Genomic DNA, 129,740 nt, shown 5'->3' on the forward strand with positions numbered 1-129,740 from the left:
CCATACCCCAGTAACTCCTCCAGGATGTACATATTAACTTAAATGTAATTGTTGGCAAAATGATAAGTACGTAGTTCATTCGGTGAAACCGACCAAAACTCTTGTCATATCTATAATGAATATATAGGAACACGGGCTCATGATGAGGAATGGGGACTACTAGAGGTATTTACTATGGTCTCTGGTAAGCTTCAAATCCATTAGATTGCACCACGATTCTGACTTATCAATTCCAAGACCTAAAGCATTGTTGCTCATGAAGACTTAACAATTTCAAATATATGCAATGACTGTGCTGGTATATTTTGTTTTGTTTTTGTTATTGTTTTCTTTTTTAAATGCAATAAGTTTGCAAACGATTTATATTTCTTTGTAACCATTTTGTAGCGTCACGGTGACCAAACCTGGTCTAAGATAAAATATATATACAGCATCGGCTTCCTTAATAAATCTAACCCGTTTGTTTATTTTTTTCAATTTTCCCTAAAAAATCATTTGAAATCCATTCAGAACGCCGTCATTTTTAAAAAAGAGAATGTGTTATCAAGTTTTGTTGAATCAGTGTTTCTTGAGAAGTTAAAACGGTTTACCGCGACAGCAAAAATAAAACGACCTTGAGACAAATATAAAAGTACTTATTATTTTTTAACCTAAATGGCCCTGCTATCAAGGACTCGGAGATTTTGTAACAAGTGACCTTAACGTGAACTATTCTAGACCTCGGTCAATGAACTTGGTAACCAATAGGAATTCATCGACAGATCGACCAGCACTAGAAGAGAATGCTAGCGTAGATTTGCTTCCGAGGGTTGTGTGTGATAATTTTGTGATGCGCTTGAATTTTGCATTTTAATGAGTTTTGTATGCGTGGTAGGTGTATGCAGTGATAACTGATGTCTAGATGAGTATAAGGTTAGGATTTTATTGTTTAAAAACATTTTGTTTTGTTTTTTTTTGTGCTGACTTTGCTGGAACAATTATCAAGTGTGGTTTCATTAATATTAAAAATATATATATTTTTTTTTCACGCACTTCTTATGCAATAGATTTGTCATTTAATTTCCAGTTAACATTTATAAACAACAAAAATCTAAATAAAGAAGTAGGAATCCCCATCCCTCACCTGCATAGTATTGTTTTCTTAGGATCCTATCGAGTCTCGCCCACAAAAGCATATTATAGTATCAATGTTGATATTATGCAATTAGTTTGGGTATATATGGATACAGTTTAATATTGTACAGTTTGTAACTGTCTTTCGTATTCCATTGTGAATTAAAAACAATAAAAATAATTTTAAAAGTAAATAAAAGATCACTGACAGACACTGAAAAAACTAAATTCTCAATTTCTCAGCACTAGAAATCCAAGTTTAAATATATATATATGCATTTAGAAATACATTGTATACAAAACAGAGACATAAAGCTTGTAATAATGCTATCTTCTGTAAGTATTTACGTATATAGAGACAATGTCTACAGTGATCAAATTACAAAGATAAAAATGACAAAGAACAATGTTCTCCTGTTATAAATGTTACATCGTACAAAAGCAGAAATTCCTCGGAAGAACAAGTGGAATATTTTTGTACGTCGTACAAACCATGTATTTTTCAGGGGGAATCCATATTCTTTAAAAACACGATTTGAAAAGTCGGCCTCTTTTCTACGATTTCAAAAAAGAGAGATTTCTGAAGATATATAAATTAAATATGTACTATTTTAGCAGAGAGAGAGGGGGGATTTAAGTAATTGAACTTCTCTCTCTCCTTGTTAATTAACCATTTACACAAGAAAAGTGACTTTATGTTTTTTTTAATACAGCGCTTAATACCTCTCATACTGACGCATTAGAAAGTTTTACTTACTTTTAAAGTTACATTGAAACATTCTAGTTAGTATAGACTTCTTCAGTCATCGTTTTGTTATGTTACTTTTATTTTAAACTGTTGATTCTATCAGTTTCACAGTTTCAATTAACGGTCATGACTCATTTTAGTTCAGCAATAACACGGTTTTCTGTCAGTAAGACACTCCCGTCAAAGATTTAAATGTCACGCATCTTGATAAATAACGAACAACAACATAAACAAAAGGTCCGAGGGCCTTAACGGTCACCTGCGTATAATACAACTCTGTAAAGGATCCATTGAATGGCAATTTATTTAATATATAATTAAACAAAATAAACTGATAGGTGAAGATATACTGCCCCCCCCCCCCCAAAAAAAAAAAAAAAAAAAAAAAAAAAAAAAAAAAACAAGAGAAATAATACGACCAGGGATCATCAAAATAGTTAGACTGATAACTCAAAAATAGATTTAGCCTGCTTGTGCCAGTGTAGTATTATTTACGTTTTCCACATAGTGCTGGCTTCTAAAATGCCATTTATGATATCACATGACATTTGATGTATAAATAAAAATATTTTGTCTTATTTTTACTTATCTATTATTTACAAGTCTACCTGACCATTAAAAACTATAAAGTTCTCTTTGTATAGATAGTTTACGACTGACCTGAATTTAGCAAGAGTTATTTCCCGTTGGCCGCCATATTGGAGGTCCAACTAGCGAATTTTCCTCTTTGAGCAACCAATTTTAAACTTGTATGGCTGTAATATAAGAGCAAAAATCTTTTAGATACTAAAATTACGAATTAAAGGAAGCTTGAGTAAACATAAATTCGTAAGAAAAATTGTGCTATCTTTATCCAATTGCCCAGTATGACAAGTTTAAATTGGTTAAATAATGAAGGAATTCGGGCTCCAATATGGCGACCAACGGGAAATGACTTGCTAAATTCAGGCCAGTCGAAAACTATTATATATTAAAAATTCTTGTATATTCTGTTATTCAGTTGAATTATCAATTACATTATTTACAGTGATTAATTATGATAGTTGAATAATAAAGGAGAAAATCTCTCAGAGTAGAGAATAAATTCCCTAAATGATCAACAGGGCCCTGCCCAAAGTCAAGAATTTCACAGACCTGGTAAAACACACTTGCTCATTAAAACCTTTAACACTGTTTGCCTCCTAGATACTCAATGACATAGACAATTGTCAAAGAATTACTGAGTAATGCATTTTCGCTTTTCGAAAGAACCCCATCCTGACACCAGAGTCCCTAGAGAAGAGAATTTCAAAGAATTAATACATTTTTCACGATGATCAATAGAGCCCCACCATAACACCAGAACCCCCTGACACAGGCGCCATGAATTTCACAATTTTGGAAGAGACATCTTTGCTCATCCTAACTATGTACTTAGTTTGTCTGCTTAGTATCCATTAGCAGAGAAGAAGATTTTCAAAGAATTGTTGCATTTTCACTATATGATCGATAGAACCCTGTCCTAACACAAGAAGTCTTCACCTAGGGGTCATGAACTTCACAATTTTGAAAGAGGCGCCCCTGCTCATTATAACCATGCATTTTGTTTGTTAAACACGCAGGAGCACAGAAGATTTTCGAAAAATTGATGCATTTTCATTAATAAATGATGAATAGAGCTTCGCCCTGACACAACAACCCCTCACCTAGGGTCATGAATTTCACAATTTTCATTGGAAGAGGCACCCTTGCTAATCATGACCATGCACTTAGTTTGTCTGCTTAATTTCCAGGATCAGAGAAGAATATTTTCAAAGAAATTACGCATTTTCACTATATAATCAAAAGACTCCCTCCCTACATGTAATTTACAATCACCCCTGACCCAGGGACCATGAATTCTCAATTTTGGAAGAGGCGCTCTTGCTTGTCTTAACCACTCAGTTTGTCTGCTAAATATACAGGGGGAAAGAAGAAGATTTTTAAAGAATTGATGCATTTTCATTATATGATCAATAGAGAACCACTCTAATACCAGAACCCCTAACCCTGGGGCCATTAAGTTTACAAATTTGGTAGAGGCCTCATTGCTCTTTATCCTAAAAATCATACAGTTTGACTGCTTGATGACCAGGAGTGAATATTTTAAAGATAACATTAATTTTGAATGGTTTTGGCCCAACCCCTTAGGCTCCAAAAGGGGAGGGGGGTAAAGTACATGAAATTCATAATTTTTGTACCCCTTTGCCCATAGATGCTTAGTTTACCAAAATTGGTTAAAATAGATTCAGCGGTTCCAGAGAAGACGCTGAGAATGTTTAAATGTTAACGCACGGCGGACGAACGCTCAGCGCACGACAATGGACGAAAACAGATCTAGCAATAGGAATAGGTGACCTGAGCTACTCAGGTGACCTAAAAAGCAAAAACCACAGTGTTTATTTAAAAAAAAAAATCATAATTTAATTAAGATTATATTGCGTCATATATTAAAACCGGAGGAAATTTCTGATGCAATCAAAAGCTGTTTTTCTGACATGAAATTGCGCGTTTTGTTGTTACTTTATTCTACGTCAGAGAGTCAACCATCAAAGTATCGTGGAGTCATATTGTACACAGTTGAGGGGGAGTGGATACAACCTCTTTATCAGAAGGGAACAACGGATCTAAACATATGGGAGAAATTCTATCAGACAAGACTAATTGGCCAGTATATGCTCACCCGATCGCGTGTCATTCAGTAAAGATACATCCTATATGTCAACACGTTTTAAAAAAGAGATTGTTCTCTTCCAAGCGATTTTTCTCAAACTTTCAGTTTGCTTTACATGTTTATGCATATACATTCAGGATCGTAAACTTAGTGTCAGCACAGTGATAAATGTGTATCATTTGAAGTAATAAAACATTGATAGCAATATTTATTTTGAGTTGACCTTCAAAATAGAAAGTAAATCAGGTTTATGTTATTTTTTTTTTCCTGGGAGTAAAAAACAGGACCAAAATAGTCAGGTCAATACGATGAGGTTCAAGGAAAACGTGTCGCCTGCGCATACCCCATGGTAAAATCGGATATCATGCATAAATGGCATTTTAGATAGAGATAATTTTAATCATTATTTTTCAGAACAAGAAAGCTCAAAGTACATTTTAGTAATACAAAGATAGTTTAGTATTATGCACACACACTTAATTTAGTCTCATGTTTACCGTATAAAACTACTGTACAGTAATCGCTCAAGCAGATTAAATACAGTTTTCGATCTGGGGGTCGTAACATAAAGGGTACTTAAGTCTAAGACCATGCTTAAGTAGGACTTAAGTACAGTCTTAAACTTAAGACCGTAACTAGAAACGTGCTAAGATTTGACAATCTTAGCAAAACTTAGGCGGCCGGTAGAGGTAACTTAAGTACATGTATGTCTTAACTTTCTTAAACATCTATTCAGAACTATTTTAGGTTGAATTTCTATGTAAAAACATTCCTCTTTTTATGTTATGCATTAAAAAATAATTTTCTATATTTGATATATACTGATATAAGAATTTTAGTTTTTCGTTTGGGGGGGGGGGGGGGGTATTCATCACTGATTCCAATATCACTCTCTAAATGACATATACACGTAAATGCAAAATATTATTTTTGGGATACGTTTGAAATATTAGTGTGACCTAGGTTATAAACACTGATCATTATAAGTAAATTGTATACAGTAATCTTGGCTTTGTTTGTTAACTGTGAAAAAATGAGATGAAATGATTTTAAAAATTGTCGATGAATTAAAGGATGATGACTAGAAAACAAATAAAGATTTTCTGTAAATTAGAATGTAGAACGCAACAAGCGAGTATTCAGACAGAGTTCATTACCGTTAACGCTAGAGAGAGAGAGAGAGAGAGAGAATTGTTGATAAGTTGGAGATATACGAAAAATTATTTTCTGAAAACAATTCTTTTCCATGCTTCATTAAATTGTAAATAAGTATATCATAAAACGTCTGCAGTCTCTGCTTGCTGATATGGGAGGGAAAAAATCAAAATGTCCCTATTGTTTGTTTTTTTTAATTAGAGTTCCAATTTCAAGTACACAAACGTTCGGTTATCGTGCCATGTCTGCGAGAATGACAATTTGAAAGCAAGTGAACATTTGTCAAACGAAAAAAAAAACAACAAACGGTAAACTGAAAACATAGCAGTCTCGAGTGATAAACAATATTCACGCATTTACAAGGAACCACTAGCGCCACTTTGTAGCCGTGCAGTATTTGTTTTCAAATACATTGTATTTCGAATAATTTAAACAGAATTAACTTTAATTAAATACGAAATCTAATATCTAACCTAGCTAAAACCGATAGGTAAGGACGTCGGCTTTAATATATATGTGATTAAAAACGTAACTAATTTTTACAAATATATATATAAACAAATTGAAAAACAAGGATGATTCATAACAAATATTTTGAACATAAGTTTGACTTAGCTAAGACCTACCTAAGTCCGTTTTATGTTACGGTTTAAGAAATACTTAAGTAGTACTTAGGCAGGTCCTAAGATTGCACCTAAAACATACTTATGACCCTACTTAAGTCAAAAACTTAGCAAGCTTTATGTTACGACCCCCTGCTGGATATTATGTTATAAACTTTTAATTTACTGGGTTGAGGTTAATACATTTTTTTTTAAATTTTTGTATTTACATCCACCCAGTAAATAAAAAAAAAATACATGATATGGACATCTCAAAATCAGAGCAACAGTTCGCAGATTGTACAGATTTTAATTTCATGCGAGAAAAAATAAATAAACGTTCAGACTGCAGATTTCAGCTATCAGTCGGAATGGCTTCACTTGCAGTTGTTTAAAATTTTGGTTTACTTTTGTTGTTCATAAATCTATTGCAATTAAGTGTATCGTGTAACACATAGTGTATTAACACCCATCGTAATGAACTTTACCCCTCCCCCCCCTTTAAAATTATACTATAGTTTCGGTGTTTACTTTATATGACCTTCATTTGTGTTTATTCTTTCAGCCTAACGCTATCATTCAGAATGATAAAAGAGCAACCTTGGTCTGATTTAAACTCAAGGTTGATGTTAAACATATAAAGTGATATATGGTGCATGGTCGTTGGAGATGGAGAAATTTTAGAGAGAAAAAAAACTATAAGTCTCTGACGAAGCTGTAGCCCTATTTGGTTTTTACTTACAAAGGTAGAGAAAAGTAGCACTTGGACTTGAAACTATGGCAATAAATAAAATAATGATCCTTGATGTAGTCTCTTTTTTTGTCAAGTAAATTAGAAATGGACAAAAACTGTAATAGAGAATGTCACAGAAATTTCTATTTTGAGTAACCATGGCAACATCTTTAGTAACTTCTAAGTAATTTGTGTATCATTTTTATTGAAACTGGACCAAAGCTGTAGGAGTGACATTTTTTAAATTTCTCTTTTTAGTGACCATGTCAACACCATTTACCGAAATCAAAAACTGATAAACAGAGTTATGTCTGAGTATAGTCTACTTGTGTAAAAGGTTTAATTGGAATCGGATCAAAACTGTAAGAACGGTGTCTTTTTGAAAGAATTTCACAGAAATTTTTATTTTTAAAAAACCATGACAGAGCCGTTCATCAAAAACAAGATAAAAAGAATTACGTATCTTAGTGGAGTCTACTTAAGTAGAAAGTTCTATTGAAATACGACCAAAACTTTAACAGGAGTTGCCTTTGAAAGAATTTCACAGAAATGTATATTTTAAGTAACTGCATGTGGCAACCCCGTTTATCAAAAATAAAAGACCAATATACAGAATTATGAATCTAACTGTAGCCTACTTGTGTACCAAGTTATACTGAAATAATACCAAATTAAAAGAGAAGAAGGAGGAGAAGCATTTTGAAAAATTGTTTACAGACAAATTCATCTTTTGTACAATCCCTGACAAAAAATACTATAGTAAACTATAGTTTGCTATAGAATCAAAGTATTTTTTATTATAGTAAATCAAAGTATTTTTTACTATAGTAAATCAAAGTATTTTTTACTATAGTAAATCAAAGTATTTTTTACTATAGTAAATCAAAGTATTTTTTATTATAGTAAATCAAAGTATTTTTTACTATAGTAAATCAAAGTTTTTTTACTATAGTAAATCAAAGTATTTTTTACTATAGTAAATCAAAGTTTTTACTATAGTAAATCAAAGTTTTTTTTACTATAGTAAATCAAAGTATGTTTTACTATAGTAAATCAAAGTTTTTACTATAGTAAATTAAAGTATTTTTTACTATAGTAAATCAAAGTATTTTTTACTATAGTAAATCAAAGTTTTTACTATAGTAAATTAAAGTATTTTTACTATGGATTTCAGATTGTTATATTTTTTTGTTCTTCAATTCATACACACATTTTTATTTTTTTTACAAAATGCACATTTTTTAAATGAAATGGAACTATTATTTGTATATTCACATATTATTTCCACATTTCATATCACTGTTACCGAATTTAAGAATTTTTAAGCCTTGAAATATAAAAAAAAAGTTCCAGAGTAAAGTTTCATAGTCAATCAAAGTATCAAAGTTTTTACTTTAGTTAACTATAGTAAATTTTTGTTAGGGATATATCAGAAAGAACAGTGACCATCTGTTGTATCATTAAGTCCAATTATTATTTGATGTAGCATTTAAACAACAAATGACAATGTTCAAAGTGCATGGGAGGAACTCCGAGTAGAAGAGCAACTAAAAAGTCAAAACAAGTATTTACACAATACTTAAAGAAATTGCAAACTTCATCCTGACTTACAGTTTGAGAGTGCATGTGAACGCATCGCAAAAATATTCACACCAAGAGTAAAAATTGCATACATGTAAAATTTGGCTTCACCTTTGAATTGATATATCCCGGCCGGACAACAAAAACATGAAGTATTGAAGATTGGTGACCCTATATGTAATAGTGTCCAAATTATTGAAGTTACGATATTTTATGATGTAAAATTCAAAAAGAACTGTGACTTAATTTTAGTTGACACGCCTCTAGAACCAAAGACGCATCAATAGACAAAGTTTGATGATTCTAAGTCTCTTAGAATCCTAAACATTCAAAACTATGAAATTCCAACATATGAAGAATTAAATCGAGATACAGCACATTTTTTCTGCGCTATAAATATACACTTTTTTCAAAAGATGGCTCTGATCGTCCATCCCATATTTATTCCCACCACCAGCGAACTACCGATCTGCAACTATCTTGGGCCAAGGGCAATCTCTGACAAAAATTGGCCAAAGAGTTCTTGAGATATGACCCACATTCAAAAAAGCCGACACACACCGCACAAATGGTCATAGCATTGACTCTGTGAGACCTTGGCTCAGGAGAGCTAATAAGCAAGGTAATACCCCATCTTCGCTTGCCAAGGGTTTCCGATCCGAAATCGGTTCGGAAACCCTTGGCAAGCAAAGATGGATAATGCCTCAGCATCTCAGTTCTATATTTTTGGTTTCGTTCTTGTTTTAGGGCAATTTTTTTTTTGTTGAAGAAAAGACACGTATTACAGATTCTTCCTGAATAAACAATAAAATCTGGGAATAAGTCTATCAAGTATATTTCATAAATAGACATTCATACACATATATACACAAACATTATATTTCATAAATCACTATTTACACAATCACAGACATTAATCATGCATAGAAGCTATTATTAAAGTAATAACATCTAGAAGTAAAAAGGCTAACTGTACCCATAAGGAAATATCTTTATACAAAACTGATATTGTCTGATATTAAGCAAACTACATGTAAAGGTTTTATAGATCAGCAGTTTTCAGTGATATGGAACACATAAATATGACAGAGTTGTCTACTCTTGCTAATAAGCTCTAATAATTGATTACAAAATGCAATTTAGAGTTCTTTTTGCAAAAGCATTGACAAATCTTTCTAACATGGCAGCACATATTAATGAATTTAATCACTCTGAATCAATTTAATAAATCTATTGAAAAAAAAAAAATATTTATCTTTGTAAAGTGCATAATTAAGAGACAAACACCTTCAAACCCCCGTTTTAGACTTCTTTACATGAAAATAGATTTCTATTACTTCAAATTTATATTCAATTATCACTAAGATTGTCACAGCAGAAGTCAAACTCTATCTTGACTACATGAACAGCTATATGGATGGATTTATAATTCGCTACATTTCCTTTTTCATGTGCTTCTCTCATCTTTTCTGTCATTTTGTTGACATTTCTTGCTGTAATGTGATGATTTTTCAATCAAATCAAGGATAACTAATTCTCAAAAGGGTGCAAGAAATAATATCAGTAGCACAGAGATGTTCTCATGAAGATATTTTAATACATTATGTAATTGTGGTAATATTATGTATTATGAACACTTATTCAATCTTTATGACTTTGCAGCATTCTCCAGTACAATTCAATCATTAAAACTCAAAAAGCACTTCTGTTACAATATGTTGTTCCAAGATCCCCACAATCTATTATAGAGAGGAACAACTTACCACAAAAAAAAATACATAAACATCACCAAAATGAATCGTGGTATACATTAACATAACAATGCACATACTAGACCCTGTAAGCCACTAAACCATGCAAAAAAACAGCAACACCATGTAATAGGAAATCAGTGTTGGAACCCTGATTGGTCATTAAACTTTCACCGATTTACAAAGTGTCCACCTTATGGATGGCTATACATACAATATAATCAACATGTCAAACAATTTTAAACAGAATTTTAACAAAGTATAACTGCAAATTTCCTGCCAGTAGGTGTTTGTTTTACTGAATTTATATGGTGCAACTTTTATAAAAGTAAACATGTGCTAATGTTTACAAACACTAATTTCTGACCTAAAGGCATTTTTTCTGTCCACTGTTTCCAATTACAATGGTTTTCTAAGTTTCTAATAAGCTATATATTTGTCATTTTAAAAAATTATTGCTATAAATGAAAAAGCAAAATTGAGTATAAAAACAGCAGTCAAACATATTTCATCTTTTAAAAAAGTTCTTTCCAGCAAATCAGTAAATTTATCATCAATGTGAAATCAAAAGGAGACAAAGCAGTATTGTTCTACATAGTACTTCATGTACATCACAAGTAATCTTGTTAACCTTTACGCTAGAAAAAGTATTTCTCTCAGAATTTTTTATCAAATACTGTAAACCAACTTTTACTCGCTTGCAAGAGATATCCATAAGTTTCAAGACCTTCTTTTCTCGCCAGGAACAAATTATTTCCTTGTGAGTTTCTGCTAAATGTTTCCTCAGTTTCAAAAAATTAGTAATCATGAATGAATTTCAAACTGACAAATCGTGAATAATAGAGATGTCACAAATAACAGTTGGTTTACAGTAAGTCAAATTCAAAATTAAGAAAATAAAAACTATGGTTTCCTTATTTTTTTTCTTTACTACACATCTATCCTTTAACATCTCCAGTTTATACATCCTCTTCTCAGTTTTAATCTGTTGTACTATTCCTTCTCCGGTAATGCTGACTTTCATTCCACAGTCAATTAATTAAATAAATATCTAGCTATTGGACATTATCTGTTTCTTGGAGACTTCCTCATGGTATTTCTTGAGTCGCTTCTTAAGTTCCCCAGGAAATTTTTCATGACATACACGACACACAGGCTTCAGATCAAATTCAAAGAACTTTGTTCTAAAGAAAAAAAAAGATATACCTCATAAAAGAAAATACACAAAGAAACTTTTTCTTAGTGTAAAAAAAAAAAAAAATCGAAGATAAAAGTAAACTGCCATCCAGGTTTTCTAAGTTTTTGAAAAATAAAGATTGATAAGGATTGATTTTCATTAAAGAAGACATACTGGTACTATGAACCTTTTAAAAATACTTCCATTGGACTTCAATTAGTCAGTAATAAACATACACAATCAATCATTTAAGCTATGTTGAATGTTTTAGAATCATAAATTCATACTAGGAATAATTTGAATGTTTCTTATTCAGAAATTTTCACATTACTTATAACTATTTCCCTGCTTTAAAGCATCAATGTTTGCTAAGGTACAAATAATACTGCTGACAGTAGCTGAAAGCTGTCTAAAAACCAGTGTTTATTATTAAGTATGAAAGTCAAACTATTAATATTATTATTTTATTCAAACATATTATTTTTACAGAACATGTATTTATTTATTTTTTTTTTATAATTCAACTATATTTCAATTTTAAATACAAAACCAGAATTGTTTCAATGATTTGGAAGCTAGCACTGCATGTATACACTGATAGTAATGCTGCTGAGCATACTGACGTTCTTTTCTGATTGCACTAATGATAAGTTTCTTTTATTGCTTGATTCACTGATTACCAGATATAGGTCACTGCTGGCTTCAGATTCTACCATGTAACCTACAGCAGATGAGTGAGATAACATATGTACTCACTTGTGACTCATTTTCCTGTCGCAGATAGAACATGCAAAATGGCCTACACACCACGACTTGTTAAAGGCACCAAACACTGTAAAAGATATCAGAATTCAGCATACTGAAGTGTTGATCTGTACCAAGGAAAACATTAGAGAACCAAACCAACATACTTTTAAAAGATATAAGAATTCAGCATACTGAAGTGTTGAACTATACCAAGGAAAACATTTAAGAAACAGATCAATAAAATTTTAAATAAAAAATTGTGTACATGTACAGTCAAAAGAAATACACAGAAAAAATGGAATATCAATGGAGCAATTTAGATTTATTTTGCCATCCTATAAAGGTATACATGATTTACAACAAAATCCAGACAGAGAGAGGATGGTATTATTTCCCTTGTGCCAGTAATCATTATTACTTACCATCACCAGTGACAACATTGTTGCAAACAAAGCAAATATTTCCAAACAGCTGAAAGAAAAGAAAAGAAAAAATAAAAAAGCTAATTCTCATTTTTATTGAAAATGTCTTCAAAATGTTCACTTCTTAAATATATATACCTGTAAATACTATAAATTTTCAATTGCATATTAAAAAATATCTGCATTTACTTTCTCTAGTAAATAATAAGCTGGTATGTACTGCATCTCTTTTGCATGAGTACACATATCTTAATTGTATATAATGTAGCTGTATCTATTTTGAAAGCTAATGCAGCTTGATATAGCTTGTTAGTGTATCTGAGTACATGATAATTTTACAAAAAATGAAAGAAAATGATAATAAATTTTGTTAAATTTTCCTTTGCAATGTGCGCATTTTACATACACTGAACATCTGTAACAACAACAGAGATGGCAAAAAACTTAAAGGCTGTCAATAAAATTAATGTAACATTTGAAACAGGATACCAGTTATCTTTAATACTTCATTCAATATTAAAAAAAATCACCAAAAAATGAAATCTAAATATTCAGGTAACAATGACTACAATAATAGTGTAAAAGCTACCATGTTTACATATCAAGGCACATGTAATTTTTTTTAAAAAACCATTAAAACCGAGGTAACTTTGAAAACATTTGATGACATCCCAATGATACAAGTAAACTAACCTTTCTCCTAAATACCATAAATCAGTTCTGCACAGTGAATCAGATTTATCAAATGATAGCTACTCCGTATCAGAACTAAAGTACCTTACTTAAATGATTCAGGAAGTTTTGATGATGATCAGAGTGGCTATTTAGTCACTTGAACTGAAGCTTAACATACCTGATGGTAATGAGTTTCACAGTATGCCAGACCCTTCTTTTCATAGTGACGAGTTCCAAAAAATGGACGCTCACATTTAGCACATACGAAATGCTGAAATCAAGAAACATCATTGTTTAATACTTAATCTAAATGTTAATAAGTAAAAATTTTTTTTTAAAGAATTGCGCTTCCATGTTTCAAATAAAATTCGGCTAATTTGGTGACATTTTATGCTGCAAATACACATGTAAAGACATTAAATACAGCAACACTTCAGGACATGACATATTTAATTTATTTATATATCCGTTATCAATACCTTTGTAAATAAATTTTTAGGGATCTGTGATATTCTTCATAGTAAAATTAATTTTTACTCCTAACAATTTTTGTGTATTCATTAGAACAATTCTTACCTCTACATGCCAAGCTTTCCCTAAGGCATGTACAACTCTCTCTTCAATAGGACGCCTACAAAATACACAAGAATAAATTCTTATGTACTACCAGAGAAATTCAAGCACTTTTTGCTTGCATAAAGAAAAGGTTATCGAAAAATTATTACCTTAAATATGTTTACTGAATGTGGACAAATAGAATCTCAATGTTAATTCTAGATTACTGAGGCTAACCTGCACGCCCCACAGATGGGGATTCCCATTTTATCATGGCAGCGTAGACAATAAAGTTCTCCTGACTTCTCCCTAGCATCTGCATTCAGCTCCGAACTATAAATAAAGGGAGGTAAACCATACAAGAAAAAAGTAATCAACCAATACTGTAAATGTTCATGAATCAGTGGACTCAAAATTTGGCAGTCTATCTACTCAACTGATTAGCACAATCATACATAAAATACAGTTTTAAAAACCATCATGTATTACTTGACTGTTCTAATCGTATACAGTAAAACATGGTTACAGCGAACACACTTATAATGAATTCATGCTTTCAGTGAAGTAATATTCATTCCTTGCAGTTTTAAATCATATTATGAACTTGATGGATATAACGAATCATGTTTATAACTAATCAAAATTATTCATCCCTGGTGCTTTGCTATAAGCGTATTCAACTGTATTGGCCTTTTGGTACACGTATTTACATTAGTTAGCAAACAAGAAGCAGCACAAACAAGAGGCCCATGGGCCACAGCGCTCACCTGAGTAACTTTGGCCTTGCTGTTTTTCACCTGATTCCCCCCCCCCCCCCCCGTAGTACTTATTGTGGCCCCGCCCTATCCCCAAGGGTCATGATTTGAACAATTGGAATCTACACTACCCCAGGATGCTTCCAAGTAAGTTTCAGCTTATCTGGCCCAGTGGTTCTTGAGAAGATTTTTAAAGATTTTTCCTATATATTTCAATGTAAAAATTGGATTCCCTATTGTGGCCCCGCCCTACCCCTGGGGGTCATGATTTGAACAATTTAGAATCTACACTTCCCCAGCATGCTTCCACATAAGTTTCAGCTTTTCTGGCCCAGTGGTTCTTGAGAAGAAGATTTTCAAAGATTTTTCCTATATATTTCAATGTAAAACTTGGATTCCCTATTGTGGCCCCGCCCTACCCCCGGGGGTCATAATTTGAACAATTTAGAATCTACACTACCCCAGCATGCTTCCACATAAGTTTCAGCTTTTCAGGTCCAGTGCTTCTTGAGAAGAAGATTTTTAAAGATTTTTCCTATATATTTCAATGTAAAACTTGGATTCCCTATTGTGGCCCCGCCCTACCCCCGGGGGTCATGATTTGAACAATTCAGAATCTACACTACCCCAGCATGCTTCCACATAAGTTTTAGCTTTTCTGGCCCAGTGGTTCTTGAGAAGAAGATTTTTAAAGATTTTTCCTATATATTTCAATGTAAAACTTGGATTCCCTATTGTGGCCCCGCCCTACCCCCGGGGGTCATGATTTGAACAATTTAGAATCTACACTACCCCAGCATGCTTCCACATAAGTTTCAGCTTTTCTGGCCCAGTGGTTCTTGAGAAGAAGATTTTTAAAGATTTTTCCTATATATTTCAATGTAAAACTTGGATTCCCTATTGTGGCCCCGCCCTACCCCCGAGGGTCATGATTTGAACAATTTAGAATTTACACTACCCCAGGATGCTTCCACATAAGTTTCAGCTTTTCTGGCTCAGTGGTTCTTGAGAAGAAGATTTTTAAAGATTTTTCCTATATATTTCAATGTAAAACTTGGATTCCCTATTGTGGCCCCGCCCTACCCCCGGGGGTCATGATTTGAACAATTTAGAATCTACACTACCCCAGCATGCTTCCACATAAGTTTCAGCTTTTCTGGCCCAGTGGTTCTTGAGAAGAAGATTTTTAAAGATTTTTCCTATATATTTCAATGTAAAACTTGGATTCCCTATTGTGGCCCCGCCCTACCCCCGGGGGTCACGATTTGAACAATTTAGAATCTACACTACCCCAGCATGCTTCCACATAAGTTTCAGCTTTTCAGGTCCAGTGCTTCTTGAGAAGAAGATTTTTAAAGATTTTTCCTATATATTTCAATGTAAAACTTGGATTCCCTATTGTGGCCCCGCCCTACCCCCGGGGGTCATGATTTGAACAATTTAGAATCTAAACTTCCCCAGCATGCTTCCACATTAGTTTCAGCTTTTCTGGCCCAGTGGTTCTTGAGAAGAAGATTTTTAAAGATTTTTCCTATATATTTCAATGTAAAACTTGGATTCCCTATTGTGGCCCCGCCCTACCCCCGGGGGTCATGATTTGAACAATTTAGAATCTACACTACCCCAGCATGCTTCCACATAAGTTTCAGCTTTTCAGGTCCAGTGGTTCTTGAGAAGAAGATTTTTAAAGATTTTTCCTATATATTTCAATGTAAAACTTGGATTCCCTATTGTGGCCCCGCCCTACCCCCGGGGGTCATGATTTGAACAATTTAGAATCTACACTACCCCAGCATGCTTCCACATAAGTTTCAGCTTTTCTGGCCCAGTAGTTCTTGAGAAGAAGATTTTTTAATGACCCCACCCAATTTTTGTATTTTCTTGATTATCTCCCCTTTGAAGGTGACCTGGTCCTTCATTTTTACAATTTTAACTCCCCTTCACATAAGGTTGCTTTGTACCAAGTTTGGTTAAAATTGGCCCAGTGGTTCTTGAGAAGAAGTCAAAAATGTGAAAAGTTTACAGACGGACGGACGACGGACAACGGGTGATCAGAAAAGCTCACTTGAGCTTTCAGCTCAGGTGAGCTAAAAAGCTAAAATATGATAACTGCCAAAATATGTATATTTACAGTAGCAACTAATCAACTCTAATGTAATACGATCCATTCATTTTAAGGGACATAAAAATACTTCTGATTAGTACCAACCAGTCAGATCCAACATTTTCTAATCTTTGACTGATATTAATAGGTATCAACTATTATACAGTATCTTGTTTCAACTGAACAAGTTTGATGCTGTTGGAGGTGAAAAGGTTTTGTGATTAACTATTTGTAAAAACAAACTTGTACACTTTTCTAGTGTATGGAAAGACTTGGTCGGATGAGTCATAACTTTAGATCATGTAAAATATTATCTATAAACCAGATATAGTGACAATGAAAATTCTTATCTTAAATGTGTTTCCCAAAGTATTAATGCAATAATTAATAGAAAAAGTAATCAATTATTAGGATGGGTACCACCATCAGTCTATAAGTAAGACAAAGCTGCATATAAAATGAATGAGCCATAAAATCTATTACGTAAATTCATCATTGTTGATGAAGTAGTATTTTAATTATTTACAATATATGAACAGCACCCTAAAGAAGACAAAGTCAGCATCTCTAGATGTACTAGCCACACCAGTTTTGTCCAGGAAGGGCTTAAGGTTACTTTTAAGTGGAGCCGTAGAAAACTGTAAATCTCATAACAATAATTTGAAGAGTAGTGTATTTTCAGAACTTACCCACAAGAGCTGCAGTTAAAGTGGTAAGGGTGGTAGGCCTCTCCCCTGAACTTGATGTGTCCAGAATCAATGATGGCACTGAAATTCAACAGAATTGCTTTAAATAACAATTAAAGGTTCAAGCCTCTAGCGAATTCATAAAATCAAGTTATTCCTTTTAAAAATATATATATATGTAACCAATAAGTAACTTTTTTTACTACTATATATTTACATTTCCAATGTCTTTGTCCGAGATAAAACTACAAATAGTAAAAATACTTTATTTCTACATAAATCTACTGGTTCATCAACAGGCGTGGTTAAAAAAAAAATCACGTATGGGGCGGGAAAGATAGAGACAGAAGCGGGGCTTGTAGCATATGAATTTGCAGAATCAAGAGAATGTAAATATAAGGAATAACTGTCAGATTTTTTGGTTTCATGACAATGATCAATCGATTGACTTGCATGATAATTTTATGCATAAACACCTCCGACGTTTACGCAAATTATCATGCAAGCCAATCGATTGATCACATCATGAAACCAAAAAATTAGACAGTTATTCCTTAAATATATGAAATTTAAAATGTTGGATTTTACACTTACTGACATTTGTGGCACACATATTTGCCCATACCCTTGGCTTTCTCTTTGGCATTGCATTCCCGACATAGGGCTCTAAAATGCAATTCATATTAATGAACACACAAAAGACACTAAATATAAAACTGCATTAAAACTTAAAATTTAGAATAAAGAATAGACAAATTCATATACAGTAAAACATGCTTATAGCGAACACACTTATAATGAATTAACACTTACAGCAAAGTGATTTTCATTCCCCATGATTTTAAAAGTATATTGTAAACAAATTGGATATAACGAATTACGCTTATAATGAGGTAAACTTGTCCATCCATGGCACTTTGTTATAAGCATGTTCATTGTATCTATTAACAACCTAGTCAGTAAGATTCAAAATTATTTTGAATTATCAAATGTAAATGATCCTTTTTTTTTTTTGTAATCATTTTCCTACACATTCCTGAAACTACAATAAAAGAGATGATGCTTTTAATGATGAAATATACCTTCCAGCATTCTTGACAAAGCCCTCATCTGCCAATGGAGCCTCACAAATCTCGCAGCGGAAACAATCGGGGTGCCAGCTGTTATTCATAGCCTTGATGACTCTTCCCACAATAAACTCTCCTATCAAATATAAACAGTTTTGGATTCAAAGCTGCTTCTTAATGAAGTTATCTCCCCTTTTGAATTTTTTTTAAAATATAAAGCTGCATACTTAATAGTTTTAAGAAAATAAAAAAAAAATATATCTGCACCTTTCAGTTTCCTGTCAAAGTTATCTTCCATTTCTATTCAATTTTTTTGTACAGGGAAATGACAAAATTCCATTTTAATTTTTGATTTCATTATTAGATATTGAGGCATTGAAAATTCTTCTAAGATTTTTTTTTTTTCTTTCAGAAATACATGTACACGTACTGACTTCATTTAGAACTATTATATGTGCTTTCTTCACCAGTATATATTTCTTTATCTTCTCATTTTTTTCTTAATTCAATTCCATGTCGAGATTCAAATACTAGAGATGTGAGAACTCATCAAAAGGAAAGATAATACAGATTTACTATTTTGACAAAGGTTTTCATACACAGTTCTTCTATGAGCAAAATGAATTTTACTGAAAGAATGTGACTATTGTGAAAAAAAAAATATATCCTTACGACACTTTCCGCAGCATGGTGCAAACAGGACGTGAAAGTCATGTTCACAGTACTTTCTTCCTTCAAACTGAAAATAAAAAGATCATCACTGAATGCATCAGCTCATACAGAGTCTGAGGATCACTAGTCTACAACAGCCTACAAAATAAGTGACCTTCAAGAGATTGTACTATAAATATTTATGCTACAATGTAGTGAGTCAGAGATGATTGATAAATTAATTATATCAGTATTACTGAATCATAATATCCAATACATAAGAAATGATAAATGTGGTTTTCTACACAAACAATAATGAACCATAATTTGTGTATCTTTCAAATTAAGCTTACAATTTACTTCTTGATCTACATTTACAGAATCTTAAACCTGTCATGTATTACTATGCATTACTATGGAATAAAAAATAACAAGACATGCATCAGTAAAGTTTATAAATGGAGATATTAATACCAAACAAATTACAAGGCTTACCTCATAAAACACCCCCTCAGGAAAAGGTTGAAAGCACTGGGCACAGCTAGAAAAGACAAGGACAAAAAAAGATTCAATTTGAATTCCTTCTGCATCCAACTTTTCAACAACCTATATTTCCTTTACTGGTCTCCTTATATGAAGGGAACTAAAGTTATGAGTACAAAAAGCTAAGTAATCAGTATTAAAGAAAATGAAAATTGATACAAAATTTTATATAAGATACATGTATGTATTGTACATGTATATATGGTAATATGAAGAAAGAAATTTTATCTAAAAGCATAATAAAGCTGAAGCAAAATTGGGAAAATAAAAACAAGCAACTTAATTTGCACAAAGCGGTGTCATACAGTATGAAAAACAGTGCAAAGGCTAGCAAAAGATACATTAAAGCTAGCAATAACTGCTAAAATAAGCAATATGGAAGAAGCCATCTCACAAGTGAAGGTAGATTGCAAAGACAAAATTGAAATTATATTTAGCCTCAGAAAAATAGAATCAAAGAAAGATTAAATATCCTTCTGAAAAAAGGGAAAATTTAGAATGTCTTAATAAACATAGCAATCACCAAATTCAACTAGGACCACCACCCTTATACATTTTCTATTGAAAACTTCATACCCCCATTAGTTTCATACCTGAGCCCAGTTAGTACTTACACAAAACAGGTTGTATGCCACACCTGACCATTAAAATTCACCATCTGTTCCCATGGAGACAAGGTCTCCTGACATTTAGAGCATGTAAAACTTGGGGCTGGTCTTGCTTTTCTGCTTCTATGCGGAACGCAACAGTGAGAGCATAAATACAGGAAGCATTCTTTAGAGTACAAAATGTATGCCAATGAAGTAAATGTGGAAATTTATTGGAAGTAGAGAGAAATAAAACCATGTGATAGCAGCACTGGAATTTTTTATTTCTGTTTTTTAAAAGATAATATGTTGAAACATACCAATTAGAGCAAAAAGTACACACATAAATTTCCACATTTACTACAAGTATATAAAAGTTAGCAGTTACAATGGAGTTTCAAGTCTGTCACTGAAGAATTCCAGTCAGTGAGATTTTCATAGATTCAATCCTCTGAAATCATGCATTCAGATTATAAAAGTTCCTGATTTCAGAATGAAAATGTGCACATCCTGGTGTCACTTTAGGTTTCTCTCTATCATATAAAGCACTCAGATTCAATACAAAGAGGGAAGAAGTGATTTTCTAAATTATCTGGATACAGGCTTTCTTCCTAAACTTTGTAGCCTAACATGAAAAACATATGCGGTGGCAATAAATTGTACATGTATGTATATAATTATATGAGATTCAAACGAATTTCTATATGGGAGCTCATCATGTGTAAACTACATTCATGATATAAAATAAGGTACTGATAGAAACTTATCAGAATACAATAAAAAACAATCTTATGATGTTGAACTTGTTACAAAAGCTGCATTCATCTCATATAATTTTTAACCGGGCACATACATTCAAATAAGACGTAAGGACATTTACCTAATGTTGGAGAATTTCACCTAAATGTAGAGCAATTTCTAAAAGCCATAAAAAGAGGTGTTAATAAAAGATTAACCAAATTAATTACAATGCAGCTTAAAATAAAGACAGTTTTTCTGAGATTTCTAGACTATCAAATTTTGAATGCAGAAGTATAAATTATAGGGAAAGATTAATACATGCACTATGCAAGACAAGATAAGAGGACTTCTTATTTTTCATAGCAAATAAAAGTATATGCAAGCTACAGTTCTAGCTATTTAGTTGCAAAAATAAAATTTGAAAGAAAAAACCTCTGCAGATCATTGGATTAGAAAGCTCTCACATTTCAAAGTCAAGTTTTCAAGCATTCACAATTGCTCACTAAAATCAATATTGTCATTCACCTTGAACTTACTAACTTTACAATTTAATCACATTACGTATGATTATAGTTAATATTTCTACTGGGTATATATTATGTAAATAATGAATCTACACACCTCTAATGACTACATGTAAACCAGTTTATATTAATTCATGTTTTGGAATAACACTTAAAAATTCACATGCTTAACTATTTTGCATATTGTGTTAAAATGAGAAGACATGCATGATTGATACTGCAGTGTGTACATGTATATATGACAGTTGTTTGGGGAGTTATAAACATCTGCAACATCTAATAATTTTGCATTCACCATTCTTAATTGTTTAATTATAAGAACAAAAGTTGCATTCATACTACTACAGTGTATGATATTTCTTTCTCAGAGGTGCACATAAAAATCAAAGATAGTTTTTCAACTATGAATTCAGCAACATAATAAAAATTCATATTTTATGCTCATGAATAAAAAGTCTAGTGAGAAGAACTGATCAAAATTGTCAGCTGAATTTCTTCCTACATTGTTATGTATGTATGAATGTGTAAACCACTGTCCTCTGCAAAGTTGATTATAATTATCATGTACCAACCTACATTAATGTGTAAGACAGCTATAAATGACCTTTCATGTTGGGATGAACTGTTATGGGAGGGACCTGGAGAGAGGGGTGGAGTATACTTACACAAAGCACTGTGTGTGCCACATTTCTCCATTGGAGTTGACGATTTCCTCATTAGCTCCAAACCCCTCATGACACCTGTGGCATAACGCCCCATTTCCATAGGACATGTTGCTGCTGTGAGAAAAAAACAAACAAACAAAAGAATGTATACATGCTCAAGGTACGCCCACACTGAATATTAAAAATACTTGCAGAATCCTGTATGGAATTTCCCACATCCTGTTGTTTTGCAATATTTACATCTTGTAAATGCACTTAATTAATTAACTGTCATCTGTTGTTCTGACAAGATTTTCAAATTTTATCAAAATTATTTCATGTGACTAATACAAAATTTAACACCCACATATCATATGATACTGTTCTTAAATAGAGGGAATATATGTACTTGCTCTTACATATTTTCAGGAACAACGCAAGTTAACTGTACATGACAACATATGTTCATATACAGGGCATTTAAAATGTTTTCTCCACAATAGCAGACTTCTTTAATATATATATAACTTGTACATGTCCCAATATTATCTTTTTGATAATTTAACGGTTTTAAAACTTTAATTAAGATTATCGTGAATTTCAATATTTTGGTGAACAGATGAAAAATAAAAAGACTAGGAAACATTACAGAGGTAATGTGACAACTATCTTTGGTAAAAGCCCCTAAAATTTTACAAGATTCAATTTAAGATAAACTTCTACGGTTGCTGTTTGCAAATGGGATTTAATGTGAATCAGATATGCATTTCCATTGGGATTTTCTGAACTTATGTCAATACTAGCTATAGAATTTCTTACTTGTTATCTAAAATTACCTCTACTTTGACTTGTTTGAAGCTCAGTAATTTCTTGAGAATTGATAGTGTACATAATATACCTATTTGTTTGCAAAATATCTAGTGCAAATATCAGTGTACCTTCAAGTGGCCCCCCTGTTTACAAAACAAGTACACTCATATCTCTGCAAATGCTAGTGGATGGTCAAATGTCAACATTACCCAACATGTAAATCGACAAGCACATATTGTACAATGAATTAAATCGACAAGCACATATTGTACAATGAATTAAATTGACATGCACATATTGTACAATGAATAAAACATGCATTTATACTAGTAATTTCATATGGTTATGACACAAATCCTAAAAATATCGACCATGTTCCACTGATCAAGTTTCCTCTGGTATTACATCACTTGTTTACAAAAAGAAAAAAAAGGGAAAACATAGGTAATCAGAGATTACAGAGCTCACCTCAACGAATGTTGTCTTTAAGTAAGGCAAAGTCCCACACTAAACTAATAATCTAGGAGTGTGCATCCCTAGATGCAACATTTATGCAATTTTGATCTGATAGGGCTTGCAGTTACTTGGGAATAGACTTATCTGAAAACTTAAAACTAGTCACTCATCCAGAAAATGTAAGTCAAATCCAGCATCCGAAGCAAGTTTTGAGATTGTTCGTCCCTTGATGCATCATCCATGCAAGTTTGGTTCAGATAAGCCTTATAGTTACTTGGAAATGAGATCTACTCCAAAAACTTTAACCTGGTCACTCATCCAGAAAATTTAAGTCAAATCCAGCATCCAAAGCAAGTCCAGTATTGTGCATCCTTAAATGTATCATCCATGCATGTTCGGTCAATATAGGGTTTATAGATACTTGGAAATGACATCTGCTCCAAAAACTTTAACCTGGTCACTCATCCAGAAAATATAGGTCAGATTCAGCATCCGAAGCAAGTCCAGTAGTGTGCATCCTTAGATGTATCATCCATGCAAGTTTGGTCAATATAGGGCTTGGAAATGAGATCTGCTCCAAAAACCTTAACCTGATCACTCATCCAGAAAATATAGGTCAGATCCAGCATCCGAAGCAAGTCCAGTAGTGTGCATCCTTAGATGTATCATCCATGCAAGTTTGGTCAATATAGGGTTTATAGATACTTGGAAATGACATCTGCTCCAAAAACTTTAACCTGGTCACTCATCCATAAAATATAGGTCAGATTCAGCATCCGAAGCAAGTCCAGTAGTGTGCATCCTTAGATGTATCATCCATGCAAGTTTGGTCAATATAGGGCTTGGAAATGAGATCTGCTCCAAAAACCTTAACCTGATCACTCATCCAGAAAATATAGGTCAGATCCAGCATCCGAAGCAAGTCCAGTAGTGTGCATCCTTAGATGTATCATCCATGCAAGTTTGGTCAATATAGGGTTTATAGATACTTGGAAATGACATCTGCTCCAAAAACTTTAACCTGGTCACTCATCCATAAAATATAGGTCAGATTCAGCATCCGAAGCAAGTCCAGTAGTGTGCATCCTTAGATGTATCATCCATGCAAGTTTGGTCAGTATAGGGCTTATAGTTACTTGGAAATGAGATCTGCTCCAAAAACCTTAACCTGGTCACTCATCCAGAAACTATAGGTCAGATCCAGCATCCGAAGCAAGTCCAGTAGTGTGCATCCTTAGATGTATCATCCATGCAAGTTTGGTCAATATAGGGCTTATAGTTACTTGGAAATGAGACCTGCTCCAAAAACTTTAACCTGCTCAAAAAACTTTAACCTGCTCCAAAAACATTAACCTGGTCATTCTTTAGCTGAAATTGCAGCATCTGAAACCTTGACTGGTACAATAAAACACACTAGAAGCATCCTCCATGCATCTCTGACTAATATAGGCCATAGAAGTACTTGAAAAGAAAACTGCTCCAAAAACCTTAACCTGGGACGCCGACGCCGACGCCGAGGGTATTACATAAGCTCCCCCAACTTCGTTGAGGTGAGCTAAAAAACTATGTTGCGTTCATAATGAATATTCAGTTGCCAAACTCAACATGGTCAATGTAACAATACAATATCGTAAGGTAAATAAGTTTTATGCATGTCCCGCCTTAATAACATGTAACATGCACAATAAGAGCATACGTTGTGTGAATTAATAGCGATTCTCTGTAACCACTTAAACTTCTTTGCCACGCATGGTGACCGATTTTGATGAAACTTTGCCCATTATTACAACTTGACACCAGAAACATATATTAAATAAAATTTCGTTGCTATGTGTCTTGGTTGCCATGGTAACAGCCAGAAAAGTTGAAAAAATTGAGATTTTCAGCTACTTTGAATCTTTATTACCCCTTAATAAAGACTAAGAAAAACAAACAAACCATTCTCTCAAAAACATGACACCTTGTTGCCACTTATGCTATAAAGAAACTATTTAGAATTTATCTCTTAGTAAGTGGTAACCATGGGTACATTTGGAATACATTTTAGATGCTGAAAAATGCTGAAAAACGCTCAATATTCACCAATGATAGATGTTACATGATCAAACTCAATCAACAACCTAAGAAAAACAATAAAAAATATTTGACCTTATGTAATTAGGTATTGGCATTATTATAAAAAAAATAACTTTCATGGTTGCCATGGTTACACAGCATAACCATGCAAAATCTGTTGCTATGATTGGGTTAATGCTATTATCTTGAGGAAAAACAATAAAATTCATGACTAACACATATGCATCCTTGGAACCTTGCAACACCGACAACATAAGAAAAATTGGGATTAAATGTTACTTTGCATTGTAACCATGGAAACAACGTATAAGTCGTTTAAAGTGATATTTTTTGCTCCTTTAGGAATTTACTTACCTTTTAATCAAGAAACATATTATTTGACTCACCTTGAATACTACTTAACTGGTAGAACTAAAGTTGAATATCATATATTGATAAAGTTTGTTGAAAAATACAACACCGTTGCTATGGTTACCAAGAAGGGAAAATGTTCAATTTTGTTAATTTTATATCAATATTAAACCCTATGTGCCAGCTTTTTGCATCCAGTTAGAGATTGGGTGGTAGTCAAAATTCAAAGTCAGGTTAGTTGTTCATATATATCAATCATAAAAGTTTTGGGAATCTACTTACAAGGGTGCGTATCCAAGGAAACAGAATATTTTTCAAATTTTTATGCATATTTTTTTGGCTAATTTCCATAGCAACGCTCTATTTAAAGAATTGAGTTTGAATTTTTTGAAATGTGAAAATTAGGGTCACACCAATGCCTTTAAAAATTGATCATCAGTTATATAGAAATATGCTTTTTAAAAAGATAGGATAAGATTAAAACACTAAGAGAGTAAATTTAAAATCCTTCCGAGGTAAATAAACCATAGCAACTGTTGCCAACCTATAAGAAATATCATATTTTGTCCTTGGTATATGTTACAAGGATCTCTTGTCTATTATTTGCTTGCATTTCAACCTATAATTGTTTTTATTCTTAAGTATATGACTTTATAAAATTAAATGAACAAAATTATTACTTTTGAATACTTTGTTTCCATAGTAACGTATGTAATAGTTGATTTACCAAACATGTTTATCATGCATTTAAGACATCAGGCCTTCAACTTTCAGAAACAGTCATTGCCACTTGTTTGCTTTGCTGCAAACGTTAACTGGGGGACTCTGAACATGTTGAAAAATGGCATTTTTCAAACGTTAGGACATGTTGCTATGGTAACCATGACACGTAGCAACCAATTTTTGCCTGATTTGAGTTTACGGTATCAAAGACTTTTATCATAGAGAGTTTGGAGAAATTCTGAGACTATGCGTGCCACAGCTCCTATATAAAAGTTCAAGTCATTACAGAGAATGGCTCTTAACATACATAATTTCATGTTAAAGATAAATTATTTATCAGGAATACCACATAGTATTAGTAATACTATGTGCATTATCATACGTCTAACACCTGTATTTTTCCTGCATAATACACAATTTAATATCTTCAGCTGACCAAAATAATTAAATTCACCCAGTGACCAAACTGAGAAAAATTTTTAAAAAGTACTTATAGGTACATGTGACCTATTTGTATTTCAAATTCAAAACAACCAAATGACCAAAGAATGGATCACACCATTTACTAAAAAGTTGCTACACCTGGTTTTCAAAATCAAATTTAGTAAAAACACAAACACTTCCTGAAAAATATGTCCTGATTTTCAAAACATAAACCCCACTGATTACCTGTCCAATGGCACCACCCCCAGGATGCCATTTGTGGCACCATAAGGAAAATTATTCTCTGGTAAAGGGTCGTCATAATGAAGGCGTCGTCTCTGGAACAAATTACTCTCAGTATTCTCCCCTAGAGACTGGAGTCGAAAAAATCCAGGGTTAGATCTAGGATTGGCCATGGTACCTAACTGCTATATGAAGGATTCCTCTCGACAAATTTCATGCAAGTGCAAACTATGATCCCAAGTCAATGTAAATTTGGTTTTCTTCTTGTCCTTTCATGCAGCACTAGTTAACTCAAAATCAATAATAAATTGGATAATAAAAAAAGAAAACCATTACATCATCACCATATTCTGCTTAGCCACTGGCAATTTTGCACAAAATATGAAGCTGACACGAACTTCGAATACAAACAGAGTAAAATATGTCAGGTGAGAGAATCACAAATTCACAGGTGTGTCCTTCTCCAGCTAATGTATCTATTTTACCAGGTATATTTTCTTCCACAAATGGGGTCAAGTGCGGTGAAATATTTAACTAATATCAAGATGTCATCTTTGCTACATGGGTTGTAAATTTCTCTGCCCAGGTTAGGCTGGCTATGCTGTAATTGATACTTATGTCCACAGCTGATTTTTAACACAGGTAAGTCTATTTGTGGTACAAGTCTACCAGGTGTCTACAAATTTGTCAATATTGACAGTCTCATAGGATCAACATACATCAAATCAACACCAAAAGTCTTCTTCTCACTCAATTACTCCCGACACATCAACTTAAATGCATTCAACTTTTCCTTTGGGTGTCAATACACAAAAATCCATTTAACTAAAGTGTTGAGGAACTAATTATCTCTTCAGACATTCAGATCGTTTCATTTCTACTCAGGTGGAAAATAGAAAAATTTATTTATCTCCTGACCTACTTTTTAAAAAAAAAAAAACAAGAGATAAATCCACAGTATGTCATATGTCATCTAATCACCGGCACATCATTAATATTCAATCCAAAATCTAGGAGTCAAGTTTTACAAGGTATTGTATGTACACAACGATCTTACATAAATAAAATCCTGGAGTCTATATTCAAAACAGGAAAGCATTGCCCTGTTCTATTTCGTCTTCTGTTAAATGTTGCACGTCATTAAACTGGACTCTGTTGTACATTTATTTTTTCCAGTTGGCCAAATTCTTATCCTTCCACACAAATAAAAAACACCTGAGACTACTAACAACTTACAAATGCAAGAAGAAACAATGTTATTGTTTTGTTTTTTGTCCAGCATAAGACATTTAAAATAATCTCCTTGGCCTATAAAACTTTAAAATCGTGGTTCATGTTAGCCTTGCTGTGGAAAGATCACAAATCTATTCGGCCGTGTCAAAAAATCTGTATTGACATAACACTATTGGGTCACATATGCTAGGCAACTGGTCAACATAATATGCTTAAATAACTCTGAAAAGAGATGTTGCCCAAGGGTTTCTCTCTTTTTCTGGGATTATAGAAGTTAAAATACAAAAGTTTACACCAGCTTGGGTCTTGTCACACAACACCACATTTCTCCAGTTACATGGCACAGAGATCCTAACATTCTTTCTACAATTTGACATCCATTTATGGATGTGGAGAATGAACGACACACCACCTGTCAGGTATCTGTAAGTATATTTCTTTTATAAACAATTGTCAAGTTTCTCTGAATAGGTACATATTCCTGGAATGCAAGCATCTTCTCATCATATTTATAATGCAATTTTTATTATATAGCAATCCCATTAAAGAAGTAAGAACTATTCATTTCCTTCTACACTATATACTGGTATCATGTGCTTACATTCCATATTTTATATACACTGTACCTAGTTTTATTCCCCTAGGAAGAGTTGCCCACACCAGGGGACTTTGCTACACACATAATTGCGATTTACAATCCTTTGATTTTGGTTTACTTTTACTGTGGTAATTTGAAGACTATATGTTTACTGTCACTAGAAGACTTCCCTGTGATTGGTGACTTACTGTTCCCAAAAATTCTAAATCATATTCCAGTTATATGTTTACTGTCCCTGGTCCACTGTTCTCTGGTCGTGTTGGCAATGTATGCTATTTACTGTCCTAAAAGATTTTCCAATGTATATAGGGTGTCTTGTGCCTGGAAGATTTGCTTATTTACATATGTTTTGGTTTAAGGTCTCTGAAAGACATGTCCTGGAAGATTTGCTTTGCTTTTTCCTGGTTTACTGTCTCAGGATCATACCTAATTACTTTGTAAATGGTTATTACCTTATTAAAACATGGCAACGGACAAGACAATAAGACTGTCTATAGCGGTGTAATATTTTATCTAGAAGATTTGATATGGGGTATACTGCAGGGTTGTCCCTAAGACCCTGGGGCTCGGGAATTTTCCTGCCTATAATGGCGTAATCCCCTGGTTATTCTGGTATTCCCCCTCAGCCCCATTAGGGGAGGAACCCTAAACCCCCTTCTTCCTTTTTAATGTACTCCGTTATTTCAGTTCTTAGGGACAACCCTGTACTGTCACTATGACTTGTCCTTGTAGAGTTTAATTAAATAAGGCATTTTCTAGTACAAAAAAGACCTTTCTACTAAAATTCTGATTGAGACTTTATTATACTTCACAAAAGAGGACAAAGTGCTGCACTATTTTTTTTTTTCAACAAACATTCCCTGTGTGAAAGAACAATGACTTAGATAGTATTAACAAGGGAGAGAACTCAAGTGACTGCATCTGTGCACTTCATAAATTCTGCATTTTAGAGTGCTCGGTGGTTATGGCCTTTTTTAAAACTATTTAAACCTCCTGGAAAAGGAAACCTCTGCATAAAAATGTAGGAAATTGCATTAAATATTTAGTTTGCACATGAGTGTGTGGGTGATGGCTAGAAAAACAATCAGTGATTTTTCAACATTTTTAAAAAGGTGCCTTCATGTGGCTTTTCATTTGGGAAAAGTTATCAAAATTTTGGACAAATTAGGAAAAAAAAAACAATTAGCAATATCATTGTAAATACATGTACCTGTAAAGACAAATATGTTATATCAAACAAGTAAAATCCACCTGTGACGTCACTCTTTTGTTTGAGCGCTCCATTATTTTTCAGGAATGGAGAGTTGCAAATTACACTGAAAACAGAATTTGTTATATTCATATTCTCCTTTCTGTACCTCTACCGAGGAAAGAACTTGGAAAATTTTAACAAGTTTATTTTCATATAAAGAAAATAAATATGGCACTGTTGAGAATCGAACCTGGTACCTTCACCTTCAGAGTCAGGTTCTCATCTCTCTACGCTATTGATGGTGTTGAATGACAGCTGATTTAAATAACTTCAGTACACTTTTTTTCGCCTTACTTTATATATAAATAAATACTAGTAATATGTAAAATATATATTTACAGTGTACTTTATAAATATTCTTTATTATATATTAACAAACAATAATTACAGGCATTTAAAAAGGTGGATTTTACCTGGGTTAATATACTCGTAACACTTTAAAATTATCTCTATATGACATTGAACTTAATTCTATTTTCAAAGATTTTTTTGGGGGGGGGGGGGAGGGGAGGGGGGTTCAAGTTCATTTGAGAGTTCCCATGGGAATTCCAATAGATTGCTGTAAGACCTGATCTCCAAAAAACTACATTAAAAAATTCTTCAATGTTTGCTTGAAGGAAGGTCCAAAATTCAGACCTAAACTTATTGCAGAAAAATCACTGATTTTATTCTTTCTGTGGATCTTTTGTAATTTACATGTACTAACCAGCCAGTTTCCTTAATGATAAAAGTTGAATATTTCAGGTGGTGGAGAAGCGCACCTATAAATAGACTACACATCAATATGATGCATGAGTATGGTTATCACAGCATAACCAAGAAATGGTAAAGTCATTATTAAACTCTTCAGTGTTTGATTTCACTGTAAGAGAGATTTAAAACTCAACAATTATTCATATAAATGATAGATCAGCCCACAAATTGTTCACAAGGTATGCACTTGAGGGATTTCTAATGTGGATAATATAAAAATGAAAGACATGCACCTATGAAAAAAAATATTCACATCATTTATACATTATGAAAATAACAGTTGAACACAACAAAATCCAAACAGTTTAAGAGCTCATTGCTTATTCATGGCCATGATTACTGCTGCATGTTTGCAACAATAACCATAAAGAAATCCGATACCATTGTAAACAACATAATCAACATATACATAACTGAATGACTAACATTTAAGTATAAATTAATGAACATATATGCAACATGCCCATATAAACTTTGCTATTTCTTCCATTTGATTTCACTACATGCACACATGCACCTTGTGTAAGGTCAACAAAACTACTCAATATTCAAATTGATTTTACATTACCTTCCTTCACTTTATAAACGGGCCTGATTTTGATGTTACATGCAACAATATCTAATACTTGACTTCTCAAGTATTTTACATAAATATACACATCATTTCCTCATTGTTAGATATATATTGAACACATTCCTGCACAAGTGTGAGTCAACAACCCTGGGCTCAATTATTTCCTGTAATATGCTATACAGAGTTGTCCTCCTTGAATTCTAACAGACTGGAGCTGCATGCATTTACATTGCAATTCTCAGGGAAATTAATATCAGTTTTATAGTTATTTCTTTTTACTTTTTCAACAACATTAATGGTAAAATTAATGTTAAAGATTTTTTTTTACATTTATCATAAAAACTTATTTCTCCCATTATCAACTGTGTTTCATCACTCCCATGCAGTTGTTCTTTATATGCCATGAAACACCAAGAACGATTCCAATTTCACCAAGGATGATTCTGATTGGCTGTTTTACTCCATTTCAAAGTGAAACTAAAATGTACAGTATGGGAGAAACAGGTCCTATAAACAGTTCTCATTAGTTACCAGTTTTTTTCAAACTGACATTCAGCAAGCCTCACATTTCTTGAAAATTAAAAAAAAATTTACAGAATTCAAGTTTGACAAAAACCAATTACTAACTCTCACTGGTTATGGAACCTATATATTTACAAATCTGTATAACATGCACTTAACAAAGCACGTTTGTTAATGTTATTGATTTAAATTAATTTAAGGTGGTATGGGATACCAAACGAAATTTCTCCTACATATTTATGTACCCAAATTAGAAGGATTTGAAATACCCCCACCTTTCAGTATATTAAAGTGTAATTTTAATAATTTTTTTATTATTTTAATGAGATATACAAAAACGATTTTTTTCTTGCATAATTCTTTTTTCATAAGCTTAATATTATAGGCAGGCGTTTGCTAATATAAAGTGTTTATAAAAACAAAAATGACAAGAAATATGTCTTAGTATTTTTTTAATTTTCAACAAAAAATAAGCGTAAAAAACTGGGAAAACTTTATTTCTTGAAAACAGACGGATAACATTTCATGAAAGTCTACAATAAGAATGTATCTTAATACGTTAGCAAAGTGAAATAAACAAATTGAAAATATATATATAAATGGAAAATATAAAATGCATTTAAAATTTTTTGAATTAAAAGATCCGAGCGGAAGAGTTATCCTTCTTTATTTTCCAAGGGTTGAAAAAACCTGGGTGCTATTTTAGAAATGATGAGTATTTTTTCCCAACCATAAAAAAATCGCACTTTGTAGTTTTCAACTTTGAGCGGTTTTGAAAACAATGCATGGACAATCGCTTTCCAGGACGTGTCTTGTTCAGAGCAATTGCATTCATCTGAACGTTTTGGGACTATATACAACAGCTAGCTGATTTGTGACCAAACAGTTACTTCTTGAATTAAATAACAAAAAAGTCCAGCTCTGGTTAACGTGATAATTGATTGGTGATAATTCAGCACAATGTGAAGTAATCGCACTTATCCATGCCTCACCGCACACAAGGTGCTGTACAGTTACTCAAACAATTGAAATACAGCTTTTGCTTAAAAGTGTTCAAAAGCAGCAATGTTGAAACTACCTTTTACAGGGGTTTGCTTTTTTAAATGTCCGTTGTACAATTATAAGTAAATTTATATACTTGCGATTTTTTTGTCTGTTTTTACTTAAAATGCCAACTTGTGAGAACTTGCATTGAAATAGGCTTCAGAGTGTTCTTTTCAACGGTGTATCTACAAATTTTGACCCGATAATAAGCACTCATGCAAATCAAAACAATACTTCAAACGGAAATACGTCATAACGTGGAGGTATCCCATACTACCTTAATTTTCCACACATTTTCATTTTCACCACAAGTCTTATTTTATATATTAATTTGTTATCTCTATTTTCTCATTAAGTTTATCATTTTGACATCATGACTGCTTCATTGACATATGAGAATGCCAACTTATAGGAAAAGCAACTGTGGAATGCAAATACAATTAAGTACCAGCACTCAAAATAATAGCATTATTTTTACGGACATTACATATATATATGTCATTACTTGAGGATAACGACTGCACTATTACTTTAATGGTCCTCAAATATACAAATTTAACTCAGTTTATTTTGGCTCATTTCTCTCTGGTGAATGTTGACATTTTTTTTTTTATTAAATTCTACATGTCCTCTAATGACCCTTACCCATTTACTTCTCCAGCATCAGTCTTATTATACACATCCATCATGAAAAACCACCTCAAAACTGGTCAACTAGAAAGCTTTCCAATGTCTAGCTTCTTAACATCCAAAGACTTTTTACACCCCTTTTTATAAAGCTGGATCAAAAAAGCATTAGATTTTCTAAGACCCCATGTAGTTAAGTTATCACAAGCACAGTCAGCTACTGAACTGGGGTTAGCAGTGAGACAAGAATGTTACATGTAAAGTTCACTTCCTGTATTTCACCTCTGGCATTTTAACTTCAGCAGCTATTAAAATTCTTCTGTATATTTATCTTGTGTCAGGAAACCTGCACAGTATCAGTCTTTAAGTACATTGTTTTAGTGGTTAAGTAGAAAACCATGCACAATATTGTATTCCAGATACATGTACATGTATACACAAATTAAGCGAACAACACATTTCTTTACTGTAGTAAATTCAAACTTTTTTTCTTTCAGATTCATTCATGCTATGAGCATACAATGAAAAGGAAGATTATTAGATAGCATCAATTTCTCATTTCAATTTTCATCTGTAGTGGACACTAAAGACTGGCCATTTAATTTTGTTGGACTGAATAAGTGAGGTAGATGATAAAGGCAACAAAATAGAGACCTCTGTGAAATCAGTCACCATTTAGGATGACTGATGTCATAATAATGTCTTACATTTCAAGTATCAAACGAGACATGCCAGTTAAAATAAATTTATTAAAAAATATTTAAGCTTTTATATGGTCTGTTTTTCCCAAGTCTAGATCAACATAAAATGTATGATACACATATTACATGTACCGTATCTGTACTGGAAAAGTGAAGTTATTTTAGAAGGTAACGGTCAATCTTTCTACTTGACGTTTAAGGTCATAGGGTTCATTGAGTACACTGAATTTAAAGTTCAACAAGTAATTGAAGTATGACACATAATGGGTTTATATGTAAGTATACTGATATAGTTTACACTAACACTGTCAGTACTCAGTAAATGTCCTTGTTATCATTTACAAAACATGCTAATGGATAATGATTGATGCATTCAACACATGGTCCATAAAAGTTCCAAAGATATGAATAGGAAAAAGAAAACAACCAAAGATATACACTTCAAATTCTGTATACTAAATTTCTTTATACTGTACTGTACATCTTAAATACTAAGCTCTCTGTCATATTAGATATGATCATATGTATAAGTTTGACAGAAAACAGTTTGATATCATTTAAAAAAACAACAACAAAAAGACAAGACTTGATTATGTCCTAACTTTCTGTCGTGATCTTGTGATCACAAGTAACTGTATGTCCCTATTGAAATGAACATGGACAACCTGGCATGAAAAAAAAAACAGCTGATAAGCCTGTTGTAATACATTAGCTCTAAACGATAATAATGTTACAAGTTATTGGGTCATTATTAATGAGCATGCATGTATTTCTTCGGGCTCTCATCTGCCTTGACCATTCCTCAAACAATTTGACAATCACTGACAAAAATTATTCCAATTTCCGTTACCAATCTTCTGTTTAGAAACGATGGGTCTTCTTAGATCGCTGAAAAGCCTGTCCCCCCCCCCCCCCCGAAGGTATAGAAGGAAGAAAAAAATCCGAAACAACTATATATATACCAACTACAGATGTCCCCCCCCCCCTTTATTTTGATAACAGTCCAGTATTGATTGTTAAAAACGAAACCACATGGGCCTTTTCACACAAATGGCAAAATTAGAAATCTTGGAGTTGATACAAACCTTCCCGTCATATAGACTGGCTGTTTACGGTCAATGACACCTGAACTGCTGCAGAAGGGAGTTCCACATTCACTTTTCCATCATGGCGGGAGAAACGTCATATCCGGTTACAAATAAGGCAACAAATATATCTCCCGGAATTGAGGCCTTCCGTGGGATAACCAACATTTAAATACGTTCAAAATAGAAAAAAGATGTACTTTTACAATTATTTAAATCAATTCCGTGATTCCTTTCTTATTGTTAATTGATGTCTTTTTTGTTTTGTTTTTTTTTTTTTTTCAAAATATTCATATTGTTATATAACGTTGCATGTGTATAACTTAATGATTTCCAAAAAAAAAAGAAAAAAAAATTGGCTATACAATTCCATAAAGCATTTATAATCTAAAGCATAATCGAAAAAAGGACAAAGAAATGTACAATAAAATTATAATTAAATATCCATGGTGCTCTGAGATAAACATGTTTTGAATACCAGAGACACTGTCTCTGTTGAATACAGATTCCGCATGTAGGCCTATGCATATATGAAAACCACATATAGTTAAATCGCTGGCAAATGGTCAATTTTTGTCCAATTTCATTATTTATTTCAGTACTTAAACCAGAAAATGTGTAGTTATCTTTTTCTAAAAGATTATTAGTGTTTAGAAAGAGATATAGTTCATCATTTACACATGTTACATCAGTTCTAAAATTCAAGATCAATGTTGACTTTATAATTCATTGTGCGTATATGACTTAATTTTCGCACTTAAATTACAATACTTTTAGATATCGATGCTGATCAGATAAAAACTACTGTTTTTATCAAATATAACAATTTCTTGGATTATCGAGAAATTTGTGGTAAAATCTGTCAAGAAATGTTGCCATTCCAGTGATTTTACAAAATGTTGTTTTTAATAAAATATATAGAGAAAAAATAAAATTATCTTCACTTTTGACACACGTCTGTACATAGCATAACAACATGTTTGTCGCAGAACACCATGGAAATAAAACGAAACACTTTAAAGAGGAAGGTCTCGAACTTTCCGAAGAACCCGAAGAAACATGCAAGTAATTAATTTGTAGTCAATGTTTAGCATATACCTGTATCAGCAATGTTCTGTGTAATTCTTATATAAAAAGGAATATGTCCAAATCTAGATCATCCACGAAATCGTGCATAGCGTTATCGGACTGAGGTACAATCACATTACATATCGAACAACATTCCTACTTGTATAAATCAATCTATTTTTTTTTTGTCTCATTAAAATGAAAAACTTTGTGCGCTACATGTATTTGTAAGCAGTTATACAATATAAAAAAGGATGGCGTCTTTTAAGCATGCGAATGAAGGAGAGAAAAAGTAATTTATATATATTTTAGATAGGTCAGCTTCCATTATTGAGGGAGTAAGACAACTGTCTCATGAGATTTTTTGGAATTAAATAGAAAATGTAGCGAAGGAGAAAGAGGAAAGAGAATTTCTATGTTTTAGACTTTAACATATGTTGTTTGCCATTACCCCCCACCCCACCCCCACCCCATCTCGCACACACACACAATTAAAACTAATCAACTTTTCATCAGCTGCAATATGAAGCATCATAAAAATGATGAAATTTTGAAATAAACAACAAACATTACACAATGACAAGATCGGTTCTAAAAACGTTTGAAATCATGCTAATGCATTTTCACGCACAAATCGGATCTTATTACACATCAAGGAAATCATATTTAAAACATCGCTTTTTTATTCAGGTAGATAGATAATATGATGATAGTATGCCTTCTCATCTCCACTGCTTTATAAGATGTTACCTCTTCTTTCTGCTGCCTTTCTTACTGGAGTAGTGAATCCTATCTCTGACTGAAGCCCCTATCCATCTTAGTGCTAACACAGTTCCTAGGTTTTTTCTCCCTATACAAATGGTTTCAACATGTCTTTATGGAAGAATCTTGACCCTGCTTCGGACACTGCATCAGTTGCTTAATTTCCACTTGTATCTGGGCGGTGTGTCGACTCCAGTTTCTTTTACTTTCGGATCTTTGGAGTCCTTGAGGGTCAAAATGAGACGAGCCTTCACAGTTTTGAATTTCTCTACCACTGATGTGAAAAGTAATCGTAGCTTAGTGATCCTGCTCTAAATTCCGACTGATGAAAAGCTCCGTGATACCCCCCATCCTCGGAGAAACTGTTGACTTTCCTCCCAAAGCCCTCAACCCATTACAATTGTTATGGCAATGTCGTAAAACATCAATGGCTATATTATTCTGGATAGGAGTTTGTGCTGGAAGACCCATGCCTTAAATTTTCCTGGCAAGCCCGTATTATCGATGTCTCTTTCAGTTTATTTGTTGCCTCCTGTTCTAGACGTCTGCTGCTATGTCCTACGGGGTATCATCATTCCACTTCCTTGCCATTTGATGGGGATATCTTGGATTGATGGTATCTTTTCACACTGAATAATCAGATTGAATTTTTGTTTAATTCTGTTCTTTGTTTACCACAAAGATTCCGAAACTTCATAAAAATCCTTACAAACAAAGATACATAGCGGGTTCCAGTAAATGTTCTACCAAGCCTCTTTCTTTACTTCTCACCAAAATATTAACAGCAGTGAAGGAGAAACTTTAGGAGTACTGTGCAACAATATATTCGAGAAGTGGTGTAAATCAGTTGTGGATACATTCCAAGGAACTTTTGGAAAATTTGAAATCACAAAATTTTACTAAAATCAATAACATAAAAACTTACGACTTTTCAACTCTGTATATACAACCTTTCCCCACGATAAATTAAAGTCCAGGCTTTTTGACATCGTTGACAGCTGCTTTTTCAATAAAAATAGAGCTCGTAAATTTACTTACCTTCTTATTGGTCATTTGCAAAATTATTCTGTTAAAAACATTTTGACTGTGCACATAAGTATTCTGAATATGATATTAAAAGTTGCTTGAGTTTCTCATTGACAATTTCTATGTGGTTTTTGGAGACCAGGTCTTCCAACAATCTGTTGAAATTCCCATGGGTACCAATTGCGCCCTGTTGTTAGCAGATCTATTTTTGTATTCATATGAAGCAGAATTTATTCAAAATCTTATACGTGAGAAAAAGAAATCTCTTGCTATGGCCTTCAACTCGACATTTAGATATATCGACGACGTATTATCAATTAACAATAGTTATTTCCATTCATATATCGACACGATATATCCCAGTGAGCTTGAAAGAAGCTGCATATGGGGTGTATATCTCTCAGTTGATACGATACGCAAGAGCATGCTCTACGTATGAACAATTTCTAAAACGAGGTAAGTTATTGACAAACAAGTTGATGAAACAAGAATATCAACAGTCTCGTTTAAAGTCATCATTTCGTAAGTTCTATGGTCGATACAATGTCCTTGTCAGCAAATGCAATCTATCATTAAGTCATATGCTGACTGACGTTTTTCATACTAATTGTTAGGCCATTATTTACACCCTGAATTATCGACGAGTTTTGCCGTTATTTCCCGATCATGACAAGGAGCACACGGCGGGTGTGACCGGTCGGCAGGGGATGCTCACTCCTCCATGGCACCTGATCCCACATCTGATGTTTTTGGAGATCCATGTTTGCGATGCTCCCGATTGGTATTGTTTGAATGGATTTTGAGCTTGAATACTATTCGTTATCTCCATATTTTATTTCAACGAGACATCTCGATTTGAAAGGCTTGAACTTCATTCGGACCCTTATGGCTTTTTCGTCCGAGGTTCTCATAACCCATCTCGCATGTATCTATATTGTCTTAGTGATGGTTAATCGTCCATGTAACCTCTGCTTGAAAGCTTCTTGATGGCTGACTTGGTCTTTGGTCCTCTGGCCTCTCTTCTCCCTGCCTTTATTAAGAGATTCATTGCCATGACAAAAATGACTTCAAAAATAGTATTAATACTTTCACTATCCCTTTCTCCAGCCGCTACAATGATGCTGTAGTCTCCCACTCTGAATCTAAACTGTATCACATCTTAGGCTGTTAGTGGTCCTTTAGGATTTTGGCGATCTTCTTTGGTATGTGGTAGTACTGGAGTTCTGTTTCGATGATATGTAGAACTGTACCATAGGCGTTCGCCAGATTCAACAACTGTAAGGATCCCTTTAGTTTCTTTCGCCTCTTCGATCAATTGTGAGATGACACTAGTCATGGTATACTGGGAACCATGGAATCCTCTTTCTGCATGAAGTATCTACATACGCATTAATCTTTTGATAATTAAATTTACATGTTTTGAATTCGTATTAAATCTCCCATTTTGTGAAAACACCATGTGTTCGAACCCTGCATGGGATTATTAATATTGATCGAGAGAGTCTCGCAAAGACATCTGCAACACACCTTTAAAGGACATTTGTCATTGCATATGGACAGTGCAATTACTTCAAGTATTTCTTGCTCTAATTCTTTTCTCGGTTAATTGTGGTTCATCTTTGACAATACGTGCTTCTATCTCCTCTCGTTTTGGCAGTTCTTTATAATGTATCATGTATTACTTATAAACTAAGAAAGGGTCAAGGGTTTGAAAACTGCCCCGGACTTCATAGAAAATACTAGTTCAATTTAAATGCAATAATTTTCACAAGGTATAAAAATTACGCTGTGGTAAAAAGTGAGGAGAAAATATTAGTATTTTGTATGGGAATTGAATTCACGCAATAAGACCTTTCAATAATTTTCACTTTCAATCTAAACCATAATGTCACGCAATTCATATCATATCATATGGCATTCAAATCTTGGTTACGGAAACTTCGAATAAGTTGGCTGGACTTTACATTTGACCAGGGTAACATACTTCTCATGCCACACTTGGCACAATTGGACCAATGTTTTCCTTATGTTTGTAATGCGATCACTGAAGAAGTGGCATATATTCTGCAACGAATTAGAATGAACCCACTCCCCATTGGTAAGAAAATATTCTTAACAGGTGAGTTTCTTTCATATATACTGTTAGTGGTTCGAACAACCGCCTATCTTACCCTTATTCTGAAGTTGACATATTCGGTTTTTTGCATAATGTGTGAAAAAAAGTGAAAATAACGAACAATGATTGAAAAAACAATACCAATTTGTGAGCAAGGCACTTCGCTGTCGACCAGTTACACTCGCCGTGATCACATGTATTGATCAGGTAGACAGAATAATCCGCATTCAAATTTAATATAAAACAATGGCCTAACAATTGGTATGAAATTTATACGTTAGTCAAAATACCCCCAAAGAATGGTTGTATTTGCAAACAAGATCGTTATAACGACCATAGAATTTTCGAAATGCTGACTTTAAACGAGATTGTTGAAAACACTGTAACATCAACTTATTTGTCAAAAAGTCTATCGCATTTTAAAAATTGATCATACTCAGAGCAATCTCTTGCATATGGAATAAGTTAGGTAACATAAAGACAATATGCAGGTGGTAATGGAATATTACTACATGAATAAGGAAAGTTGACGATGAAAAAGCTGATGTCATCTCGTTTGTCATACAGTTTAGTTGTTAGTTGGCCCTTGTCATCTATAGTCAGTAAAACAAAGAAATATGGAAAAGATGTAGCAGACTCTATAGTGACTTATATTTCCAGTTCATTAGGATATATCGAGTCGACATATGAACGGGAGTAACTATTGTAACTAAGAATTAATAAAATGTCGTCGATATATCTAAATGTCGAATTGAAGACCACAGCAAGAGTTGCCTTCCTCTCTTGATAAAGTTTTTTTTTTAATAAATTCTTCTTCTTAGGAATATAAAAACAAGTCGGATAATGAAGGAGCACGATTAGTGCCCACTGGATTTTCAAAAGATTGTTGGAAGATCTGGTCTCCCAGGACAACATAGATGTTGTCACTGAAGAACTCCAGCATCCTTTTAATATCAACCTTGGAGTACTTGTGTGTAGAATCAGAATGATTTTTAACAAAGTTATTTTAAAGATGACCAATTACAAGATATGAAAATTTCAGAGTTCCAATTTTTTTGAAGATGCAGTTGTTCATGATATCAAAAAGCTTAGTTAATTTTAAATTTATTGCGAAGAATGGTTGTATAAGGTAAAGAAAAGGCATATGTTTTAATGTAACTGACTTTTGAAGAAAAAAAATCCAAAAGCTCTTTGGAATTTTAGGGAATCTACATTTGATTCACACCACTTATCGAATATCCTGTAGCAATGTAGTCTGAAAGTTTCTCCTTTACAACAGTTAACATTTTTGTGAAGAGTTAAGAAAGGGGCTTGGTAGAGCATTTGCTGGACCCGGCAATGTATTTTTGTTTGTAAGGATTTTTATGAAGTTTAGGAATCCAGTATAGGTAATGTGGGTCTAGCTGCAGCACTGTAGCTCTCTGGTTGAGAATATTCGGACAGAGCTACAGTTCTGCAGCTAAAGTGGGTCGAACTCATTTTTGTTGACTGAATGTTAAAAGTATGAAGACTGAGATGTGATTTTGAAGAATTTCATCCTTAAAAAGTGAACTGTGTATATAACTTTCATTTCCAGACGTAGAGTTGAAACAAAGTCATAAATACACAACCTCTAACTTCTAAACTATTTACTACAATTTAATTTTTATAACAAATTTAAATTAAACAATGCAAATCATTCAACATTCAATAAAAAAAACTGCTCACAAAGAAGCAAGATTTATGAGGGGCTATTTCTTGTGGTGGAAGGATATTAAGAAGAAAATTCTTCAAATCACATTTGTTAAATTTAATATCTTGGAACTTTAGCCCCACATATTTTTACTCAGAGAATATTTTCTGTTATTATATGCAAGGAATATTAAATATAAGTCTCAATTAATATATTAAGAACAAATTTTACACATTCACTAAACAGACTTTGCCAAGACATGAAGATATATTTTCAAAAAGGTCAATATGAAACTTACACTGTTTTTTGACTGAAAATCGCATATTTTAACCATTATCTCACAATTTATATCACTGACCCTAACCTTTTCTTCATTATTTTAAACTACATGATACTTCCGACCGATCAGCACTTAAGTCATAAAAAAGTTTTATTCAAGGAGATATTTTTAGTGCAAAAAGGTCACACAATAAATTATGCGCAATAAATTGCATGATTTGTGCAATGATAAATATTTTTCAAACTATTTTATGTAAAGTAATACTATATTTATTGTCATGATTACATCTGATAAAATATGATTAAAGATTAACCAAAGAGTTACAATTTAAGTGCAAAAAGGTCAAGTTAATTGTACCGTAGCTCAGTAAGATGCACTCTCACCCCCCGATTTTCTTTGCGATTTTGAGTCATGCTATATGAGTACTTATCTAAAATATACTTCTCAAAAAATCCTTGATATAACTTATTTCACGAGTGACATACCTTAAGAACTTTTAAAACTTTTGGAAAGAGAGTTTACAAATTACGAAAAATTCTGTTTAAGTTAATTGTGTAAATTGCTTAATTTTAATTGATTGGGTTTTCCCCACACCTCCTTCTAACACTTAATAATCTATTTATGTCAATATTCATGTTAGTACTATAATAAAGAAACAAATAAATAAAACTTTCCTAAGTGGTATGACACTAAGTAGTAGCTCTCATGATCAGGAAAACCTATCTTGTGATCAATTTCATTCATATTAAAAACTCTACAACAATACTATCACACATGTATTTGAATGTATCGTCGATTGTCGAAGTATATGTAAGTGAAACCTTTATTTTTGTATAAAATATATCCTTATTTTTTTCTAATAAATATCTTTTTTTTAGATATACTGTTTATAACTTCAAAGAATTGAACAGTACAAGTAAATATTTGTTAGTAACACGTACGAACTCAAAAATACGAAAAGGCATTCGCAAACATAATTCTCCCTAACAAATAGGGGGACGGAAAGGTCCACGAAATGGGGGCTGCACAAGGGATGTCCCAGAAAAACGCGAACTTTTAAATATTTCGTGAACTACCAGACCAAAATTATTCGTGGTATTTTCGTCATATTGACAAAATACAGTAAGGTTGTAAAGCCATGTAGCATTTAGAATCAGCATTTAAAGAGTTTTAAATATCGGTGGTCGGCGCACTGCATTTTTTTTTCTTTTTTGACTTTCAAAAATAGCGTTTTCAGCGATACTTTCTTACAAGGCTGTACGAAAATATAATGCGACAAAATTTACATTCTTAGAAACTCTATGATCTAGAGTACTCATGTGAAAAAAATTATTATTTTGACATCATGTGGCAATATATGTAATGTATACGCCAATAAAGATACTACATATACAACTAAATCATGACATTATATGCACAAACACTATCAGTAATATATTGTCAGTAACGGCGAAAACGATAATGCTGAACACTCAAATTATCACGCAGCTGTTTTGAGCGTGGTATGACTCCTGTTCCTGAGATGGAACGAAAAGTAAAAGAAGTTCAAAAGTATATGGACTGTTTATCCGATCATAGCGGCGTTTGGCAGACCAACAAAAATGACAACAGGCTGAAAAGTCTAGAATAGAGACCACCTATAAGTTAACTATGCGAGCAGTAAGGCTTATATGAAATGAGTTTGGGAAATAAATTAATTCTTTGATCTTTTCTTAACTGTAGTTTGTGTGAAATTGATAAGTCGGCAACTAAAAGAAATTCAAATGCAGTATCGAATTTATGCTTTGAACGAATTTTTAAAGACGCATGATTCCAATGTCACGAGCTACATTTGGCGTCGTCGGCGTTGCATCGACAGTTATTTTGAATGATTCGTTTATCAGAGAGAAAAATGTTATTTATATTATAGCGATATTTTCTTGAAATTTCAGTGTATTATTAGATAGATGCTGAATTTTAACTTCGTAATATTAGTGAAGCAAAAAATATTAAAAATGTTTACATTTTTCTGGGGCAACCCTCGTACAAAACATGCTTTAACCCTATGCTAATTCCTGGAACACCTACATAAAAATCAAAGGTCACTCAATCTCTCAAGGACAGTGTCCCAATTGTGGATATCAAAGGTTTGTACAAAACATACCTATCTAAGCCATAGAATTGAATTTTAAAGGCAAAAAAAAAAAAGAAAAAAGAAAACAAAACTTTAAATGACGATGTGCCAGACTCCAACTGTAAAACAGTTCTTATTTAAATTTAATCCATCAATTTCATGTGACAAAAAGGTACTCTATATTAACCGTGAACGTGGGAGTTAGATGAACAAATGGAGTTGCAAATTTATTTACTCATTCATGTGTCTTTCTTTTTCTTTAGGTCAATTTTTTTGAAATATTCAAAAGCTATGCTCGGCGCTGCTTCCCTAACCCGAGAAATGCTGACAAAAATGAATAGGGATTTAAAATCAGGAGTGTTTGCCTTCACGGTGACTATAAATATGAAACTTTCAATGAATTCTAAAACTTAAAGATAACATAAGCTTATATTAAACTTCCAATTCATATTTATATATATTTCAAATATATTTCAAATTACCGGTATTATCGTATTTTGAATTTACTGTTTCGGGGAAAATTCAAATGTTACAACATGATAATAGTTATAATTTTGGAAATTTATATTTAGCTCCATCAGTAAATTCAAAATGTTTACCATGATTTTATGATAATAATGCATGAATACTATAAAATATATGTATGTTGTTTTTTTGAGGAGGAATACAAGACCGAAATTTTATTTACTGAATCTTTTGAACATCTCTTTTGAAATATGATTTCAAAATTGAAAGACTGATATAAGCTCTTTTGAAGTAATTTATACAGTAATCAAGCTCAAAAGTCCATTGAAACAATACAAGTCGGGAGAAAAAACAAAACAAAACGGACCTCTATAAAAGCATCAGAGGTGGGATCATATGCCATGGAGGAGGATGCATCCTCTGTTGACCGGTCACACCAGCCGTATGCTCCTTGTCATGATCGGGCAAACGGAAAAATCCGTAGACAATTCAGTGTGTAAATAATAGCCTAACAATTAGTATGAAAAAAAAGTCAGTCTGCATTCGACTTAATGAAGATTGTATTTGCTGACAAGGTCATTGTATTGTTAGCTGTTAGGATGTTTATAGCTGTTTGTCAATAGCTTGCCTCGTTTTAGAATTTGTTCGTACGTAGAGCATGCTTTTGCGTATCAACTCAACTGGGAGACATAAACCCCATATTCAGATGATAAAAGTATTTTGCTACATAAGTAAAGGAAGTTGTCGATAGAAAAGTTGAAGTCATAACATTTTGTTGTTAAGTTACCATTAACGTCTTTTTCCAGCAAAATATCCAAATACAACAGATGTGTAAGACTCTGTGGTATCTTTTATTTCAAGTTCACTGGGATATTTAAAGGACTTATTGCATGTTTCCAAATTATTTGAAATTAAAAGCGTAAAACGTTCCTTATGACCACAGTTTATAAATTTTGTGTTTTTACACAAAATTTACCAATTATTGACTCAAATGAAAACCTGTGAATTAAAAATCTAAGTTAATTAGATAGCGATCACGTGACCCTGTGACATCAAAGGCGACAATGGCTGATTCGCTCTTCACGTCAATCTTACTAAAATATACGCGATATAACCTGAATTTCCGCGTTTTGGACCACCAAATCACTGATTTTATCGATTTGAAATTAAATATCTAACCTTATATTTTAAGATTGTCCGCAAGAAAAAATATGAAAAATCTGTTAACATTATAAAAATAGCAGCGACGATAGCGAGGGAGACACGCTGAAGACGAAGAAACTTGCCATCACAATACATTTTTGATTTGTCATCTTATCACATGTATTAACTTATTTGATTCACAAATTTAAATATTATATAACTTCTTTATTCTTTGTTTTTAACATAATATTAATTTATGCAAGTATATATACCTTCATATGTTATCATATGTAAAGGATGGCGGTCTTGAATAATAATTTTCTGATCACGAAAGATTGCCGTAATCAGAGCTACAGATTCTAAATGTTTGGAGTAAAAAAAAAAACGAAAATATCTCAAAAGCCTTATACCCTAGAACTAGTTAATGTTTCTATTGTAATTGAAAAGCACGTTAGGATTTTTTTCCAGCATTTTTCGTAATTAAGCTGCATTTATCATTTTCTTGATATAGTTTTTTCTAATATAATTACAAAATACATTATATTACAGCAAATGTTAAGTAATAAAGTGTCTAACTTTTTAATTAAATTTTTTTTTAATTTTTCATATCAAGTAATTAAGAGCTTATATATCAATCTTTCAACGCTGTAATCATATTTCAAAAGAGATGTTTAAAAAATCCAGTGAATAAATTTTTGGTATAGTATTTCTCCTACAGGCCCTAAAATAAGTTAAAGATAAAAGAAATGTTATAAAGATTTTAATTGAAAGGTGATTTGCTTGGCATCTTGTTTGACCGAAAATTTTGAATCTAAACTGAATTACGAAATTTTAATCTTTTCTAAGGAGAGGAAATGTTGGGGACACAGAGACGACAAAGAATTATTACAAGATAAAGATCTTTTAAGTTTATGCACGACAAGTAAGTATATATAGGATTATAACCTTGCTAAAACTGTAGATGTAAAAAAAATACTAGTATTTAAGCTTAGAAGTCGATGGCCCGGGTAAATTATATGAGGGAAAGACATATTTTTCTGTTTACAAGAAATTCAAGCTGTTGCAAGTTCTCAGATTTTCTCATTTATATCTTTATATTTATTTTGAAACTTATTGACTGAACTTGTTTTCGTTTATTTCAGGTGCAAATGTTGACGAGAATGTGACCTTAATGAAAGAAGAACAGACTATCAAAGCATTTCAACCTGCAAAGTATAAAGACTATTTCTTGTGCAACGATAGTGGTAAACTAATCGTCAGAAAAGTGGTCGACTTTATGGTGGATGAAAGATGTTAGTACTGTACAGTTTCCATTTATTTGTGTTGGGCTACCTTCTTCTTCTTGTTGAAATTTTATACAAGAAAACTGAAATTATAACCCATTTGGCATTCGACACAAAAACAAAAATATTATAAACACAGCGATTGTATATATGGTTTAGAACAGCTTTTCAACAAAAATGATCAACTTGTAAACGCAGGCATGATTTATTAAGCATACATGCACATGTACAATTTTTGCGTTCGAGGTTAAACGAAATCTCCGGTAGATCATTTATTTGAAATTTTTGACTTTTCAATTAAAAATCCACAACATCGAACATGTATAAAAAATATATATATATAATTTTTATTATAGGTCATTTTGTAAAAACTCGGTCAATAAATCCTACCCCATGTTGCTCATTTGTGTACACGTTTCAGTCCAGGAATGACCACACAGTGTACCTGGGAGTCCGTGATGAGAAAACGTTTGGTTTAATTGTAAGTTCTGAGTTAAATTGATCAGTCATTTTAATAGAATGGTTCATTTTTTATTATCTTCGCTAGCCAAGTGACCGATTTGTTTACTCTCCTAAAAGAATCTGATACTTGCAACGATAGTGTAAACAAAAAAAAATTATTACGTGGGGGACATTTTGCGAAATTTGAGATGACTTAAGTTTCTCAAAATTCATTCCCACAGGAACAGTTTCGAAAAGAGGTTTCGTACTGAAAAACAAACCAACATATTTTGTGTATTCTTTAGCTTCCATACCAATGCAAACGTTTTGTTATACAGAAATCCAAAAAATATCACCTTATAAATATCGACGTTTACAGTATTTATCGAACGTATGCACTTAATCATTTGTGCGTACTTTTATGACTGAATAATGATTCCTTGAAATGCTTCAATATATCTAGTTTTTACTTTTTGATTAAAGAGGTGAAGCGCCCTTTCGCAGTATTTCGCCTACTTTCAGGTTTAAATGGAAAGTTCTATTACTTTTATTAATTAATAGATTTACTTTTTTCTTGACTGTTTTCAAGATTTTTATTTTCTCGAAAGGTCTAGATCACTATTCGTTTCGGGAAATACCATGGCCGTAGGAACCGGGGGGCACGGGGGGGGGGGCAAATAATTTTGCCTATATATATATATATATATATATATATATATATATATATATATATATATATATATATATATATATATATATATATTACTGTAGTTAACATAGATACTATATGCTTGTGCCCCCTCAATGAAAACGTCTGATGACTTTATGTGTCTCTTCTTTCCAAAATAGTCGAAAATCCATTTTACATATTAAGTCCCTGCAGGTAACATTAAAATCAAATGTTCATGTATAGGTAAGCAGATAAGTTGAAACAATAATGTATATATCTATTTAATACGACGATTAACTAGATAACGTAAAAAAAAAAATACTTATAACTACGATTTTTTAAAAAAAAAAATCTGTATTATGAGGGCTTGAGCCGGAGACCCACAAACAAGAAACAGTTCAGCGTACACCATTAGGCTACTCATACTAAAAATTTCTGTCTTTTGTGTATTTATATTGCCCCGAGTCTTTAAGAAAATAGGGTCACCGAAGTTTATAATCAGTTTTCAAATGAATATTAAGTTAAACGAAGAAAATTAATAGATACTTAAATACTTAATATAACAGTATATTATTATATTAAAAGAATATAATCTATTCAAGATTTCTCTGGTTTAAGTTTTTCAAATACACAATCTGTTTTTTTTTTTCAATGCTCATTCAATAGATCTCCATATATCCCATGCAAAATCTGTAAACTTCATTGCTTTTGTATGAGATAATTATGACTATTTTATCTATAGGTATTGGTATAATTTGCGTTTGTTTAAAGCTAGATTTACTGAATATAAAATATTGAAATAAATTGGATTTTGGTAAATGCGCTATATTGTAGGCCATTTCGTATGCTAAGTGCGCTATACCTCTTTACTTCAAAGAATGTTTTGAATCAATCATATATGTACTAATATATTAGAGAGAGTGTGTATAGGGGTGATGGTAATATTTTTTACATGCATCTATTTCTTTTTATTGTCTCTCTCTCTCATCAAACTTTATAGATTGCGTAAATGAACTTGGAAAACATAATATAATAGCTTTTGCCATACAGTACACTCTTTTTTTCTTTTATTTAAAGGACACCAATAGTACAAGTACCGAATGGAATACAAAATTCTCTTTTCCGCGGTGTAAAAATTCACCAATACATTTCCTGAAGCCAAGTAAAGGTAAACAAACAAGCTGATGTAATTAATTAATTTTAATATCGGGGTCAAAAGGCAAGGGGAACATTCATGAAGTTATTACGTTATAAACTCTGGCGACGATACTTTTAGGAAAAATACTAGTACTTTTATACACTTGAGAGAAAAAATACTCGGTCTAAAAAGTTTAAAATACAAGAACTAGATCTTTGAATTTACTTTTATGCTAAGAAAAGCTGGAAATTTTATGGTTAAAGAATAAAAATCGGTCGATTCTATTAAATGTCAGAAATTCTCATTTATTGATGAAGCTTTCATTTTTACTTTTATAAGTATTCTTTATTTTAGAATTGATTGTCCTGTGCGACAAATCTAGTGAAGGTGAATTTAATTTCACCGTTGTGGAAGATGAGGTTGCAGCCGATCCCGATCTTAAATATGATATCTACGAGGGACTGGGACTGGCAGAAACGAACATTGATGGGAAATCAACATTTAAGGTATAAATTAATTGAAGAAGTAACAGGTTTGAACTAATTGGGTGTAGTATTTAGTAAATCCGGATCTCATGAAACAACAAAAATAATCAAAAATCAAAAACACACCAAAAAAAAAAAAAAAAAAAAAAAAAAAAAATAGCAATAATCCTTGATTTGTAGGTTTGTGATCTACGTTTATGTATGCTAGAGTTTCGTATTTGTAACAAAAGCCTCATGTGAAGAATTAAAAGGGGGAGATTATATACATGTAATCTATTAAAAGAGTATTGAATGGTTTAAAAATACTTGAAGCATTAATTTTGAATAATTGTCAACTTTCTAATATTGGCTTGAGCAAAGATCTATGTATTACAAAGTGGTTGAAGCTGAAATCCAAACTCTTGTAACTTTCAAGTTCAATTTGAAGAAAGTCGGCAATATCTCTTTAAACTTCACCTAATACATACTTCAGAATAGTGTTTTCAAATATAAGTTCATATTTGTATATTCTGTAGAATATACTAATACGAATTTATATTTGAAATCTACATTACCGGTATTATTCTATCAAAAAGTATGTAACATTTTTTGTAGATTTCGAATTTATCACCATTTACCAATTGTAAATGGACACAGGATTAAAATACCAAGAAAGGTAAACATTTGTGCTCATTGTACTCCTCAAGAAATAGAGACTAACTTTGTTGTACTAAACCGCAGTTCACTGCAAGATGAAGAAATGGAGATTAACAGTTAAACACGGAAAATAAAAATCAAAACATTACTCAGTTTCAAAGAAATTATATCTCTTCTAACAAAACTGCTTTTTGAGCAGATTTGTTTTTTTTTTCATAAAGAAAATAAATAAAACGTCTCACCCGGCTTAGTATTTTATAGTTACATGTTACTTTTTTATTTACTTCAGGCATGTCTCACTTGTTATATTTTATAAATCAATTTTTATATCTTTTATACAGTTGTAAAATGGCGATGAAATACGAATGTGAATGGCATCATGTCATAAATATAATGTTTTGTGTATATATATATATATATATATATATATATATATATATATATATATATATATATATATATATATATATATATATATATATATATATATATATATATATATATATATATATATATATATATATATATATATAAAGTTTTTAATGTCCATTTGTTTTTTACTATCATAGTTGAAGGAAAACTTTCTTTGAAGGGGATATAAGAAAAGATATTAATTCACTTGTAAAGGTGATCTTATAATGGCTTTTATATATTTCCTTGTAAGAAATCCTGTAAATAGTATGGTTTTTTGTATATATCAATCAAGGTTGTGTTAAAGTTGTTTTTTTAAAGGTTCACTAATATTTAAAGATTATTCAACGTTTAATTTTTGAATTACATTGAACAGATTTTTAAGAATGCATGTATTGTCCTTTTTTTAAGCAACACTTTCAATAACATATTACAATAAAGAAGAAAAACTACTTTATCATTAAGATCAATAACGATGTACAAAATTTATGATAACTGAAGTGCATATTTCAAACTTACATGTCAGCGTTTGTTCCTAAAGTTACCAATGAGTGAAATTTGTCCCTCTTTGCTGTAAGAAATTCCTTCTTACTATCACGACTCTCTTCCATCTTCAACAATTTTCTTCACAATTGTGTGCTTGACATTGTCCTTTATCGATGTAATATAAATTTGAGTCTCTTATGTTCATGTGGAAGAGTGGAGGACAATCATCATCATTTCTTTTTCATGCAAAAAATATGCAGAGAGCAGCAAAGACTTTTTTGACAAATTTCTGCAAATGGAGAAATTATATGCTGTTGTTTTATCACTCTGTATGAATATCTTAATCAATTGATTGTTAAATCGTTTATTAAAACATCACGTCGTTTTCATTGATGTAGTTTCTATTTTTAGTTGATTTGTGTGTTATATAATACATATGTAGCTCATAAAAATAAATAATTTTTGGAACAATTGTAATAATTTTTTTTTCAAATCTCAATAATATCAAAACGTATGACTTTTCATCACTTCATACAACCTGTCCCTACGATAAATTAAAGACAAAGCTCGTTGACAACATAGATTACTAGTACTGCTTCTGCAATAAAATAGCACTTGCAACTTTTCATATCTTGTCATTGTCATCTTTAAACTTACTTTGTTAAAAAACATTCTGATTCTACACACAAGTACTCTGAGGTTGATATTTAAAGGATGTTCGAGTTCCTTATTGACAATATCTACGTACATGTAGTCTTTGGAGACCAACAGGCATGCTTTTAAATGTGTCATAAGAATAGTCCTTAAATACTAGTATGACTTAAGAATGTCCTTACTAGGATAGACTTAGGAGATTCTTAAGACAATTCTTGTTACAATATTGTAACATTACAAACTACTGTATGTGTACTTAATTACTTGCTTCGATCTGCCATTTTATCCTGCCTCGATCACCGAGCCCGATTTAGTCATCTATTTCAACAGGCAATAGGCCTATATAAATGTATGTAAATATATATCTATGTTTAATGTGATTTTTTTTTTCAAATTCACTATTGAGCATCAATTTTAATATAAAATGGGTTATTGGCACTTGCCACGTGGACCATTCAGTCCAACTGTGTCGACCCGCATATATATTCTGTGTGAATCTCGACAATGTACGTGAATTATACGTGCGGTATTCATGGTATTAATTACACATTGCTACTCTAACATAATTACACATAATTGATCCTTCTGGACTAAAAATTTTAAACTAATTGTTTATAATTACTAGTAAACGGTAATTAAATGCTCAACAACCAAACTACGACTGCACAATAAAAACCGCAAGGCTATTTTCAGCCACTTTACTTAAACTCATAGACAATAAGTTTTTTTTTTTAATTTTTATCTTTTAGCGCTACATGTGTAGCGCTAATTCATGACTACGCCAACCACTTCATACCCTGTGATTGCGCTAAATTTTGAATTCGTTAATTTATGTACACATACAGTATGTTTAAATACGTACATGTAACAGAGAAAATAATAATAATAATGGATACTTAAAATGTTTTTAAAAAGCGTAAATAAATTTAGAGATATGTATTCCTATAAGGAAAGTCTACATGTCAAAATTCTTTCTTGATATAATAATTTAAATCAATAAATAGCAGCTCTCTCTCTCTCTCTCTCTCTCTCTCTCTCTCTCTCTCTCTCAGTAATGACGAAAACATGGAAAATTATCCATATTGGTGTAAAGTTTAAAAGTTTAATTTAGTTTAGTTTGTACAGATATCATTTACAAGATTAAAGCAGTTTTAAACAGATAAGTTTTTAGTTTCTTTTTAAAAACGCTGACCGTTGTTTCAAAGTGTAAATCTAGAGAGGGGCAATTCCATATAGTCGCTGCCCACAGAACAAAACGACTACGCGTCACTCGTATAGTTTTGTTCGTGTAATGGGTTTTATTAAGGATGGTGCATTCTCAGATTACCTGCATATGGGGTTTTGTCTCCCAGTTGATTCGATACGCATGAGCATGCTCTACGTATGAACAATTTTTAAAACGAGACAAGCTATTGACAAACAAGTTGAAGAAACCAGTATTTCAACAGTCTCGTTTGAAGTCATCAATTCGCAAGTTTTATTGTCGATACAAAGACCTTGTCAGCAAATACAACCTATCATTAAGTCAAATTCTGACTGACGTTTTTTTATACTAATTGTTAGGCCATTATTTACACATTGAATTGTTTACGGATTTTCTTTTGTACTTCCCGACCATGACAAGGAGCACACGGCGGGTGTGACCGGTCGGCAGGGGATGCTCATCCTCCAAAGCACCTGATCACACTTATGATGTTTTTGGAGGTCCGTGTCTGCTCTGCTCCCGATTTGTATTATTTAGATGAACTTTGAGCTTGAATACTTTTCGTTATCTCCATATTTCATCGAAGAGACATCTGGGTGAATTAGAAAAAATTACCAAGACACATTTTTATCGACCTGCACTTAAATACAAGCAATGGGAATAAACTTCTATGTCTATTATATTTATATTACACTTTTTGAATTTTTGTGTTCTATGGTTTTAATTTTAAATTTTACTGCAAACAGGAGTGAAACAAAACTGTTTTACAATTGTCAATGAACTTCACCTATCTTTACTAAAAGAATAAATTGCAGTAAATGTTTGATACTATTTGTAGTTCAAATCATTATCTCTATCAACAAATTACAGATATTGTTTGGACATTTTACAGTCAATTCACAGAATAGTTTTCATCACTAAAATTATTTTACACAAGCAAATAATCATATTTTGAAGTCTAGAAAATATGAAAATACTTGACCTAAATGATAAAAAAAATATCAAAACGCCGAACTGATTACAAACTTTAGTTTGTGCGAGTTATTGTGCGTTATAAGTTTTAAAACATTGTTTCATAAAGTACATATTAGATGTCAGGAGTTCAACAAAATAAGGTAAAATAGGATCGCTTCAAAATCTAGTATTTTTTGTAAGATAACTACTTTATCAAAATTCCTTTATGCCTTAGATTTAAAGATTTGAATTAAATGGACCAAAAAGTAATTTTTGAGGAAGTTATTATATCATATCTCTTTCACATTAAAACTTTTCAAACCAGATTTGAAAAAAAAAAATTATGTAAAATAACACTCAAAAAGCCAAATTCTTTCATATATATCATGAAAGAAACTCAATCAAGGTTTAGAGCTAATCATTTATATCCCTGACACCATTTTAAAGCATAAAAAATAAAATTTCTTTTGATTATATTTTAGAAAGTCTTTTAGGATATAGTAATATATTTTTTATGCAATTGCCCATTCTATTGCCACTTCAGGAATTTTAACTAGAATGTGTAGTACCGTACACAAAATTCTTTAAAGCTGAAAATGCTTTAGTATGTTTTCTTAAGCCAAGTACAGGTAAAAAATCGTAACTTTTTATATTGCAGTGGGAGAGAATGGGGAAAATATCGCCAATAATCTGTTTTTAGAAAAAATTGTGAATTTTTAGGAGATACATCCCTAGATAGTTGACACTTGTCAGTATTCCATATATCGCACCGTTTAGGGCTGAACGGGACAGTCCCTTAAATAGAATTTACCTTATATCTTAAAAACAGCAACAACAACAACGACAACAAAATATCCGAAGACATATATTGAACCAAAATAAAAACAAAACAAAAACAAACAACGAAACAAACAAACCTGATCCCTACATTTGGGGTTCATGGGGCCGAGAAGTCTTTTCTCAATACCTTTTAAACGTTGTTGTGCATTACTGAAGCAGAATTGTTCGTTTGGACATTGTGGACCTCTCTACATCAACTAATAATCTACTCGAAGAAAAATTAGGGATTTTTATGGGTTAGATCACTAGATGTTTGAGTATAAACAACTTCCTTTTATAATATGAGTGCTACGAGGGACAAGGGACTCACACTGTTACAGTATGAGGGTACATAAAAATAGAAAAAAAATACTAGATTTTAACTATTTGGGAGTCACATTCTTTTAAAAGTAAAAAAAAAAGAAAAGAAAAGAACTGAAAAATAGGCAAACGCCCTATATTAAAGATAACATTTCTACCAATACAATGTCAACTAGATTTAATTGAAATAATTGTTCAACATATGTAGGTATATTTATATAAAGTCTCAGGATTTTTAATTATATTGTAATTATATAGAGGGTTCATCTCAAATTATATTTGTTTTAAACTTTTACTCCATTTAATAAAATCAACTCCAGATTTCATACATTCAAATAAAACTCTGCATGGTTTCTTACCGATCCAATTTAAAATAATTCAGGGAAAGAAACAAAAGTCCGAATTTATCGTATTACGTTGTAAAGTGGGCTTTATCAAAAATCGAGAAATACGAGGAAGAACTACTTAGTTTGAAAATATTCAAAATATTCTTTATTAATTGTGAACTTTCTAATATTTTCTGAAACAAACCTCGTGTAATACAAAGTGGTTGAAGGCAGAAGTCAAACTGATATTACTGTATCAAGTCATAGGCCTTTAGATTGCTTTAATCCGGCTGGCCAAACTGGGGGTATTTTTTTGTAATCCCCACCCCACCCCCCATTTTGTCAATCAAATTAAAGCGACCCAAAGGCCTGTGGATCAAGTCAAACGAAGTTTCCAATCAACTCTTCAATCTTCGCCCAAAGCGAAATACTAAACACAAAGATGAAATAAAATTTGAAAACTTCCTTATAATTCAATCGAAAGAGTGTTCGAACTTGTTATCACCATTTACCAATTGAAAGTGCACGCAGTGTTGATACATGTATACCAAGACAGGTAAAAATGTGTTCTCATTGTAATCTACAAGAATGAATGCAATGTTATACGCGCACGAAAGAGCATGTTGAATACATGATCGGAAAAATTCAAAGAAAGAATTCAAAGCAGCTTTAAACCTATCATGTCTAGTAAGTCTGCTTTTTGAAGTAATTATGTTTTTTCATAAAGACATGCTCCCCAGCCAAGAGTTCTCTTGCTTTACAATTTTGAGTTATTTTTTTTATTTTCTTCACTCATTTCTCACGTATTATTTTATTTAAATCATCTGTTTCTTCTTTGAATCCTTTTATACCTTTGTAAAATGGCAATGAAATACAAATAAATAGTATTATGTCATGAATAAAATGTGACAAATACATTCATATTATTTAATTTTTAGTGAATATTGTTTTACATAAGTAGTGGTTTAGATTTTTATATCATAGCCATCGTTTCGTAAATAATATTTTACAAGTATTTGCTGATATTTCAGTCAGATTATTCTATTTATCATTTGTTTTCAGTTGTTACTTACGTAAAACCCCGTTATTATTTGTCTTTTATAAGTTAGGACATGTGTTGACATTCCACATGTTTTACTTTTTAAACAGGAAGTGTCATCCATGTTGGGAGTCTTTCCATAGTACTTTTGAAAGCTATGTTCTGATTGGTTAAGTTAGCTATAGGATCTTTGATGTTTATTGGCTTTTATATTTGGGCCTATAGCTAGGGTATTTAAAGCCGTGTTCGTGTAGTTTTCTTCACTTGGGTTGGGGAACACAACCTCATGGTTAGTTCCTCTTTATTGTGCTAAGAAAACCTCATGGTTTATGAGCACTATTTGATTAGTACCTTAGAGTGCTAAGAAAACCTCATGGTTTAACAGTACTCTAGGTCTTAGCTAGCTTTAGTTTCACGTTTTTCACAAGTTCTAGATTTTTGTTAGGAAACAGTTAGGATGTAGGTTTTATAGAGTTAATTTAGTTTTCCCCTTTCCAAGTCCAGCCTGGTCTAGGGATTTGTAGATAACAGGTATAATTCCTAGAACCATTATTTACTATTTATTATTTATTTTTGGTGTTGTTTATTTTCTGGGTCAGTTATTTTTAGAACCTAGAATTAGCATTGATATTTTCAGTTCAACTCTTAGAGTGTTGATAGTAGTCATATTGGGTGATGTAGCTCATTCCTTTTACACTTTTCTAATTTATTCATTTAATAGGATTTTTGACCTTTTTTATAAGTATGGAAGCTCAGTAGGGACATAAATTATTTTCATAGGTTTTTCACATTCCTCCCATTTTTCCTATTAAATTTTTCACAAACTTCTTATTTATTTATTGAGATTATTGTTATTCACTTGCCAGATTAAATTATATTTTTGATAAAACTATTTATTCCTGTGCAATTTTGAAAGACTTTATTCTTGTTTAAATTTTGACTATTATTTATTATTTGTTATCATTTACAAAGGTTAATTCTCACCTTATTAAATTTATAAAACTTACAGCTGTGTTTTCATTTAGCGTTGATCATAGTTCAGATATCCCCTTACCTGGGTTGACAATCATAACTGGAGGCAGTTTACTGCTTTAAGCCAAGTTGGCTATTAACTTTGTTGATTTATCTATTAAAGAGTTCTACTTCCGGTTACACATACATAAAGATGCATGTCCTCATCCTACGAAAAGAAAAATAACAAAAGATAATACTATTGTAATTTATTGGTAAATGTGACCATGTAAAAGGTTTATGTTTCCTGGCTGGAAATCTTGTGTATACATGTACTTTGAATGTTTTAGTTTGTTCTAATCACGACTGCATTAAAGTTATATTCTAACTAGAAATATGTCCATAGGACATGAATGCCCCTCCAAGGGTATATTAGTAATGCAACATTTTAACACAAATTGAGAAAAGTGAGGTCAAGGTCAAAGGAAAGGTCAAGGTCAAAAAATATTGCTGCAGTTGAATAGCTTACATCAGTATGTATCAGCATATGACATTTGATTCAGAAACTAATTTAAGAAAAGTGAGGTCAAGATCAAAGGAAAGGTCAAGATCAAAAAATGTTGATGTAGTTGAAAAGGTTACATCAATATGTATTAGCATATGAAGTTTGATGAAAATATTATGAATGGTTTCTTTAAAACTGAGCTAAACACTAATTTAAGAAAAGTGAGGTCAAGGTCAAAGGAAAGGTCAAGGTCAAAAAATATTGATGCAGTTGAATAGCTCTCATCAGTATGTATCAGCATATGAAGTTTGACACTAATTTAAGAAAAGTGAGGTCAAGGTCAAAGGAAAGGTCAAGGTCAAAAAATGTTGATGCAGTTGAATAGCTCTCATCAGTATGTATCAGCATATGAAGTTTGATAACACTATCTTGAATGGTATCTTTAAAACTGAGCTAAAAACTTATTTAAGAAAAGTGAGGTCAAGGTCAAAGGAAAGGTCAAGGTAAAAAATATTGATGCAGTTGAATAGCTATCATCAGTATGTATCAGCATATGAAGTTTGTTAAAAATATCTTGAATGGTTTCATTAAAACAGAGCTAAACATTAATTTAAGAAAAGTGAGGTCAAGGTCAAAATAAAGGTCAAGGTCAAAAAAATGTTGATGCAATTGAATAGCTTACATCAGTATGTATCAACATATGAAGTTTGATTACACTATCTTGAATGGTATCTTTAAAACTGAGCTAAACACTAATTTAAGAAAAGTGAGGTCAAGGTCAAAGGAAAGGTCAAGGTCAAAAAATGTTGATGCAGTTGCATAGCCCTCATCAATATCTATCAGCATATGAAGTTTGATAAAAAAATCTTGGATAGTTTCTTTGAAACTGAGCTTTGAACAGAGCTAAACGCAAAGTGTGACGGAAGGACAGACGGAAGGACAGAAGGACGGAAGACGGACATGACAAACACTATATGCCCCGGCCATATTCATGGCGGGGCATAAAAATGATTTACTTATACATGTATTTTAAGATTATTCAGTGTTTAACTAGCTAAGAAGTAAAGATTTTTAAGAGTATTTTTTTTTATTTTTATAAGCAACAATATTAATAATGTATACATTGTAAATTTATATATATGTTATCTTAATTACTAATATTTCAGAATGAAAAAATTATGATTAATCAAATCATTTTTACAAGGTTAAAGAAATTAAGGAATTTTTACAAAAATCAGAAAAGTTCACATCAACTTATAAAGTAATTTTGAGAAACTTATGTAATTATAATTGTTTTATTTTAAAATGCGATGTATTGATACCATATGCTATAATGATATTAAATTTTTCAGGAAACTTATATCTTATTTTCAACATGAGAGAATCGTAAAATCAAGAGAAAAAATCACTGCAAACCTTTTATACATGTATTAACGAAGGCGGTTTTTATTTCTCATGCAAATGACTATGTACTCTAAAGGTCCGTGGTGACCTGAGGGAATTCGAAGAGAAAAAATAAAGTTTAAAAACTTAAAACAAGCCTAAAAAACATAACATTTAGAAGGTGGAAATCTAGATTTTTTTTCACTGTGGGAGAATGATTACGACCGAAGAGCCACTGCATGTTGCTGTTATTTTATTTTTGGTCACCTCCCTCGTACGTTATTTCCACTGTTTCCACGAAGAGATCAAAGTTATCAAATAAAATATGCTTTCAGTCATCCAATTTCAAAAGCACTACCTTTTTGGTAAAATTTCCTAGATCAAAACAGTAATTTTTTTAGTCACATGACTTGCAGGAAAACCCAGCTTGTCAGTCAATCTAATTTTATTTAAACCAAACGTTAAGACAATTCCTTACCTAAGATTCATTACAGCTTAACCATTACACCTCCCGGATCTCATTGTAAGTATGCCCTATCTATTCTTAATTAACATTTGTTTTGTCAAGCTATTGCATAACTTCACAATTTTTTTTCAAAAATGAAGTTTCGTGCACAAGAGTACGAACAGTCACTCCAGTCCATCGTGACTGACAGCACGGTAAGGTGGTACTGGTCTTCTCGAAAATTTAGACAGATGTCATTCCGGTGAGTGAGGGCATTTATGAGATAACCATTCCGTTAAAATGTTCCTATGTCCATGTCGGTTTTAAAGGAAAAACTTAAAAAATTAATCTAGTGACATTACAATTAAACACAAATTGTAAACATGGAGATGACCTTTTTTCTGTATGAAATGATGAATTGATGTGAGGAATGCGATCGTCTATTTTTAAACCTTACAGTTTTAAAGTTTACAGTTAAGCAGTTTTAACACAGTTTAACCATCAATTTCACTTAAGCTAATGCAGTGCTTTTCAGTATTAAAAAAAATACAATTTCAATGTTTGACAAATATAAATAACCCTTTCCCTTGCAAAGTACAAAAAAAATAGATAAATTGTTTCTTTGAAGGAATTGTTAAACGTATTGTGAAGCAGACGACTCTTGATTGATGATATTTGTCCATCTTCAGGAGTGGTTTTTTTCCTGGTACGTTGTATGTGATACTGACGTAATCCAAGTACACCATGTTCTAACTCCATTTATATATAGATTAAAATATGTTAGATTCAATTCTTTCAAAAGTTCATGAATCTTCATTAAATGCATTTTATCCCTGTTGAGAATAACTTTTATATCTTTTTATATAAAGATGAAGTAAATGAGAAAGAAATTTGATGTTATCATTAAAGTTACTTTAGGGTTTTGACCGTTTGGTCTTGAAATTGGTTAATGATAGACTAAAATGTCTGTCTTAACTTTCATTATCCAGTACATGTCCAGATAAGTGTTTGGCCAATTTCATTTGTGCAAAGAACGGCGTAAGTCATAAATGAAGTAAGCCGGTGAAAAACAAATGTAAATTATTGTCATCTCCCTCGGGAGATGACACATTAAGTTTGAATCACCGGAAGTAAAGTCCTAGTGTAAGCTGCCATTGATAAGCTGGTGGTCTGGCAAAGGAACTGATGATGACACGATTTCTAAATATAGAGATGTAAACAAAATTGACCAAAGTCTGTCTTATTATTATTAAACAAAATGGTCCATCTTAAAGTTAAAATAAAACTACACCAGTGTTCATTAAGAGTAATAGAGGTAGGATCACTTGGGTGGTGGTGGGTCTTCATTAACGGTTTATGTACATAAACATTGTATCTAGGTTATTGCGTAAAACGATGGTCAGCGCGTGGGGATCAAAATACACAAAACATGGCATATTGAATGTATAAGCCAAGGCGTGGATCCAAGATTTACTGACGAAAGAAAACAGTGAAAACATTTAAATAACAACTCACATTAAATGCATATATACAATGGCAAAAACTTTACTTTTATGTACACTTTAGTCAGTCGATAATTAATGCCGTATATATATGAAAAATGAAAAAAAAAAAATTCGAAGAAAAGAAATTTTACCTGAAAGCACAATTTAGGCAGAAACATAAATGTCTCTGATTTAAGTAACTCAGTGCTGCAGGCATTGGAATAAAGATCATAAAGAATCATTATATGAGTATTTTCTCGGATGTGTGCAGTATATTCTTTTTTATTTAAATTTTCCCCTGTAGAAAAGTATTAGGAAAAGATACAGTTTTCTTTACCTGGCTCAGATTTTAAGAATTAATAAACAAAGCAACTGTTATCATTTTCTTTATGCAATTCTAATTTGCGTTTTTTGTCAATGAGAAAAGGTGAAAAAAAATCACTCCTCGTATTCTTGAAATAAAGCCAAAATTATAAAATGTGTGTCTCAGGGAACAGCCTATAAAATCGATGTTGGTAGATTGGGGTTCTTTGGAGTGTTAATGCTTAAAGCGACAGTTCGGCTGCAAAATGTGTGCTTTTTCATCCAAATTTACCCAATATGTCATTAAGAAATAAGGTATAAAGTTGATGTAAGCAGTTTGAGAAACAGAAATATTCTCTACTCAAACAAAATTAACGTAATTAGAATCTGCCGGAAAATTAAGGGTCGTACGAACTGGAGCAATCTTAGATCTGTTTATTTGTACCACGTGAATTCTAAAACGGCACGTGCCTACACTGTAGAGTTTACAGTTGTAATGAATATTAGGTGAAAGCAATTTTTAAAAAACACAAATTATCATAACTTTCTGATAAAACAATCTAAAATAATAATCGTAAAGATTTTAGTCTGCATTCAGGCGAGGAAGGAAAAACCAACTAATCATACCATGCATACGTTATCGCGGCAAATGTCAAACAAAATATTTTTCTGCACAGTTAAGAAAAGTTAGCATTTCAAATGGCAACAATTTTTATAAGTCAAAGATGTATTTTTTATGTTGAGTTTACACTATTGTTTTTCTTTGAAAGCGACGGAAAAATGAGAAATGATAACAAGTATCAACAAACCTGTCGAATAGAACCTTCGAGAGCCCTGCGTGAGTGTCGCCGAGTTCCCGTTTCTTCCTTATCCAGCGATTATATTAATCCCCAAACTAAAGTTTAGTCAGGAAAGTTGCTTTTTCAAGTTCTATTTTCAGTTTCTTTTTATTTTTAGTCGACTTTGTCAATGTAGCAGGCCTACCCGAGCCTACCGGGATTCCCTCTCTAACCATGCTGTTTTGTTTATGAAAACTACGCATGCGTGCATAGCATGGAATGTGGAACCCCGAACACGTTGCGATGTATATATTTACGTCCCATAAATAACTATTAATTTTAATGAAATAATCCAAATTATTTAATTGTAAAAGTTGTAATTTTCTGAAAGCTTATACATTTATGAGTAGTAAAAAAATTCCAAATCTTGTCGGAAAATTTTATCTAGTCAGTTTTTTGATGAGATGCGCCGTACTGTCACTTTAATTTTAAATGGTAACGTTTCAAATTTATTACCTTTCTATGCATGATTTTTTCCCAGGAGGGTATACATGTACATGTCCTTATATTATACATAATATAGCGTTAGAACATGAATCTGCATGGGCAGCAGAAGGACATGATGCAGGAGTTTTTCAATTTTTCCCTTGATATTCCCAGTGGCTCGATAATCAATCAAATCCCAGTGGCTCGCTGGTCAAGTCACTTCAGAGGATACGATTAAGGAAAATAAGGAAAGTCTTGGGAATTAATTCGGGTTCAGATTGATTTAAGTTGGCGCTTTAAAACTTCTTTGCTGCCGTAGTAGGCGGCTAAGAACTAAAGTCAAAAGGAAGCTATAGCTTAGTTTTTATCCATCTTCTTTCGGAATAATTGTTAAAGCTATATATATGGCGTATCTGAGCTAAAAAAAAAAACGAGATTGGGTGTAGCTAAACATGATATATGTTATTTACGTTGAAATTAAATTTTTCACCGATTTTGAACTTGAATAACCTCATATTTCCATAGTTCGACTGATTAAAAAAAAATTAAACTGTGTCTGTTGATTAAAATCTGAATCGGTAAATAAATCGGTTTTTGTTTTAAATTTCTAATATCTTTGAAACGTGATTGATTTAAACTGTGTAATTTACAGGAAAGTCCTATTTTTATATAAGTAATAAAATAAATAGATAGATCTTTTTTAATTTAGGTAGTCTGAACTTATAAAAAAAAAACGCAATACATGACTTTAAATAATTCTTACGCATATTTCTCAGTGGTTAGAATTTTTTACAGACATTATACAAAATATATTTAAACTGAATAAAGCATATTTACAACAGGCAAAATATTACAGGCACATAGCACCAGGAGGGCCGTCCCCTTCCACTTTTTACCCCAAACGTTGAAAAGGCGCACCCTTGACCCCTCTTCCACCTTTTGTTGCAGCATGGTACGTCAAATCATCCCATGAGAATGTATTATAATATAAAATATGTTTGTCGGAAAAGTTGTAATCCCTCCTTCCAAGAAATGAAAATGTTGAGTTTGGATAGCCCCTTTTTCCCCTTGTCAAAGATTGTTCAGATAAATCGTCTATAATTTTTTTTTGTCCTCCACCCCCCCCCCCCCCATTTTTTTCAAAAGCGATACTACTGGCTGTAATAACTGAGAAAATAATATAACATTCCACTGTTTATTCTTTGACATTAATGAAGCCAAAGAGATGACATTTCAGACTTTCTGGAAAGCCAAACTTGTTTTCAATTATGATCAATTAATGTACATCTATCACTTTAAGCTTTGCATCTTAGCGGGAAAAAAGTTGAATAATTCGGAAAATCATGGACCTCATGAAGATTTTTTTTTTTTTTTTTTTTTTACAAAATAATAAATTTTAAATGAACATTTATTTAATAAATGCAAAGAAATCAGGCACATGCCGATTTGTTGAAAAGTTTCTATATATAACAACTCATTATATCTTCCAGCCATTCTAAAACCGGTGAATTCCTCGACGGTCGTTACAAACAGGCGAGATCGGCATGCGCCGGCGAACCTATCCCGGTCAATGAAGCAACAAGCCGGGTTACCAAGGGACAAGCGGGCGCAATCGGCGTAGCCAATTTGAAAAATTACGACCTACCGTTGACGCAACCCTTTTCAATATCACAGCTGTACATGTAGTACATTTTAAACTGATTTTAACCTTTGAATTGGTAGAACACTTGCAATCAAGAGCATGCGCTGTCAGAAAGTAGGTGCTTAATAACTTAGAGCTAACACAACAATCAAGATTTCAATTGTAAGTACATGTACTTTACAATGCGACCAAATCACCATGGTTTGTTATATGCTATAGTAGTACAATAAAATACCAGCGAATTTATTAATTTTTCTGTGCGTATAGTTTTTGAATGGTGGGAATTCCTGAAAGTTTAATTGTTACAAGAATACGTGGATGTTCTTGGTAGATTTGAGAAAATGGGAAACGTTAATTGTGCTAGAAGACAGGAGTCGACACCAGCAGAAATCCAAGCAGAATCAGTGAGAAATCAGGATGAAAACTGCCAGTCCACTAAATGTGATAGTGCCGGGTGTGTATTAAAAATCTTTATATTAAACATAAACAGAATTATTTATTTATTTATGATTTAATGTTTTGCTACATGCAGAATGGTGTGTGTGTGTGTGTGTGTGTGTGTGTGTGTGTTTTCAATATAATTCATTTGAATGAAACAATAGATCCCAAAAGTGGATGCGCGTAAATGTCACGACAGAGGATGACAAACAGATTAGTAATACAATTTTTTTTACCCATGCTTCTTTGTCTTTTTAGGCGTGTCTTATGCAAATACAACGATAAAAATGTTGTTTTAAGTAAGCTCAAATTATTTTCTGCATCGAAAGTCGAGAATTTTCTGCAAAAAAGTCAAATCTTATTGAGAAACATTTAGAAAACCACTGATAACCTTTTGGGGTAGCCAGGTCTGGTGTTACATACATTATCATGATCACACATAGGCCTAAGGGATCTCACACTGTGTGTTGTGAAACGTTTTCACTAGAAATTATAGTCATCATTTAGAAATAAGGGAACACTTTCACAAATAACTTATATTTGCTAGAAGTCAGTAATAAGGGATCACTTGTTTCATACAATAAATCTTCCTGTAAAAACTTCATCAATGTATAACTTGTTTACAAGGTCTCATCCTGAAGCTAGTGTCGCAACAGAAAAAACCGAATCTCCATCCTTCTCGTGCGAAGACATCGCGGAAATGAGTGAGAAGTTAAAACTAGGAGCTTTTGTTTTTATGGTAACTAATTTATTTTTTTTAGATTTGTGTTTAATAGAATATTTAATAGAATGCTACGAAAACTTAGAAGCCGGTGTAAAGACGAATAATGACCCATGTGGAATAGTTATTCGTCTTTACACCGGTCTTACACGTATGTGTCTGATCATGATAAACATATATACATGTATATATTCTTTGACAGGATTAACAGTATCTAAAATTCTAGATTTATATTTAAAGGGGAAGAAAAGTAATCCAGAGGATCACTGCTATGATTTATTATCAGAAGGTAAAAAGCCTGGCTTTTGTGTAAATTTCACATATTTAAACATGGTTAGCGAACCCTAATCTTCAAGAGCTTTTTTTTTAAATTAAACTATTTGCCTATGAAGAGTAATAAGCTAAACTTTGAAAATGAAGATGAACAAAAAAGGGGAGATTTGTTATTTGTTATTAATTACGAAAGCTTATTAGTGCCACGTACGTAATATTTTTTTTCAAACTTGGCAATTCCAAAATTTAAAGTTGGCTTTTCCAACTTTAAGTTGGTAATTACAACTTTAATCTTGGCTTTTCCAATCTTTAAAACTTTAAAGTTGGAATTACCATCTTTAAAGTTGGAATTACCAACTTAAAAAAAATTACGTGGCACAAATACGCTTCTGTAATTAATTCATGTAGAATTAACTCAGGTGACCTATTGTTATCCGTTCGCCTCCGTCGTGTGTCGTCCGTCAGCTTTTGGACATTTTCAGCTACTTCCTTGAAATAATGGAACAAAGAACAAGGTACGGTTTCAATACAAATCTTGCCCTGTGTTTTTCTTAAAAATAAAAGTGATGTAAAAAATCAAAACTCATGCTTTTTGAATTATTGAAATTCCATGCAGAAAGATCATACAAATCTTTTTTCTCACATGACCTTCCAAATGCTAATTGTGACGTCATAAACTTGTGCATTTTCCCGTATTTTCTTAAAAAGTTGCAGAAGACATCAATTTTCAATGGAATTTTCTTTCAGATAATATTGTCCACAGGCATCGCCCACAAAGATTTTGAGATATGTGATTTTTCAAAGAATTTTACACAACATATCTAAAAATTAACGTGGGCGAAGGCTGTGGACACTATTTCCTTAAGGAAAATAACCCTTGAAATGGGTCATTTTGAGGCTTTTTCTGTTTAAAATAGAGAAATGCATCAAATTAATGACGTCATATATCCAGAATGGTACTCCACCATGCTATATTCTTTCCAGATTTATTACAGTCATATACTCAACTAATATTTAAGCCAGTTTCAAAACTTTTTGAAAACATTAAATTTTTAGGGCACAATAACGCTAAAACCATACCTTCTTCTTTAAACTGATTTTGTATATAGAGAGTACATTAATCTTTAGATTATTTCACTTTACTCATTGACATCTAACAGGCAGGCTTAAAATTTTGCATGATCTGAATGAGTCGTTAGACAAATGATTAAATTCATGTCCTCTCTCCTCCATTCCGGTTCAAGATCAACGGTGAGGATAAGTTGGTCATATACTGGTAGTTAAAACTTATGATCGTTTATCTTTGAAAATCGTTTATTTATTCCTGGATATCTAGTAAGCAAATTGAATGGAACCCTTTACAAATTATAATTATGGGTAGGGCAGAGATCGTCAACTCATGAAAAAACAAACAAACAAAAAACTCATGACACTCAGTCAAGGCCCAAGGGCGACATGTTACTTTACGGTGATATCGATCCCAAGAGTATGCATATAAATCTTCATAAGTCGTGATCTCCCGGTATTCAGTTTGTAGGATTTAAGAACACCACCAAGTGAAGTAAAAAAAAATCATTAAAATTTTCTTGAATATTTTCTTCTTTTCGCTTCACCCCTCCCCCTTTAAAAAAGGTCGGGGAAAAAACTAATCTTGAATTTTCATTTGATACAGATGCAGAACTATACACGAACTGTATGGTTCTGATTAAAAGGGAACGAACAAAGACCCTGGTATTTCAGCCCTCGAAAAGAAGGGATCTGTTCTTATATAACGACAATGGTGTGTTGGCAGTCAAAAGGGTGAAGGATTTCAGGACGGATGAAAATTGTAAATTACTTTTTAAGGTCATTTCATAATTTTTTTTTTCAAGGCAAGACTATAATAAATACTTTAAAAATAGTTTATTCTATGATTTAAGAATACCAAATTACATTGTCATAAGTTTGTAATCAATAACAGGTCACTTTGTACAAACTGGCTCAATAAGCATTGGTCCAAATCCAAAGAGAATATACACTTTCCAGTCCGCAGTAAACACTTCCATGTACTTAGGGGTCAATGATGATATGACCTTTGGATTAACCGTAAGTTATTATGAATAATAATGAATATTTGAAGAATAGTTGATGAGTAAATGAGACTTATTTGTTGCAAAATGTGTTTTTTTTTTAATTTGTCCCGCGCTTTCGCGAAAGCGAGGTAACTTTAAATCACATTCGTCTGTCTAGCTGTGCTGTCCGTCTCAATGTCAGTGTATCACAAAAACTTTAATCTTGGTCATAACTTTGAATGAAAAAAAGTACGGCTTTCATATTTCAGATGTGCATTATATAACAAGACCTTTCCAAATATACTATAGTTTTTTACCCTGTGACCTTGACCTTAGAGTTTGACCTACTTTCAAAAATTTTTAAAAATGCTGATACCTTTTGAATGAGAGAGTATAGAGCTTTCACATTCCACATGTACATTACCTATGACTTTTCCAAATATTCTATGACCTACTTTAAAAAAATAACTTTTGAATGAGAGACGATAGGGCATTATGTGCATCACCAGAGACCAGACCTTTCCGATTGTCTACATGCATGGCCTTGAACTTGAGGTTAAATCTAATTTTCTAACTTTTGAATGAAAGAAGATATGACTTTAATATTTTACATGAACATTACCCTTGTCAACACCTTTCAGAAAGTAGCATTCATTTTTGACCTCATCACTTTGACCTACTTTTTTCATAAGTTATAAATTAAGCCGTAATTTTTGCACCAGAAGATACAGGTCTGCGCTTTCATGAATTTCACGTGCATTAATTGTAACAAAACCTTTCAGAATGTTTTATGATATTTGACCTCATGACCTTGAAGTTTGATGCGGTTTTCAGAAACTTTTATCTTGGTCCTAACTTTTATTGATTCAAAATTATTAATTTTTTATATGATGAACAGACAGGACAAACACACACACGACAGTTAAAGTATGCCATAAATATATTGCATCCCAACTAATTAGACCTCGAAAGCGGGGGACCGCAATTCTCTGAATTATATATAATATATATATATATATATATATATATATATATATATATATATATATATATATATATATATATATATATATATATATATATATATATATATATATATGTATATATATATATATAATTTTGATTGTAGGATATCAATAAAGCGTCAGACACAGATTTTGAGAAGCGTTTGTGTGTTCGAAAACCGTATGAAAGGTTTCTCAAGCCAAACAAAGGTAGCTATGAAATTAAGAATAATATCATATAAAATATTAAAATATATTAAATATTTGGTATGTTAGTATGATTAAAAATGCTGTTATTACTATTTCAGGATGTATCTTTAACATAATTATGTAGCATCTGTTACCATATGTTTCCTTACTTCAGGGGGGAATGTTATATTCACAATTTGTATTAACTTATGTAGTTCAACAATCCCCCCCTCTTTTTGTGTTTTTAAAAAAACTTACTTTTTGTTGATAGTACACGCAAGACTTCCGTGTATTTTTTAAAACATGTGCCTAAGAGGTCGTAGCGCACCCTTACGTCATAATTTCTTAGAAAATATCCTTCGGGCTACTTGTTCTAAATTCCTTAACTTAAGATTTTTATTTGTTGACTTTTTTAGTCTTACTTTATAATTCCAACTTCAGTATTTTAGCTTTTTTCTACTGAAGATAAAAAAAAAATTAAAAATCTTTTATGTTACAAAGATTTATCAGTTTCCTCTGGGGGTGGGGGGGGGGGGGTATTCATGTCTTCAGAAAAAGCGGACAAATAGATTTTGTATTCATTAAAACCCAAACAGAAGATGGTAGAAACTTCAGCTTATGAAATACATTTTATCAAGCTCTGTTATTTTTTTTCAGATACAGTGGTTCTGTATAGCAGTGATTCCGGTTTTGTGGTTGAGAAGGATAAGGTGATAACGGACCCTAACCCACTACACGGTTACTGCTATTACTATGAAGGCCAAGGACTTGTGCAAATTGTTATTAGAAACAATGTGGTGTTTGTAGATTCAGTTGATTATTATCCATTTTGAGACAAATTGTAAGGGAGTTTACTTCTGACGGTAGTTTTGGTGCATGCAGATAAAGCAAGAGTGTGTTCAGAATAGCAACAGCCATGTAAATGTAGGCGAAACGGTTGGAAATATGTAGTTTATGTATTTTATACAGCTTTTTAAAAAAAAATATGTTATCATCTTTTCAATAGAAATGATCAGGAGAGAGTATTTGCTGAACTGTTGCTGTCTTTGTACATACATATCCTCATCTCAAATTATATATAAGTATATGTAATTCATATACATGTAATTATAAATACTAGTAATATAGTAATTTTATATTGAACTCGACTTTATATGACTACTGTATACAGGGTTATTTTCGCCCTTTTACGCTTGTACACAATTTAACTTCGCCTCGACACAGTTGTGTTGAAAGACAGATAAACTCTGTTTCTATTGCATTCGCCTGTTTGAATTTGCCCACCTTTACTAACATGGCGAAAGGGGCAAAAAAGTTTCCCCTACACAGTATGTCATAGTGTTATTCAGATCTTTTCTATCCATCTCTATCAGAGTAAGATCCCCCTCCCCGAATAGCTGACTCTAGAGTAGAATCCCTCCCCCCTCCCCTCCCCTCCCCCGAAAAAAGTAACTAGGGTTTCCCCCACGGAAAGCTGGCTTAGAGTAGAATTTCGTCAACGGAAATCGCACCCTGGAATCAGCTTTCCGAGAGGTAAAATTTTACTCTAGGGTAGAACGTCCCTCCTAGAGCCAGTTTTCCCCTCCCCTATTAGTAATGCCCTGCACATCCTAGTATATTTCATTTTTGACTACAATGAAAATAAGTATTACGTAAGAAAAAAACATATTTATTATTTTCAAGATTTAAATTACTACTTAATATACATCATAAAAAGAATTTAATGAATCAGACTGACATTTTTATAATGCACCTTTTTTATTTCAGTATGTCCATGTCAGTTTTATTCAAAGCTTGAATTAGTACACCTATTGATGCTGAACGGAAATTATTTCTTAAATGAAATAAACGTTTATTTTCAAAATTGTATACATTTGCAGCAATATTTAGTTGCTTGGATTTAATGTTTTATGTTGTATACATGAAAATATATAGGCAATGCGCATCTTACAGCTCATCCAAAACTTAAATCAAGTTGATAGCTGTATTTTTCTTGCCTGGTCAGTGCCTGATATCACTTCTCTCAAAAGAAATAAAAGCGGAGGGGGTGTAGAATCCTTACAGGTTCTAGAATGCCATAAATTCTCCTAAAAATCATACATGTATCTACATCCTTTAAAGAATATGTTGAATTTGATTTCTACCCCTTAAATGAAATTAAACATGCATATGTACATATGTATATACCGGTATTTGATATCGGCCATCGTGCTTGATAAATGTTCCCAATCATAAAGAACTTAAAATATGGAGACTTAAACAAATATAGGGTCAGCTGTCTCTTAATTCTTATTAATATTTAATATAATAAATAGATAAACACTGCTACTATACATGGTTTCCATTTGATGCAAACATAAAGGATATTACAAATGTAAGTTCTTGGATCACCTGGCTCACTCCAGTGACCTGATGCTATTCTTTTTGTCCGCCGGTCGTAAACTTTTGAAAATTTCAGCTTCTTCTCTGAAACAGCTGAACCAATTTCAACCAATTTTGGTACATAGCATCTTTGGGTATATGAAAACAAATATTTTAGATTTCATGGTCTCTGTCTCCCTCTGCAAACTTAAAAAAAAATCTTCTTTACTTCAGTCTATCAAGGAGACATAACGATATACTATTATGATATCCTCACCCAGGGTGAGGCCCATTTAGTCATATCTTTTAAACTTATTATACAGTGCTCCTTAAAAATCTTAATTATTCTTGGACTTTTAGGGAATTAAAAAAACTTCATATATGATTTAGCCATAATCATATTTCTGAAATGTGTGTCCCTAGAGCTCATACCTGAGAGTTGGTCTAAGTTGAACATATATTTAAAAGTACTTCACTTTATCTGTTCTAGTCCTTATCATCTAAGAACAAGTTTCACGAGGAAGATAATTAGGGCCCCGCAAGGATTTGCGGGTGCCCTATAGTAATCAATCTGTCTGTCTGTCTGTCCGTCTGTCATTCTTCCGTCCACAAATTTTCTGTTTTTTTTTTCTAATAACTTTTTTTGTAGTTGACCAACTAAGTTCAAATTTGGTACATGTATGTTGGTTGAAGACGCAGTAAGACATATTTTGATGTTAAGTTTGGTTCTCTATGTCATCCAGTTTGGAGCTGGGGTGGTGGGGTAGATTCCTTAACTTTACATTAGAATGAATGCCAGGGCAAAGAGAGATAACTGCTGAGAATGTTCCTATTGTAAACTATGAAAGCTGCAACTAGTCCCATGGTTTAATTAACTTTCCTCTTGAAGAAAATCCAAAGCATTATCTGTTTCTGTCAAATTGAGATTAATTAACACCTCTGTCTGCAAATGAAGATTGTTTTGAAGTTAAGGTTAATTCTGAATGATGTTTACATTCTCTGAAATGTGGATTTAAATAATGTTCATACTTTATTTTGGTAAATATACAATAGGTTATGATTTTATTGAATTTTAAAAACAAGATATACATAAAGATATGCTTTTTTTATTTTTTTGTTTTTATTTATTTTATTTATTCATTTATTTATTTTTTTTTTTATTTTTTTATTTTTTTTTTTTGCTGCCGTATGTAAATTCAAGAATACTATTAATTTTAACGAGTAGTCCAAAAATAAACTCATTGTATCATTACTGAAAGAGTTCTTATTGTAAACTTGGAAGAAAAGGATGAGAGAGCAGTACAATTAATCCCTTGGGATTAATTATCTTGTCTGGGGCTTATCTTTATTTGTCACTTTAAAATAAATTAACCTTCGTCTGCAACTGATTTTTTTTTTTTTTTTTTTTTTTTTTAGCTAAGGTCAAGCCTGGGTGATATTTGTATTCACTGAAGGCTGGCATTTTATAAAACACATGCTTTATTCTTGTTTAAATATACATTTAATTGAGTTATTATAGATATGATGTTTTTACTGCCTTATGTTAATACAGGGATACTCTTCTTCATATATTTTTAAATTTTTGTAATCAATTTAAATTCTCATTTTGTAAGCTGCACCCTTATATTACTACCCCTCGGCGGGGCCCTTGCTGACTGGTCAGTTTTCTAGTGAACATAGAGTCCTCACCAGATCCAGATAGGACTGTATTGTTTATTTCAAAAGAAACTAATGACACTCAGGTGACCATCAAAGCCCATGGGCCTCCTTTTTAATGGTCATTGGGTAGAGACGCAGATAGACTAGAGCTTAGATACCTATAGGCTGTTGCTAGTTCTCTGTGCTTTAGAGGTATTTTCAGTGAGTTTTAAGACATTCAAAAATTGGTAACCAATAAGTATAATTTATAAATACATATATATTGTGAGAATAACAGTTGGTTAAACCTAATCGAAATTACAATTTCTCGAACAAAATATAAACAGATACAGGAGTGAATGAAATTTAAATCAGGAAAAAAAGTTGCACATTGAAATATATATAGGATTTTTTAAAAATTATATTTTTGCTTTTAATATTTAATATCTTCCAAAGAGAAAACGATAATACAGCAGACAGGCCGCCTATTTATTACATCGTGTACGATTCAAATGCTGAAGAAAATAAATTGAACAAACTTAGATACAAAAAATGCATTTTTACTCTCTACATATACGTACTTATGCTTATTCAAAAATTACCATAGCAAGCTTTTATATCATGCTACATTTTTGCATACTTAAGAAGCGTCAATTTTTACATAAACCCTTTTTACTGTTTAGCTATTGGCATAATTTCAGACTTAATTTAGGAGATACAGATGTTAAAAACATTTAGTACTATCTATCAATGAAACAACAATGAAAAATGCTTTTTTTTGGTTGAAAAATATAACTACGTTATATTTTGAACTCGCTCATTTTGCATCCATAAATAATAACCTGTGTCATAGAGTAATAGAGTAGGATCCCCCCCCCCCCCGAAAAATTCTAATCTAAGGCAGAATTTCCCCCGGGGGAGAAATCCTGCTCTCGAGCAGACTTTCCATGGAAGGGTTGGGACTCCTACTTTAGAGTGAATTTCCCACTTTATTATGAACCAGAGTGGGGTTTCTCCTTAATGTTATAATCAGCTTGTACATTTTCTAAATCTTTCTGGAATTTGAACATGTAAATTGTACATTTGACAAAGCACATTTTGTAAACGGTTTTAAAATTTGTACTCGCAAAATATGCATTTGGAATGTTATCAGTCTCAGATTGTGTCAATACGTGTACAAAATGGCAAGTGACAAAAACAAAACCTTGGATGTTCAAAACACACAGCAGTTTAGCTAGATATATCCCTACTCCAGCATGCCTAAGTGGCGGATCCAGATTCTTGAAAAAAAGGGGGGGGGGCAACCATTTGGGTGTCTGGGGTGGGGACCCAGGGTTGGGCTCTAGAAGCTTTCAGATTTTAGGAGTTTTATTTTCAGGTTTTTTTTGACTTATCTAAAGTTATATTTTGCGTATAATTAATGCAATATCCCCCAACAAATAATTTCTTTATTAATCTTGTGTAGGGGCGGACCCCTGGGCCCCCTCTGAATCTGCCAATGAGTCTAGATATTTTATTCCCGAGAGAGAGAGAGAAAGAGAGAGAGAGAATTAGATATCCATTCTTGTTTCGTTTTCTTTGATGGCTCTCAATATATCATATATCTTGCAATTGGTCAAATATTTGTGTAAATATCATATGGGTTCCAAAAGTTTAACGTTTACAAATTCGCTACAGCTACATATGTTCATCATCAAAGCCACGGTAGGGGGGGGGGGGGGGAGTTGACACATGCATGTATAAGCTTGATAAGTAAGAAGGAATTTGACTTAAATTCAAGTTGTTTAATCCAAAAAATAGCAATTTTGTAAAAAGGCAATATAACCCTTTTGTAGGAAAAAAGATTGCATATTTGAGTCAGAACTTTTATCTAGCATTTTCCTGCTCATTTGCTAGAAAGAAAAGGCACCTGTAAAGATGCAAATACTGTAACATTAGGCCTCTCTCCCAACTGCACCGGTCACCATCTAGGAATCTTAACTTTGACCTAGTTAATTCATCACACGCGGCACGAATTCCTGTCACTGTTGCAAGTATTACAAAGCAGACGACCTCCAGCAGCCGCTCTACCGATTTCCCGCACTTTCTCAGATTTCACCCATCCCACTTAGCAGGCTAGGAGAGGCATCGCCATGGGTAAGGTCTTATATTTTTATGGGGATTAGATTTACACTTGTTAATACATGAAGAATCTTCATGCATCTCTCAAGACAAGTGTTTCTAAGTCCGTGCTGATATTTATTTGAGCATTGTTTGGAGTTCCAAATAAGCCAGTGCGGCCTATGTACTAGTAGTCCTTTTTTAAGCTTATAGAATGATGAGAATTTGACTTTCAGGCCCGTAGGAAGCTATTTCAATTGGAGGGTTGGGGCATCAAACATTTTCAGTTTTTTGAGGGGGGGGGGGGGGCACCACCAAGAAATATTCCTTGACGTGCAAGAAAAGGTCATCAGACGTTATTATTGAGGGGGTACAAGCAAAATGTAGCTACGTTTTAGTTAGTTTGGTATACATATTTTTAAATATGTGATTATCCAGCAAGTTTTTAAAAAAATAAAAATGCATATTGGGAAAGACGATGGGGACTTTAAGAATGAAATATACAGACATATTACAATCGGACGAGAAATGATTAATCATCAGACTAAGTATTAAGTCGTACAGAAACAGTGCTCGTCTGTTGTTGACATTTTCATGCAGTCTGCAACCTGTTGAGATTTTTTTGACTTTTTATAAAACAACAGAACCCCATTCATTTACATTTGCTCTAATGATAAGGTGAAGGGGATTCCATACTGGGGGTGTTTAATTAATTGGGGAAAAGAAAAAGACCAATAACAAATCAAAACCACTGTAAATTTGGGGATTTTCTACACTAAATTCAGATTGTTCAAACATTCACCACATCCCCCCTCCAATATCAAGTTTATCATTTGTTATAGATGAAAATGTTAATCCCCTCCTCAAGAATACGTATGTACTACGATTTGCTTTTTTATCAACTAGCTTCCCTTGCAGTCTTGATTCAAACATTTTCACTTCTCATAACTCTATTTTGTACTTTGTTGCTTTTTCTGGAGGATTTCCACCCACCCACCCCCCCCCCCCCCCGTCTACCCTATAACCTTAACATCTATTGAGGCCTTTCTTCCTGTTGGGGGGGGGGGGGGGCTTATGTTTTGAGAGAAAAAAAAACAAAGATAAATATTTATCAACTATTGGATTAATTCTGAAGTCTACTATTTTGAGTTCACAATGCTGCAAAGTACGTACAATGTACAATCGCCTGAGATTCCAAGTATTAGTATAAAATGCCTTCAACACTTTCAGCGATGAGTGTCCATTGTGGTATTAGGTCAAAATAATGATGGCGATTTTTTCATAAAGCTCATTAATGTTCATCTTCCCTCTCAGTGTCATCCTCACAAACTCCGAAATCACAAAACCTTGACATTGTGAGGATGTCTCAGTGTTCAATCATACAAAATCTTGCTTTTCCAATGAAATCTAAATCATAACTGATATGCAAAGAAATTCAGCAAAATTTGTCAGAATAGCCATTTATTTCAATGAGTTATCTCTCTTACCATGAAAGATTTTAGTAAGAACAACGAATGATCAATCTCTTACCCATTTCTTCAAAATTGTCCAGAAAAATAGTATAAATACTGAATTAGGCTTTCCTTGGTCAATATTATAGATTTTTTTAGTAAAAACAAAAAAGTCATTACATCTTTAAATTTCCATATGCAGGTTCCATACAAATACGTCCAAATCATGACTTCTGAGTTTTTGTTTGAGCCACAAATATTGGTTCAAATCTTACAAATGATATCTACATTTTCAGAGGAGATTGCCAATCATATTGATCAATCTAATGATATGTGATATGTCTATCTACAAAGTCCTTATAACATTGATTTTCATAATTTTTAAAAAGAGTTCGGATTCATTGAACTCATAACCGAACGAATTAAGCCTCCTTTGAACTGTTGAAGATTTAGGTCCCCTTAATATGTCCTCATTTCAATTAAATTGCTTATTACTTTTTTTCAGATCGATTTCCGCCTCACAAAGTTCTTATATTAGAAAGCTCGTTCCGACAGTCGCCATATCCATCAGACCAGGAAATACAAAGCTTAGCACAGCGTCTGAAAGAAAAAACCAAACGTATCAAGGTAAGTTTTTCTGTTGTATTATTCCCTCGCAACGAAGTTGGAGAGAATACAGTAAAGCAGTTGTGTGCGAGTGGGTGAGTGAGTGAGTGCGTGCGTAACGGAAATTACGCATGTAATAATTTATATCAGGATCGATGTGCCCTTTTGCGAGGGGACGCTCCACTTTGCGATGCCCTTGTTATAGTTTAACAAGTATATTCAGAGAATTCTGGTTTCGGGATCTTATTGGTCGGGGTAAAGTTTCAAGGCAGCCCGTAGCATTGTTTTCAAAAGTTGGGGGGGGGGGACTTCCCCCAAAAATCTGACAAGCAGAAAAAAAAACCAAAAAGTGAGGGGGCCTACTTTCCAAAATAATCTAACAAGCCAAAAAAAAAAAAACTAATTAACCGTCCAAATCATGGAATTTGCAACTGCTCGACCTTACTGCAACAAAAAGTGGGGGTGGGGGCAACCAGCATTTAAAGAAAAATTTACTATAGGAAAATACTATACTCAGAAAAAGTCCCCCCCCCCCGCGTTCTACGGGTCATGAGGTCATTCTGAAATGTCTTGTCACAATAATACTCATCTTAAATATAGAAGCCCTCATTTATAAGTTATGACCAAGATTATAAAGTGTTATATAACAGACAGACAAACAGAATAATTGACGAATGAGTTTTAATGTCCTTGGGCTTTCTCAAAAGCAGGGAGCAATAAAATTGAAATGTTCTGCATGATACCATTGTTACCAATATGAAGGAAAGTAAAATTTAAGGTAGGCCGATCCTCAGGTTCTGAAAATCAGGCATTGATTAATTGAAAATGCTCACAAAAATGTCTCTGAATTCTCAAAGTAATGTGAATTTACCCACTGCAATTGTTCAAACTTAATCATTAAAGTTAATTATATTATATAGGAAAAAATTAGTAAATCTCAAGTAAAATTTCAGGAAATGCGAATAAAGACACCTACTATGCATTTTCTAATTAGAAATTGATCAACAAAAACATTTTAGGATAAAAAACAATAGGTATCCAGGCATTGAAGAAAATTGCATGATTTTATACTTAAACAGTACTTTAGTTTCTTCTATGTACTTCGATTATTTTATAATGCATAGTTTATAAAGTGTTCCCTATCAATTCAAAACACCATAAATCATTTCTAATTTCATATCATGCTAATTTGAATTGGTATCTAAGGCTAAATTAAAGGAAAAGTCAATTTCTTTAAATCTGTATTTTTAACATACCTTTATAGGGTAAAAATATCAACGTTTTAAAAGACTGTTTCTAAAATTTCAAAGAACCTGGAATCACATTGAGATGCATAAAATGAAAATTGTTGCATGAAAAGATTTCATATTTTAACTTCATTTTGAGACTTTTTGAATTAAACAATAAATCAAAGAGTTATCCTTCCTGGCTGAGGATCGGATAGCCTTGTCACATTAACATTATGACATTAAATATATGCAGTATGTATGCAATTACACAATAAAGCGTAAAAATAAAAAAAAAGTTAGTTAAAAAAAATCTTCTGGAAAATTTGCAAAAGAAAAAAAAATCGTATTCTATAGCATACTTTAAGTTTTGATTATCTCATTTCTACTTTGTAGACTTGGTTTTCAAATAGACGTACAAAAGCAAAGAGGATTCTTGCTAAAATTCGCAACCAATCGGAGAAGCGAGTTCATTTCAAATGTGTGCGTGGAAAATACATTTGGAAGGCTTGTTCATCTAATACAGTCATTCATCCATCAAATACGTCAGCTCTCATTACGCATTCTTCATCATTCGATATGTGTCTATCAACGTCTGACGTCATTGTGTCCAACCAATCCTCTACACCACTAGAAATTGCACCACCCAATCACATAACCAGTTCCGGTCAAAGAATAACCAGAACCAAACGCCCCAGATCATGTTTTACCTGCGAATCAGAAAACAATATAGCTGCTGATCGGAAGGAACGGTATGCACGTGGTCGACGGTACGACGGGTATGATCGAAAAACTCTTCAGGAAAGAATGGAAAATCCGCAGTACGACGGGTATGGTCGAAAAACACTTCAGGAAAGAATGGAAAATCCGCAGTATACGACGGGTATGATTGGATAGCAGATTTAGAGTACCAGGAACTTATGCAAGAAATGGACACTCAGTGAGAGAAAGATTTGGTTGTGTTCAAATAAATACAGCACTGGAAAAAATAAAATTGTAAAAAATACCATACAGAAAAGAGGAATCAGACAATTTTATAAGAGAAATTTACATATGAAAGACTAGATAATTTTCTATCAATATTAAAAACATCTAACAAAGCAATCCTGAGCCAAAGACTCCAGGGAGCTTTTCTGATCGGAATTTGTCTGTTACCTGTCGTTGACGTTGTCGTCGTTATCGTAAAATTTTCATCTTCTCCAGAACAACTGGGCAAATTTCAACCGAACTTGGCACAAAGTGTTAAAGTTTTTCAAATGTAGGTCAAAGGTCACATGATCAAAAATTTCTGTACCAATGGAAAGGTCTTGTCATAATGAACACTCATGTCAAATATTAAAGCCTTACCCTTGACAGCGCAATAGTTATGGGCTAGGTTAAAGTTGATAACAGACAAACAGACAGGACAAAAACAATATATTCCCGGGATCTTTCGATACGGGGGTATAACAAACGCGCACAATGACAGCTGTTGGACAGAGATGATTAACTTAACCATCTCATAGCTCTTCGATCTGATCTTGGAGCAGTAAGCCCAGTACACAAAACTGAAATTTTTAGAATGAGCATACCGCGGGTATGATTTTTTAGTAAAACGTTAATTCTGTATTATTTTTTGGATTTTTCTTATGGAATACATTGTAAATGTGTACTAGAAGAATAATTTATGAAAAAAAAATACATAAAAATATTTTTTGACCTGTGGGATATATGAATGTCAGACACTTCGGCCCAACGACACCTCGGCCCAACGACATCTCGGCCCATTGACACCTCGGCCCCGACGGGTCGGCCCAAGATTTGAGACACCTCGGCTCACGTAAAAGACACCTCGGCACAAACAAAAATGTATTATTTTAAACATATTTATTTGATATTTTCTTAAGTATTTTATTATTATAGGGATTATATGCGACGGATTATATTATTATATATATCCATGAAATAAAAAAGAAAATAATTGAATAATCTTCCGAGAGTAAATTGACGGTAATTAAAAAAAAAATTGTCTATCACATAGTGCTAATCGTTAAACAAACAAGAAGACGCAGCGCATCCTTCGAAGTCTCAAGCGCGTGTCATATGGGGTGGTGACAATGAGGAGTTAATTACGAGCAGGCTAAAAAGAATCAATTAAGACATCTTATTGATCAGGACAGAATACCTAAGGACATATGCTACTGTGCACTGGTTTATAAATATAATTATTATATATAGTTAAGTGTACAATACGCCCCTACTACAAAGTGATTTTTAAGTAAAAGAATTCTAAATATTATGAAATGAATAAAGTTGCATTTTCATAAGCAACAAAATAAATAAATAAATAGATCTCCTATCTCCCACTCAATAAATACAGCAGCTGACATCTATGCTGTCGTTCGTTCAAAAATTCTGAAATTATTTGCCCGTTTATCGTATACATATCGTCATTATAAACATACATACATTTATATTACCATAGTGAATACAGATAATTATTCTAAAAAAAAAATTCCTTGGGCCGAGGTGTCTTTAGTATGGGCCGAGGTGTCAATAATTTTGGGCCGATCTGTCAGGGCCGAGGTGTCAAGCGCGACGGGCCGAGGTGTCGTTGGGCCGAGGTGTCTGTCTACCGGATATATTCGGGGGGGGGGGGGGGGAGGGTCCTGTCCACAAGTACCTGTGGTGAACATCTATGGAAAACATTTTTATGTTTGTCAATATATTTGCAACTATATTTCACTAGAAAAAAGAATAGGGCCTAACCTTTTACTTGTTTTAATGTTTTGCAAATTTCTCAAAAGGAACACCCTGCAGACGCCATACTGACTGCTTTTGAAAAGTCTTGCACTCTCTTCTAGCGTCAAACACCGAAAACAGTGTAATTTTTTCTGAGTTTTAAAATAAGTACAAACATAAAGTACAAAGAAAAAAAATATAAATTTATTCTCCAAGAAATGTGAGCAAGAGTATGTGCCAGGTATGCCGTGACCAAATCCCACGCTTTACGTGTAGTCAACTACAACGAGAGAATCCGAAACATGCAGCGTCCATCCGGACCATTTCAACAACATGGCTGGTTGGGAGTGTCAACTTCCGGCCTGCATCAGAGGCATAAAAGATGAACACAGAGGACACACTTTTAAAAAAACATCAATGAAGCACTAGAAAAGTTGGATTCTCCTTGTAAGGATAAAGTAAATACGATTAAAGAAAAGATTCTCTCGAAGTGGCGCGATCGTCTGACCCAATTTTCAGGCCATAGAACAAGATCAGAAGAGAGTGTAACTGAAATCAAGAAAAGAATACAAGAAGATGCTGAAAAAATAAAAGATTTAACCCATGCCATTCAGGCGGGGAAAATGATAGAAATCGAGACGATCAAAGCGAGTATGATAGGTAAAAGAACCGCAACATCAAAATTAATACTGTCCGCAAACACAAAGCCTTGTTACTGAATATGAAAATGAACGGCGATCTTATGAGAACCCAAGGCAACAAAAAGAAATTCTCCAGTCCAAAGTCTCGCAACCAGCATTTCAAATACCTGATACTCTGGTTATCATGATAAAAAGATCGAGAAAGGATAATGAAACTTTTTGGAAAATGATTATTGACAAGGGCTTTAAAACTAGACCTATTGAAAAATGTCATGTGAACAAAAAATTAAATAATTGGCAGAAAATTGTTTTACAGTAACTGATCAATGGCGGATTTTTAGAGATTAATAACAGTACATTAATGAAACTTTCTATGCATTTATTTCTTCTTAAGCAATTATAGACGAATTTCACATTCTTATTTCCCGTTGTCGGCGTAACACTCATTTTTGTCACTATATCCTTTGTAATTTACCTGTAAATATTTTCAACCTTCAAACGGAATCGGACAATTTTGACCCGTTCCTGAATTTCCTTAGTGTGGGACAACGTGAAAAACATACTAGACATATTCAAACGGATTTAATTTGCGAGATATTGCCCCCAAAAGTTGGTAATGTTATAAAGGGAAAACTGTGTTGCTGTCATATGAATATGACTAATCATAGTTTTTGTGGTCCCGTGAAAAAGATCTTTAAATTTTTTTCCTTTATATTCCCATGTAAAAGTTTGATCGCCCATAATGGCCCCACCCTAACCCTAGAGGTCATGATATAAAGAAATTCGAATTTACACTTTATCAGGAAGCTTTTACATAAGATTCATCTTCACTGTCCCAATGGTTATTTAGAAAAAGGTTTAAATGACCCCACCCAATTTGCACTATTTCTAAATTATCTCCTCTTGGAAGAGGGTGTGGCCTTTCATTTGAATAAAGTTGAATGACATTTACCGAACTCTGTGCCAAGTTTGGTTGAAATTATCTCAGGGGTTCTGTAGAAGAAGATGAAATTGTTAAAACAACACAGACAATTAACTGACAAATTTTGATTTTGGTGAGTTAACAAGATGCAAACGATTTTTTTTCTGTCAAATGTCAAAGTTACAAGCCAGAAAACTAGAAAGGCTACTGTGAGAAATCTATTGGGTTTTTTCCTCGATGACTGCAAAGTGTGGCATCATCTTTATGGCACTATATAAAACCTGGTCTGGCTTCAAACCTGGCCTGGCGTCGCCGGTGTAACGTAGAATATTGACCGGCGTATTGGAAGTGGTTCGAGCTGCGGGATATGGAGTTGATCCTTAACCCATTTGAATCCCCCGGGTGACTATGAGACAGGTCCTCCAAAGTGGGCTTAATAACAATGTTTAAGTGCGTGCTGACACGAAAAAAATCCCTCACTGGACGATGGAAAATACAGATCTAATTTTGAAGCCTTTAACTTGAAATATGAGTGAAAAGTTCTCGAAGGAAGGAAAAGAAAAGCAAAGTTGGTCTGGTCACTAATTTGGCTCTAACTCAAATTTATTTCAGGACTTGCCTATAAATATTGATGCAAATATGGCCTTTAATTTTTTTTTGGGGGGGGGGGGGCTATTGAAAATGATTTTTTAAAGGCAGAATCGTGTTTATTTTTTAAAATATTTTTATTTCAAAGTAAAAGAACAAAATTATATATGTTAAATGCTTTATTTATATTGTTTCTAAATGTGCATATTGAAATAATCTTGTAGGATTTTATTGGTTATCTATTTTAATATCGGGTTTTTATTCTTTTTTATCTTAATTTTTAAAACTTTTGAAGATCCTTGTTGTTTGCAAACATTTTAGACAAACACGCTTTTGATGACCTACCTGATATGACTATTCACTAGTGCAAGTCTCAAATTTTATTTGTGTTTCCAGGGTGTGGACATTGTAAATATTCTCTTCACATAATCAAAATTATTTAACATCACTAGTAGCAAATTGATTAAACAAATACACTTGTTAAATGATGAATCATAACCCATGCACAGCATTGTAGAGTCTAACTTCTTCGATCATTATTATTTGACATGAAGTATAGACGTTATTTTTTTTTAAATAATACCATAAACCAATACACATATAGATGAAAAATATTTTAATTGGTAAAAAGATAATGGTGTTCAAACTTTCAATCATTTGATAACTAGCTCTGCTAATGTTAAATAATGCAACCTAAAAATGTTATGGAATTTAGATCTTAGTGTATAATTATTACATTAATAATAATTAATAACTTTCTGCTCAGAAACATTGTAATACGATACAATAACATTAGGAAATAATCGATAACTACTGTACTCGGATATCAGATCGCACGCTTTGTAAAGAGTTTTACGCCTCAACCTTGTTTTAAAGATATCAAGATGAAAGATGAGTTTGATAACAGTGTAATATATAGCGGTGTATATGTAGTGAGCTGTTCCATTGTTTCTGTATGCTAGAATTTCCAAATTAAGCAAAGGTTGTAATCACAATCCCCTTAGCTACAAGGGGGTATATGATTTCATGTTTATTTTTTCCTGATGGGGAAAGCCAACTTCACTTTTTCTACCGGGATTGAATATAACTTGGAATTGCTAATGGAATTTAGGTTGTGCCAAACTCAAGATATATATTTGTGCATATTTTATTCAATCTACGATGCTCATGAACTTCTTTTTATTCTACGTTGAGTACAAAACCATGAACTCTGAAAGTAACAAAGAGCTAGGTTCACTTTATGCGTAAAATGACCCTGTCCATAAACCAATTGGTCAAGACCCTATGCCCCATTTCAAATACCAATAAAGTAGAGACTTTGTGCTTTCATTTTCTATGAGAAACTTTCTTCTGAGAGATCAGGTATTAAAACATGGCTTAGTGAAATTGCAATGTTCTTGAAATTGCAGGTAACAGGTGTTTTGAGTACTTTATAATGAGCCCATCCCTCGATCCAAAAAATTAAACATGTTTTATAATCTTCGAAAGAAGTTCTTTAATTATATAATAATATTATTATTGCACAGTTTGGATCAGAGATTGGGCTCTAAACACAATATTGAAAATCAGCTTCAACTCTTTGCCATTTTTGAAAAAATTCAGGATTAAGGAAGAATGACGTAATTCAGAGCGTCATAATGCATTGACTAGAGAGAAAATTGCATCATTTTTGCTGCATGTAGAACATGATTGATTAAATGATCACATTATTCAACAGCAGAAGAATATCATAATATCCTGTAACTTCGAAAAAACTATAGCCCAATAAAAATATTGATTCCTTTCCTCTGTCAATAGCCAATTCTCTCTCTCTCTCTCTCACTCTGTGTGTGTGTGTGTGTGTGTGTGTGTGTGTGTGACAAGGCAATTATTACACAGTATAATATCCTTAGTCAAACTTATTAACAACTTCCAGCACAGGCAAATGCGAATGCAAACAAATTAATCTTCAAGGGCTAAACTATGGTGTCCAGATAGGGCCATTTGCAAAAGCTCAATAGCGCGTTCAGAAAAAAACACGCCATCGCGCTAACACACAACACGCCATCACGCTAACACAATTATACAAAACACGTCACCGAACAAAACACGCCGTCGCGCTAACACGCTTCAAACAACACGCTGTTGCGCTAACACAACTTTACATAACACGCCGTCGCGCTGTCACACAACACGCCGTCGCGCTAACGCAACTTTACACAACACGCTGTCGCGCTGTCACACAACTCGCTGACACAACTTTGTGATAGCGCGACGGCGTGTTGTGCGAACTTGTGTTAGCATGACGGCGTGTTGTTCAATAATGTCTTAGCGCGATGGCGTGTTGTGTGTTAGCGTGTTTTTCTGAACGCGCTGTTGAGCTTTTGCAAATAGTCCTATCGGGAAACCATACTTAACAGTGTAGTAGACATCATAAAAATACAGTTAGTGAGCAAGCTATACAACTAAAACAAATTATATTGCAAAGATTTCAAAACCCTTTTGAAAAGAGGGGGAAAAAAATAATCAGAAATTGAACCTATTCTGCAAAGACTTTTTTCTCGAAAAGATTGCGTCTTTTAAAAAATCAAAGAAGAAAAATTATTTTAAAAACAATCTGTTCTCAGCATTAGGATCAAAAAGTTTAACCTATGTATAAAGTGGTTGAAAACGACTTATAAGAAAAATATAAGAATTACGTTTACGTACATGTATTCAAGGATAAAAAGAATGTAAGAAAATCACAATTATAGCTGGAGTGCAGAAACTTTAGAAAAGAGGTAATTTGACTATTAGATCAAACCTTAAATCAACTGAAATGCAATGAGATTGATTGATCTGTGCATAATGGGGACCCTGGTGATAAAATTACGCTCTTTAATAGATAACGAACATTGACTCATCTCATACATGTAAATCCAGTGAAATTACGATTCAAAAACATGGACCCCTGGAAACCCAGGAGGTGGTATCAGGTGCCTAGAAGGAGTAAGTATCCCCTGTCCACCGGTCATACCTGCCGTGAGCTCTTGATATTGATCAGGTAGACGGAATAATCGGTAGTTCAGATCTAGTATAAAAAGAATGACACTTAACAATTGGTTTGAAACACGTCAGACAAAATACGACCCGACGATTGGTTGCATTTGAACAACAGGGCCATTCTATCATCCAAAGGATTGCTGAATGTAAACAAAGTTGTTAAAATCCGTGTAACATCAACTTATTTGTCAGTAGCCTGTCTTGGTTTAAAAATTGAAATACTCATAGCATGCTCTTGCATTTGGAATCGGTTGGGGATTTTTCATTTTACAGAAGAAAAATATAGATGTCACCTTTTTTTAACAGAAATAAACTTTTAAAGGTCTTAAAGGTTTTTGTCTTTTCATAAACCAAAATTACAGAAAATTAAGATCATTTTCTTTTTGATTGCTTGAAAAAGAAATATGACTTTTCTTTCGATTATTAATGACGTATGTCATATTTTTCTGCGAATACTAATTTTAAAAGCTAAACTGTCACATTATATACATACGGAAAGTATCCAAAAAAGATACTTCATTTTATGTATCTTTGTTTAAGTCGACTTCCTCTATACGTCACAATTAATCGATGTATTGTTACACCTCTACTTTTAATTAGTAGAAATTTGCTAGCAATTGGTCAAAAATCTAGTGTAGGGTTCTAATAAGTCTGGATGCTAGGACTCCGTTGATTTGTAATCATAGGGATACATGTGGCTTGGAACCAACTTAGATGACAAAAATGAGGCCAGGCCAGGTTTAAATGTATGCCATCTCACAGATGAAGACAGATCTATTGGCTAGTGATGAAAATTGACACAGGAAGCTCCACCTCTTGCTTCCTATGACTATCCATTTTGTTTCCAGTGTCAGTATTTTACACCAAGCTGTATATGAATGTGACTTAATGACTTCAAAAAGGTAAGAACAAGTTTTTGAAGTTTATTATACGGGTGAAAAATTTTTTGAGGACTTCATTTCCTCTGAACATGAAACACATGAAGGGATCACTGATTAACCTTATTCTTATGCGATGATCCGATATATAGAAATAAATAAAATTATGACTAAAAAAACTGTGATAATCTTTTTCAATTTCGTTTTGTGTCGCTACTATAAAGAAAAGCTGCCATGCAGATTCAGATAAAATGTTTATGTTCCACTTTCCCTTATGCATTGAACAATGTTTAGAGTTATCATATGCCATTTACACACTTAAAATCAAAGTACTGAAAGTACTACTACGAGTTGATGGTATTGATTATATAATGTATGAATGAGTTGAAGTCTTTAATCCATATTTGGATTATGTGATATTTTGTGCAATGAATAAAACTATCACTTTAATATCTTTTCTTTTTGTTTTCTTTGAGAAATAAAATTATGTAATTTTATTTACACCTTTTCCATCATGTATTTTTAACACGTATATTTATTTATTAATTTTTTAATATCTGCTGGAATGTATATTAATTTAGCACAGATCGAACCTTTAAACATAGAAAACAAATAGTACTAGTTAATTTTGGGATTTTTCGTAAAATGACAATGTAGCTTGCATTTTAAAGTAATTTGTATTTTTACAAAATATTAATGTAAAAGGATACCATCATTGAAATGGTCACAGAGCACAGACTATCGTCATTAAAACTATCGAGAACAGTTTTTGGGCACTCGATATCATTTGACAGAAATATTATATATCAAATGAATAAAAAATTTCAAATAGGAAAAAATGGCACAACTCTTGTAAAATCATATTACAGAACTAAAACAACTCCTAAATAGACAAAAGAAAAAAAAGAAAAAAAAAAGCTTGAAACACTTACTTAAATTATCTCAAGTATCTCAAATTAAAAGGCCAAACCTACAATAGTATTACAAGTAGGGAATTATTATTTACAAATAGCGCAAATTGAACTAGAAATCTGACCAGTCAGCAAGGGCCCCGCTGAGGGTTAGAAATATAAGGGTGCAGATTAGGGGATGAGAATTTTACTTGATTCCAAAAAATTTCAAAATATATAAAGAATAAGCAACAGCAACTGCTAAATATCCAACAATCTGTAAATATTATCCTTGTATTTACATAAGGCAGTAAAAAACATCATATCTATAATAACTCAAATGTATATTTAAAAATGAATGAAGCATGTGTTTTCTTAAATGCCAGCCTTCAGTGAATGCAAATATCACCCAGGCTTGACCTTAACTTCAAAACAAATATCAGTTGCAGACAAAGGTGTTAATTAAGTGACAGAAAGATAACCCTCTAAAATATTCTGCAAACCAGCAAGATAATCAAACCCAAGGGATTAATTATACTGCTCTCTCAACCTTTTCTTCTAAGTTTACAATAAGAACTTTTTCAGCAATGATAGAATGAGGTTATTATCTGAATACCTGTTAAAATAATTAGTATTCTTGAATTTACATAAGGCAGAAAAAAAAAGAAAATAATAATAAAAACGATATCTTTATCTATATCTTGTTTTTAGAATTCAATAAAATCATAACTCATTGTGTATTTTAACAAAATAAAGTATGAACATTATTTAAATCCACATTTCAGAGAATGTAAACATCATTCAGAATTGACCTTAACTTCAAAACAAACTTCATTTGCAGACAGAGGTGTTAATTAATCTCAATGTGGCAGATAAAGATAAATGCTTTTGATTTTCTTCAAGAGAGGAAAGTTAATTAATCCCAAGAGACTCATTGCAGCCTTTCATAGTTTACAATAGGAACATTCTCAGCAGTTATCTCTCTTTGCCCATTCACTCTTATATAAAGTTAAGGAATATACCCCACCACCCCAGCTCCAAACCGGATGACACAGAGAACCAAACTTAACATCAAAATATGTCTTACTGCCTATTCAACCAACATACCAAATTTTAAGTTAATTGGTCAACCCTAAAAAAAGTTATTAGAAAAAAAACAGAAAATTTGTGGACGGAAGAGTTACAGACGGACAGACAGACAGACAGAGTGATTACTATAGGGCACCCGCAAATCCTTGCGGGGCCCTAATTATTTCATTAACATGCTCATTGAATTTTTTCACTGCTTTCTTAAATTGACAAACAATTTTACATTTTCAATGCACATCAATATGTTCCAATTCTAGTGATTAAGCCAGTCTTAAAGTTCATATCTTTTACTTTCATTTATATGTATATTACCTAATAATTCTGGATTTAGTTACTATTGAAAATCAACTCCTTGTCTTTCAAAATTTATATGCACATTTGATATTTCAATTCTCTTGATTAAGCCACTCTTGAAATTCACCCCCCTGTCTTTTATGATCATCGATATGCACAAAAAATATTTTAATTCTGTTGATAACGCTACTCTTGAAATTCAACTTCTTGACTTTTAACTGAAATGAACATTAACTTTTATATGTCATTTCGTTAATTTGGTTTAGTCACTCTTGAAATACAACTACTTGACTTTAATTGATATGCACATTTTATATATCATTTCTCTCGGTTTAGCTTTTCTTGAAATTCAACTACTTGACTTTCATTGATACATGTATACGTATGCATGTTTAATATTTCAATTCTTGGGCTTTTCGACTGAAGACTTTAAATTCTTCGCAATGGCATGATATTGACTATTTACATAATCTATCTACTCTTGAATTAATTTGATTTCTTGATCTCTTCACATTTATTAATATGCAGTTCACATTTAATTTAACAATAACACCCCACTTATTTTTTTTTTTATTTATTGCCTTCAGTACTATTAATTTACTTTATCTGATAGCAAAATACAGATGTTGAATGTTGAATGTTTTATTTGAATCTGAGACATTACATCTCATAGGTATACAAAATATGTACATAAATATTTATACATAAGATTTGCACAGGATAAGTGTCTGATGTTTTTAGTTCTTGGCAGTATGTTATGAAAAAAGTGGAACATGACATGGATATGAAAAATAAAGCCTGTAATATTCCAATATGGTACAATTCTAACATAAAGATTGAAAATAAGAGTATTTTTATAGAAAATTGGTATCAAAAAGGTGTCAAAACTGTTGGAGATTTTATGTCTGAAGATTGTATTTTTCTTTCAAAGTCTGCTTTTCAACAAAATTTCCATCTTCCTTCTCTAAATGTAATGCAGTATAATAGTGTTATTTGTGCTATTGCAAAATGCTTAAAAAATCTGGCAATTAAGAGAACAAAAATGAAGAAAAGTTGTCTGCCTTATTTACCATTTTATTTTGAATATATTTTGTTAAATGCAAAATGTTCAAAAATTATTTACAATGTCATAAACAAAAATTGTACAAAGCCTACAGCAATTTCAAAGTGGAATTTAGAGTTGTTCCCTCATGGATTGAATGATACATGCACACAAGATGTTTTTCGAGTGTGTTTAAAGACTACAAATGATTCTTCTGTACAGTGGTTTCAATACCGACTTCTTCATAGAATTCTTCCTGTTGGCTACTATCTCAAAAAAATTAACATTAAAACATCTGATTCATGCAAATTTTGTAAGGAGGATATTGAAACTATTCAACATGTATTTGTAACTTGTAATGACATAGTGGACTTATGGAGAAATTTGAGTATGTATATCTATAGAACAACTGCTAAAAGAATTGGTTTTAATATCAAAAATATTATTTTGGGTGAAATACCACTCACTAAAGATAACTTAATTATAAACTTTGTTATATTATACACAAAGCAGTATATTTTTACTTGCTCATTACAGTGTAAAAAGCCAAACCTTCTTGGTCTAATAAATCATTTGAAAATGAAATATAACATTGAGAGATCTGTATCAATTTATAACTCTAAACTGTCAACTTTTGATAAAAAATGGGACTTATGGAAAATAATGTTTGAACCCAGTTGACATGTTTTTGTTTTTGTTTAAAGCCAATTAATCTATTGAATATTATTGAATGTTTTATATCTGTTTTTGATAACTGCATTTTATTATTGGTGAATAATTGATATAGTGAATTCTTTTTAACGCAACCTTCAATCTCCTTCTGTATAATTCCAGTTCAATCCGATATGTGCGAGTGGATGTATGAATGTTTGCGTGTGTAAAAAATCCTTTGTATACTGCCTTGTAGATATTTATATGTAACTATATATTGACATGTATACAATGGATAATGTAAATAAAAAAAAAAAAAAAAAAAAAAAAAAAAAAAAAAAAAAATTTCAAAATTGTTTTTTCAAGCTCATTTCTTCCGTTTGAGATTAGTAATTATTTTGCTTTGACCTTCTTTACTGCAAACTTCTCGCTTTGTTTACAAACAGTTTCTCCGTGTTGAATGATTCATCTATCACCGGGGGAAATAAGTGTCAAAACTTTCCGGCAACAATGAAACATAAAAATGCTAACGATGGAATAGCACTTTATTATAACTTAGGTCGGTAGGGTGAATTCTAGAAATCCAAAAATTGCACCCGAAAAATCCGAAGCCTAGGACTTGACTAACAAAGTTGCATGTAACATATAAATAATAAAGTATAACAATGACAATTAGCACAATTCTGAGCATGAGTGACAGATTGCTTAGATAGAATAACTCATGACATGTTGAGTAAATCGATTAAATTGACACATTTTGAGTTACATGGTAATTAGCATAATTAGTCTTTTATGTTGTTTTAAGTAATTGCAATAGATTAAAAGTATATTTCAAAGATAGTTAAAACATGCCACTAAAATAGTTTTTATCAAAATTTACACCGTGATACATCACTAACGCGGGAAAACTGCTCTGTTCATTAGCATAACAGCGCAAGAATAAGTTTATTTATATACCAACAGCACGTCAATCTTGTAAAAATAACCTGGGTTGTACAATGTTCAATTTTGTAAATTTTCTTTTAAAAACTGTTTTCAAAATACTTCTTATATTATATAAAACTTTTATTTATTTATAAATCAAAACTTTGTTTGCACGACATGTCACTTTTGTTGACCACATGTCCCTAACACTATTTTCTCTCGCGGATAGACACAAATTCCAATTAAATGAATAACAAATATTTATGTTTATAAACACTTCAAAGCATATCAGGAAACATATTCTTGTTCTGTAGATTATGAAAACTGTAAATAAACCTATATTATACAAGAACCCGTACGCAAAATACTCAAGTGAAAATGTGATTAGTTTCGATACATTGGGGAATCCCTTACAAGTCACCTAACATGAGTTGATACCATCAACTCGTAAAAATCATTGAACGGTTAAAAATTAAGATCATGTAATTTAAAAGAATAAATGATTTTCCTACGTAAATAACGAACACTTAATATTAAAAATAATTTCCTGAATATTTTTTTTTTCCTTTTTTTGTTTTGTTTTGTTTTTTCTATGATTTGGACAATGTTCTTTCAGATGTCCAGACGGGGTATCAGATTTGCTCAGCACTATGTGGAATGTAAACAATGTAAGGGGAATGCCGAGTACTACTGCTACACCTGTACTAACCGTTTGTGTCAGGTATGCCGGGACAGACACGCTAAAAACACCACCACCAAAGCTCACACCATAGTCCCGTACCTCAGTCGAAAGATCACGCCAAATGAGACATGCCGATTACATCCTGGATTCCCTTTTGATATTGCTTGTCAGGATTGTCATCGTCCTATCTGTATCAGATGTATGCAAAAATACCATGAAGGACACACCTTCAAAAGCATCGAAGACGTGTTGCAAGAAAAAGATGATCGATGTAAAGAAAAAATTAAAAAGATCAACAAAACGATTCTCCCCCATTGGCACGAACGTCTGAGCCAACTTTTTTATCATAGAAGGAAATCTAAAAGCAGGATCAACGAAATCAAGATACAGCTTTATAAAGATGTAAAGAAGCTAAAACTTTTAGCTGAGGCCATTCTGGTGGAAAAAATAAAAGAAATCGAGATTGAAGAAAACTGGCTAAAGAAGGAGTTGGATAGCCTGACAAATGTAACATTAAATACTATCAGCAAATACGAAAACCTCATTACTGAATATGAAAATGAACACAGATCTTATGAAAAACTAAGGCTGCAAAAAGATATTCTTCAGTCCGATTCCTCGGAACCAACATTTCGAATACCCAGTGCTCCAAGTTATAGGAATGAAAAGATCAGAAGAGAAGAAATCTCGAAGCTCTTTAGTAATCTAATATTAACAACAAGAACTTTAGAAACCAGACCTCCAATCAAATGCCACGAATTTAAATTGCCTTTTAATTTGTCGAAGCATATTTCAAATGTTCCTCCTGAAAAATTCTGGATTGGAAACAATGATGGTCAGATAATTCTCATAAATAAAACAGGAAAACAGTTAGATGAAATCAAAACCAATGGATTTGATCTGTTGGGATATCATACGGTAACTCTTAGCGGGGAGCTGCTGTTCATTGAAGAATTAGAAAACTGCGTCAAGAAGTACACATCAGGTAGGAGGCCCACTACCATTATCAATACAGGAGACTGGAAGCCAGGATGTATCTACTCCTCCCACAGGAGCGGTGACATACTGGCTGGAATGAAGAATTACAAATTACAACATGATCCATCCAAAGTAGTCCGTTACAACAAAAACGGACTTGAGCTATGGCAGAGTCAGTGCGATGACAAGGGTCAGCCTCTGTATCGATATCCTATCTATATAACAGAGAATGTGAACGGAGACATCTGCATATCAGATTATGACGCTGTGGTGGTACTCAATAATTTAGGAAAACACCGGTTCTCTTACAGAGGAAGCCAGGATGGGTCGAAATTTAGGCCATTCAGCATCTGTGCCGACATCTTGGGGCGGATCTTAGTGATTGATGGAAAAGCCAATATCCAGATGATTGATCAGAATGGTAAATTTCTTACAGTCTTGTCGAGAAATGATCACAGTATTCCGTACAATCTTGGTTTGTGCAACGATAAAGAAAACAATCTTTGGATGTGTGATGGAAACACCGTAAAGATGTATAAGTATTTATGGTAAAGCTGAATAGGATATTTGATGAAAAAATATTCATCAACTCAGTGGATATTTAACAGTAACAATATCAATATTTTACAAATTTAAAAAAAAAATTAAGTAATAAATGGTTCCTATTCCAAAAGGATACTTTTATTTTATATACATGTGTGTATACAAACAATTCAACCTTTAGCCGTTTTTCTTTATTTTGAAGCATTAAGGGTTAATATGTTGGAATTCCCATGGGTACTAATTGTGCCCTATCATTAGCAGGTTTGTTTTATATTCTTATGAAGCATGATTTATTTTAAAAATCATACTTGAAGAAGTGTATTGCTGTGGTTTTCAATTCGACATTTTTTCAAATAGATAATTTTATATCAATGACGTTTTATCAATTAGCAATGTTTATTTGAATTCAAACTTTGATTCGATATATCCCGTTGAACTCGAAATAAAAGACACCAGGGAATCTAAAACATCTGCTTCATGTATTGATATTTTACTTAAATATTATTTAAGTATTTATTATATTTTAAATATAAGTATTTATTATATTTACTTACCTTGATGGCAAACTAGAAAATAAACTTTATGATAAACTTGATGACGTCAACTTTTCTATTGTTAACTTCCCTTATTGATGTAGCAAAATACCAATATCAATACCAGTGTGGTAATTATCTCAGTTGATTCGATACGCAAGAGCAGTTTCTAAATCAAGGCAGCCTACTGACAAACAAGTTGATGACAAAAGATTTCTGCAATTAAGAAATGAATTTAATAGCTACCCAAGTTATACTGTATAACTTGGGTTGGGGCAACGTTTCGGCACGAGCATCATTTGTCGAAATGCTCATCTGGTGCATCAAAATTGGTACTGTACAAAATTTACATACAGTAAACCTCGAAGCGCTAAAAAGGCGTAAACTGTTCCAACCCAGGTTATACCAGTATAACTTGGGTAGCTATTAATTTTATTCCTTAAAATTTAATTTTCCATCATTAAGTGTAGAAAATAATACGATTTCTCCTTCAAAAATGCCTTCAGACTGTACATATTTTGAATGTAACGTCAAACGGATTGATGCGTAAGTCATTATACCGTAGGCGTACGTTATACGATATAAACTAATTTTTTATCCAATGACGCGTTACAACCAAAATTAAATTATTTTTGTTTGAAGTCATTATTTTGAAAATTCTGTGGTCGATACAATGATCTTGTTTGCATTTGGGTTGAATATTTATTGATGATTGTTAGGGCATTATTTTCTGTTTACTTGATCATGACAAAATTCAAACGTCGGGTGTGACAGGGGATACTTACTACTCCTATATTGCACCTGATCCCACCTGTGATGTTTTTTAGAGGACCTTGTTTGCTCTGCTCACTTTCTGTATTGTTTCATTAGACTTTTGAGCATGTTTACTGTTTGTTGTCTTCATATTTCATCTTAATAACAATATTTACGATGACTATTGCATTGCAAAACTACGGATGTTTGTAGGTGCCATGTATAGAAAAAATATTTTATATGGCGGCCGCCAGATAAATAGATCTCGCGGCCGCCAGGAGGTTAACTGATAACTTTCTGGCGGCCACCAGTTATTTATGTGGCGGCCGTCAGATAAAATATTTTTTCTACCTGGCACCTACCGGCTTCCGTACAAAACAATTCAAGTAAAAGGAGAAATGACATGAAAAAGTCTATTTAATTATTTAAACCCTTTGCTAACTAAGATGCACTTCGTAGTGTTAATTTTCTCTTTGTTTCTAGATTTAAATAACACATGTAACATATAATGTAGTGAAATTTATTTAACATTAAAGTAAAGACTTTCCTGTTGTGTGTATTTTTTAAAATCATGGTCTTATACTGATTATCAAAATAAATCTCTTCAATGATTTTTCAACCATTAGACTGTCAATTTGCCAAAGCGTAGCCCAATCACTATACATGTAAGTGGTATTTTTCTTTGACTCTATGAGCATCATCTGAAAATATTGCTTATTAGGTCTGAATGAAAATAAAGATAACGAACAGTAATCAAGCTCAAAGGTCCATTGGAACAAATTGGGCAAACACGGACCTCTAAAAACACCAGAGGTGGAATCAGATGCTATGGAGGAATAAGAATTCCTTGTCGACCGGTCACACCCGCCCTGTGCTCCTTGTCATAATCTGGAAAACGGAAAAATCCGTAGACAATTCAGTGTGTAAATAATGACCTAACAATTAGTATGTAAAATGTCAGTCAGCATTCGACGAAATAATAGATTGTATTTGCTGACAAGGTCATTGTGTCAACCATAGAACTTGCGAAATGTTGACTTCAAACGAGACTCTTCATATCCATGTTTCATCAACTTTTTTCAATAGCTTGCCTCGTTTTAGAAATTGTTTATACGTAGAGCATGCTCTTGCGTATCGAATTAACTGGGAGACATAAACTCCATATGCAGGTGATAAGGGTATATTGCTACATAAATAAAGGAAGTTGACAATAGAAAAGTTGAGGTCATCACGTTTTTCACAAAGTTTTGTTGTTAGTTAACCATTAACGTCTTTTTTCTTGTAAAATGTTCAAGTGTGAAGCAGATGTTTTAGCCTTTGTGGTATCTTTTATTTCAAGTTCATTGTGATACATGTATGAGTAAACTCAGGTGACATATTGCTATCTGTTTTAGTCCGTCATCATGCGTCGTGCGTTAACATTTGACCAGTTTTAGGTTGTTCTCTGAAACCGCTCAACCAATTTCAACCCATTTTAGTATATAGCATCTATGGGTGAAGGGGAACAAAAATTGTGAATATCATGGTCCCTGCACCCCTGGGGCCTGAAGGGTGGGACCAAAACCACTAAAATTAATACAATCTTTAAAAATCTTCCTCTTTACTCCTGAACATCAAGCAGTAAAGCTGTTGGCATGATTCTACTAAGGATTGAGGCCTCTACCAAAATTCATGGCCCCAGGATCAGGGGTTCTGGTGCTAGGGTGGGGCTCTGTTGAATATATAGTGAAAATGCATAAATTTTTTTTTTGAAATACTTCTCCTCTGCTCCTGGGTATTATGCAAACAAACTACATGCATAGTTATGATGAGGAAGGTTGTTTCTTCCAAAATTGTGAATTTCATGGCCCTGGGTCAGGGGTTCTGGTGTTAGGGCGGGGCTGTGATGATTAGTGAAAATGCATTAATTCTTTGAAAACCTTCTCCTCTGTTCCTGGGTATTAAGACGGTGAACAAAGTACATAGTTGTGATGTGGAAGGGGGGGGGCTCTTCTAAAATTGTGAATTTCATGGCCCCTGGGTCATTTTTTTTAATTCACCCACATACTTATTACGTTTTTTGTCTCTATTCATAGAAATTAAAACTCCATCATGAATGGAAAAAATGCTTCTCATTCCGAAAGCTTCATTCTCCTGTTTATAAACAATTTAGCCCTCAGTCGTTTTTCTAAAGTGATTTTATTTTAGAAGCACTGAAGACTTAACAAAATTCATAGTGACTAACACATTGGACTACTTATGAACCTGAAAAAGATTCCTCCGCTATGACAAATATTCCAAGAATTTGTAGATTAAAACTGAAACAAAAAAAGCTGGGATGTCAACGAATATTTGATTATTCATTCGATGAGTTGATATTCGAATGAGAATCTACGATTCGATTATTTGTTTCTTTCCCCAGATTTCACAAGAAAGAGATAACTATGATTTATTTCGAGGACAACAAAATGAAACCCTTCTTTGTCAGTCTAAAATGTGTGAAGAGTTTACTTGACAAAATAAATTCATTGATCATTGAATTACTTGTTTTATAGAATCATTCTGTAAAACCATAAAGGGATCAGTTTCACAATAAATTGCGACGATTACTTATCTCGGGTTGTACATATTCCAAATTTTAAAAATCATTTTCGGGAAAATTGTCCTGCTTATGTTTTGAAAACATTGAATCAACGATTACAACTCTTATTGGGTATATAATTGTAATTAGTTACATGCAATTTAATCTGAACAGTAAACGAAAATCTTGCCCTTGGTAAGATGATCAGTTCATCATTTAGAGCTTCAAGATATATATTTTGAGAATTATATTTCGGATGTTTACATGTACACTCAAATCAATATATTTATTTCAAACATCGACAAATAGCAAATGTAAAATTCCTTACTGTACACCTACAAAATTCTACACCCAATTTTTCTTCCAAACCTGTCATGAGGGTAAGATGTTGCATATATAAATTTAACTAAATCTTATCGAATATATTCGAATACTTTCATTGAATATTCGAATATGAATTATTGACAAAGTTAACATCCCTAACAAAAAAGCCATCATAATAAGATACCTCCGAAATGCATTAAATCAACATACATGTACAATATACGTCGAATTATTGAACAAAGTTTTTTTCCCTATAAAGTGATTAACATTGAAATTTTGAGAACACCTCACTTTTCATTTTTATGAAAGGGGAGGGATTACGTAAAAAAGTATATACAGTGCTGTAGTATATATCCAGTGCTGAAATATATATCCAGAATACATATTTACGAAATTTTTTATTCGAGCAAAATTTAATGAATATATAGAGAATGTAAATTTAAACAAATTTATAATAAAAAATAAGCATATCCTTCATTGTTTTAATACAATTTTACAGTGATGCTGTGACTTGGTTTATAAATCTAAATTTCTCCTGTATTTTTCAATCTTTGGAGTGTCAATCTACAAACGCCAACCCCAATCGCTCTACATGTGAATGGTATTTTTCCCTGACCGTTTCGGCATCACCTGAACAAAAGATTTGACAATGCACAAATAAAAACACAGTAGTCCAATGTGGAAAAAATCAACATTATTCTACACATTATGTACATAGCATCTATACCTTTTGCCAACTGGAATCCGAGTTCCTGGCAGGCATTGAGAAAGCATGCCGCCGTTTCTATATATCCAATGTAGTGAAGAGTTTTCAAGACGTCGTCAAACTTTGCCTGTGACATCATTATGAGAATAGCATGCAGCTGCAAGGAGGAAATCAGATCATAAAGAAAATATTGGGAGGACTGAGTTTTTTTATATAGATAACCAAATTTCATATTAAATCTTTACAATCGATTGATTCAGTAAAATTTAGGAAAACTTACCATTTGTTTAGTCGATGTCAAATGTTCTATCCATTTTGAAAATATTTCTTCACACTCCTTCTCACTCAACATCAGCTGAAATAAAAATTGCTGAAAATTAAGTAACTATCAATGCTGTCGATAACCCCCTCCCAATAATAGTCAAACTAGATGCTTTCATGACAGTAATACCTGCACTTATCTTTGCCTCTAAATATAATCACCTTCACATTAGGGAGGAAGCCACAATATTTCTATAATTTACATAAAAATCAGATCTTGACCCCCAATTGCCCCCAGAACGAAAATAAAAATTCTGGAACCTAAATGCACATCTACAGGACACACCTAGACTTCTTTCAAAATATGATTGGGCTACTGTGAAAAATGTAAGAGGATTTCAGGGAACCAGGGTTTTTTTTGAGGGGATATCATTTTTTGACCACCTATTGGCCCCCAGGGTGGAAATCGACATTCAAAAACTACCTTGGTGCACATCTATAGGACACCATTTATCATCTTTCAAAAGACAAGTTGGCTACTGTAAAAAATGTTAGAGGAGTTCAGGGAGCCAGGCTTTTGTAGAAAATGTCATTTTAACCCCACTCGCCCCCAAGAGTGAAAATTGAAATTCTGAAACCTTATTGCACGTCTACAGGAAACTCCCAAGTCATATCCCAAATTATGTATGGGCCACTGCATAAAATGTAAGAGGTGTTCGGGGAATCATGTTTTTGTTGAAAAAAAAGAGACGTTTTTGACCCCCTATCCCCCACCGGGGGTGAAATTCAAAATTCCAAATTCTTATTGCACATCTACAGGACAACACCAATCATATTCATAAAGATTAATTACTTACTGCAAAAATATAAAAGAGTTCGGGAAACCAGGTTTTTTGTAGAAAAAGTTTTGAACCGCAATGGTACCCAGGGTAAAAATCGAAATTCCGAAACCTTTTCGCACATCTAGAGGACACCCCCAATCACATTCCAAAATATAAATGGGGTGTTGCAAAAAATGTAACAGAAATTCAAGGAACCAGGTTTTTATAGGGAAAAAAACATTGTTTTTATTAACCCCCATTTTGTCACCAGAGTGAAAAAAGATTCATTTCAAAAACATTTTGCAAATGTTTAAGACACCACCAATCATATTCTAAAAAATGAGTTGGCTACTGCTTAAAATGTAAGAGTAATTCGAGGAAGAAGATAGTGTGACAAAGAGACGGAGGGGTTGACCAAGAGAACAAAATACCCAAAGTTTCTCTATAAAATAAGCGGGTATAATTATCCAAATGCTTTTCTATAAATTTTTAAACAGATTTTTTAGTTCCTTCATCAAATCATACCTTAGCCAGCCATGCTGCTTGCTCCCATTGGTCATATGTCTGTAGATATTTACATGCATCCAATACTTTACCCAGCAGACACAAAATTATCACACCCTCTAAAAATCAAATTATTGATGCAGCATTTATCTAAATTTATAAAACGTAAGTTAATGGTTCATTCTGGTATTTTTTTAAAATTCTATTTACCTTGTAGTTTTCCGGAAATGATTAGATGGGTGGCTACAAGTTTGAGTGTGCTTTGAGCTGTGCTGTTTGTTCTATCGCATGACAGTAGACAAGCTCTGAAAACACCAATAGAATATGTGCTTCATCCTTCACAAGATTCACAGACAAAACTTAGCAGCCTTTTTGTATAAAATATGCGTCATGAGAGCAACACTAGCACCATGATTGGCCACTCGCAGTGGGTAACACATTACAGACAATACAATGATTAAAGAGAAAAAACCTTATTCTTCCGGTCTAATGCAATGATGACCACTTTCGATTTCGTCAGAAATTTCTTATTTTTCTTAAAGACCAGCAGAGAAACGAATAAAAAAAAGAGCATATCTGTAGGATGAAGCAATATTTCCAGACTATATTAAATTTTGTTGTAGTTTTGGACAAGTAGATTGACAGAGTGACAGACAATGATGCTAAAACCAAAGTATTTCTTCTAATTAGGCAAGGTCGACATGATAGTTAGGACTTCAATAAAAACAGAAATATACAAAGTTTTATATATAAGAAAGAATTCAATCAGTTAGATTTAGGGAATTGCAGATTAATCGATTATTTATTTTATTGCTTAAAAACACTGATAAACAAAATAATACTGCAGATAGTCTTCACGGTACGATCCGGATTGAAAATCCGTTTCCAGTAAAATTTTAGTTGCCTCCTCCACTCTTCCCATCATCGTGAAGTTCTGAATGCATCTTCGTCTGTCTGTTTGTGTTTTTCTTTTTTTACTGTGTTGCTCGACTCTGTGAAGTTGTTGTTTCTAAGTAAATAAAGACATTGTTAACCAAATTCAAACCAACACTACCATATTTCATACTAGTAATTATCTTTTTTTTTCTTTTTAAAGAAAGGAAATTTCTCCAAATTCAGGTCGCCTGCGTGGCAAAGTGGTTGGACCAAAAGGTCTCAACGTTTTCTATCAGAATCTCTGAGTAGGGAGTTGATCCTTACGCTGCAGGTACGAATTCACCTGCGGGAATGGGTTCCATCTGATAAGACTTAATGAGACGAGGCAATGTATTGCAGTAGATGCTGGCACGAAAAAGATAGCTCGCTGCTTAATGTACATTAGTGTCAAGTAAAGTCTCATTTCGCAGCCTTCAACCAGTAATTAGTTGCGTTCAAATGAGAGAAATATTTAGGCTTGAGCAATGTGGGATCTTTTTCCTGTCAACATGTACTGCTGTACATGAGATCTCAATTTTCAAATACATATATTTCTGAAACTTTGTTTACCCAATAGCAAGACTGAGGTCGTAAACAGTCAAGACACGCCTCACTACAAGTAGAATGATTGTCCTCTGTACTTCCGGTTTCCAAAGGTACTGGATCATCGTCAATCGAAAGAAGGAGAGGGTCTTTTCGCTGCAAGGTCAAAACGAAGATGAAGTGAGAGTTTTTATATTTTGTGTTGATGAACTCTTACACTAAAAGATATTATATTTCAGTTTTTTCCTCTACATCAAAAACATCGCATACAATTAGTCAGCATTTCAATTTATTTAGGATATCCGATCCTCATATGCAGCCTTCAACAAAAATTAATGTTTTATTGAAAAAGTCCTTACATGATTCTAGATGAACGGTCTTGTAAAAAAAAATAAACATTTGCACCTCATAAAATTACCCTCAAGAACACATTTGAGAGGAATGAAATTTACTTTAATCTTGCTTTAGATAGCAATGTTTATTAGCATGAAATGATATTTTGAAGTGATCTGTGATATCTTGCAATGATATCACATGCTTTTTATACTAAAAGTATGTATTTCAGAACAAATTAAGTTAATAGTACTAAACTACTGCATATGCATAAAAAAAAAGAAGATGGGCGTCCTTACATGATTCAAGATGAACGGTCTTGTAAAAAAAATTAGACATTTGCACCTCATAAAATTACCCTCAAGAATACATTTGAGAGGAATGAAATTTACTTTAATCTTGCTTTAGATAGCAATGTTTATTAGCATGAAATGATATTTTGAAGTGATCTGTGATATCTTGCAATGATATCACATGCTTTTTACACTAAAAGTATGTATTTCAGAACAAATTAAGTTAATAGAACTAAACTACTGCATATGTATAAAAAAAAAAAAGAAGATGGGCGTACAAGGCGAGCGCAATGCCTATTGTGCAGCAAACATAAAGGTGAAAAATTAAATCTCAATTTTAACAAAATTTTCTTTGAAATTTCATCTAACATTAAAGTCTACTTATGTAAATCTCCACAATTTGCAAAAATCTCATAAATATTGAAATTATTTGCCTGTGAAATAGCATACACACTAAAGAGGGCAAAAATGATCATCTTCCATACTATAACACAATTTTTCGATACGAGTTGGTCTTCGCTCCATTTTTTTGAAAGTATATCCTCAAAGTATGTATAAAAATGCACATTTTTACATAGAGCAATGACCCACTATACCTTAAAAACATACTTTTATGACACAACATTCGCATCTTTCCGAGAAATACTTCAAGTCCATTTAGTTAAAAGTCAAACCACAAACATAATTTAAATGCCACTATTCATCAGGAGTTGTGTAGCGTATTGGTTAGCGTGTTAGTCTCAAAGGAAATTGATACTCAGGATTTTTTCATTGCTAGGGTTCGAACCCCACGAATACCACAATAATTTTTGCCGAGAGAATTTTCCTCGGAAAAGTTTTGTTTATCATAATTTCATAAATTTTAATAATGAGAACTTTATTCTAAATACTAAATTCACAAAATTTACGCCTTTTTCATCCATCTCCTTTTATATGAATGTCTGGATACCTATATTTTTATCCTTAAATATACCTATTTATCAATTAACTTGAAAATGCATAATTTGTGGTTTTATTCTGTTATTTTTCCTGAAAATATGTATTTGATAATTTTCCCTCTGTCATATGATGAACTTTTAAGAAATAAAATTGGTACATTCACATTACATTGTGAATTTTTTGGTCATTTTTAATTACTTAATTGCTGATTTTCAGAACCTGAGGATCAGACTACCTTACATGGCCAGAAACAACATTCATACTTTTACTTTTACAATTACTATGCTCTACCAATGACACACACATGTGTAATTGTCAATTTTACAGATGTATAATCTCATTGCAATTTATGATGTTTGCTTTTTTAATTTAACATCGATGCTATTGAAACAGATTCAAAATCTTTTCACTAAAAATTAAGCTCACTGGATTATCTCGTTGATCTTTTGCACGATTTAAAAAATACAAAGCTGCTGTCCAAAAGTTAACGTCAAATTCATCTCCTAATAATCTGAAAAATACATTTAACATTAAAATATATCGATTTTTAAAAGATAAAAAAAAATTATTTAAATGTTCAGTCTTGTGGAAGCTTAAATGTATATAAATTGTTGTTTATCACTTATTAACTCATGTGATCTTCACATTCCTTATGAAATACAAAGGGTTAAGTCATAAAATGAACAAAAGTTTACTTTGTTCCAAGATTTACTCTATTATGCTACGTGAAAGAATTACCAAAATTAATAGTTTTATACCCTCAAAGATTAAAATTACTTGAAAGTACTTAAGGCCCAATGAATAAATCTTCCTATGCAAGCATGTATTCTGATAATTTAAAAATCTTTTTAATAAACATTGCTACTCTACATATGCTTCAGGTGACATATTTTCAACTCACCGTGCTGCTGTCAGACACCTCTGTGCTGTGCTACATTTTTGTTTTGTTAAAGACTGTAATGTTTCTCTATAATAGAAATAATCTAGAAATATATTAATTCATTTACCACATCGAATACTAGTAATTCTTTAGCAAAACCACCCTCAGACACAGAATACAAACCCATTGATACACCGCAACTGTTCGTCTATGGCTTTTTTCATGTAAGCTTTGTCAGCAGTAAGACTGTACTCTATAGTTGGAGATGTGGTATTTTGTAGGAGGTACTTAAGGATCAGTGAGCCTTGTACTGGTAGAGTATGTGGACAAAACACGGTATCTGTACGAATAACGTGTAAAACAAAAACTCTGTCTTGTTGGATACGTATGAGTCAGTGCTGAACTTCAAAGTTTAAAAATGAAAGGCATATCTTACATGTGCGTATTTTTTGTTGGACACTCTGATGAAAATAATTCAAGATAAATGTATATACACTTGACAAAGATAGCCGAAATGTTTTCTGATCAACCATATTCTTAGAGTATTTAAAAGGTTTGCTAAGAAGACAATTATAGAGATGCATTAACAATTTTCCTGCACGTGCATCTTCTCTCGAACACTAAATATTTCGTGGCATACTAGTATGTACATTATGCATAAGGATTCCAGTAAGATTAGCATTTTACCAATTAAATTTCTCTGATTCCATGAACACGTAACTTTTGATGACGTAATATCTACCACGTGGATCGATCCATCGTCCATTACCATGGAGATGTGATTGAGATCCGCCCACTCTAACAACTGAACTTTTGGCATGGATTTGCCGTGTTTCATAGAAGCCAGAAGGATTAACTGAAAACAAGAATTGCATAACAATTTTTTATATATCCATAATTGATTCTCTTTTTTTCGATGAATCATTTTTACTTGTAGAAATCACCAGACCTTATCCTGGGACTGAGAAAACAGCCAAATGTCTACCCCCTGATCGTACAGTACAGCGAACCGATGATCTTTGGTGCTGGGGTTAAACAGAATATTCTTCAGTCCTGTGTATGGTTTATCACCAGATCGGGGTACACTATTTGATAAACAGATGATGTACACTGTAGGTAGAAATAAGGACTGTTGTTTTGATAAATTTTGTTCCCAGATAAGACTGGAGCCCATGGACAATAAAATCTATGTGAGTTGCATTGCTCTCTCTCTCTCTCTCTCTCTCCTTGTGACTCAAATGTTATACAAATTAATAATAATGATTGCAAAGGTCATTTACCTTTTTAATTTTTTCTCCGTCAGATTCCACAAACAAAGCACGCCAGTTATGTCCCCTAACAACAACATGTCATCTTTCATAGCGATGTGGGCCACTGCCGCCATGCCATTTACCTAGGAAACATTTTTCGGCAAATCTATAGAAAGTGCATGGTATTTTAATCAGAGATTTCAGTTACTGTAAACCTACTTTTATTTATTCGTTTATTCGAAATCCTGACCATATATTCACGAACAGAATTATATGTAAAGTGTATTAGTTATCACCTCTGGAGGAAATATGATGAGGTCAGACACCGATCTTTCCTCCAACGTTATTCTACATATCGTCCCGTCCTTGTCAGCTAGTACGCACTGTTCTTTGGCAATCTTCTTATATTCTTTGTCATGTAATAAACTGTGAAATATAAAATGGATATTTCATACAGTGTAGTAGAAACGAATAAGAAAATAATTATAACAGCATATTAATATTGCAAGGGCCACAGTGGCTCACGTTTACAGAGCAGCCATAAAAAGTCATGATTATTGGGTAAAGATCCAATAGGAATGATTTAGAAACTGTAGTCATGCCCTCTTTCCCTTAAATAGGAAACTTTGCTTTGATTCGAATGTAGCCCCACCCCCAACCCGGGTCAAAATCTTGGATCCGCCCATGCATTACTTGGCTATATCGTCTTGAGTCATGTCTGTGATTTCCTTGTTAATTCCTCTCTGACTCAGTTGTCTGACCACTGTCTTCCAGCTACACATGGGGGCCCAGGTCTGAAAAAATATCAAATACACATTTCTTGACTCCACTTTGCTCACTTGTATATTAAGATTATATTTGAGATATATTCTAAAGGAAAGAGAGAAGTTTACCAGTGCTTTTGGTTGAGGGAAGTTTGTTGGCATTTCTCTCAATAAAGATCTGGTTTGTAGACACCATACTTCCAACGGCTGCGATTTGAAAGCAATCACAACATATTGCCTAAATAAAATTAAAAAAAAAAGACACTATCGTATTTTCTCAGAGTCAACGACAAATTCTTTTCGTTTAAATGTACTGCAAGAGAGAAAATGGTTGCAACGACTTTCACGTTTACTACATGAAAAGGAAGATAACAAACAATGATCGATCTCAAAAAATCTATAGCTACAAACAATGCAAAGTTGTAAACAGGGCATAAAACACGGACCCCAGGAAATTTCTGAGGTGGGATCAGGTGCCTAGGAGGAGTAAGCATCCCCTGTTGACCGCTCACACCCGCAGTGAGCCCTATGTATTGATCAGGTAGAAGGAACATTCCGTGGTCAAATTTAGTGCAAAAACAAAGGTCTAACAATTGGTATGAAACACGTCCAAAATACGACTTAATGATAGGATTTATTGTTCTTGAGTATCGAATAAGTTGGGAAACACCATATGCAGATGATAGCAGAATATCACTACATAAATAAGGAAAGTTGACGATGGGAAAGCTGAAGTCATCAAGTTTGTCATACAATTATGCTGTTAGTTGGCCCCTATCGTCTATAGTCAGTAAAACATCCAAATATGAAACAGATGTGTCAGACTCTATGGTATCTTTTCTTGTTCACTGGGATATATAGCGAATCGACATATGAATTTTAAGTAACTACCGTTAATTGATAAAACGTTGTCAATATATCTGATTGTCGAGTTGAAGGCTACAACAGGTGTTTTCTTCTTCTCATGTAGAAGATTTTGAATAAACTCTGCTTCTTGATTGATAAAAAAAACATATCATTCCTATTCGAAAACATACAATTCCTATTCGATAATTTTGTCTAGAATGACAAGATTATCGAATAGGAATCGTATGTTTTCGAATAGGAATAACAAGATTATTGTATTTACCGGTAAATCACATAATTATCGAATAAGAATGACAAAATTATCGAGTAGGAATGACAAAATTATCGAATAGGAATCACGTTTTCGAATATGAAAGACACGTTATCGAATAGGAAACACATGATTTCGAATATGAATGATATACTGTGATATTTTAGAATAGGAATCACATTTCTTCCAATACAATTTATCGAATAGAAATGACAAATTATCGAATAGGAATAACATTTTTTCGAATAGGAATAACAACCTATCGAATAGGAATCACATTTTATCGAATAGGAATGATATATTTTAGAATAATAAATTTGGCTATAATAAATTATTCTTTGAATAAAAATAACAAAATAAGTATAATAATGCCACGTTTTATACGCCATAATCGTCCTTTAATTGTTTAAACGTGTGATTTTACAATAAAATTTGTTTTAACTTGTCAAAAGGCAGTAGATCTGTCCTTTGTTAATATTGACATAGCTGCATTTATATACATGTAATTTATCGAATTAATTATTTTTCAAGAAAGACAACTAATTAAACATAAAAAATTTTTTCTTTCTTTACTTTCCAGATACAGGTACAATATAGAAATCCTTTGTAAAATTTGTATTTAAAGATTTGGAAGATTTCAGTAGTACTATTCCTAAATTGATATATTCCAGTTTAAACCTCACAGCTGAATTTCACAAGACAATCATTCGGTTAAATCTATGTTGCAGAGAAATTGCAAAAGTTTATTGTTGCAAAAGACTAAATAAAACATTCTATTTTATATAAATGTAGACGCATTCCATATTATGAAGTCATAAATAAACTGCAAAGGAAAAATGTTTCGTATGGATAAAAATGATAAGATCACGCAGAAGTAGCAAAGAGATAAGTGTGGTTAAAAGTAGAACTCACCTCAGAGGAGACACTTTGATATTTGTTATCAAACTCTCTAGCTTCAGTCGATGTCTGAAGACCTCTATCAAACCTAAAAGAAGCCGTGTGGATTAAAAAGCAGCATACATGTGCATTTCTACCATAGACAACACAGCAAAATGGAGTAAAGATAGCGAAGCTTACCTGATTGAGTCCATGTGAGTAACACTTCGTTTCTACCCATTGTAGTCGAGTTTCCAGTATTTGAACACGTCCAAGACATGAGAATGTTTTGATTTAACCACTCGATGTTCCTTCAAAGAAAAGACAAAAGAATTTCATGGGAATGGTTGCTCAGATGCTCAGAGAGATAACCATTATAAAATGGTGGTAACAATCTTACACCTTTCTCGGGTTTTCGACATTTCGGTGTTCGAAATAATAACGTTATATAATAACATTTTTTATAATAATGTTTTCGACATTTCGGTGTTCGAAATAATAACGTTCAAGTTCAGGTACTTTTTAAAAGAAATCGTTAAAGAATTTTAGAATCCTTGGTTGGTTTCCTCCCACTCATATGAATGTCATTGATGCTGATAAATGACTAACTATCGAAATGAACGCTGAATTCTCTCTCAATTTGTCCTGTCTGTATGTTGAGGATTGAAATATCGCCATTGTCCATTCCTGACAATATTAACAGAAAACTTGAATGTAATATGAGGATAACAACTCACCATTTTTTTCAAAAAAGTCTTAATTAATCCCTCAAATTACAAAGGGTTAGATATTACTAGTATTCTATTTTGTTTGTTTGTTGTTTGATTATAAAAAAGATAGATGCATCTTGGTAATGTCGATTTATGTACCAAGTCTAATTGAAATCAGACCGAATATAGAATTCTTTATATGAATATAGTCTACAGGTGTACCAATCTAACTGAAATAGGACTAAAACTATTGCATGATAGAGTAGCGTTTTGAAAGAATTACAAAAATATTTCTAATTTTAGTATCCATGGAAACATAGTACATCGATAAATAGAATTATGTTTCACAGTATTTTTCTACTTTTAGACTTTTCTACCAGTTCTTATTGAAATCAGACCAAAACTGTAGGAGGATTCGAGTATTGAAAGAATTTCAAAGAAATTTCTATTCTTAGTAACCATGGAGACATTATTTCTCTTAATAAAAAAAATGTGATAAAGAATTATGTATCTTAGTGAAGTCTACCTATGTTCCAAGTCTTATTTAAATCAAAGAGAAACTATAGAAGAAGCGTTTTGAAATTTCAATTTATAGTAACGTGATGACAAGATGTTTGTTGAAAAAAATATTTAGAATTACATTTGTATGTATCTTAGTATAGTCTACTTGTGTGCAAAGTCATTATAATCAGACCAAAACTATAGAAGGAGTGGAGTTTTGAAAGAATTTCCTAGAAAATTCTATTTATAGTGACTATGGCATTATCGTTTGTCAAAATCAAAATCAGAATCATGTATCTTAGTGTAGTCTACTTATGCACCAAGTTTTATTGAATCAGACCAAACATGTAAGAGAAGTAGCTTTTGGGAAAATTTCACAAAAATTTCTATTTATAGTAATCATGGCAACATCGTTTGTCGAAATCACAAACCGGTACACAAACTTATGAATCTTGTATAATCTGCTTGTATACTATATCTAGTTCTTACTGAAAACCAAAACTGTAGGAGGAGTAGCATTTTTAAAGAATTTCAAAGAAATTTTTATTCATAAAGTTTGTCGAAAACAATAACCGGTATAGAATTATTTATCTTTGTATAGGCTACTTGTTTACAAGTTCTTACAGAAATTGGGCCAAAAGTGTACCGTAGGAGGAATTAATCTGTTGATTGAAAAATTGTTTTCAGACGGACAACAGATAGCCAGTTAGATAGATGAACGGACGGATGACGTACATCTTACTAATGCATATAAAATCTCTGCTAGTCTTTCACCAGTAAAGCTAATAATATGCAAAAGTTTGTATGTGTATGAAATTAATCATTTCGTTTAATATATACATGTAAATATACCCAGAGCCAGTAACGTCTGCTTCTGTTGACTGTTCGGGTTATTGGCTGTTGTCACCTGCTCCAGAAAGTTACTCTTGATTGTACAGATGGACGAAGGAAAACCTTTGACCATTCCCGTCATAAGGAATCGGTTTCCTTCCATCAGTAAATTCTTCTGTCCTTTTATACTCAAACCCGGCAACATGTCTTTTAGAACCAAAGCATGGGTCTAAAATTGAACGAAAAGTAGAAGAAGGACTGTAGGGAATAAATACTGTATACTTTATTTCAACAGATCGGAATGAAATATACTTCCAAATAAGGAATCCCATGTATAACATATATCAATGAGTTAATTTTTCATAGTTGTGGAGGAATCATAAAATAATATCTTTTCAATCAAGCTGCAGCAATCAGATTCTATAAGTTGGCGGATGCTTTTGTTAATCAGTTAGAGAGGATATATGTATGTATGGTTGGAATTCGTTTTAAAATCTAAACCTAAAATAAGGAGCGAAGAATTTAACAGAACCAAATATTCGTACATTTGTACTGACAAGTTCCCAGGTAATAATTTTCCCGTCACTGAATATGAGTGCTGCGCATGCCTCTGTGACCGGATGTACATTAAATCCGTAAACTGTGCTCTTATTACTGAGTCGGACAGCGTCCGACTGCCATATCAAATCATATGCTATATCAGATTTGTCTGTTTCCGTTTCGCCATACCCTGAAATAAAGAGAGTACGGTTGAAAGCATTCATTCAAGGTATGTTTTTGCAGAGATGACCAACGATTCTTTCAATTGAAGAAAGTGATATAGAAATGCTTATGGTCAATATAATTTTTTAGCTTTTATTTACATTTTCAACAAAATGGAATTGGAATTTGTTGCGGATTCGAATAGTGAGTGATTCATGGAACAGAATTTCTAAATTGAAAGTAATCTATGATTAAAGCAATTAACTGAAGATGAAGAATTGTTTTAGTATCACTGCCAAAAATGATTTCTCATATCATCCTACCCAGTTTCTGGGCATCAAGTATACAAAGACATGGTAATAATTCATTCTGTACCCCAGGTAAGTATAATGCTGTAAAAATACCAAAAAATAAAAAGAGAGTTTTTATCATTTTGATTTTCTAATATTTTCAATATTTCTGCCACAAACTATTTTCTGTTTAGGCCCTAAAAAATACTTTGTGTTTTGATTGGGAACCGAAAATATGCACTGGTTAAGATATGCCACTATCTCGTATTTACAAATGGATTATATACACCTCTGGGTTTCCGTAGTACCTGGCGTTATAGGTGTCGATGGAGTCGACACCTGACTCTCGCTGTACGTACAGTGTGACTTGTCTAAACGTCTTATACGAATGGTGATGCAGGCATTCTCGTGAAGACAATAAAGAACGTCCCTCTGCTTACAGGGCAATACCTTTTGAGACAAAGAATGATAATTATGCCATATTTTTGTAATTTTTTTGGGAAAAATTACACTACCCAGCTGTCATACATTCAAACGTTGAGCATCGCAACGATTTATTTACATTCAGAGTGCATTGTACTCCTTTATATGATTTATGGCTTTCAAAAACTTTTTTGTCAGCCGTTTTTCTTTAAGCTTTAATGTAGAATAAAAAAATTTCAATTTTTTTTTATCATATTTAGATAAAAATCAACTCACCTTAACAAAGTATGATGATTTAGAATCCAGACGAATTGTTGCCATTGTGATACAAGCTTCAATATCTATTATGTCTACTTGAGAAGGGTACACCATAAAGATCACGTGACGAATGCCCGGATGAAAGATCACTTGTAGACACTGCTGTTGTAACGATCGGTCATCTTCGGATAAGCTTTTCCTGCTGTTGAAATAAAAAAAATGAAATAATAACCTACCATGTATATGTGAAAAAAAAAAGTTTCTATTTTCAATTCATCTGAAATACAGCCTGAGGTGAATCAGCAGTTTCTCATTCATGTTCGTTAATTTTACATTCTTAATTAATGATGAAATGATTTGCAACCATTAGCATACATTTTCCGATTAAATTTCAGGTTTAAAGCAAGTCCTTTTGACATGTTTTGAGATTAGAATAAAGAGAGAAGTGACTTGGGTAAGCCCATGCGCCTATTTATTATTTACTGTTTTCCACAGTATTCTTTTCTTATTTTGGTTACTAAATAAATTGAATAATGCTCTATCCAGAGAATTTGAATAAAAAAATAACGAATCTGGAAATTTTAAAAAAAAAATGTTAGTTACTCATGAGTACTTCAGGAAAGAATTTGCTCGTTTAGTTCGTTGCATATCGATCACCCTGGTTATGGTTCAAATATTTTATATAATATAAAAATCAAATATAAAATATAATTCTTCTTTGCAATCGAAGGTTGTCGATCCGCTCCTGTTTTCACTCAATGGTGAAACGAGAAGAGAAGAGCAGCTGATCGTCACCCATTGCTAGCAAAGATGAGTTCGATGATGAATTTATCTTTTTTTTATCTCTCGGTTGTAATAGTGTTCTGACCTTGACCTTGATTCACCGGTCCCTGTGATGAGTGATGTCGTCATATTGATGAGTTTATTGAGAGATGACGAGTTCCTTTTCATATTCCCTTGCTCATCTACAGACTGTGAGACCTCTGAAGCTATAAGTAATCCAGCATGAATTTAATTTTTAATAAGAATTATTTTATGAAAATTATCCATACAGTATACGTTCATGTGGATGAATTCCAAATGTGGAACTAGAATTTTGTGTACTTTGGACAAAATGAATATATCACCCCTTCCCTAGCTATATCCGTTGCAATTACCAGGCACGTAGTGTCGTTTTTGGAAGTGGGGAGTCGGCAGCCAGAAAAAAAATTGACAACTTGCTGAAAAAAAGGGGGAATGTCTCTAAAATCCTATTTCGAAAGAGGGTGGGGTGGGGTTCCAACTTCCATACATTACCACTAACCCCGATTTGACTATGCTGCAACAAAATGGGGGTGGGAGGAGCAACCAGCCTTTAAATGAACATTTTCAACTGTTGAGTACATAATAAATTATCCTATTCCCTACTGTCTGTGAGCTCTGTTCATTTATTACTCTGTCTTGATTTCGATACTTTTTCAGTTACCTCGACATAAAAAAATGTGACTTAAAGTCAAAATAGACCTTAAAATCACGCATAAACAATAAACATAATCTCATACTGGTCAGTCAAGTTTTAAAGGAATGGCGCAAACACATTTTTAACCAAACAAAAAACAAAACAAAAAAAATTGGCAAAAATAGGGGAAGACGTACGTAACTAAAACACATTAATTATCTGCTATTTCTAAAAAAAAATTATTGCTATACTTTTAAAAAGTGTTTCCAATGTATATTTATACTAAAAAAAAAGTCGAACATTTCCAATGTTTTACTGACCGGTGATGTTCAAAAAAAAGAAATCGACGTTGGACAGCTGAGTGAGATGTTGGACGTGTCGATTAGATACTGGATCGCTGTGACGTTTTTTACATCACACTGCAGGCAGGATCAACTATATCTTATTTGCATTCGTTAGTGTTCGACAGTTACGGAATTGAACAAGTTTAAATCCGCAATAGGGTAAACGAAATTTACATCAAGTATCGCAAACATGAAAACCAGTGCAAGATATGTCAAAATACATAGTACAAGGTATAAGAAAACATTGACTGTATTCTCGGGCGAAATGCGTTTAGCCGAACTCTGGAATCAAACCGTTTGCCTTCAGCATAACGGCCTCAGGCAATCAGTTTGGTTCTTGGGTCCGACAAAACGCAGGTTACCCTCGAACCCTGTCAATAAATGTATAGTATTGTATCATTCTTTATGAAACTGCAAATATTCAGTGTGTCTGAACTTATATAATACCTAGTGTCTTAACTTACAAGGTCCATTTGTCCCATAAAAACTGATCCGTTTGTATTTCTGAGACGGTGGTGCTTTTGGATGAAGATCTTCTATCAGCAGAATGTTACTGTCCTCGCAAAGAACTGACAAAAAAGATGCTTGAATTTATGTTCTAAAGTAAGTTTGAAATTGTGTTCGATGAAGAATAAGTTTTGGAATGATGTCATATGTACTTCAGACACATTGCAAGACTTGAGTTCTGCTTTCAATCCAATACTCTCCGATTGATTTGAAAGTTTTTGACTTCTTTTAGACATTAAAAATACAAGTATATAGATTGACTATTTCTTAATTACTAGTTAGAGCAAATATTTTTAAGAAGAGTGTACATCTGCAACTATCTTCAGAATTAAACCCTGAAAATCTTTTCATCCAGAAAATGTGGCATCGAATGCAACACAGTTTAGATGACATTTTCTAAAATCATGCACGATTCTTAGAGGATATATACACTTGTTGCAGTATTAATCAAATTTTCTTATAGTCCTTTGTCTATGTAGATTTACTTACATATTGCATTGTTTTTGTTGAATGGGTCAATGCATAAATTTGACAATGGTTCCGGAAAGGAAGCTTTCCAAAGTTGTGATGACGTAAGAAAGTCCCACATGATGACATCACTTTTGTTATATAATGCTAGAATGGTCGCTTCGCTTGTCTCTTGGTTCGTTATCCAGGTAATATCTGAAAGATCAGCAAATAAGAAAAAAATTAAAGAAAAAAGGAAAGATAAAATATTTTTGATTAAAAGACTGGGATTGTCTTCTCTCTTCTAACTTCTGCTTGTGAACCCCCGCCCCCTTTTTCTTTGAATAAATAAGGCGAAACACATTTTAAGAAATTGATAAATGCTTTTACCACACTTTATTTAGTTGATATCGTACCGTGTTTTTGTTTTGGTTTTGTTTTGTTTTGATTTTGTGTGTGTGAGGGTGTGTGTGTGTGTGTTAGTGGTGTATTTATATACCTCGCACAGATCGTCCTTTGCAGACAAATGTTGCCTTCGTCTCTCCTTTTGTGACGTTCCACAGCATGACGTTACCTTGTGTGTCACCTGCAGCCAGCGTTAAAGTGTAAGGATTGACAACCACATCGTGGTGTATATCCTCCGGTTTCCATTTAACCTGAGTCAATTATCCGGTACTTTCAATGTATTTTGAAAGAAAATATTGAGGAAAATTTTCGGTTTTTTTTTTTGTTTTTTTTTTTTGAAATTCACTTAGTACGCTTATAAATCTTTAATTCCAAATAACTCCACCTTTGAATTATCTTAGAGGGATAGAAATAGGTTTTCGATCACAGGAAAAGTTTTTGTGAAAACATGCTTTACACTACTAATATATGAATTGTAACTACATACTTACACAAGTAACGTATCCCTTATGTACACCAAGTACTTGAGTAACCTAGAAAAAAGATGTAAATGTTGATTTTTTTTTGTCAGACGAAATTGCATTAAAATTAATCTATTTTGCCATTGGTCAATATCAACCTGAGAAGAAACTGGATCCACCACTACAACATACTGATGTGATCCATACGCCACCAATCCTGGCCAACCCCTATGACGAAATCAAAATTAATACTGATGAAAGTTGTATGATACATGCTCAGAAATTCTCAGATACTTCTTTGGAAGTCATAACAGACAATAAAGAAAAGTATACAGAACTATAGATAGGGATTACAGCAATCTGTTATAGGCTCAATATAATCATGTTCATGAATTGTTAGATCCACCCCCTTAATAATAATTTGAACTTACCAATCACACGCCCCTCTGTTTTGCGGATGAGAAGTTGTGGTGATTATTTTTGGTGAAAGCGCCATTTATATTCTTATATCTTAAGTACGAACTTTAACATATTAATGCATCATTATATTAGACTTGCATATTTTATCACCGTTATCGAAGTCCTTGTTGGGTCCGTATCTAATGGGTTATCTGTGAAAATATTTATTGCTGGGTGTTATCACTTGTAATATCTACAGTATTTTAGCAGATTGTATACAGTCATATAGCTCAATTCTACAGCACAGGGATTTTTCAAAGTAATGGGGACCAACTAAAAAAGGGGTGGGGTTATAATAAGTAATACGTTAGCTCAGAGTTGACGAAAATCAGCATATATACATGTATATATAGCTAAATTGCAATGCTCCGGAGAGGAGTATTCGTAAGAGGATTTGAATTAGAAAAATCTATCAACCCCCCCCCCCCCGCTCTCTCTCTCTCTCTCTGAATTTTTTCCTCATAGATGAATGGATAAATGAACGTATCTACTCTTCAATCTCCCCACAAATTCTGAATTCACTTCTATGTGATAAAATCTGAAATGTTAAAAAAATGAGTATTCCGGGAGGTGTGGTGCTCTACAAGTAAATGAATTCTTTATACATGTAGTACATTGTTCTGCTCTAATAACTCGACAAAACTACTCTGGTTTTTTTTTTAAAGTTTCAACTTAAAGCAAGTCATTTATATTCGTTTGGCCATTCTTGGTGGGAAGGGGATGAGGAGGTGTCTAATGACTTCATGTATTACATGCGCGGATCCAGAAATTTTTTCCAACAAAAAAAGAGGGTGTTCATCCACTAAAAAAAATAAAAAATAAAAACTCTGATTAAGAATTTCTTGACAAACACTAAGTAAAAATAATTGTCCGAAAGTCCTATCTGGGGGATACAGGGGTAACCCGCTATCCTTATTATATATGCCTCTCCTTGTAAGGGATTTTGCTTTCAATGGGAGGGCGAGATCATTTTTTTTAATACTTCACTATATGAATTTAATAATTCTGAAAATCCCGTGTGGAGGAAGAGGGTTCGGGACCCCCTGACCCTTCTCCTCTTGTTTGTTAAGTTTAGGTTATCTTGAAAGGAATTAATAATAAAATGTTTATTTGTTGTTAAAAATAGTAATTTGTAAGTAGAAATTAAATGCTTATTACATATATTATATTTTTAAAGAGAGGGCAGACCTCCTATCATTATCTTGCAAAAAAAAAAAAAGAAAGAAAAGAAAAGAAAAAAGAAACGCAAAAAAATCTGTATTTCGTTCACTCTTGGAGACTGCATAGCCTAGATTTTAAAAAGTAATTATCCCCTACTGCCCTTTTCTACTTCTAAATTTGTGAATGGATATGGAAATTTGGTTGAAATGCATGCATAAAGGTTTTAAAAGTATTTAACACAGGTGCTGGTGTTGTTAAGATAGAAGCCGAACATGAATACTTGAGTTTGACTATATACTCCCAATTCAGTTAGATTTTCTGAGATTATTGCTTTTTTACTCTTTAAAAAAATCGCTAGTATTTTTAACTGTGAAAAATATAGCTTTATATATAAGCAACCCCCCCCCTTTTTAAAAATACATTATGCATAAGTATATGAAAAAGTTGAAGAACAACGTCTCATGCGCATCAACCATAAAACTGCCCCAAAAGCCCCACGCCCCCTTCCTTGGAACCTCAATTCAGAGTAAATTGTTCAAACTCCGCCCACTTTCTTCTGTATTGAAACCAATGGGCGGGTTTTTCGAATTTGACAGTACGTAAACTTGTCAAGGTGAATTTTACCCGGAAAAGGCGAGCATTCCGTTCAAATAATGCTACTCTTTTCAGGGATTCATATATAAGGTACCAAGAACACGAGGCAGCGTATTTCATTGGGCGCCAAGAAAAGGAAGAAGTCGATTTAAGGAAAATTGTAACAATAAGGTAAGCATTCAGTTTAACAAGGTTGAAACATTTTAAAATGTTTAGCATTTGTAAAAAGTAGGAATATTTTAAGAAGTTAAGCGTTTGTAAAATAAAGTGAAAAGCAAAGCAGCGAAATTCTGTATTCAAGTAATTAAACAAATGAATTTACAAATATTCACAAGAACTGTGTTAAACCTAATGGTTAAATAGGAAAGCCTATTTAAATAAGTGAGTTTTTAAATTATAATGTCTTTTTGTCCAAGTTCCTAAAAATCTCCGGCATATTTTCTCGAGTTGTCATTTATAACCTTATTAGTGACAGTACTATTTGGACTGGGAACGAGTTCTCGCAAAACGGACAAAAGCTATAATTTAACATGTAAAAAAAAAAAAACTTTGGTCTTATAGGTTATCATTATATATGCCCTGGGATAATTTCATTTTCATCATTGTTGAAATATTCTTCAGTGAAAAACTTTTCGTGTAGCGTTGTGTCGAACCTAATTTTGATTTCTTTAGAGCAAAATAACATTGTCCTATTGCTCTTTTACAGATGAAGGTACAGTTCGGGGCGTTCCTTGCTCTAGTGGTAACATCAGTAATATTCGCACAGACCGGAAATGACATTGTGGACAATGGCATCACCGCTGGCACCGAGTTGGCGCAAGCAATCGGCGACAGGCAATTTGCAACCACCATGGGGAAACTGGCAACTAGAGTTGGTCCATATCTTGGCATGGTGGGTCCGGCGATTGGGATTATAGCCGCTATAGCTGGTATTCAAGAAGAGTCCGCAGAGCTGAAATTTATGCGTGATATGTTGTCCAAAATCGAAAATCGGTTTGACCAAGTTGATCGAAGATTAGATGAAATCGCTCGCAAAATGGACTGGAACCGTGTTAGAGTCCAATTTTTTACCTTTGAAAAGAAAATAAAGGCCATGAAAATGGAATTGGATAAGTTCTATAATGCCAGTGGTAGTGATTTTACGAGCTTTAGGGATACTTTCGCTACTGTTTATGAATGCGTGTACGAGAACAGCGCCCAAATGTTATACAATCACATCGTATCTCATGGATCCACGTTTTCCAGTAACGTTCTCACGGAAGCAGTGCAGGCTAACCAAAACGACCGGCGCGATATACAAACGTTCATGTTGGGGCTGACCAAACTTATTCTTGTGGGAAGTCAGGTTGAGATGGCGTACTACAAAATCAAACACCCCAACTCTCTCAAGGGCCATGAACAAAAATGGACAGGTCAAATCAACGAAATGCGAAAGGCTATGGAAAAAGTGGACCGAGATCTTACGAACAACTTCAGGGATGTAGCAACCAACGACGCCAAACACATTCTGACATTCAACAAAGGCAGTTCCAAGTCAGCTGTAGCCAATAAAGTATATGAAAAACTAACACAGAAATTCTACTGGCGCAACTGGTTCGTAGCTGTCTACAATGACATCGCGGGCGGGAATAACCACTGGGTATGGCTATGTCATGGCGCTGCAGTCTTTCGTCACAGCGGCTTTAACTTATTGTTGGCAAGCAACCCCAAAGGAACGGGAACTTTGAACGCCTCCTCGGCACGTAGTCTCCTGAGAAATGCAAAATATACATCGAGGAATTTTTGGGGTACGAAAACCTTGGGCGCCTCGGATGTCTTCAAGAACATCAAGTTCACTCGGAACTGCGGCCAATACAGTGGGGTAGGCGTTGTGAGGAGCAACGCAAACTTCTCTCCGAAATCTGAAAGCAATCGATATGTGCAAGAAAGACGAGGTCCCTACTATTTGTTTATGTTCCATTAACTTTGATGGTAAAAAATTGTTCTCTGAAATAAATATGGGTATTAGTGATCAGTGTGTTTTCTTTCTTCTTAAAGTTTGTATAAGCTGTGAAATATTAAGCATTTTCAACTTTGCTGAAGTGAAGATGTTTATGTATAAAAATTCAATAATTATTTTTTTTTAAATAAATATTGCATATATTTACTTTATGAATCGCAAAATTTAGCAGTTTTGTCTCGAAAAGAGCCAAACTCAAATTTGAACATTGGTATGAAGGCAAGGAACTTTAAAAGGTCATGTGAACACTATCATTATTCAGAAGCATTTTTTTTAGTTAAGAGGTAAATGTGGCATTTTAAACAAAAACAACAAAAAACAAATTCATTTTTTTAGATTTAAAATAACTAACTTTGCCTATGTATTGTATTAGTCAAACATGCCAGAAAAATCGTGGAACACTCCTTCATACTCGTCGTAGAATCACATGACCTCCAAGGGATTGGTTAAAGGAGATGGGCGAACATAGCGTGCAGAAAGCATATAGCGTCAGATACTAGTACATAAAAATCATGTTCAGTTTGTGAATTTAGTATTTAGAGTAAAGTTCTCATTATTGAAATTTTTGAAATTATGATAAACAAAACTTTTCTGAGGAAAATTTTCTCAACAAAATTTATTTTTATTAAAAAAAATTAATGTGATATTCATGGGGTTCGAACCCTAGCATTAAAAATCCTGAGTATCATTTTCTTTCAAGACAAGCACGCTAACCACTAGACTACACAAGTCCTGATGAAGAGTGGCATTTAAATCATGTTTGTGATATGACCCTTGACTTAATGGACTTCAAGTATTTCTCGAAAAGATGCGAATGTTATGTCATAAAAGTATATTTTTAAGGTATAGTGGGTCAATGCTCCATATTTTTGGTAACCAAAAATGTATATCTTTATGCAAACTTTGAGGATTAACTTTCAAAAAGGTGGAGCGAGGACCCACTCATATCGAAAAATAGTGTTATAGTATGAGAAAATACTCTTTTTGCCCCCTTTGGTGTGTGTCTAATGTTTCACAGGAAAATAATTTCAATCTTTGAGGGTTTTTTTACAAATTGTAGATATTTAACATAATGTATATTTTAATGTTAGACGAAATAACAAGAAAAATTTTCATATGATTAAAATTTAATTTTTCATCTTCATGTTTGTCACGCTAAAGGCTTATCTCTCGTCATGTTCACCCATCTCCTTAGATCTGTGTTCATTCCATAATAAATGACTTGGATGAAGTTGAAAACGTTACAGCAGGTTTTATATATAATGTGTAAAAAAAAAAAAGTGCATCTATGCACAGGTGCTTGTGGACAGGACCCTGCTTTTACGATGCACCCCCCCCCCCCCCCCGTTTAATGATTTTTTTAAAAAAAATTTAACATAATTTTCTTTATATTTTATCTCTTACTACTTCATCTACATGTTCCTGATCAAAAATCACATTGAAATTCCGACGCAGATGCTAATTCTAAACATTCGTTACCCCTATATATATATATATATATATATATATATATATATATATATATATATATATATATATATATATATATATATATATATATATATATATATAAAGAGAATTTCAAGTAGTTTTTAAGAGATAAAAAAAATAAAGAAAATTTTATTAAAAAAAATAATTATAAAAAAGGGGTTCAATTTGTAATTTAAGCAGGGTCCTGTCCACAAGCACCTGTGTATTTGTGGTTTTATAAGTAGGGACTTGTAATAATTTTTGCTCATGACAAATATCGGGTGTTCTTAGGTTGTACACTTACACACAAGGAAAGGAGATGGGCGAACGGCATAGCGAGCAGAAAGCCTATAGCTTTAGATATATAAAAATCATATTCAATTTGTGAATTTAGTATTTACTAGAGTAAAGTTCTCATTATTGAAATTTATAAAATGGTGATAAACAAAACTTTTCTGAGGAAAATTTTCTCGGCAAAATTTATTCTTTTATTAAAAAAATAATATGGTAGTAGTGGTTTTAGCAATAAAAATCATGAGGATCATTTTCTTTCGAGACTAGCACGCTAACCACTAGACTACACAAGTCCTGATGAATAGTGGTATTTAAATCATGTTTCTGATATGATCCTTGACTTAATGGACTTCAAGTATTCTCGAAAAGATGCGAATGTATATTTTTAAGGTATAATGGGTCTTTGTTTTGTATGTTGTTTAACGTCCCTCTCGAGAATTTTTCACTCATATGGAGACGCCACCACTTGCCGGTGGAGAGCTGCAAATTTTGTCCTATACTCGGCACTTAGGAATCTATTTCGTGCCAGCACCTACTGCGACACGGGACCTCGGTTAACACGGTCTCATCCGAAGGACCGGTCTCCACGTCCCACAGTGGGATTCGAACCCGCGACGTAAGGATCAACTCCTTACTCCGCGACTCTAGAGCAGGCGCTCTAACCACTGCGCCACGCGAGCGACTAGTGGGTCTTTGCTCCATATTTTTGGTAACCAAAAAATGTTTATTTTTATGCAAACTATGAGAATTATCTTTCATAAAAATGGAGCGAAGACCCACTCATATCAAAAAAATTATGTTATAGCATGAGAAAATGACGTTTTTTGCCCTCTTTGGTGTGTGTATAATATTTCATAAGCAAATAATTTCAATCTTCATGAGATTTTTGCCAATTGTAGAGATTTTACATAAAGTGTATTTTAATATTAGATGAAATATCAAGGAAAAGTTTGATAAGTAAGTAAGTAAGTAAATTTTATTTGAAGTCGGCATTTTTTACATAGTTTAACAATGAACGTAACATGAGCTCTGTAGAGCTCTTAAACCGACTATCACAGCTAAAAATATCACATAGAAAACATTTACAACATAAATTAGCATGCAAAAACACATGTACATATATATATACACACGTATGGCAGATAAAACAAATTTAAGAATTAGGAAAATAACAGAAAATTGAAAAGCTAAATGATTGCATCAAGAAGAACAAAAATTAAAAAAAATAATAATAAGCATCATCATAATAGCAAATTCCAACAATCTATTGGAATTTCCATGGGTACCAATTGCGCCCCGTTATTAGCAGACCTTTTTTGTATTCATATGAAGCAAAATTTGTTCAAAATTTTGTACGTGAAAAGAAGAAAACACTTGCTGTGGCCTTCAACTCGACATTTAGATATATCGACGACGTATTGTCAATTAACAATGGCTATTTCCATTCTTATGTCGATACGATATATCCTGGTGAGCTTGAGATAAAATATACCACAGAATCTAACACATTTGTTTCATATTTGGATTTTTACTTGAAAAAGACGTTAATGGTAATCTAACAACCAAGCTTTATGATAAATGTGATGTCTTTAACTTTTCAATCGTCAACTTCCCTTACTTATGCAGCAATATACCTTCATCACCTGCATACGGGGTATATATCTCTCAGTTGATTCGATACGCAAGAGCATGCTCTACTTATGTACAATTTCTAAAACGGGGTAAATTATTGACAAACAAGTTGATGAATCAAGAATATCAGCTGTCTCGTTTAAAGTCATCATTTCGTAAGTTCTATGGTCGATACAATGACCTTGTCAGCAAATACAATTTATCATTGAGTCAAATGCTGACTGACGTTTTTCATACTAATTGTTAGGCCATTATTTACACACTGAATTGTCGACGGATTTTTCCGTTATTTCCCGACCATGACAAGGAGCGCACGGCGGGTGTGACAGGTCGGCTGGGGATGCTCACTCCTCCATGGCACCTGATCCCACCTCTGATGTTTGGAGGTCAGTGTTTGCTCTGCTCCTATTTTGTATTGTTTAATGGACTTTTGAGCTTGAATACTGTTCGTTATCTCCATATATTTCATTAAGCACTACATTAAACACATAGAATCAGATTAAAATGCACTTATTGTATTAATGATAGAAAAATAAATTTGGTAGCTTAGAAACTTAAAAATTCAAGCAGATACAGCTTAACCAAAATAAAAATAAAAAAATAATTGAAGTTCCTCACCAAATCCTGTCTAGTGATTTGGTCAGTCTCTACCAACATAGGCAAGATATGTATTGTTGTGAGGTTAGGAAAAAGCAGACACCAAAAGCAAAAAATAAAAGAAACTAGGATCCTGGAGAGCTTACACTTTACCATCATAGGATGTTACTCCAAAAGTTTCAGTCCCCAGGGACCTTATTACTGGAAATTTAAGTAAATAACAAAGTTTAATATATAGATATAAAAGAAACTTAGAAAACTAAATAAAATGAAATGAGGTGGTATCAGTAAAGCAAATGAAAGACTTCAGAAATAAATGAAAAGCTGCAAAAATAAAAGACTGTGACTCTAAAATAAATAAATAAATATTGTCTCATCAGCTGTGCTGCCCCAACTACACTTGTATCCCCCCTCCATGTGTCAATGAATGTTCTAAACTGCCTGAGGGTGGAAAGTTCCCTAGCATGGTTTGGTAAAGAATTCCATAACGTAGCAGCCGCATAGCTGAAAGACTGTTTTCCATACCTAGTAGTTCTTGGCCTAGGTAATTCCAGGGTCTTTTTGTACCAAAAATTGTATGTGGGATTTCTCTGTGAGGGGAGCTTTAATTTTAGTAGTAGCTGGTCATAACTGCTTGTGTAGTCATTATATATAAATCCTAGTCCTCGCTCTTGAATTTTTTTTTTTTTTGACAATTCTGTTCACTACTGAAATGCCACACCAGAGGGCAATAACTAAAGTTGGACATTATAAAGGAATGATAGATGGTAGGTTTACCCAGTTTACAGAGATGTTTCCCGACACGTTTTAACACATTTAATTGTCGAGCTGCTTACAAATATTTGATATATGAGAATTGAAGTTTAAGTTAAAATCAAAAGTAACACCAAGCAGTTTCACTTCTTGCTCACAGGCAAGAGTTGTACCATTTAAGTTTAAAGTAATGCTTTTATCATGCGTCTTTTTCCCCAGAGCTATTGCTTGAATTTTTTCTGGGTTGCCTGCATTTTATTAACCGAAAACCAGTCGATGAGAGTACCACTTTCCTTTTCAAATGTAGTAATAACATTTTTTTTTAAGATAGGATCTGATTTGGATAAGGTGTGGTCATCTGCATAGTTGTACAAGTCTGAATTTTTTACAAAATAGAAAATGTCATTAATAAAAATATTAAAAATAACTGGTCCAAGAATTGATCCTTGAGGTACATCTTTAAAGATATCCAGTAAGGTGCTTATATTTTGACTAGTTTTGACACATTGTCTTCTGCAAGATAAATAGTTCTTTATCAGATCTACCGCAGGTGGGGAGAGACCATAAGATTTTAGTTTGAGCAGGACAAGATCATGAGGGAATCAAACGCCTTGGATAAAAGTCCATTAAAATAGCAGCAACATAGTTATTTTCATCTAAAGCTCTCTTTTAATCCTCAGTGATTCTTAATAGGGTAGACTGGCAACCATACCCTGATCTAAATGCTGCTAAATAAGGGTTAAAAATTTTCTCAAAATAATTTGATATCTGAGTGTTGATTGCATTTTCAAAGATCTTAGATAAAGCTGGGAGAACGCTAACTGGTCTGTAGTTTCCCTTATCTAGTACACTTCTTCTTGTGAATAGGGACTACCTGGGCTATTTTTAGAGAATCTGGAAAAACTGAGGATGACAACGACATATCTACAAGTTTGGTCAAGGGTCTGGTAATAACAGGCTTCGCGTAATGCAGTATCTTTGGGGAAATCCCGTCTATGCCTGTAGCTTTTCTGACATTGATCTTACTAATTTGTTTACATATAAATTTCCTCATCTATAGATTTAAGTATAATTGAGATTTAATTTTTCACCTTCATGTTTGTCACACTATAGGCTTTTCGCTCGTCATGTTCACCCATCTTCTTATTTCTTTTATTTCTTATGAAAACCGCTCTATTGTAGAAAAAAATACATAACCTGCTTACGCGGGTTATGTATTTTTTCTGCAACTGCTGCGACATTAATTCCCGTACTAACAACCAAACAAAGCATTTTATTGTTTAAATATATATAAACACCAAACTACACATATCCCGGATGTTTCTTGAAATTTGCCAATGTTGAAAACCTGACCCAGTATTAGCAACATAGTTATTTTCATCTAAAGCTCTCTTTTAATCCTCAGTGATTCTTAATAGGGTAGACTGGCAACCATACCCTGATCTAAATGCTGCTAAATAAGGGTTAAAAATTTTCTCAAAATAATTTGATATCTGAGTGTTGATTGCATTTTCAAAGATCTTAGATAAAGCTGGGAGAACGCTAACTGGTCTGTAGTTTCCCTTATCTAGTACACTTCTTCTTGTGAATAGGGACTACCTGGGCTATTTTTAGAGAATCTGGAAAAACTGAGGATGACAACGACATATCTACAAGTTTGGTCAAGGGTCTGGTAATAACAGGCTTCGCGTAATGCAGTATCTTTGGGGAAATCCCGTCTATGCCTGTAGCTTTTCTGACATTGATCTTACTAATTTGTTTACATATAAATTTCCTCATCTATAGATTTAAGTATAATTGAGATTTAATTTTTCACCTTCATGTTTGTCACACTATAGGCTTTTCGCTCGTCATGTTCACCCATCTTCTTATTTCTTTTATTTCTTATGAAAACCGCTCTATTGTAGAAAAAAATACATAACCTGCTTACGCGGGTTATGTATTTTTTCTGCAACTGCTGCGACATTAATTCCCGTACTAACAACCAAACAAAGCATTTTATTGTTTAAATATATATAAACACCAAACTACACATATCCCGGATGTTTCTTGAAATTTGCCAATGTTGAAAACCTGACCCAGTATTAATTCATGAAGTTTTGATAAAAGGAACGTTTGAAGATGTATAATTACCATGTTACAGTTTGTTATTTTGTTAAATACAATAATTATCTGGTGACAGAGGTTCGAAATTTTGTAGAAATAAACTTTTCGAAAACACACTAAAAGTATTAAATTAAATTAAAACATGATTGTGACGTAAAGCTTTTGTTTGTGTTGTCCATTTTATAGCTTAATATTGAAGTAACTCCTCAAACAATCCATTAAGTTACCTGTAAGGGTCCATTCTTTTTGGAAAACCATCCATTCTTTTTAAGAATGGACAGTTTTCTCAAAAAGAATGGACAGTAAAAACAAACAGAATGGAGAGTTATATGTTAACTTTGGAATGTGCCCACGAGAGAAACAAAAATAGATACATTGAATACGCTTTAATTTAAGAGATGAATTTAATTTTTGAGAATTAACTACGATGCTTCACGCCTGCATATTTCATGAAGCGCGCTTTTCTTACTCATCCCATGGTAGTTCATGAGAACATGAACTTTTTTCTAATTAGCAAAGAATCTTAAGGTAAAATATTTGGAAATGTAAATATTTACATGTAAATCATGTAAATAACAAAAAAGAACGTGAAGGTCTAAGTTAATCCAGAACACAATGTCTGCACTGCATCCGCTTGATTTCTACAATTTTAAATCCATGAATGATGCACATTATACTTCAACACTCAAAACTTAATTTTCACTTAGTTAAATTAAAAGCTTGAATTTATATGGCATTATTTCACTTTGATTTAAATTTCGGAAATATTATTCCCTCGAGAAGAATCCATTTTAAGATCGGAGTACGGCTAATATCGGAGTACGGCTAATATTAAATCAACCACTCAGAACACGTTGGCAACATGAACACTACACTCCTGCAGTAAATATTTCCATAAAAAATTAAAATTGAAACATTTTCAGATTTGATTTGAAATACATTTTCAGGTCGAATTTCGGCTTATGGCTAAGTATTTCCGTAGAAAATACATTTTCAGATTTGATTTGAAATACATTTTCAGGTTGAATTTCAGCTAATGGCTAATCCAACACTTAGAACGCAATTTGCATCTCACCATTACACTGATGCAGTCAATATATCCTCAAAAATTGAATTCAAATTAAACATTTCCAGATTTGATTCGAATTTGATCATCTATAGTTTGTTGGAGAAGTTCATTTTTTAATCAATGTTTGGCTAATATTGTCTTTTACCTTACTATTCTCTGTTTCCAGGTCCAAATATCACTGATCTTGTGCATCTTTTGGTTCATTAGCTTTTGATTCTGTCATATACTCTCTCCATCGGAGGAAAACATGTATGTCTTTACAACGCAAACTATAAATTGCATACTTGTATAAATACTGGAACCCCCCAAAATCCATCTGTAACAGTCCATTCTTTAGATAAAGACCTCTTGTTATTTTGCGTCTGGAAATGGCTATTCAACAAATTGTTCTGCACACCTAGCTCACCTTTGACTGTCCATTCTGTAAACAATGAATTTGTCATTGTTTGTGTGCTACCTTACAAAATTCAAATACCTATATAACAAAATCAACTCTTGATATCTGATACCAGTTTTGCAATTTTTTGTTTTATTCTCAGAACCAAGGAAATCCTGTTTTAAGTAGGAGAAAGGCCGAAAACTGTCCATTCTGGGAGAGAAAGAACTTTCTCCTTAAAGTTAATACTTATATAAATGCAATTTAACGCAAAGATTTGCAAATGTGCATATTTCAAAAGAACACTCATGGGAAAATGATACCTTTTCCGTAAATTCGATATCAACTGAGTTGATGTAAACCAATACTAACTTTTGAGTGCAATTTGTACTGTTGTCTATACCA

The 129,740-nt window shown here is 32.9% G+C and overlaps 6 protein-coding genes, 1 long non-coding RNA gene and 1 pseudogene across 9 annotated transcripts; 6 read left to right on the top strand and 2 right to left on the bottom strand.

Moving 5' to 3' along the window:
- Positions 1-9,443: 9,443 nt before the first annotated feature.
- Positions 9,444-35,867, bottom strand: LOC133180989 (LIM and senescent cell antigen-like-containing domain protein 1). 3 transcript variants are annotated; one of them, XM_061315480.1, is made up of 14 exons: positions 35,725-35,867; positions 22,275-22,388; positions 20,372-20,485; positions 19,710-19,755; positions 19,236-19,302; positions 18,579-18,699; positions 18,091-18,162; positions 17,500-17,577; positions 14,189-14,284; positions 13,973-14,027; positions 13,575-13,667; positions 12,722-12,770; positions 12,309-12,384; positions 9,444-11,559 (listed from the first exon to the last, which is right to left on the bottom strand). In XM_061315480.1, the coding sequence occupies exons 1-14, from the start codon at positions 35,733-35,735 to the stop codon at positions 11,427-11,429; spliced, it is 1,125 nt and encodes a 374-aa protein (XP_061171464.1). In that variant the 5' UTR covers positions 35,736-35,867; the 3' UTR covers positions 9,444-11,426. The 3 variants fall into 3 exon arrangements, with proteins under 3 accessions (XP_061171464.1, XP_061171463.1, XP_061171465.1); XM_061315479.1 differs by having other exon boundaries at positions 20,372-20,488; XM_061315481.1 differs by lacking the exon at positions 20,372-20,485.
- Positions 35,868-48,039: 12,172 nt separating this feature from the next.
- LOC133181323 (uncharacterized) lies at positions 48,040-51,038 on the top strand. The gene is made up of 4 exons (XR_009720459.1): positions 48,040-48,133; positions 49,841-49,931; positions 50,256-50,407; positions 50,981-51,038. It is a non-coding gene; the product is annotated as an uncharacterized LOC133181323 (long non-coding RNA).
- A 14,433-nt stretch (positions 51,039-65,471) lies between these two features.
- LOC133181182 (uncharacterized) lies at positions 65,472-67,853 on the top strand. Its single transcript, XM_061315721.1, has 4 exons — positions 65,472-65,668; positions 66,280-66,391; positions 66,614-66,662; positions 67,807-67,853. Exons 1-4 carry the CDS (start codon positions 65,556-65,558, stop codon positions 67,851-67,853), a joined length of 321 nt encoding a protein of 106 aa, XP_061171705.1. The 5' UTR covers positions 65,472-65,555.
- A 469-nt stretch (positions 67,854-68,322) lies between these two features.
- On the top strand, positions 68,323-71,033 carry LOC133181324 (uncharacterized). The gene is made up of 4 exons (XM_061315845.1): positions 68,323-68,474; positions 68,607-68,731; positions 69,827-69,911; positions 70,548-71,033. Exons 1-4 carry the CDS (start codon positions 68,342-68,344, stop codon positions 70,721-70,723), a joined length of 519 nt encoding a protein of 172 aa, XP_061171829.1. The 5' UTR covers positions 68,323-68,341; the 3' UTR covers positions 70,724-71,033.
- A 4,867-nt stretch (positions 71,034-75,900) lies between these two features.
- On the top strand, positions 75,901-80,226 carry LOC133181325 (paired box protein Pax-6-like). Its single transcript, XM_061315846.1, has 3 exons — positions 75,901-76,025; positions 77,946-78,067; positions 79,669-80,226. Exons 1-3 carry the CDS (start codon positions 76,022-76,024, stop codon positions 80,167-80,169), a joined length of 627 nt encoding a protein of 208 aa, XP_061171830.1. The 5' UTR covers positions 75,901-76,021; the 3' UTR covers positions 80,170-80,226.
- A 13,311-nt stretch (positions 80,227-93,537) lies between these two features.
- On the top strand, positions 93,538-95,145 carry LOC133181185 (uncharacterized). Its single transcript, XM_061315723.1, has one exon. The coding sequence runs from the start codon at positions 93,538-93,540 to the stop codon at positions 95,143-95,145; it is 1,608 nt and encodes a 535-aa protein (XP_061171707.1).
- A 4,690-nt stretch (positions 95,146-99,835) lies between these two features.
- Positions 99,836-117,321, bottom strand: LOC133181326 (WD repeat-containing protein 11-like; annotated as a pseudogene).
- Positions 117,322-119,149: 1,828 nt separating this feature from the next.
- Positions 119,150-121,050, top strand: LOC133181327 (uncharacterized). The gene is made up of 2 exons (XM_061315847.1): positions 119,150-119,210; positions 119,746-121,050. The coding sequence occupies exon 2, from the start codon at positions 119,746-119,748 to the stop codon at positions 121,000-121,002; it is 1,257 nt and encodes a 418-aa protein (XP_061171831.1). The 5' UTR covers positions 119,150-119,210; the 3' UTR covers positions 121,003-121,050.
- The last annotated feature ends 8,690 nt before the right edge of the window (positions 121,051-129,740 follow it).

The sequence above is a fragment of the Saccostrea echinata genome, unplaced genomic scaffold, assembly GCF_033153115.1.
Source record: "Saccostrea echinata isolate AGI-Se365-2 ecotype Australia unplaced genomic scaffold, CSIRO_AGI_Sech_v1 ptg000008l, whole genome shotgun sequence".
Classification (NCBI taxonomy): domain Eukaryota; kingdom Metazoa; phylum Mollusca; class Bivalvia; order Ostreida; family Ostreidae; genus Saccostrea; species Saccostrea echinata.

Excerpts from the sequence above, each read along its gene's own strand:
- LOC133181327 (XM_061315847.1), top strand. The coding sequence starts at position 119,746 with ATGAAGGTACAGTTCGGGGCGTTCCTTGCTCTAGTGGTAACATCAGTA.
- LOC133181185 (XM_061315723.1), top strand. The coding sequence starts at position 93,538 with ATGTTCTTTCAGATGTCCAGACGGGGTATCAGATTTGCTCAGCACTAT.
- LOC133181325 (XM_061315846.1), top strand. Across the intron at positions 78,068-79,668 it reads AAAAAACCAAACGTATCAAG|ACTTGGTTTTCAAATAGACG; the intron begins GTAAGTTTTTCT and ends TCTACTTTGTAG.
- LOC133180989 (XM_061315479.1), bottom strand. Across the intron at positions 17,578-18,090 it reads TATGTGTGCCACAAATGTCA|TGCCATCATTGATTCTGGAC; the intron begins GTAAGTGTAAAA and ends GTTGAATTTCAG. Across the intron at positions 12,771-13,574 it reads GTGAAACTCATTACCATCAG|CTGTTTGGAAATATTTGCTT; the intron begins GTATGTTAAGCT and ends CTTTTCTTTCAG.
- LOC133181182 (XM_061315721.1), top strand. The coding sequence starts at position 65,556 with ATGGGAAACGTTAATTGTGCTAGAAGACAGGAGTCGACACCAGCAGAA. Across the intron at positions 65,669-66,279 it reads ACTAAATGTGATAGTGCCGG|GTCTCATCCTGAAGCTAGTG; the intron begins GTGTGTATTAAA and ends CTTGTTTACAAG. Across the intron at positions 66,392-66,613 it reads TAGGAGCTTTTGTTTTTATG|GGGAAGAAAAGTAATCCAGA; the intron begins GTAACTAATTTA and ends TTATATTTAAAG.
- LOC133181324 (XM_061315845.1), top strand. The coding sequence starts at position 68,342 with ATGGTTCTGATTAAAAGGGAACGAACAAAGACCCTGGTATTTCAGCCC. Across the intron at positions 68,732-69,826 it reads ATATGACCTTTGGATTAACC|GATATCAATAAAGCGTCAGA; the intron begins GTAAGTTATTAT and ends TTTTGATTGTAG. Across the intron at positions 69,912-70,547 it reads GTTTCTCAAGCCAAACAAAG|ATACAGTGGTTCTGTATAGC; the intron begins GTAGCTATGAAA and ends ATTTTTTTTCAG.